The following is a 143,881-nucleotide window of genomic DNA, read 5'->3' on the forward strand; positions in this document are numbered from 1 at the left end:
CGCTGCAAGAATTCCTCAGTCGTAGGCCCACCCATTGTCAGCTGCTTCAACAACTTGCCCTGCATCATAAGGTTAGAAGTGGAGATGTTCAGTGATGATTGAATAATTTTCTGCACCATTCGTGACTCCTCAGATTCTGAAGCAGTCCCTGTTCAAAAGCAACAAGATCTGCACAATATCCAGGCTTAGGCTGACAAATGGCAGGTAACAGTCATGTCACACAAATACCAGGTAATGACCATCCGTAATAAGAAACAATCTAACCACTGTCAACCTTCCATTCAATGTTGTTACCATCACTGAAAGCCGCACTCTCAACATCCTTGAGGTTACCATTGACCAGAAATTGATTGAACCCACCATAGTGGCTACAAAAACAGGTCAGAGGCTCAGACTGCTACGTTATAAACTCACCTCCTGACTCCTCAAAGCCTGTCCATCATCTACCAGACATAGTCAGGAGTGTGATCGAATACCATCCATTTGCCTGGATGGGCTCTACTCCAATAACATCCAAGGTAAAGCAGCCCGCTTGATTGGTACCACATTCATAAACATCCACTCCCTCAGCCACTGATACTCTGGTACAGCAGTGTGTACCATCAACAAGATGCTCTGCAGAAATTCACCAAAGATCCTCAGACAACACCTTCCTAAACCACGACCATTTCCAGCCAGAATGACAAGGGCAGCATCTTCAAGCCACTCACCATCCTGACTTCATTGTCGCTGGTTCAAAATCCCTGGAATTCCCTCTCTGAGGGAGTTGTGGGTCTACCTACTGCAGGTGGACTGCAGCAATTCAAGAAGGCAGCTCACCACCACATTCTCAAGGGCAACTAGGGACGGGCAATAAATGCTGGGCCCAGCCGTCTTCATCCCACGATTAACTTTATAAAAACCTACAAACCACACCACCACTCCACATCCCTGCCCCACTATCCCACACTTACACCAACACACACACACACACACACACCCCAACACACACACACCAACATACACACACGCACACCGACACACACACACACACACCAACACACACACACGCACACACTTTGCCACAGGCTGCTCGACCTTTAGAAACTGTCCTTGAAAGTATTCGCGTGTCTATGTCACCAGTTGGGCTCTATCTGAATTGAAACTGAAAGATTAGATTTCAGGACGGCTTCAGATTGGGCAGATTACTTTACGGGCGGAGACCCCGCAGCCTGCTGCCCTCCCAACCCCGCCCCTGCCATTTGGAAGACTGTTCACACAGAAAAGCTGGTGACAGCTCGCATTTCCTGGGCAATTGGCGAACGGTGTTATGATGTATCGGTGTGTTGCAGCAGTGTGCGAGTGCAATATTACAGGAGGTGTTGTATCGGATCGTGTAGATTGTAAGTGAAAAAGGTCCGATTAGTTCAGCTATCAGCTAGTTCAAAAATCACCTGCAGCCACTTTAACCGATGTACTATAACAAAGACCGAGAGCAGTGAGGAACTGTACGCGGGTTGGCTGGCTGAGGGTTTAGGAACGCTGCCACTACGCTACAAGACAATACAAACCCGCTGGCTGCTAATATGTTACTTCTGTGCGCCGAAAGAACTGCAGAGTGCGGGTTCACTGAGAAAGGTAATGACAATTATTGCAAAACTAATGCGATGTTACTCCCGGCAAAGTGAAAAGTAGAAGATGGATTTAGATCGGGGAAAGACAGAACATGTGAGATGAATGTTTCAGTGAAGAACAATCCCAAATAAACATCGACAAACAAACGCGCCCAAGTATAAGGAATACTTTAAAGAAATCATAGTCGCAATTCAACCAAGACTTTACCACATGGGAGGCAATTACAGAGTTACAACAGCAAGAGCGCCAGGTCTTCAAATCAATTTATCAATTTTTCTGGTTGACAGTGAGCAATGGGTGAAATCGCTCCTGTGGTGAGATCACGTGATGAAAAGGTAACGAGATAATGATGACGTTATGGGTAGAATTAAGATGCAGAAAAAGATTTCAAACTGATTGGGGGCACTTCCATGTTGATTGGGATAGAGACGAGTTCAACTTGGAAAGGCAATGGGATTCTTGAATGTGTTAAGGGCCCTTTTCCGGAACCGCAAGGGGAAATGCCACCTTAGATTTGGTCCTGAATAATTAACTAAACTTACTAACAGTCTAGCAATGTGTGAACATTCATCTGATATAACAGGATCCGTTTAAATCCAATGCTTGGAGATTTAGGTAAGGAATAAAACTTTAATTGTCTGCAATGAACTTTAACTTACAACTATAAATCCAAAATACTCTGTAAATGACAGAAGATCAAGAGGACGTGTTTTTTAAAAAAATTGATGCGATAAAGAACCAAATTTTATCCCTAATTGGGCACGAAATCTGCTTGTCAAAATTAGCCCATGGCCAGACCACAGCAACACGACGGCTGGAGGAAGAGCGCCTCATCATTCCGCCTGGGAACCCTCCAACCACAAGGGATGAACTCAGATTTCTCCAGTTTCCTCATTTCCCCTCCCCCCACCTTGTCTCAGTCCCAACCCTCGAACTCAGCACCACCTTCCTAACCTGCAATCTTCTTCCTGACCTCTCCACCCCCACTCCGGCCTATCACCCTCACCTTAACCTCCTTCCACCTATCGCATTCCCAATGTCCCTCCTCCCTACCTTTTATCTTAGCCTGCTGGACACACTTTCCTCATTCCTGATGAAGAGCTCATGCCCAAGCATGTCGATTCTCCTGCTCCTTGGATGCTGCCTGACCTGCTGCGCTTTTCCAGCAACACATTTTCATGGAGGGCACTAAAGTAAAGGGCCCATAAATATGAAAAGGAAAAACACAAACTAATACAGATCTTGTCGACCGAGATTCAAAAAAAACAATAACAATTTAGTAGGCAGAAGTTCAAAGAGGCAACATGGAAGAAAACCAGCAAGGAATACTTAAATACAATGCAAATATATCCTACACTGATTGGAGAGAGTTGCGGAGTGTGCACTAGTTGAAATTAATGCTGCTATTGTTAGGAAAATGAGGAAATGGATATGTTGAAGAATTACTCTTGCCAGTGTTTACAACAGAGGAAGATGGTTGTATTGCGAACATTCGAGAAAGTAACATTAAACGCCAAAAATTATTAAAATTATAATTAATGAAGTAATTCCACACTGTAGGGATTCTATCATTCTATGAATAATCATGAAGACTATTTACCTAAGGCCAGGCCAGTGGGCAATAGTTCAAAGGAAGCAGATGTCTACTTTACAGATGCTCTGAATATACTCAGACAATCTTTCAATTCATGAAGCATCGCTTTAAAAAAATCACGTGCCATCTTGTTATATAAGACAGGAAGACCAAAGATTTACAGAGTAGGTAACGTAACATCCACGCTTGAGAATTAACACATATGTTTATTGTTGCCTATGTTTGTTCTTCCAGCGTGGGTCACCCCGTACATCTCTCCATTTAGGTGCTGCCCTAAGGTGGGTACTTGTATACCACTAGCCTCCTCTCGGTGCACAATACATTCTTTGCCGTCAGTAACTTTTGAAATTACGGCCTATCCAACCTATTCTATGCGATTAATATTTATCTAGGAAAGCAGTGATAACAAACGCTGGGAAATCTTGCTGTAGATATATCTGCAATCTGAAAAAAGACGGTTCATCAATGTCTGTGGCCAATCACTCAGGACACGAAGCAGTGTCAGTATCATTAATACCCCAGAGACGTCAGCTTTTGCTGCAAGTCTGTTCGTGTGGCACTTTGTCTTTCTGAAGTCTGTCATAATCACTTCAACCGCAGTACCCTCTCCAGTTATCTGTTACCCCATTAAAAAAAATCTCCAGCAGTTGATTTCTCTTTAGTGATTCCGTGCTGGCTTCCTTAATCCACACTTGCCCCAGTGACTGTTAATCATATCCAGTAATATTAGAGCCATAGAGATGTACAGCACGGAAACAGACCCTTCAGTCCAACCCGTCCATGCCGCCCAGATATCCCAACGCAATCTAGTCCCACCTGCCAGCACCCGGCCCATATCCCTCCAAACCCTTCCTATTCATATACCCATTTCTCAGTACTAAGGTCATTGCATTCGCTGCTTATTGACCAGTTTTGCTAGCCGTCTGAATTTAACGGGGTATGAAATATTTCTCTGTAACATGGGGGGCTTACTCAAAGAGAAAGAAAAGAAAATATATTTAGAACTCAATTGAAATCCGTGTTTTGTCCTGATAATGGCGCCCATCACCCTTCAGACAATTCTAAAACACAGTATTCCAAATTCTGTCCTTCAGTCATGTACAGATTTCCCACTCCATTCCTTCCTGACCGTCGGCCTTACCCTATCTAAAGGAAGGTTAAGCGGTTTCGTGTTTTCCAAGCAAGTGGGCTGATTGCTTTCGGGTGGTTCACTGCTTCATTACCCAGAGGAAGAAATCCGAACTCAAGGCATGGTTCAAGTGATGAATACATGTCAATTTAATGCTCAAAAGTCCCAGCCCCTGAAATGGCTGAAACAGGCCTTTCATTTCTAGGGCAATTAGGAGCGGGCTTTCTCAGTGATACACACCTTCTACAAAAAAAGCTCGAACTCCCCTGAAGCACAATGATAACTCCACTCCCTCCCGTTAAAATGGACACCCACTTCGGCTGTCTAAATTCGCTTATCTTCAGACATCATGGGATAGGAGGAGAGGCAGACCTGAATTCCTTTTTTTTTCATAACGGGTAAACGGTTTGAGTGGGATTCGATACATTTGTGGTTGTAGCTACCACCCCGAGCAATCGCATTGGGCTCCTGAGGGAAGGCGACACACTGTGTGTTTGAAGCACATAGTGTTCTGGTCTCCCAGTCATAGGAAGGATGTTATTGATTTGGAGAGGATTCAGAAAAGATTTACGGAAATGTTGCCTGGAATAGAAAGCTTGAGTTTTAAAGACTGCGACTTATTTCACTGGAGCATAGGAGGCTGAGGACTGACCTTATTGAGGTTTATAAAATCACGAGGGCCGTGGATAAGGTGAATAGTAAAGGTCTTTTCCCTAGGGTGGGGGATTTAAAACTAGCGGGGCAGATTTGTAAGGTGAGAGGAGCAAAATTTAAAAGGGACCTGAGGGGCAACTTTTTCACACAGAGGGTGGCTCCTTAAATAGAATGAACTGCCAGAAGAAGTGGTAGGTACAATTACACTTGAAAGGTATTTGGACGGGTACCTGATAGGGAAATGTTAAGGAGGGTATGGGCAAAATGGGACTAGATCGGTTTCAGGAAACCCCTGATCGGCATGGACCGCTTGGACCGAAGGGCCTGATCCACGCTTTATGACCCTTTATTCTGGAAAAGAGCTCTTCCGAGAAAGGGCTTGAACAAAAGCAATACCCTCTCAAATGCAGAGTGGATGCGCTATGTATGCCAGCCCAGGTGAAGATGGGAGATTTCCTCTCCTAAAGGGGACCAGATTTTTTTTTAGGACAATTAGTGATAGTTTCATTATTCAGTTCCAGACTCGTTAGATAAAGTTGAAGTGTTTGTTTTGTATTCCTAGTCCAGTCACATTCCCATCAGGCCATTTCCGGTTTCATTTCCGTTTTTGGCTCTTCATCGAGGGCACAGTGGGATTGGATTTTGAGCAGTGATTGTAGAAATTGGGTATGTCCTCACTAGAAAAGACAAGGTAGGCTGGTGAGTGTTTTTAGGATTCTGATAGAGTCATATTGACTCGAAAATGTAACTCTTAATTTCTCCAGCATTTTCTGTTTTTCATTTCACTTTGCGTCTCGCTTACTTTGCTTTTATTAGATAACATCAAAGCTGCTATGCGTGTTTTGCAGACAGCCGAGCGTGGGGTCCATTCCTACCATGGTAACTTTTACAGAATTTATAATGTTATATATGTCGTAGTGTTCGTCCCACCGCACCAGGAGGCCCGGAGTCATGTATCATCTACCCCGGGAGACATGTCATGGATTGATCAAAATGATTTTTAGAAATGACGAGCTGTTTCATCTTGCGCAGAGAATGAGCCCGAAGTCACGTTCTGTGCTGGAAGATTTAAATTACAGTGAATAGGATTTGAACAATGTGCTGGAAATCCGAGCTGCGAGACTGTGCTTAGAGAGAGTATGTTTAGCAGCATCTGTAGACAGAAATTGTCACTGGACGTTAACTCTGCTTTCTCTCCACAGATAGTGCTGGACCTGCTGAGTTTCATCAACAATTTCAGTTTTTATTTCAAATTCCCAGAATTTGACCTTGTTCATTTTATTGAATTAAGATGAATTCAATCATATTTGTCTGCCTCTGGATGTCTCTCTCCTGTTTTTACATGCTTTAGAGAATATACCAACTTCATTTCACTAATATCCTAAGTTTCAATGGTAGTTCCATGGTGTCTCTTTTCTTGCTATGCAAACGGTCTTTTGCCCCAAGATCCAGAGTAACAACAAGGAGATAACATGGAACTTGTACAAAGCGTTTCCAGTTATAAATATCCCACTTTTAACAATACAAATGGAATGGCAAAGTTAGGTTTTCTAATAAGCTTTAAACCTGCTTTTCTAATCAACATGTTCAGCGATGTTATTACACACTTCTGAAGCAGGTGGGAATTGAACCCAGGTCTCTCATTTCAGCGGTAAGGACACTGCCACTTCGCTACAAGAGGGTCAGAAGTCAGCCTGTTAGAAATCTTCAATATAAAGTAAAATAGCTGGTGAGGTTGGTGTCTCCATTCTAGAGCTGAGAAGATTCAGACTTGATCCATAGAATTCCGATTTCAGTCTGACGAGGATGGAGGTAGGAGGCATCATGATAGAGTCTGTACTATCCAGAGATAAGCTGAGGATCACATGAGAATGAAAGCGGCGTTTGTGTAAGAAAGTGGAATGCTGCAAATATTTGATGAGTCAATGCCACTGGAAGCAATATGGATTACAAAGGAATCTATTTAATTAAAAGTCTGAGCATTAAGACCGGACGGGGAGCGAGCGGGGGAGCAACATTACATTCGTTTCTCCAGCATTTTCTCTTTGTGGTTTGGGGATGTGTGCCAGTGAGACCTGGCGAAATACAGTTAGCCTGGTCAGATTCTATACCCCTGTTCTAACATGTTCTAAAAACAGTGGAATAAGGACATGACCAGACGTCCAGTTGCCGAAGTGTGTTAAAGATTGTGCAGCCGACTGACTGAATCCCTCAGCGATAATGTGAAGTTAAGGATTGCTTGGGTGCTCGGTTTGTAATGTATATGTTACGCTACTACTGTGGGTTCAATTCCTGCACTGGCTGAGGTGGCCATGTGGGTCCCACCTTCTCAATATCTCTACTCTCCCATAAGGTATGGTAACAGAAAGTTGATAAGTCATCAGGTCCAGATGGAATGTCTTTCAGACTGTAATAAGAATCAAAGGAAGGACCCTTTGGAAGAGGTGGAGACTTTCAGAATGTGCCTCCTTGACGGTAACATCTCAGACAGTGCGGGAATTGGATCGATGATATTAGGATCACACATGCACAGCAAATATGGACTTGATGTCTCACCTCACTTCTGGAATTCAGCTCCTTTGTCCATGTTTGCACCAAGCCTGGAATGAGGTCAGGAGCTGAGTGGTTCTGGTAGAACCCAAACTGGGCGTCACTGGTCAGGTTATTTCTGAGCAGATGCTGCTTAATAGCACTGCTGATGGCAGCTTCCATCACTGTCCCGATAATCAGGACTGATGGCAGATTCATTGGCCAGGTTGGATTTGTCTTGCTTCTCGCGTGAAAGACATACCTGGGAAATTCTCCACGTTGTTCGGTAGTTCCAATGTTGTAATTGTACTGGAACGGCTTGGCCAGGGGAGATGGAAGTTCTGGAGCAGTAGTCTTCAGTATGGTTATCACAAATTTGTCAGAGACCATAGCCTTTGCAGCATCCAGTACCTATAAGCTCTTGTTGGTGTGGTGTGCAGTGAATTAAATTGGTTGAAGATTGATATCTATGATTCTGAGGTCCACTGGAGGAACTTTTGGTTAAAAGTTGTTGTGAACGCTTCAGCCTTATCTTTTGCAATGATGTGCTCTTCCATCATTGAGGATGGTGATATCTGTGGAACTTCCTCTTCCAGCGAGTTGTTTAACTGTCCATTCACGACTGTATGTGTAAGGATTGCTGAGCTAACATCGGATCTATTGGTTATGCGATCACTCAGCTCTGTCCATCACGTGCGGCTTATATTGTTTGACATGTAGGTAATCCCGTTTGTTAGTTTTACCAGTCTGGTGCTGCTCCTGGCTCTTTATTGAAACATAGTTGATCTCCTGGGCTGGAACACTAGTCCTCCTGCAAACCCAACCCAAACTCTTCATCAGATACGTGAACAACACTTTTGAAATGATTAAGAGAACAGAAATCAAGAAAACATACCAGATTATCAACATCATGCTCAGAGCAATCAGATCTACTAGAGAGGAGGAAACCAACCCGGAAATGGATGAGGCCATAGGTGTCCCATTAGTCTGTTCGTATATAGTTGAATGTGAAATGTGTCGTCAAGCACAGGTCTAGTAGTTTGGGTATGCGGTCCTTATTGATGGTTCTAGCCAGACAGGCAACAGTCAACCTCATAGACAAACAGTAGTGTCCTCTGTTCTGTCCTCAGTTCTGCCTGTTCAGGAAGTCGGCTGTTGTCTCTCGGGCTATTTTATTAATTGAAGAGAACAGTGCTGTTAAATCACATAAGACTATTGCTTCGCCTTTGTCTGTGTTTATGCTCTTGATATTGTCTAAGGATTCCTGCGATGATTGTGTGGAGTGTCTCAGAACACCTCAGAACTGATAGCAAGACTTCTCTGACCATTCGGATTTATGATATCCCATAAACCGACAGCTTCCTCAGGCATACCGAGGAGAGCCAGAGATTTTCTTGAAACACGGTATTCATCAACAAGCACATTGACCTAGACCATCAACGAACAACTGGAACCGTCCATCGGAAGAGAACCAGATAAATTCCAGAAGATACAGTGCAGCAGCACTTCACAGGAGGCTCCAAAGCATTGAAGATGTCCCCTAGACAGGGGATGAAACGTCTGCAAATTAACTTCTCAACTCGGTGAACATACCAACAACCACCGTAGGCATATTGCTGTGGCTCTGTACAGGCCAAGTTTCCCTCCCAGAGGACGTTTGTGAGCTAAATGTGTTTTTCCAGAAACCTGCATTGGTTCCATTATCACCAGTGGATCCTTAATTCCAGATTCTTAAAACTTGTATTCAGTTTCATTTGCTATGATGGAATCCAGGTCCCCAGAATATTAGCTGGTTTCTTGAGTAATAGGTTTAGCGACAATACCACTTAAGATTTCAGATTTTAGCAACCCTTTTGACAAAGTCTCACATGGTAAACTAGGCAAAAATTGAAAGGACCAAGGGAAAGTTGTGAATTGAACGTAAAATTGGTTCAACTTCAGAAATCAAACTGTAACAGTCAAGAGGTGCTCTTGTGACTCTAAATCTGTTTCCAATGGAGTTCAACACTCTTCACTGGCTGCTTACATTTCGTGATATACATCAATGAGTGAGACTTAAATGGGTGCATATTTACAAATTTTAATTGATGCAAAAATTGACTCTGTGTTTGGTCATGAGGAAGAAAACTGTAAACGGCAGAAGGGTAACAGTGGACCGGTCAGTTAAGCAGAGCAGTGGCAAATGGAATTCAATTTGGAGAACTGGAAGCTGAACAAGCTGATGGAATACACAGTAAGTGGTAAGATACTGAGAAATATACAAGAGAAGAAGAATCTTGGAGTGTACACCCACAGATATATGACAGTAGTAAGATAAGTAGATAAGATTGTTAAAATGAGACATCTGATAATTTTCTTTACGGCCAAGATCTACAGTATGACAGCAGGGAGGTTAGACTGTGTAAGAGCTGCTTAGATCACAGGAGAATACGCCACATTACCAGGAAGGATGTGATTACACTAGAGTTGATAGAGACGAAACTTATTGGGGTATTATCAAGAATGAAAAAAAAATGTGAAGAAAGGTTGGACAGACTGGGGCTGTATTATTTGGAACAGATGAGACCGAATGAGGGCGGATGGGTTTTCATTGAGATGCAGCAAATGACATTAGGGGCTGGTGATCTGGATACAATGGAGAGGAAGCAAATGGTTCCGTTAGCAGAAAGATCAGTAGGGCACTTGGGGACGGAGACAGAGATCCGATAAATGGTAGCACGATTAGTGTGGAATTAAGGTGGGGGGTGAGGGGGGAGGGGTGAAGGTTTATGGTTCATTTATTGAAAGGAAGAAACCCTCATGTTTTTTTAAAAAAAGGATACATTAGATCATGAACTGGAAGGTGGTGTTAGTCTGGATATTTTCAGCCAGGGCAGCATAATGAATCGAGTGACCTCCTTCCGTGCCGTAAACTATAATAATCTTACAGCGATCCTACTAATACATTGTTACCTGCAACTGGACCTTCATGCTGTCTCTCAAAAAACCCTTTCCGCATTTAGAACAATCAGTGATATTTTGGAAAACGGGTCAAGAACGAATAAATAAGTAAACTGATTTCCAAAACAGATTTGTTGTGGTCACGTGAAGGACAAGTATCGACTACCCCTTTATATTGTTGCTCCATGCGGAATCGAACCCCTGTTCCCTAACAAACACAGCAATTGCCTGGAATTGGCTGAACTTGCTCTTCAGGTTTGGCAGCGTCTGTGGAGATAAATCAGAGTTAACGTTTCGGGATCACTTACAGAACTGATGTTAGCTCGGACAAAGCTTGTTTTTAATGCAGAAGGTAGGTGAGGAGTGGGGGTGTGGAGTAAGTGATAGGTGGAGACATAACCCAAAGCGAAACAAGGACGATTGGACAGACAAAGGAGGGAATAACGATCAGCCTAGGAGAATGACTAGCTACTGGTAATGACAATTAATGGCTAACAATGGGCTGTATGTAATGGCAGACCATGTGACAACAAGGCCTAATGTGTGGAGGTCGAAATAAGGATATGGGAGAAGGTGCCTCAAGCCCTCAACTTGGAGAACTTGATATTGAGTCCAGAAGGCTGTGGAGTTTCCAAGCAGAGAATGAGGTGGGCTCTTCGCGAATATTAGTTATCTCCCAAATTTCAATTGACCTAGAGTGCCTGCAAAGGATATTTCTTGGTAATTAAGCTACTTTCCTCCTCACTTGTTTTAGATTTTGAAAAAAAATTCTTTGTCTGCTTATGCCTTCCTGCCACTGATAAATTGAAGGTAAAGTTGTCATAGTCCTACCGGACCATTGGGTTGCCCTCTCATTAGAGAGAGACAGATTGATAGACGATTAGTGGTGGTTTAACCTGTCACCAGGCCTCTGGTGACGGGTGGGGGGGGGGGGGGGAGGTCGAGAAGGGGAGTCTTTCAGCGTAACCAGAGCCAGTGTGAAAATTAACCGGTGCTGTTAGCTTCGCTCGGCATTGCAAATAAGATGTCCAGCCAACTGAGCTAATCATACCTCTGCACGTGCAAAGTCCTTGCGAGTTCTTTTCGTATCCAAATCAAATCAGCATTTCTGACCGCAGCAGCATCATTGTAAGGAGTTGGAGATAACCTATTGGCTGGAGTGAAACCCCTGTAAAGGCCGGAGGAAGAGCAGACGTAACGAGTGTGTGCTCGAATTGGCTGGAGAAATGCCTGTGTTCTCCAAAGGTGTTGTAAACTTTCGTTGGATTTAAATTGACTTGAATGAAGGAATATATCATCACGTGACTAGGTTTCTTAATGACACTAGAACAGATGACGGGAAGTTGTGAATATAGGTTTGATTGCTGAGCTGGTAGTTTCGGTTTCAGACGCTTCATCGACATACCATGTAACATCATCAGTGAGCCTCTGGATGAAGCACTGATGGTATGGCACACTTTTTATTTATGCGTTAGGTTTCCTTGGGTTAGTGACGTCATTGCATGTGGTGATGTCATTTCCCGTGGCAATGACAAAAGATGAGCCACCAGGTCACATGAACATCAACTAGCTACAAAAAACATGGCTCACTCTCACTAGTAACTTTACATACAGCCAAGGAAGGACATCACTTCGACTGGCACTACACACCTATCCTAGGGCAAGCCAAACAGAGACATATTTGAGAATTCCTAGAAGCATGGCATTCCAACCAGAAGTCTATCAACAAACACATTGACTTGGATCCCATTTACCACCCCCTGAGAAAAAGAACAGGAAATGACATCACCATAGGAGATGATATCGCCAACCCAATGAAATCCATCCACATCAATACAAAGTAGGCCATGCCACCAGTGCCTCATCGGGAAGCTCACTGATGATATTACCGAGTGTGGTGATGAAACGTCTGAAAACGAACTTTGCAGCTCAGTGAGCAAACCTCCATCCAGAACTTCAACCTGAGCTACAAATGTCCTCTAAACTCACTATAAGGAAGTAGTGTATAATTTCTATATTGTAATACCTTCTAGAGTTCCCATGGTTGCAATATTAATCCACATTGGTAGAATAATTGAGTGACTAATTTGAGTGTTTGTGACTGTGAATTCCAGTGTGGTCATACGTGATTGCAAAAGTGTTAATATCCACATTGAGAGAAGCTGCTGTGGATGAGCATAGAGTTAAGCAATTACAAACTCACCATAAACCATTGGACAGGTATTAGTGCGACGATGCTGCCCCTTTGACAGATTAAATTGTCCTGTTTTTTTTAGAGGGGTCTTAAACACAGAAGTTCTGATGTGTCTGGTTTGGATAGGTTTTAGGGTCAATATGATTCTGGCTAACAGATACTGCCTCAAGAAGAGGGCTTTCAAGTTTTAAAACAGCACTTTTACAATGAAAGGGGAGTGGCCAGTTCTCCCAGCTCAGCTTTACGCTGGTTTGTTTGGTTTTTAGTAGTCTGGCCGTTCAGAGCAGCTGGTCAGTGTATTTTTTAGACTGCTGGTCTCTCTCCTACAGGAACCTGTGCCTGATTTTACCTTTTAGCCAAGTATTTGGAAAAACATCATTAGGTTGCGATAGAATTGATTGTGTTTTTAAACAGTTAAGCTATTCTATATTCTGTTCATTTTATTTGTGTTTTATTTGGTAATCTTGCACATTAATTCTGTTTTGTTTAAGACTAAGTGGTTGGGCCAGCTGCATCATTCCTGGAATGTCCACTCTGCACCTACTTCAAACAATTAGAAAGGTTAGGGTCTGGGCTACACTTTTGAAATTGTTGAGGGGCCTGGCCTGGTGCATAACATTAGACATGTTAAAAGGGTGAAGGGATGTTGGCTTTTATCTCACCTTAAAGTTTGCTCCCATGTGAATCCTACCCATAGTGCAGAGTACAACGGAACTTTGAAAACATGCATTGCAAATTCGCTGGGATAGTACGAAGGCTGGTTTTAAAGGAAAGTTTAATTAACAGCTTGTAGTGTCTGGGTTCGTGTTTCTTTGAATATAGATGTTAGATGGCGATATAAATGCAGGGTTTAATAAGAGTGGACAGATTAAATGAACAGAAGCTCTTCACTCTGGTGCCAGAGTTCAGAGCAAATGAGCAAACCTTTCTAGTTGCAGCTAGTCCGCTCAGTTTCCTTTTGTTCCTGTCTGCTCCTGAACTTTCCTCGAAGCTTCGACAACAGTCTTTGTGAAGGGAATGATGGAGTCTTTTTTGACCCAATAGAACAAATTTTACTTTGTAACAAAATCAGGCAACACCCGCATGCTATGAGGTCCCTGCCTTGGGAGTATCTCTGAATGCTTTTAGGATGAAAGTAATATTTACTGAAGAGGGGAGCATCCCTTCACCTGCGCCAACATTGTCTTCAGGTTGGCTTATCTTAGATTAAATAACATCAAAGCCCCTTCTCTGCGGTCTTGCTTTCGACCATTTACCTTAACCATAGGCGTTTACTCACACTAAACTCTTTGAGATCCACTGCCAGTATAAAGCTGTCTAATGGGACAAAGTCTGGTGTTCAGCGGTAGTCAAGTCTGAAATCATTTCAGAGTTGATCTTTTCTTGAAATCGAAAAAGAAAGCTTGATCAGGGATGTATTGATACACCTCTGGAGCAGACCGGGTTTCCACAACACAAGATCCCTCAATTAGAGCTAGCCTTCAAAGAAAATGTGTCCAATCACGAACCAAATTTCCAAAAAGGAAAGATAAATCTGCTCTCGCCGCGCACCATGTCTTTCAATCACAATCACAAAGCCGCAAATAACCGGGTTGACAATCACACAACACCAGGTTATAGTCCAACAGCTTTAATTGGAAGCATCTGTTGGACTATAACCTGGTGTTGTGTGATTTTTAACTTTGTACACCCCAGTCCAACACCGGCATCTCCAACTCATGGCAAATAACCGGCGCTTCATGAGAATGGAAACAGTGAGCTTGAAGAGAATGTCTTTGGGCTAGTTGGGTGATGTTCACGTTTACCCCGAGAGCTCCAAGAATGTGTTACCTGGCAGCAGTGGGAGTCTCCTTCGTGCGGCAGGTGCCCCGGTCCTGCCAGCGAGCTGTCTCAATATGCTGAGACCGGGATGTTGCTTTCAACTGATCACTGATGGACGCTCCTGCACATGGTGAGAGGAACATCTATCATATCAATCACAGCGCACAGTGCCGCTTTCAAAGCTTTTGATATATTGCTTCATGCTTCATCAAGTTCTCATCCGTTGTGTGTCTAACCCGTTTTACCGGTCTCTCTGTGTCCTCCTCGTTTACCAAGTCGCAGAATTTCCTGGTTAGCGTGTCACCGGCAGTGGGTTTGTTCCGCTTTACTAACTCTAACGGCAACAACCTAACATAAAACAAAGAACCGCATCTGCTACAGATATGAAGCAAACAAAAACAGAAAGTGCTGGCCGGGGTGGAGAGAGAAACAAAGAATTGACGTTTCAAATCTGGCGATGCTTCTTCACAACTGGACTCGATGCATCGACTGTTTTTCTTTGTCCACAGGAAGTGCGAGATCTGCTGAATTTCTTCAGCAATTTCTGATGTTGTTACCTTTTTTTTAACCTTTTAGAACATGGAACGTTACAGCGCAGTACAGGCCTTTCGGCCCTCGAGGTTGCGGCGACCTATGAAACCAATCTGAAGCCCATTCTAATCACACTATTCCACTTATTTAATGACCATTTAAATTCCCTTAAAGTTGGCGAGTCTACTACTGTGGCAGGCAATGCGTTCCACGCCCCTACTACTCCCTGAGTAAAGAAACTACCTCTGATATCTCTCCTAAATCTATCACTCCTTAAATTAAAGCTCTCTCTCTTCGTGCTCGCCATCACCATCTGAAGGAAAAGGCTCTCACTGCCCACCCTATCTAACTCTCTGATTATCTTATATGTCTCAATTAAGTCACCTCCCAACCTTCTTTCCTCTAACAAACACAGCCTCAAATCCCTCAGCCTTTCCTCATAAGACCTTACCTCCATACCAGGCAACATCCTGGTAAATCTCCTCTGAACCCTGTCCACATCCTTCCTATAATGCGGTGACCAGAACTGCACGCAATACTCCAAGTGCGGCCCACCAGAGTTTTGTCCAGCTGCAGCATGACCCCATGGACACCAAAATCCCTCTGCTCATCTACACTACCAAGAATCTTACCATGAGCCCAGTACTCCCCCCTCTTGTTGCTTCTTCCAACGTGAATCACCTCACACTTTTCTGCGTTTAACTCCGTTTGCCATCTCTCAGCCCAGATCTGTAGCTTATCTATGTCCCTCCGTAACCTACAACATCCTTCTGCACTATCCACAACTCCACTGACTTTAGTAACATCGCAAATTTACTAACCCATCCTTCTAAGTCCTCATCTAGGTCGTTTATAAAATTGACAAAGAGCAGTGAACCAAAAACAGATCTTTGCGGTACACCACTAGTAGCTGAACACCAGGATGAGCATTTGCCTCCAAACACCACCCTCTGTCCTCCTTCAGCGAGCCACCGAATCACCCCCAATCCAATGCCTATGCGGGGTTAGAGGGTGATTCAGCGGCCCGGACTAGAACCTGGCCAGCCGAAAGAAGACAGAGGGTAATGGTCGATGGGAAATAAGGAAAACTACAGATTTCTAGCTCACACATCCCAGCCCTAGCTTAAACCAGAAAAAAAAATACATTTGTAAGTATCTATAATGTTATTCTCTGACATAACTTCTTGATTTTTTAAAAAACGTTTCAATTCCTGTTCATTCCACTGGTCCAAGCTCAGGTCAGAGCAGCAACAAACTTTCCAAAGTAATTTACTCATGTCCGGAGATCAATGTCTGAAATAAGTACCGCACTGGTACAGTCAGCCTCCTGCAACTTACCACTGGTCATGCGGGATACCTTGGCCAGCTTCTTCATTACATTATCCAGCCGTGACTGGGTACTATCCAAGTCATAGGAGAACTCATCAAACAAAACTGCTGGCTTTCTCTAAAGTCTGAGAACAAAATCCCTCTCTATTGGCAGCAAAGTAATTCAACCAAGCAATTTTAAAGGCGATCAGCTGTAAACACTTGGTCCACGATAAGCTTTGGTTTGTTGTGGGGAGGCACACACCTGGGGACACTTCTGAGGCTTTGTACAGACACATTTAATAGTCCTACTTTGAGAAGGTATGCATGGGGCGTTCTGCTGGGGTTTCATTAGAGAGTTGATGCATAAATCGTCCTGCTATCATTTTTGAGAATGTCCGGACAGAGGGAGAAACGTGCAGGGTTTCGGGTATAGAGTAGGTGGAACTCATTGGATAGACCCCGATCCTCCACCCGCTGACTCAGCATGAGCACTCCAGGCCGAAAGCTGTCCTTTGTGTCTCTATCAGAATATCTGGCTAAAACTGACCCATCCAAAGTGAAACTGTGGGAGAGTGTTACTTTCCGCGGATCTGATTGCGTGTTCTGGTAATTATGAAGTTCTGATCTGAGGACAGCAAGGTTTTTGAACGCGTTCCGGTGTTACCTTGAGATCGGCAGGGCGGTATGAGGCAGGTGAATGAAGTCAAGTCCCCATACCTCTCTCACTGAGACAGAAAGGGATGACAAGGGGCGTCACCATCCTGAAAACGTTACGTTCCCAATTTATTGATTCATTCTACACATTGCGCTGAAGGCTTGTATGACAGAATGAAAACCAAAATTCTATTTTAAAGAGTAGCAATAATCGACCTTAATCGTTTGCCTGAGACAGTAAATTTCTCTTAAGAGATAATGAGGACTCCAGATGCTGGAGAGTCAGAGGAGATAACGTGTGGCGCTGGAAAATGTACCCGAGGAGCAGAAGAGTTTCGGGCAGGACGCCTTCATCAGGCGTGGGGAGGGGGAAGGGGGCTGCGAAGGGATGGGGTGGGATTGGGGGAAAGGTAGCTGGGATGGCGATAGGGGGATTCAGGTTGGAGGTGATTGTGATATTAAGGGTGAAACAGTTCGGTGGGAAGGAAGATGGACAACTCGGGTCAGGGCAATAGGGTGGTGCCCTGTAAGAGGATTTGATCTGGGATGGGGTGGGGGGGTTTGGGGAGATTTGGAAACTGTTGAGGTTGTGTGGTTGTGGGCTCCAGAGGCGGGAGATGAGGTGTTCCTCCCCCAGTTTGCGGGTGGCCTTGTTTAGGCGGTGGAAGAGGCCCAGAATAGGCATGTCATCGGGGGGATGGACGGGGAAGTTGAAATGGTTGACAATTGGAAGGTGGAGTTGGTTGCTGTTCCCTGAACCATTCCTATACACTGCGCTGGGTCTCTCTGATGTAGAGGAGACCACATCGAAAGCAACGGACGCAACAAGTGAGGATAGACTTTTCTTGTCAAGCTTATTCATTAGACTGGTAGAAATGCATTGATATTGTTGTCTTTGGATACAATGGTTTCGCATGAGTTGTCCGTGAAAAAGCATCGCGCAGAACGGGACAGAAGGTGAGAACTGACAAATGCGAGCTAATGTTAAAAAATATGCGATGGTTTCCATCAACACGAAACAGAAATAATAGACAGGCAGTGCAGCATATCTACGCGTTCGCTGGTAACATTCGGTTCTACCTCACCATCTCTCTCCACTGTCTGGAAATTGTCAAGTCTGTTTCAGTGTAACCCAACACTGAATGAGTGGAAATGTCCAACTCAATACTAGAAAGTCAGAACTCACTGACTCGCTTAATCTCCTAGATAATCGTCTGAGGCTCAATCACACATTTTTACAACCTTGGCTTGTAAATGAAGTCTAAGCAAATATCACTACCAAGTCACTACCAAGTCTTCCTGTTTTCGGCTAGGTAACATTGCTAACTGTACACATGCTTCAAGTCATCTGCGGCTGAAGCACTTTTACCTTACACTCAAATATTCCAACACAAACTTGCATCTTTCGCCCTCTAAATGATGGCTAGGTCCATCAAAAAGCTCTGCTCCCCATATCTTACCTGGGAAAAACTCCTGTTCGTCTAGCATACTTGTACTCATTAACGCGCATTGACTCGCCTTGGATCAACACCTTAATATTAAAAACCTCACCACGATTTTAAATCTCTACCAATCTTTTAGGCCTTGAGCCCTTCAGCTTTCTGAGATGTTTCTTAAAACCTGGCATCTGGTAAGTTCCTGAGTTTAAACACTCCGCCATTTTGGACCATCCCTTCAGGTGCTGAAGCCCTCAGCTTTGGAACGTCCTTCCTTACTCCACAGCGCCACCCTTCAGCCACCTCGTCCTTTGACGCACTCCTCAAAATCTACTTCCTTGACCGAACATTCGGTCATCTATCTGGACACCTTCGCAGATGGCTCAATGCCAACTTTTATTTGATGAAACTCCTGTGATGCTCTTTGGAACATTACATGCAAACATTCGAGTTAGGAGCCAGCCTCGGCCACTTGGCCCATCGAGCCTGTTCCACCATTCAATAAGACTATAGCTGATAATGAGCATATTATAAGGCCAGAGGAGAAAGGTTTAAAAAAAGAAACGAGGGCAACTTTTTTTTTACGCAGAGAATGGTTCATATGTGGACTGAACTTCCAGAGGAAGTGCTGGATGCAAGTACAATTACAATGTTTAAAGACATTTGGATAAGTAAGGAATGTTTGGAGGGATATGGCCCTGCGCAGGCAGGTGGGATCAGCTTGTTTGAGATTATAGTCGGCATGGACTGGTTGAATCAAAGGGTCTGTTTCCATGCAGTATGACTCTGGTTGCCATCTCAGTTCCATATTCCCGCTTACCTTTGATAACCTTTTACCCCCTTGTTTCTCTTAGCATTTATCTACCACCGTCTTAAAAATATTGAAAGGTTCTGCTTCACTTGGGAAAAAAAGTTCCAAAAACATAGACCCTATGAGTGAAAACAGATTGCCGAATCTCTGTTTGAAGTGGGTAGCCTTTTTAAAAATGATTCCTAGATTCTCCCACAGCAGCAAACAGCCTCGACAATATCAACTCTGTCAAGACCCCCAGTTGTCTCTTACCCTTCAAAAGTCAGCACATACAAGTCTAGCTTGTCAATCTTTTCTTATAAGACAACCTTCTTATGTTAGGTTTTCTCTAAATTGATTCCAATGCAAATTCATCCTTCCTTAAATAATATGACCGATTTTGTACACAGAACTTCAGGTAGGAACTCACCAGGGCCCTGTGTAACTGGATCACATCCTCTCTTATCTTGTGCTCAAATCCCTCAGAAATGAATGAATGAAGTCCAGTTCATCCCTTTTACCCACAGTATGTGTTACATCTTTGTCAGATAGAGTGCTGATTTCCCTTTCACAAAACCACGTTGACTCTGGCTGATTGCGTGAATCTTTCTAAGTACCAGCTTTACGTTTTCACATCATATGCTCGACCTCTTTCCTTTAACAGATATTGAGCCAACAGCCAAGATGAGTTCCATTTGCTATTTTATGGGAACTTTCTCCAATTTCGGAAATTTTGGAAATTGAAAATCAATGCGTCAAGTACCTCACTAGCCAATTACTTTAGGAATTTAGAGTCATTCAGAACTCTGGGACTTGTCAGTCCGAAGCTTCTAAAACACTAAAGTGGCAATATAATTGCTAGGTGTTCTGATGGAGAGTCGGTGCGATAGTTCATGTGTGGAAGAGTTTGTTTAAAGGAAATTAATTTTTAAAAACTGGAATGGATGCAACTGAATACAAAGCTGTAGGGTCACATATAGATAAATTCACATCTCTGTTGAACATTGTTCGTACAACGTTCCTAGAAAGATGACAAATGGGAACATAACACGGCCGTTCTGTTGTTAAAACCATCAATCGAAATACCTAAATCCGACCCCACACTGATTGCATTTCCGTTGTTTACAACAAAACATTCGAAAATTTTGGAACCAGGAAATTAATCGGTGTTGTATAAAACCGAAAGAAGAATCTGAGTGAAACTTATGTACTTAGTGGAGTAAATAGGGGATATTTTAATCTATTTGTTGTCCTTAATAAGGATTTAAATGGGACAATAACAGACTCCAGCTTTTGTTCAAAGAGAAGTGCTGTTATAAATCAGGGCTGAGAAAAGTGTTTGAATACATATTGGGAAAAGCAACGGCATGCTCAGTACAACCGTGCCTCCTATCCAAACTCAAAGTGCCAGAACTAAATACAATAATGATCGCCTTGTCCAGTCTGTGCTGACGGCCACCGTGGGTCAGTGCCTCTTTCACCGTGGGTCAGTGCCTCTTTCACCGTGGATCAGTGCCTCTTTCACCGTGGGTCAGTGCCTCTTTCACCGTGGATCAGTGCCTCTTTCACCGTGGATCAGTGCCTCTTTCACCGTGGATCAGTGCCTCTTTCACCGTGGGTCAGTGCCTCTTTCACCTTACGGCCAAGGCCACTAACATCCAATGCATTCCTTCGAAGAGGGAATGAGAGAGATGATCTTCTGTTTCGTTCAAAATGGACGTTTCCTTGAAATGACAAACCGAAATTAATGAATTGAGGTGCACAAACGTGGTGTTTGTCTAGACGAGAAATATCAATAGGAACAGAAAGTTAGTCAAAGGGGTTGGAGAAGGTTCAAGGAAATACAAGGACTATATCAGACCGAGAACTATTTGAAAGGATTGCACAGGCTTGGGGGTTTCCCATTTGATCTCCACTGACCAGATTAAGATTTTGTCTTTAAAACATGAAGGTTAGTTCATGCAGAGGTTTATAAAAAAAAGGTTTGCGGGCCATCTAACACCAGCAAGTGGTCATTGTTAATTTGCACGTGGAATGATGGGCTTCCGGTGGCGCAGTGACAATGTCCTTGTCTCTGGGTTGGAAGAGGAATGTGTAATGGGGAAAGGAATAGGTGAAGGAGAGTTATGGAGGGGTCTCAATGGTTCCTATACACTGCTGCGTGGTCAGTCAAATTCTGTAGCGAGACTGAAAGTGTGGTGCCGGACAAGCACAGCCGGTCAGGCAACATCCGAGGAGCAGGAGACCTTACGCTCGAAATGTCGATTTTCCTGCTCCTCGGATGCTGTGCTTTTCCAACACCACACTTTTTGATTCGGATCTTCAGCATCTGCAGTCCTCACTTTCTCTCTCTATAGCGAGACTAAACAGCCTACAGGAAGCTCGCGGAATTACAGAATGTATAAACTGAGAGCAGATATTCTCGCTCGGGGCAGGTGTGAAGGAAATGTCTAGCTGGTGCAATGAGGAACAGAGCTTCTGCAGTTGAACTAGAACTCATTGTTGCAGGGCAGGGGAGCTTCAACCATGACTAACCCCCTGGTTGTGATGTAACAAACTCGGATTATTGTCTTTGAAACAAGGTGTGTCCGAATTGGAAAGTACTCCTTTCCCCAACATCTCTTGCTCATGGTCAATACCTTCGAGTCCTGAACACCATTGATTGGATGTAGTATCTGTAGAGAGTCTGATTATACTCCCTCCGTAAAATATAGTTCAGCTCCAGTCGGGCATATCTCTTGCTGGGCGTAGAGACATCGATCCAATTGGACCTCCTGGAGCCTTTAGAAATGTATTATACAACTTGCAAGGAAATGAGCGACCCGTCACCCACCCGACCAGCCATAAAAAAAACCCTACGATTTAGAAGGTACATACCTCACACAGTGAAAGATGCTTTCATGCTCCGCTCACTCATAAAGAGAAGCGTCTTTCATTTAACCGATTCATACAATTTGTTGAGCATTCAAATCAATAAAATCTCGATTTTTTTTCAGATAAGCTCGACCTGCACTGTTTAGATTTTTCAGAAATACTATGGTTATAATCCAAATCGTCTGCCCTCTGTAGCTGGATAGTGAAAACATTTGCCAATGAAGTTTTTTGATTTTAGTTTGAGCTGATTTGATTTATTTTTGTCACATGTACCTAGGTACAGTGAAACATTTTGTTTTGTGTGTAGTACAGGTAGATTGTACCATACAAAGTGCATGAGGGTAATGGAACAGTGAAAATACAATGTTACAGCTGCAGAGGTGCACAAAGAGTGAGGTCAACATTAAATTTGAAATTTGAGAGGTCCATTCAGAAGTCTAATAATAGCGAGGAAGAAGCTGTTCTTGAATCTGTTGATACGTGTGTTTAAGCTTTTGAGTCTTCTGCCGGACTGAATAGGTTTGAAGAAAGTATGGGTGGGAGGCATTATAGAATCATAGAGACGTACAGCGGGGAAACAGACCCTTCGGTCCAACTCGTCCATGCCGACCAGCAATCCCAACCCAATCTAGTCCCACCTGCGAGTACCCGGCCCATATCCCTTTGATGATGTTGGCTGCCTTCCCCAGACAGCGAGAAGAATAGATGCAGTCAATGGATGGACGGTTGGCTAACTGTGTTCACAACTCTCTTTAGTTTCTCACGATTCTGGGCAGACCATTTGTAACGCCAAGCCTTGATGCACCCAGATAGAATGTTTTTTTGTGGTGAGTTCAAAAAATTGGTAAGATTCTTTACCGAAATGCCGAATTTTCGTGGCTTCCTGAGGAAGTAAGGATGTTGTTGTGCTGTCTTGACCTTATGCTGTCGACCATCTCCACGTCTGCACCACTGATGGAGGCAGATGGTGCCCTCTATCTTGCGTCTTGACGTAATGACGAGCTCTCACGCTTTGCTGACGTTTGGGGGAGAGATTATTGTCTTAAGCGCAAGCAGTTGCCCTAGGGAACATACTTGCAGTAAACTAAATAGGCCAAAATCAAATCAAGCGTTCGTAATGGCATTGGGACATAGCCCCATGAATTTTTAATGCAATTCAATTGGTCATGGTCTTAACTTCATTTCTGTGCCTTGGTAATTCACTTACTTGCCTGAGAGATCTTACTTTGCTGATTTGAGTACATAACAACCATTACTAAGCTCCAACACAGTTAAAGAGATAATGAAATCTTTAGGCTTGTGAATAAAGGTTTTAGGCACAAGGAAGTTACGTGAAGATTTCCTTTCACCCAGAGGGCAGTGGGAATCTGGGACTCACTACCTATGAGAGCGGTAGAGGAAGTGACCCTCAGTACAGTTGAGTAGTGTTTAGATGCACACTTAAGATGCCAAGACTTACAACGGGCCAAGTATTGGAAAACGGGGTTAGAATAATTACGTGATTATTTTTGACTCGACGGGCCAAAAGGCTGTGCTGTAGGCCTTGGTTCCTGTCTGATTTTACAATGCACTGGTGTGACCTCAGCATTGTTTCGGAAAGGATGTTAGAAGAGTGCTGAAGAGATGTGTTAGAATGATACTGGGAACGAAAACCTTCACTTTGGGTTGGAAAGACTAGAGAGTGGGCTCTTGGTCTTAGGAGTAGAGGTAGCTGGTGTTAAGAGGGCTCTGGTTTAAGGGGATTGATTGGTAAACAGGCAGAAACAACATAAAGAAACATTGTCTTTTTCCGCAGGGAGATGTGATGAGTTGAACGCACTGCTTGCGATGAAGGTGACGCGCTTTCCAACGTGAATAGCATAAATACTCAAAAGCCAATCATTCAGGCCAATAAACAGTTCCATAAAAGAACCTTTTCAGATCCCCACGATCAAACGGACTCCTTGTGGTTGGAGACTACATTGGGTTCAACACCAAGCCATGTGAATTACAGAATCACAGCATCGTCACGGTACAGGAGGAGGCTATTCGGCCCATCATGCCCCGCAGGGTCTCTGAATGAACATTTCCCTCCATGTAACCTTACGCATTTTCATTTTTTTCAAATAATCATCTAGTTCCCACTTGAATATCTCCATCGACCATATCTCCAGCAGGCTGGCAGACTATGTATTCTAGACGCTATGTAATACGTGTTTGATTTTCTCAGGTCTCGTTTGCTCATTTTGCCGATTACTTTCATTCTCTCTCCTTTCACCAATGAGCAAAAAAGAAGTTTCTTGTATAGTCTGCCTAGGCCCCTAAGCCTTCACTATTCCAGCAGAACCGTCCCAAACTTCACAAATCTAAGCTCAAACTGCACCAGGTAAAAACAATGACTGCAGATGCTGGAAACCAGATTCTGGATCAGTGGTGCTGGAAGAGCACAGCAGTTCAGGCAGCATCCGAGGAGCAGTAAAATCGACGTTTCGGGCAAAAGCCCTTCATCAGGAATATGATGGGCTTTTGCCCGGAACGTCGATTTTACTGCTCCTTGGATGCTGCCTGAACTGCTGTGCTCTTCCAGCACCACTAACCAGAATCCATCACTGCACCAATCTGGTGAATCTTATCTGCACGACACTTCATCCAGTATCTTGTAAAAAGGTTAACATGACCTCCGGGCTATGGGAGTGTATATTGAGTGCTATATTAATGCAGGTATTTGCCGAGTACTATATCAATGTGAGTCACCGATCGCCAGAGGCTCTGTCCGTGTGTGAGTCAGTGTTCACAGAGCGACGTGAAGAAAAGGCAGAGTTTATCAAGAAATGAAAGAACTAGTCCTCAGATATTTCTCAGACTCGGGTAGGTTTTCACATTAGCTCCGCCAGTATGTGTCTCTTACAGACGGCACTTCAAATGACACTATCTCTTTGTTTTCGTCAGTTTTATCGCAAAGAGAAACAGGAACAGGAGGAAATTAAAACCGAAGAACTGGGGATGCTGGAAATCCGGAATAAAAACAAAAACGCTAGAGAAACTCAGCAGATCTGACAACATAAATGAAGAGGGTTATCGTTTCCCCTTATCGATTCTCGTAATGACCCGCTGAGTTCTCATTCGGCTCACTTCTGACTCAACACCACCACTAGGCCGAAACTGCATGAAACTGAGAGGAAACGTTAGTAACGTGGGAGAGAGATTCCAGCCACGACAACAGAAAGCTGGGCGGTGGTTTCATTCTGACACAGGATTTCCTGCCGCCCACACACCGTGTTCTCGGGTGGGCTGGCGGTTGCATTACCTACAAGTCGCAACGTGTTTTGCTTGTCAAACTTAGAATTGGAATGCACCCGAATCGATCCGAGCAGAATCACTGTTTGAATTAATGTGAAACTGTACTGTGAAATTTTGAGGGTTGACACCGACATGGAGAATCTGAAAACGACCAGGAAAGCCGATTGTTTGTTTATTGGGAACACGCGCATGCAACTGTTCACAAGAAGGTTGGGGGGGGGGGGGGGGGGGAGAAAATCAGAAATAAAGGCAAAGATCGAGTTTGTTTAATAAAATTGTGTATGATCCATTTATTCTTAAAGAACTTTCCTCCCCACAACTTCTGAAAATGCCTTGAAACACAAAAAGAGCCAATTAGGCCACTCATCAAACTCTCACATAGGAAACAGCAGACCTTCATATACACAGGGGCAAATCCAGTCTACATACAGGGGCAACCACAGCTCCCCCACCCCCATATACACATGGGGAAAACCAACATTGAGCGGGTAAATAGAAATTCATACAAAAGGGTCAGCCTCACTTACACACGGGGTCAAAAGGCATATACATGAGAGAAAACATAACCTGGCCAAAATAAAAACAGCTGAAAATATGTTGCTGGCAAAGCACAGCAGGTCAGGCAGCATCCAAGGAGCAGGAAATTCGACGTTTCGGACATGAGCTCTTCTTCAGGGCCCTTGGATGCTGCCTGACCTGCTGCGCTTTTCCAGCAACATATTTTCAGCTCTGATCTCCAGCATCTGCAGTCCTCACTTTCTCCCAAAATAAAAAGACACGAGCATAGCGTTAAATAACTTAGTCGGGGGCGGGAGAGACTCCACATGCACACAGAGACAACACAGGTCCAAAATATACCCACACAGGAGTCAAACACATACATGCACATAGTGGAAATATACACACGTGTTAACATAAAGACAAAAACAAAGCGAAATGCAAATAGACAGAATAGGCAGAGACAAGGGTAAAACACTCTCTTATTGGGGCAAAGTTCAGAAATGCAGAAAGCAGGACGGGCTCATAAAAAATAGACACATCCACAAGGTATGCAGTACGCACTTTCGCCTACATACACAAGGGTAGAAGACATTGGCGGGGACTAACATACACAAATAAACACAGGGCCAAGGTAACCGAAACAATGATAAACACATCGATACGTGCGCACATACAGTTCTCCCGAGCAATTCGGGAGAAAATGCTGATGCAGGCAGCTAAGTCCGCACCCATTGAACAAATGAAAAACACACAGATGACTCAGGGGGCAACACGCTCTGACTAACAGAGATGAAAAACACTGACTTTAGTATTACGGACAAAATGAACAACCACAATGGGTCAAATTGGCCCCATACATGAACTGTACTTATAGAGGCGAAACAAAACATACATCACGTGGAATATAGTACATGGGAATGGAGGAAGCAGACGTATAGCTTCAAGTGGCGATGCCTCAAATTTAAATCACTGGCTCGATACCGAGGGGTTAAGAAAACGGTAAACTGTCATCCCAGTTGTCTGGGCCTCTCAAATGGCAGATGCTGCATAAATGGTATTTAAGCTCCCGGCCGGATCAGCCGATCAACTAGAAACCTCCGGAAATATCGACTGCGATAACTCGGCAGCTAACTTCACCGTGAGCGCCCGCTGTAGGGGACGTGAAGTTTTCAGTTCGAACCACATCTTCCAGATCATGGCGATCACGTCACTCATAGACTAGACGGGGGTGGAGGGGCGCGCTGTTTCGGTTAATTAAAATCGGCGGCTTTGAAAACACACCAGAAGATTGCGACAACCGATCCTTTTACGGAAATACTGGTGTTGTGCAACATGTGTCGGGAAGGACAAAACTAAACTTCCGGCTGCTGTTTGCGAGCAACCAGTCGGTAAATAACCCTGACGGCAGAAACGTCAGCGTGTCCCCGCCATGAGGATTCTATATTGTTGATACGTGCACTAAACATGCCACAGAGATAGCGCCGACTGAGGCCGTGTTCTATCGTCAGGAAATGCAACTCTACGCAGAAAGCTGCCTAGTGTAAAGCGGAAAGAACAAAGCAGGAATTGGAGACCCTACAGATTGCTGTTTGAGGTAACACCATTTTATCAACGGCGCTCAGGTTCCCAACAGCTCCGCCCTGTACTTCCTCGCCACCCTGCTGGCTGAGTGAAGTGTTGCGCCTGAATGTTAAAACAGGCTCAAACTGTAACAAGAATCAAGCAACAACAACAAAAGAACAGTTAATGATTCATACAATATGTGGGATAGGAAGCTGCAATAAAAATGATGCATTTATAGGTGAGCCTGTAGGGTGATGCAAATCGTTGCTTCTCGGGGGGAGGTGAAGGCGCCAGGCGGGCTCAGGTTTGATTGACAGGGGGCCATCATGTAGGCGCCAGTTCTCTCCGAGGGCGGTGGCGCGGGCCGAGGGGGAAGGGGGTGGGGCGGCCTTTGATTGGCGGGAGCCGGAGGTCAGGGTTGAGCCAGCGGCCAATAGGAACGGGCGGTGTACGCGAGCGGCGGTGCGTCGTGGCCGCGGGGCTTTTGCGTGGAGACGCCGGCCGTTGGATGGGGACAGGGGCAACCGCAGTGTTACCACAAGGCGGTGTAATTACCCCGACCCCCCCCCCCTGTCAGAGCAAAACCCGCCACTGAGTCAATCCTCATCTCTCACTGCCTTCTCAGGTTATTACCAACGACGCTTCTTGTTTTTCTTCAAGGACACAGCTATCTGACGGCTGTCAGGTGGTGCAGTCTCATGGCCGGACTCCCTGATTGACCTGCCGCGCGCTTTGTTTCTTCTCCAGGTTGAAACGCTGCATTCTGCTGGCCTCCACCTCTTGGTGTGGTTGAGGAGACGGACTGTCCACTCCGCGCCATTTCCCGCTGGCCTGAGGATTGTGGGAGTCCGCCTGCAATTGCGCCGGCGGCCGCGGAGTGGCGCTGCCGAGCGACCTGAGGGAGGCGGGGCAGGGGGAGGGGGAGGAGCAGGAGAGGGGGGGGGGAGGGCAACAACAACAACTCCTACAACAACAACCAGCACCAACAGATGAAAGGGAGGGGAAGGGTCGAGGGAAGCAGCTGCCGCCAGAGCAGGGTGACCGCGGACAGGAGCAGTTCTCTGGCCTCCGGACAATCAAAACCGCCCATGGATTTGAGCAGGGCGCCTGCCTCAGCGCTGTCCATGAGCAGCCCCCAGAGCCTGGTGGTACAGAGCCCCGACATTTCGGGCACTATTCCATGGTAAGTACTGAACCAACTCCCCCTTTTTTTCTTTGTAATTTTAGAAAAATCTTGCCTGCGTCTGCTTGGTTGTTTCGGTGATGATCCACCTCCTGGGCTGACAGACTCCAACTCCCAGAGCAGGAAGGAAGGTTCCTCCAAACCCAGAGCAGGGTGAAGGAAGACTCCTCCAACTCCCAGAGCAGGGTGAAGGAAGGTTCCTCCAAACCCAGAGCAGGGTGAAGGAAGGTTCCTCCAAACCCAGAGCAGGGTGAAGGAAGGTTCCTCCAACTCCCAGAGCAGGGTGAAGGAAGGTTCCTCCAACTCCCAGAGAAGGGTGAAGGAAGGTTCCTCCAACTCCCAGAGCAGGGTGAAGGAAGGTTCCTCCAACTCCCAGAGCAGGGTGAAGGAAGGTTCCTCCAAACCCAGAGCAGGGTGAAGGAAGGCTCCTCCAACTCCCAGAGCAGGGTGAAGGAAGGTTCCTCCAAACCCAGAGCAGGGTGAAGGAGGGTTCCTCCAAACCCAGAGCAGGGTGAAGGAAGACTCCTCCAACTCCCAGAGCAGGGTGAAGGAAGGTTCCTCCAAACCCAGAGCAGGGTGAAGGAAGGTTCCTCCAAACCCAGAGCAGGGTGAAGGAAGGTTCCTCCAACTCCCAGAGCAGGGTGAAGGAAGGTTCCTCCAACTCCCAGAGAAGGGTGAAGGAAGGTTCCTCCAACTCCCAGAGCAGGGTGAAGGAAGGTTCCTCCAACTCCCAGAGCAGGGTGAAGGAAGGTTCCTCCAAACCCAGAGCAGGGTGAAGGAAGGTTCCTCCAACTCCCAGAGCAGGGTGAAGGAAGGTTCCTCCAACTCCCAGAGCAGGGTGAAGGAAGGCTCCTCCAAACCCAGAGCAGGGTGAAGGAAGGTTCCTCCAAACCCAGAGCAGGGTGAAGGAAGGTTCCTCCAACTCCCAGAGCAGGGTGAAGGAAGGTTCCTCCAAACCCAGAGCAGGGTGAAGGAAGGTTCCTCCAACTCCCAGAGCAGGGTGAAGGAAGGTTCCTCCAACTCCCAGAGCAGGGTGAAGGAAGGTTCCTCCAACTCCCAGAGCAGGGTGAAGGAAGGTTCCTCCAAACCCAGAGCAGGGTGAAGGAAGGTTCCTCCAACTCCCAGAGCAGGGTGAAGGAAGGTTCCTCCAAACCCAGAGCAGGGTGAAGGAAGGTTCCTCCAACTCCCAGAGCAGGGTGAAGGAAGGTTCCTCCAACTCCCAGAGCAGGGTGAAGGAAGGCTCCTCCAAACCCAGAGCAGGGTGAAGGAAGGTTCCTCCAACTCCCAGAGCAGGGTGAAGGAAGGTTCCTCCAACTCCCAGAGCAGGGTGAAGGAAGGTTCCTCCAAACCCAGAGCAGGGTGAAGGAAGGTTCCTCCAACTCCCAGAGAAGTTCAGTCAGCAGCAGGCAACTGCAAACCCACCTTGAGATTCAAGGCTGACGTGAGAAGGATTTTTGTTTTTGTAAATTGTGAGAATTTCTCTGAAGGAGAGTGTCTGAGCTGCAATCTGAGCCGGTTTTGAAGGGGGACTGGGAAAAGTTGTTACTCTGAGGGATCCTGAAATACCAACAAATCACTGCGGGCGCTGGAAATCTAAAATATATATTTTTTAAAAACGTAGTTAACACCTCGCGTCCGATCCGAGCCCTCTTCGGGACTCTCTGTTTCCGAAGGGGTTTCTAAGTGGACTCTCGAGTTGACTGTTTCCCTCCGTAGACACTGAGATGCTCCAGCGCTGGGGGATATTTGAGGGTGAGAGAGCTGCTGTCAGTGAGGGGACTGAGGGCAGTGGGAGTGTGGCAGGGGGTCTCAGGGAGACCCTCTAGCACCCCTCACTCCCCGGACAAACTCCAGCGGCAGTGACTTGCAGCATCGGACCTTCAAGCCCAACACCCCCTCTCAGTGCCTGAGTCTCAGTCCCCGGAAACATCGCCTCGCCTGTCCCCCACCCCCGAGTCCCCGAAGCTCCGACCTTCCCGCTGCCCACCTCCAACCATCCCCGTCACCGAATATCCCACCCTCGGTAACCAACAGACCCCGGACTCACTCATTCCCCTTCCGCCCCCGCCACTTCTCCTTTCACCCCCAAACCAGACTCCACCTCCCTCTCTGTCCCCAAACTTCTTTCTCTTCCCCCACCTCCCCCTCTGCGCCTCCATACCCCGCCTTTCTCTTCCCCCACCTCCCCCTCTGCGCCTCCATACCCCGCCTTTCTCTTCCCCCACCTCCCCCTCTGCGCCTCCATACCCCGCCTTTCTCTCCCCCCATCCTCCTCCTCCCCTACATGCCCTGTCACCCCTGCTCTCATCTGACCCCACCACTCACCCTGCCCTCACTCTATTCTCCATCCTCCTACCCCCCCACCATCCTCCTACCCCCCTCCATCTTCCTACCCCCCCACCATCCTCCTACCCCCCATCCTTCATCTTCCTACCCCCCCACCATCCTCCTACCCCCCATCCTTCATCTTCCTACCCCCCCACCATCCTCCTACCCCCCACCATCCTCCATCTTCCTACCCCCCACCATCCTTCATCTTCCAACCCTCTACCATCCTCATCCTCCCACTTCTCTCCGCCCTCACCCCACCATTGTCCCTCTCCCTCACATGGCTCTTCCCTTTCCCTCTCCCCCTGCCATCAGTTGCTCTCCCTCCCCTGCCATCCGTCGTCCCATGTCCCACTCAGCTACCATCCGTCACCTCCTTTCCCACTCCCCCGCCATCCATCACCCCCCCCTTACCCACTCCCCCGCCATCCATCACCCCCCCTTACCCACTCCCCCGCCATCCATCACCTCCCCCTTACCCACTCCCCTGCCACCCATCACCTCCCCCTTACCCACTCCCCTGCCATCCATCGCCCCCCTTACCCATTCCCCCGCCATCCATCGCCCCTATCCCACTCCCCCACCATCCATCGCCTCCTTTCCCACTCCCCCACCATCCATCGCCTCCTTTCCCACTCCCCCACCATCCATCGCCCCCTTTCCCACTCCCCCACCATCCATCGCCCCCTATCCCACTCCCCCACCATCCATCGCCCCCTTTCCCACTCCCCCACCATCCATCGCCTCCTTTCCCACTCCCCCACCATCCATCGCCCCCTTTCCCACTCCCCCACCATCCATCGCCCCCTATCCCACTCCCCCACCATCCATCGCCCCCTATCCCACTCCCCCACCATCCATCGCCCCCTATCCCACTCCCCCACCATCCATCGCCCCCTATCCCACTCCCCCACCATCCATCGCCCCCTTTCCCACTCCACCATCCATCGCCCCCCCTTACCCACTCCCCCGCCATCCATCGCCCCCTTACCCACTCCCCCACCATCCATCGCCCCCCCTTACCCACTCCCCCGCCATCCATCGCCCCCTTACCCACTCCCCCGCCATCCATCGCCCCCTTACCCACTCCCCCGCCATCCATCGCCCCCTTACCCACTCCCCCACCATCCATCGGCCCCTTTCCCTTGACGCCGCCACCACTTCTTTCCCTCTACTCCAACATACACCCCAACCATCACCCCTTTACCTCACCATCACCCCTTTTCCCCACCATCACCCCTTTCCCCCACCATCCCCCCTTCCACATTCCGCTGCCACACCTCCATCCCCTCTCCACCAGCGCTGACCTCCCCTTTCCCTCTACCTTGCCATTACCCACTTTCCTTCACCGTTCCCCCTTCTCACTCTCCGTCCCCCATTTCCCTCTCCCTCGCCATCCCCCATTTTACCTCTTCCCCCATTCTCTCTCTTCCTTCGCCCTCGCTTACTCCCCACCACCCTCTCCCCTCCAATTCCCCTCACCTGCAACCTTCCTCCTCATTCCCTCTGCACCCTCCCTCTGCTTCCCCCACCCTCTCCCCATCTTCCCCCACCTTTCCCCCCACACTCTTCCCCCTCCCCCACACTCTTCCCCCTTCCCCCACACTCTTCCCCCCCACATTATTCACCCTCTTCCCCCACCTTCCCCCCACACTCTTCACCCTCTTCCCCTCACACTCTTCCCCCTACCCCTCCACACTCTTCCCCCATCTCCCCCCCTCCCCCCACATTTTTCTCCCCTTCCCCTGCCACCAACTCCTCCTTGGCCCCCAACCCACTCCTGTCCCTTACTCTCCTGCACCTCAGCCCCTCCTTCAACTCCCTCTTTCTCCTTCTCCGCCTTCTTTCCCCTCCCCACCCTTTCCACTTTCTTCCCCTCAAAAGCTCTGCCTCCCCCTCACCCTAACTCAACCCACATCCCCCTCCAACCCCTCACCCTGCTAACCTTCTACCCCCTCTTGCGCACCCTCCCTCTACCTCCTCTACTCCACTTTGTCTCTCCCATTCCCATCCACTCCCCTCCCCCCTTCCCCACTTCCTCTCCTCCCCACTTCCAACCTCACCACTCCCCTCCCCCATTCTTTCCTCTCCCCTTCCCCATCTTCCATCCTTCCCTTCCTCTCCCCCTTCCCATCCACCCTCCTGTCCCTTCCCCATCCCATATTCCCCCCACCCCATATTCCCCCCACCCCGTCCCCATCCCATACTCCCCCCACTCCTTCCCCATCCCATATTCCCCCACCCCTTCCCCTTCCCCATCCTCCCCCCACCCCATATTAACACCACCCCTCTCCCATTCTCCCTCTCCCCATATTAACACCACCCCTCTCCCATTCTCCCTCTCCCCATATTAACGCCACCCCTCTCCCATTCTCCCTCTCCCCATATGAACGCCACCCCTCTCCCATCCTCCCCATTCCCCCACCTGTTCCTCCCCCTCCCCATACTCCCCCCGCCCCATCACCATCCTTCCCCTTGCCACTTCCCCATTCTCCCCTTTCCAATCATATCTCCGCCCCTTCCCCATACTATCCCTCCCTCCGCTCCACATTTTCTCCCTGCCCCTTGCCCCATCCTCCCCCACTTCCTTCATCCTCTCCCGCTCCCTCCATCATTTCCCCCATCCTCTCCCGCTTTTCCCCATCCTCTCCCACATACCCCATCATTCCCCCATCCTCTTTCGCTTCACTCCATCCTCTCCCACTTCCCCACCTCCTCTCCCGCTTCCCTTCATCCTCTCCCGCTTCCCCCATCATTCCCCACCCTCTCCTGCTTCCCACCATCATTCCCCATCCTCTCCCACTTCCCCCCCATCCTCTCCTACTTCCCCCCATCCTCTCCCACTTCCCCCCATCCTCTCCCGCTTCCCCCATCCTCTCCCGCTTCCCCCATCATTCCTCCCATCATTCCCCCAAATTCTCCCGCTCCCCCATCCTCTTCCGCTTCCCCCCATCCTCTCCCACTTCCCCCCCATCATTCCCACATCCACTCCCACTTTTCCCCATCCTCCCGCTTTCTTCCCATCATTCCCCCATCCTCTCCCGCTTCCCCCATCCTCTCCCGCTTTCCCCATCCTCTCCCGCTTTCCCCCCATCCTCTCCCGCTTCCCCCCATCCTCTCCCGCTTTCCCCCATCCTCTCCCGCTTTCCCCCATCATTCCCCCACCCTCTCCCCCATCATTCCCCCACCCTCTCCCCATCATTCCCCCACCCTCTCCCCATCATTCCCCCACCCTCTCCCCATCATTCCCCCACCCTCTCCCCATCATTCCCCCACCCTCTCCCCCACCCTCTCCCCATCATTCCCCCACCCTCTCCCCCACCCTCTCCCCATCATTCCCCCACCCTCTCCCCATCATTCCCCCACCCTCTCCCCATCATTCCCCCACCCTCTCCCCATCATTCCCCCACCCTCTCCCCCTTTTCTCCCACCCTCTCCCCCTTTTCCCCTATCCTCTCCCCCTTTTCTCCCACCCTCTCCCCCTTTTCCCCCATCCTCTCCCGCTTCCCCCATCATTCCTCCCATCATTCCCCCAAATTCTCCCGCTCCCCCATCCTCTTCCGCTTCCCCCCATCCTCTCCCACTTCCCCCCCATCATTCCCACATCCACTCCCACTTTTCCCCATCCTCCCGCTTTCTTCCCATCATTCCCCCATCCTCTCCCGCTTTCCCCCCATCCTCTCCCGCTTTCCCCCCATCCTCTCCCGCTTCCCCCCATCCTCTCCCGCTTCCCCCCATCCTCTCCCGCTTCCCCCCATCCTCTCCCGCTTTCCCCCCATCCTCTCCCGCTTTCCCCCATCCTCTCCCGCTTTCCCCCATCCTCTCCCGCTTTCCCCCATCCTCTCCCGCTTTCCCCCATCATTCCCCCACCCTCTCCCCATCATTCCCCCACCCTCTCCCCCATCATTCCCCCACCCTCTTCCCATCATTCCCCCACCCTCTCCCCCATCATTCCCCCACCCTCTCCCCATCATTCCCCCACCCTCTCCCCCTTTTCTCCCACCCTCTCCCGCTTCCCCCATCATTCCCCCATCCTCTCCTGCTTCCCCCCATCATTCCCCCATCCTCTCCCGCTTCCCCCATCCTCTCCCGCTTCCCCCATCATTCCCCCATCCTCTCCTGCTTCCCCCCATCATTCCCCCATCCTCTCCCGCTTCCCCCATCATTCCCCCATCCTCTCCTGCTTCCCCCCATCATTCCCCCACCCTCTCCCCCATCATTCCCCCACCCTCTCCCCCATCATTCCCCCACCCTCTCCCCATCATTCCCCCATCCTCTCCCGCTTCCCCCCATCATTGCCCCATCCTCTCCTGCTTCCCCCCATCATTCCCCCATCCTCTCCCGCTTCCCCCATCCTCTCCCGCTTCCCCCATCATTCCCCCATCCTCTCCTGCTTCCCCCCATCATTCCCCCATCCTCTCCCGCTTCCCCCCATCATTCCCCCATCCTCTCCCGCTTCCCCCCATCATTCCCCCATCCTCTCCCGCTTCCCCCATCCTCTCCCGCTTCCCCCATCATTTCCCGCTTCCCCCATCATTCCATCCTCTCCCGCTTTCCCCCATCCTCTCCCGCTTTCCCCAATCATTCCCCCATCCTCTCCCGCTTCCCCCCATCCTTCCCCCATCCTCTCCCGCTTTCCCCATCCTCTCCCGCTTTCCCCTATCATTCCCCCATCTTCTCCCGCTTTCCCACATCATTCCTCATCCTCTCCCACTTTCCCCATCCTGTCCTGCCTTCCCCCATCCTCTCCCACTTTCCTCCCATTATTCCCCTATCCTTTCCCGCTTTTCCCATTATCCCCCGCTTCCCCTGCCCTTTACCCTCTCCCCATCCATACCCCCTCCCCTCCTTCCCCAACCATCCCTCTCTCCCCATCCCTTCTCCCCCTCTCCCATTTTACCATCCCCTGTCCCCCTTCCCCCATCCTTGTACCACCCACTCCCCATCCCCACCCAACTCTCTCCAACCCCTGATTTCCCACTCCCCTTTTCACACACACACACACTGTCTCCCCACTGATACCTCCCTTTACCCTCCTCATTCCTCTCCTCTCCCATATCCCTGCCTCCTGCCCCACAGCCTGGAGCAGGCGGGTGGAGTGTGTTTTGCTCGCTCCGCCCCAGACTGGAGGAGGATTGTATCAGCCCAGAGCCGGGGCTTCCTGCCGCCTGTGACGCTGCAGCTCGACGTCTGACGTCGCGACGTAGGTCACCGCCATTGGTCCGATGTCGGAGCGCACGCCTTCACCTCACCCGGGATGTCCCGGCTCGCGGCTGGCTCTGATTGGCGTAGCGGCCTTCCCTCTCTGGCCAATGGAGTGATACCTGGCTGCACAATCCCGGAAATGAGAGAAGCTCTGGGAGGAGGAGGGGTGGGGGTAGCAATGGGGGAGGGTCCGGGCTGGAGGGAGAGATCCAGGCGTGGGTGCTGAAGCAGGATTCCCCTGGCTTTGGTGGGCCGGGGAGAAGGACCCTTCCTGCTCTGAGGGTGGGGAGAAAGGACCCTCGGGGTGGCAGGGAGGATGGATCCCGGGTGCGGTGGGGGAAGGGAAACGTTCAGAGCGAAGATCCCGGCGGAAGCGGTAGACAGGAGGTGCCCTGGGGGTGAGAGATTTCCTGTTGCTGAGAAGCCCGGCTCTGTGGCTTCTTTACCTACAGCCTGCTGCCGCTTGATCTCGGGGCATTGCCTATAACCTGGCCACAAATTATTGCAGCATTTCGCTCCAATTGTGATCTAGTAGCAGGTCAGAAAGTAGTTACTTTCAATATAAGCCGCTACGAACAACGCATCACTAATAGTCATAAAAACGATATGAAACATGGTCGATGTTGGTGGCTTTATAAACTAGGTTTGTTGTAGACTCAAATCACGTTTCACTAAATTAAGCAGGAGTCTGTTTCATTTGTAGTTTCATATTTCGCATGGACTCCGGGATACAAGGCAATTGTAGCTCTGTGTCTTAGGGAGTGTTAATGAGGTATGATCGATCAGCTTATACCCTAAACTTAAAGAGATATACATCTTTTGTACCTTTTTTTCTGGTTTGACTGCATTAAGACATTTTCTGCAGAAGGACATATACAACAGGGGAATCTTGACTGCCTTACTGCAGGCTCCTGCTGAGAGACACATCCAAAGTACGAAATGTATTTTGACACGAGAAAAGGCGCGATTTAATCGCTTATGATAATGGTTATCATCACTGTAGTTTAGGTCAGTTAATCAGCTACAGAAATCATTTAATAGAATGTGTTGGTTTTGAGGGGAGAGGTGAGTGTAAGATTTGTGATACTCCCATCGGTTTGAAGTCAATATCAGCAGTAAGTAAGTAGGTGAAAACAATGACTGCAGATGCTGGAAACCAGATTCGGGATCAGTGGTGCTGGAAGAGCACAGCAGTTCAGGCAGCATCCAACAAGCAGCGAAATCGACGTGAAGGGCTTTTGCCCGAAGCGTCGATTTCGCTGCACTTTGAATGCTGCCTGAACTGCTGTGCTCTTCCAGCACCACTGACCCAGAATCAGCAGTAAGTGCCTTGCTCATTGAGAACAAAGGCCTTCCGTTTGGATCCATTGCTCGGCAACGGCGTTTCGGGAAAAGGTGGAAACCGAGGTTTTATAGCCAGTACTGAGCAATATTTGGATCCCTCGCCTATCGTGACTAGGGCAACGGTTACACTAAACTGCAGCTAATTATGCTAAAACAAATTCGAAATCCTACCGAAACGTCCCAATATTTCATCAGGCACGCCCCCTCTCCCGATACAACGCACACCGTAGTTAAAAAAAAAGCAACACTTATTAAAAACCGAGGCGAATTGATGAACTTTTAGAGCAGTCGATTCGTTTATCAGCTCACCGGTAAAGTGCAAATGTAACGTTAGAACGTGTGAAGGGAATGCAGCCCTCCTTGTCCAAGACTTGCCACAGATGGAGGCGGAAGTTCCGGATCCAGTGCCCTTCCTCTTCCCTCCACCGCCCCCCTTTTTTGCTCCTCAATCCCAGAGGATCAAAGGATCCATCTCGGATTTCATAGATCCAAAACGGACTTTTTTTAAAAAACATGAATGCAATGTGCTGATGGGCTCAGTTCAATTTTATTTGAGACTTTGGGGGTTGGGGGTGGTCGATGCTGCGAATTCCCAGTATCTGGATTGAGGTGTTGGGAAGAGCCATATGTTGACAGCTCCTTCAGTGCCAGCCGGACCTGCCCTAACTTCCCGTTTCACGGCGAGCTGTCTTTTTGATAACTGCAACGAGTTTTCTGGCTGAATTCCAAACCATGGGCTGAATCAGATTCGGGATTGCCAGGAGATACTGCCAAGCTGGAGGACGCAGTCGCGGTTAGTTGTTCCTTGAGTCGTGACCTAGCGGGTTTAAATAAACTCCGGCGTGAACCCAGATATTATTCAGGAGTTCTGCTGGCTCGGTTGATGTGAGCTTTACTTTCAGTTTCAGCAGCGAATATGACAGAGGAAGTGCCTGTAGCTCCCGATATGCCTCATCAAATTTGTTTGACTTTTTTTTCCCCTAGTCAACCTGTCCACAGATGTTATTACACTTGGGTAGCACAATGGCTCAGTGATTGGCACTGCTGCCTCACAGCGCTAACGACTCGGGTTCGATTCCCGCCTCGGGCGACTGTCTGCGTGGAGTTTGCAGGTTCTCGGCGTGTTTCCTCCGGGTGCTCCGGTTTCCTCCTACAGGTGATTTGGCCATGCTCACTAGTGTTAGTCACGGGTAAATATAGGGTAGGGGAATGGGTCTGGGTGGGATGCTCTTTGGAGGGTTGGTGTGGACTTGTTGGGCCGAAGGGCCTGTTTCCAAACTGTAGGGACTCTAACATAATTTAGTCTCTGGAGCAGATGGAATTTGACCCAGGTCTAGGGGTAAGGACACTACAACTGTGCCACAAGAGGGTCTTTTTGATCCTGGACCTTGTTCTGCCCTTTTCCTTTTTTCGTGCTGACATTTATTTTCCACTTTGGTAAATATTTAAGGCAGGCGCCTGTGTGGGCAGTTTCAGTTGAGTTGCTGCTGTTTCACTCATAGTTTTGCCATTCCAAGTTGAATTAATTCAGATTGGAAAAAGTTAATTGGGTCACAGCGGGTTCAGACACATGAGTTTACAAGTTGCCTTTCCCACGGCAATTGTCTAAACACTCTCTGCCAAGAGTTTGAGTAATAGGTGTAGTCCCTGCATAAAACAAAAATTGGCTCCTTTCCTATGAATGCCTGTTAAGTTTTCAAATGTGCACAGTGTGTAACACTTTAGTTGCTATCATTTAGTTTGCTGTGCACTATGTTGGAGGTGTATATGTGGGAAAAGTATTTTATAAGTCGATCATATAACAGGAAACTCTGCAGTATATATCTTTTGAAATTCATAGAGAAGACTACTTTTAGTGAGTGGGCCTGAAAGACTTGGTGTATGATGTAGCACACTCAGGCCTTGCCCCTTTGATTCCTATTTTAAAAACCCACCTTTTCCAGAAATGTAACGACACACAGCAGTGGAGGTTGGGACATTTTGGTTCATGTTGCCACTGTGCCTCATGGGTTGTTCTAATAGGTCTATCCTCTCACCCTCTCCTGCACACATTTGCTGCTTCAGTATAAATTGAGTTACCTTTGGAAAATCACCACCAACAGTGCTTTCATCAGTCTAACAGTGAAGTCTAGATCATCACATCTCTGCCTAAACCTTGGATAAAAGCAAATTACTGGAATCTGAAACCAAAAGATTTGACAAAGGGTCAGTTAGACTCGAAACGTCAGCCCTTTTCTCTCCTTACAGATGCTGCCATTTTCCAGCATTTTCTCATTTGGTTTCTGCCTAAACCTTTCTCCTTTATTCAGTCACTGTAGTTCTTGAACCCTATAGTCTCTGCTTATTGACCCTCTGCCATTGAAAACTGATTTTGATACAGCAAATCAGGAGAGACATTCATGATTTTGAACACCTCAAAAATGTCTCTGCTTTAAGGGAACAACCCCAGTACCTCCAGATAACTGGTCTCTCCTTGGACTAAATCAGTATCCCTCCTGGACCCTCTGCAAGCCTAGATGTCCTCCTAAAGACCTCCTGCTGAGGCCCAACCTGTGATTTATCAAACGTTGGTGTCAATTTCTTGCATTTACGTTTCACTTTTAAAAAACACATTACGATATAAAACAAAAACTGAAATTGCTGCAGAAGCTCAGGTCTGGCAGCACCTTTGGAGAGAAATCTGAATTAATGTTTCCAGTTGAGTGACCCTTCCTCAGAACTGATTTAATATGGTTTTACAATAGTCTTCCACCCTTCTACTTCCACCTTTTTAGTAAGTGTGTATGTGTAGCCTCTGTTCCTGCAACCCCTTTGTTTTGGTGGCATTTCATTCATAATTCCTCCCCTTCTAGCTATCATCATACGTATCTATATTAAATTTCATCTACCTCGTGTCTGCATTTTGTGCAAATGCTGAAAATAGGCCCAAGTGCTGAACATTAATTTATAAGACAAATAACGCTAATTCTCAAATTGACTCCTGCAATAGGCCATGCATTACTGCCCTGCTGTCTGAAAAACAATGGTCAATGATACTCTGTTTTCTATCTCTTGGTTAGTTTCATCGCCATATTCCTACTGTCCCTTTGGTTGACATGTTCAATTCTGTTGTGCTTTTCAGACTTGAAAGCCACTTCTCAGCATTTGGTCATCTTTTAGATGACAATAGTTGGAAAGTTTTTGAGGAACTAGCACACAGGGAAACCACTAGGGGGAGACAGTGACATTGTGCTCATGAGATTGGCAAATGATCTGGGCTCAAGATATTGGTTCAAATCCCACTTTGGATGCTGACAGATCATAAATTCATTGCAATCTGGGGTTGAAAGTTGCCCTCAGTGATGTTGCGGCAAATACCACTTTTAGCCAGGCATAATTAAAGATGAAATAAATAAAGATAATTAGTTTCTTACATTTTGGTGAAAGATTCAGACTTCTAATTTGTTTTCTGTTGTTCTCAGCCAGTAGAAAGAAAAACAGTTAACATTAAATCCAATATGACTCATCGTTTGAACTCCGACTTTATGGTTTTAAAATATTAACTCTGTTTCTCTCCCTCTCTTTCTCCCACAGATGCTGACTTTCTTCAGCACTTTCTGTTTTTACTTCAGATTTTCAGCATCTGCCTACTTTGCTCTTCATAGAATCATACATTACAGAACAGGCCTTTGGCCTATCGAGTCTGTGCTGCTGAAATGACACTAAGTCTAAACTAGCACTTGGCCCATAGCCTAAATGTTGTGATATTTCAAGTGATCATCCAAGTACTATTTAAAGGCTGAGGTAACCCGATTCCACTACCCTCCCCAAGCAGTGCAGTGCATTCTGGATCCCCACCACTCTCCGGGTGAAAACACATTTTTCTCTAGTTCCCCACTAAACCTCCTGCCTTTCACTTTAAAAGTGTACCCCCTTGTTATTGAACCTTCAACAAAGGGGAATAGCTGTTTTCTATCCACCCTGCCCATGCCCCTCATAATCTTGTACACCTCTACCAGATCCCACCTCAATCTTATGTAAACCTTATTTTCATATGATCTGATCTATTTGCTTACTTAGTGGGACTCTTTTTATATTAATAATTAGATGTGCTTTACCATGAGTCATGGTTTATTATTGTTGAAACACAAAATAGGTATATATATAATGTTACAATAATATGTAATATGTTCTTAAATGTCTATGCTCACACACTAGTTTTAAATCTGCTTTGGGAGCACAAGATGTTAGAAAGTGTATACTGACCTGATTACAGCTGGTCAACCTGGAGTTGAGGCTGTAGTTCCTGCTGTCAAAGTTCCTGCTTTTGGTTAAAGATAAAAAAGGTTGCAGATGCTGGAATCTGGCATCTTGAGTTTTAACCCTTCTAGTGGTGAAGTCATACCCAAAACCTTGACTTTTCCACCTCCTGATGCTGCCTGGCTTGTTGTGTTCTTCCAGCCTCCCATTTGTCTACTTCCTGTTTCTTGGTCTTGATGTTTTCTGGAGGTTGTATCAGACACCTCTGAGTTGGGTGACTTCTTTTAATTCATTATCTGGGTCATTTCCAAGCTTGGTGACTTAGCAGCAGTTTGATGTAACAGTGTAAGTAACATAATTTAACTGAGTTACTATCTCAGAAAGGGTGTTACAAAAGACAGTACTGGATATTATAATGTCCCCTATTGATTGAGCTGATCACAGGAGCCAAGCTGTCTCAAAAACAGTTCCCTGAAAGTCAGATGTACTGTTCCACCTGAAACCTTGTAGCAGCATCTCATCAACAATCCATCCACTAATCAAACAAGTTAAATGGCTTGCATATCTGTCTGGCTTGATTCAGTTTGATAGTGAATGTTGCAAGCTTCCTGTCTTAATATCTCATTACTTCTGTCTCATTAACAGATACGCAAGAAAGGTAACCACTGTGCATACTCGTCACTTTGGCCTGATCCCTGTTCAGTTGGCCAGTTTTCCCAGCATACACTTCAGTTGCTTCCAGTGTCTCAAAATAGCTGTTATTTTATTTAAAAGTGACATTCCACTACCTACACGTCTCTGATCCAAAAAAAACCTAAGCTCGTGTTGCCTCTCTTTATAGCTAAAGCAATCCATCCCAAGAAACATTCTGGTAATCTCTATTGCACCCCCTCCAGTGCAGCCACATCCTCACTATAGTGCAGTGACCAGAACTGCGCACAGTATTCCAGCTGTGGCTTAACCACAGTTCTCTACAGCTCCAACATAATCTCAATGCTTTTTATCATCTATGCCTTCACTGATAAAAGTAAGGGTGTTATATGCCTTCTTCACTACCCTTTTAACCTGTCTTCAGGGATCTGTGGACAAACACTCCAAGATTCCTCTTTTTTTTTATTCTTTACTGGTTGTGGGCATCACTGGCTAGGCCAGCATTCATTGCTCATCCCTAATTGACCAGAAGGCATTTGAAAGGACAACCACATTGTTTTGGGTCTGGAGTCACATGTGGTACAGTCCAGGTGCGAATGGCAGATTTCCTTCCCTGAAGGACATTAGTGAATCAGATGGGTTTTTCCAACAATCGACAATGGTTGCATGGTCATCAGTAGATTCTCCATTCCAGATGTTTTTCTAATCGAATAAAAATTCAACCACCCACTGTGGCAGGATTTGAACCAAGGTCCGCAGAACATAGAACAGCACAGGCCCTTTGGCCCATGATGTTGTGCCGAGCATTTATCTTAATCTAAGATCAACCTAACCCTCACACCCCTCAATTTACTGATGAAGGGCTCTGGCCCGAAACGTCGAATTTCCTGTTCCTTGGATGCTGCCTGACCTGCTGTGCTTTAACCAGCAACACATTTTCAGCTCTGATCTCCAGCATCTGCAGACCTCATTTTTTACCCTCAATTTACTGCCATACATGTGCTTTCTCAGCAGTAGCTTAAATATCCCTAATTCTCTGACTCTGTTACCACTGCTGGCAGTGCATTGCATGCACTCACCACTCTCTCCCCTATATGGGCAGCACGGTGGCACAGTGGTTAGCACTGCTGCCTCACAGCGCCAGGGACCTGGGTTCAATTCCCGCCTCAGGCGACTGACTGTGTGGAGTTTGCACATTCTCCCCGTGTCTGCGTGGGTTTCCTCCGGGTGCTCCGGTTTCCTCCCACAGTCCAAAGATGTGCAGGTCAGGTGAATTGGCCATGCTAAATTGCCTGTAGTGTTAGGTAAGGGGTATATGTAGGGGTATGGGTGGGTTGCGCTTCGGCGGGTCGGTGTGGACTTGTTGGGCCGAAGGGCCTGTTTCCACACTGTAAGTCTAATCTAAGTCTAATCTAAAAAAAAATCTTCCTTCAATCACCTTAAAATTATGGCCCCTTGTGACAGCCACTTGTGCCCTGGAGAAAAGTCTCTGGCCTGTCATTACCGTGTACTCTTTCCTCCTTCTCTCCAGTGTGAAAAGCCCGGGCTCACTCAACCTCTCTTCATAACACATGCTGTTCAATCCAGGCAGCATCCTGGTAAATCTCCTCTGCCCCCTCTCTAAAGCATCTACATCCTTCCTATAATGAGGCGACCAAAAACCGGACACAATATTCCAAGTGTGGTCTTACCAGGGTTTTATAGAGCTGCAGCAAAACCTTGCGGCTCTTAAATTCAATCCTCCTTTTAACGAAAGCCAAAACACCTTATGCCTTCTTAACAACCCCATCAACTTTGGCAACTTTGAAGGATCTACATACGTGGACCCCAGGATCCTGCTGTCCCTCCACACTGCCAAAAATTCTGTCTTCAACCCTGCATTCAGCATTCAAATTCGACCTTCCAAAATGAATCACTTCGCATTTATCCAGGTTGAACTCCATCTGCCATTTCTCAGCCCAGCTCTGTATCCTGTCAATGTTGTAGCCTGCAACAGCCCTCGACACTATCTACAACACCATCAACCTTTGTATCATCAGCAAACTTACCAACCCACCCTTCCTCTTCTTCATCCAAGTCATTTATAAAAACTACAAAGAGCAGAGGCCCAAGAACAGATCCCAGTGGGACACCACTGGTCACTGACCTCCAGGCGGAAAACTTTCCATCCACTACCACTCACTGTCTTCTTTCGGCCAGCCAATTCTGTATCCAGGCAGCCACATTTCCCTGTATCCCATACCTCCCAACTTTCTGAATGAGCCTACCGTGAGGAGCCTTATCAAATGCCGTACTGAAATCCACATACACCACATCCACTGCTCAGCCTTCATCAATGTGTCTCGTCACATCCTCAAAGAACTCTATAAGGATTGTCAGGCATGCCTGTCCCTCACAAAGCCATGCTGACTATCTTTAATCAAACTATGTTTTTCCAAATTGTCATTAATCCTACCTCTCAGAATCCTTTCCAGTACCTTGCTGACCACAGATGTAAGACTGACTAGTCTGTAATTCCCTATTCCCTTTCTTGAACAGTGGAAAAACATTCATCTCTCTCCAATCATCCAGTTCGACTCCTGTGGAGAGTGAGGATGAAAATATCATTCCCAGAGGCACAGCAGTCTCATTCCTCACTTCCCGTAGTAACCTTGGATATATCTGTTCTAGCCCTGGGGTCTTATCTAGCTCGATGCTTCCCAGAATTTACAGCACATCCACTTCTTTACTATCAGTCTGTTCAAGCCTATTAACCCCGTTCATAATGTTCTCACTATCCAAACGGCCCCTCTCTCTAGTGAATACTGAAGCAAAAAAAACTCATTTAGGGCCTCACCTACCCCTTTTCAGACTCCAGGCACAAGTTCCCTCCACTATCCCTGATCAGCCCTCTCCTCTCTCTGATCATTCTCTTATTCCTCACATACGTATAGAATGCCTCTGGGTTTTTCCTAATCCTTCCCACCAAGGCTTTTTCGTGTCTCCCCTCCCCACTCTCCTCAGTCTATTTTTAAGTTCTTTTCTAGATACCCTGCAGTCCTCAAGCTGTGCCAGATCCTTGCTTCCTCAACCTTAAGATGTACAGCATGGAAGTAGACCCTTTGGTCCAACTCGTTCATGCCGACCAGATATCCCAACCTCATTTGGTCCCATTTGCCTGCACTTGGCCCATATCTCTCTAAACCCTCCCTATTCATATACCCATCCAGATGCCTTTTAATGTTGCTATTTTACCAGCCTCCACCACATCCTTTGGCAGCTAATTCCATACATGCACCACCCATGTGAAAAAGTTGCCCCTTACGTCCCATTTATATCTTTCCCCTCTCATCTTAAACCTATGCCCTGTAGTTCTGGACTCTCCCATCCCAGGGAAAACACTTTGTCTAGTATGATTTTATAAACCTCTATGAAGTCAACCCCCCCCCCCCCCACCAAGCCTCCGATGCTCCTGGGAAAACATCCCTAGCCTATTCATCCTCTCCCTATCGTTCAAATCCTCCAACCCTAGCAACATCATTGTAAATCTTTTCTGAACTCTTTCAAGTTTCACAACATCTTTCCAATAAGAAGCAGACCAGAATTGCATGCCGTATTCCAATAGTGGCCTAACCAATGTCCTGTACAGCTGCAACATGATCTCCCAACTCCTGTACTCAATACTCTGACCAATAAAGGAAAGCATACCAAACGCCTTCTTCACTATCCTTTCTACCTGTGACTCCACTTTCAAGGAGCTATGAACCTGCACTCCAAGGTCTCTTCGTTCAGCAGCACTCCCTAGGACCTTACCATTAAGTGTATAAGTCCTGCTCTGATTTGCTTTTCCAAAATGCAGCACCTCACATTCATCTAAATTAAACTCCATCTGCCACTTCTCATCCCACTGGCCCATCTGATCAAGATCCTGTTGTAATCTGAGGTAACCACTACACCTCCGATTTAGGTGTCATCTGCAAACTTACTAACTATACCTCCTATGTTTACATCCAGATCATTTGAAGAAAAATAGTGGACCCAGCACTGATCCTTGTGGCATTCCTCTGGTCACAGGCCTCCAGTCTGAAAAGCAGTCCTCCACCACCGCCCTCTGTCTTCTACCTGACGAGGAGCTCCTCTTCTGTAGTCAACCAAGACTCCTTCACCTCACCTTCCTGGACAAAGATATCCAACACTTGCAACAAGTGGTTTTAAACAGCCTCCATGTTTCTGTTGTGCATTTCCTGTGGAACAATTGTTCCCAATTTATACTCCACAGAAATTATATGCTATTAGACATGAGCTATGGAATATAAATTGGGAACAATTGTTCTATGGGAAATGCACCATTTTCCCTCTCCCAATTAAATACCTTCCCGTACTGTCTGTTCTGATCCCTCTCCATGGCTATGATGAAGGTGAAGCGGTTGTAGTCACTGTCACTGAAATGCTCTCCCACAAGAGATCTAACACATGGCCTGGTTTGTTGACTAGCACCAAATTCAATATGGCCTCACCCCAGTCGGTCTTTCTACATATTAAGTCAGGAATCCTTCCTGGACACACCTGACAAAATCGGTTCCAATCAGTATTGGGGAAGTTGAAGGCACCTTTAACGACAACTCTGTTACATCTGCACCCATTCCAAGATCCACTGTCCAATCTGTCCTTCCATCTCTCTGCTGCTATTGGAGGGTCTACAGAAAACTTACTCGTATGGAGCACTATCTAATTAACAATGCTACTCCCCCTTCTCTTTTACCCCCTCCCTGTTCTTTTTAAAAGATCTAAACTCTGGAAAATCCAGCAACTATTCCTCCCCCTGTGAAAGCTATACCTCCATTATGGCCACAACATCGTAGTTCCAAGGACTGATCCATGCTGTAAGTTCATCACTCTTATTCCTGACACTCCTTGCATTGAAACAGACACACTTTAACCAATCCCTTTGCCGATCACCAGTGTATCCTTCCTGACAGACGCTCTGCATTCTATTTCTGCCCATTCACAACTCATTAGATGAGTTTCTGGATTAATAGACTAGCAATAAGGAGACCATTACCTCCTCTCAAAAGTTCCTCAGAGCTTTCTAGTGTCCTGTTGTTTATTGTGTACTCTCATGTCTTTTATTCTGGAAGAAGTAACATCACCTCACACTTAGGGTTAAATTTCATTTGGCCACCTGACCAATCGTTTGTCTCTTCTGTGAACCTAACACCTTCCTCCATCACCACCCTGCAAATCTCCCTGTTAATCTTCATGCTTTTGTGTTAGATCACCTCTGTATTTATTGCTTCTCCAATCTTGTGATAGTTGTGGCCCACTATTTCAGTTTCACTTTTGACCTCCAGCTTTGGCTTCTCCTCCTTTTCCCCTCATTGGAATAATTTACCATAAGCTCTTCAAAGGCCTCTTGTTGCTCTGCACATCTGGTTACAATTATGTCTCACCTCTTTATAGAAAGTTACAACATTTGCCTGAAAAGAAAAAAAAGACTTGCATTTCCTGACCCCAATGTCCCAAATACCTTATAGAAAAGGTATAAGGTCCATTACAGGGAACATGAAACTGATTTCCACACAGTTAACTCCCATAATATGATCATGGCTCGACAATAAAGCCCCTGCTCCTTTTCAGAATATCACCATAAGCACTTCTGTATCCACCAAGGGGGCCCTGGTTTAATATTTCATTCAAAACACATCACCTGAGACAGTGCAGCAGTCCCTTAGAACTACATTCGTGTCAACCTGGATTATTTGTTTTGTGATCAAGTCTCTATAATGATGCTACCAACTGAGCTCCGAGTGACATATCTTGTCTGTCTTGGACCATTTGCCTTAAAGCTTCAACAAGTATCCTACCACCAAGTTGATCCAATGCTTTTTGCTGAAAATCGTATGTGTGTAGTCTGGCCTCTTGTTTTTAGTTGTAATTGAAGCTGGAATAGACAGCAAAAGCTGTTTGTTTGAATGATATAAATTACATGGAAAAATCAAGGAAGGAGAATATGAGCGCTGGTTTTAAATTTGTACAGCTAACGAGCAAGCACTTTATTACAGTATAAATATGATTTCTGGTTGATGACACTGGATGGAACTAACCATTTGCTTTTTTTTAAAAGTTCATTCATGGAATATAGGTATTCTGGCTAAGCCAGTGTTTATTTCCCATCCCCACTTGTTTTTGAGGTGGTGGGGGTGAGCTGTCTTCCTGAACTGCTCAAGTCCATTTGTGCCTTCACCAATGTTGTTAGTGAAGCTGTGACAGGATTTCGACCAACACTGAATGAACAATGATACATTTGCAAGTCAGGATGGTGAGTGGCGAGTGGCTTGGAGGGGAACTTACAGGTGGTGGTGTTCCCACATATCTCTTGCCCTTGTCCTTCTAGCTGACAGTTGAGGTTGGAAGGTGCTGGCTAAGAAGCCTTGGTGAATATCTGCAGTGCATCCTGCAGGCAGTACACACTGCTGCTTCTGAGTGTCGATGTTGGAGGAACTGAATGGTACCTCATCTACCATCAAATGAGCTGCTTTGTCCTGAATGCTTTCCAGCTTCTTGAATGTTGTTGGAGCTACACTTATCCAAGCAAGTAGGAAGTATTCCATTGCGTTCTTTGGGGAGTCAGGAGGTGAGTTACACATTGCAGGATTTCTAGCCTCTCTCCTGCTCTTATAGACATGGTATTTATACGGTTTGTCCAGTTCAGTTTCTGATAATTGATAACCCCCAGGATGTTGATGGTGGGGGAATTCAGTGATGGTAACACTATTGAATGTAAAGGGGATGATGATCATTGTGTAGAGTGAATATTGCCTTTAAAAAATTACAAAAACACAGGGATGATTCTGCTGTGATATTATTACTCTCCGGGTAACACTGACCATCAGATAGAACAGAATCAATTTCATAATAGTCACAAAGCAGGCTGACTTTGAATTTAGTCTTCATTTTATTCTTCTTCACCCCTTCTGAGATTTTTCCATATAATCTGTATATTTCAATGAGAAGGTTTTTTTTGTCTGTTTTTACACCATTTAACTCACTGCATTGAGACCGGTTGCCCCCACAGCAACTTGCCAGTCTTTGTACACTTCCGTTCTGGGAGAAGCATTGGGTGCTGGATCTGCTTCAACCCTGGAACATGGCTCCACCCACTGCTCCATTCTTTTAGATTAGTACTTTTGTAGGATTTCCTTAGCATGAATTTTAAATACTTATAATTTGCATGAGCAAATTTTCGAAAAACACCATCATTCAGATGGCAGACAATTTTCATTATTCAGTGTAATTGGAACGATGTCTTCTCGTGCTACAGAACCCTAGTGATGGAATTGATCGTGTTCCCACTTCTGGATCCAGGTTCAAGTGGAAGTGTGTCATAATATGTCTGGTCAGGCTAATTAAATATATCTTTTAGCTGCAATATGTATAAAATTACAACTTAATTCAGTTCAACAACACTTGCACTGTACTTCATACAGTCTCATGCATCCCAACCTGAATCTCCTCACTCCTTCTCTAATCCTAAACTGATGCCATTCTCTGGCAACTCATAAGGCCTCATTCCTCCGAAGAGGCATCTCAACTCCTACTTTCCTTCCTAGGCTTTGCGTTCTGATCTACCTTTTCTTTTAAATTCACTCACTGGATGTCGGCATTACTGGCGCAGTCAGTCGCTTCCTAATTGCCTTTATTGTTTGTTGCAGGAACTCAGATAAGGGCAGTGCCATTCTGAATTAGGTCACCGTGGAAATATCTTCTAACCCAGGATGAAGGCAGTTTTCAGCCTACCCACTATCTGTCTCTCTTTCTCTCTCAAAGTTATGCCCATTCTTACATTTGAAAGGGCACCTTTTTTTACTGTGACACAGCCTCGGCACACGCAGTGCAGTTTTATAGAACTCCCCAGGACTAATCTTTGTAACACAGTAGAAACAACGTTCTCAGATCTGAAAACTCATGCACATTGTGATAAGACATTAATTGACATTGTTTTCAAAGAAAATCTAATCTGGGATCATCCTCGAGTTTAAACACTTTCTGTTATAATGGTATAATTTAGCTGACCCTCTGGAGTAGCACGCTGAATATGTTACATGTTTGCAGTTTCAATAAAACAAAATACCACTTGCATTTCTGATTCACAAAGTTATGGTTTCAAAGTCTAGGTTTCATTCCAGTGCAGTTCTGACAGATTGCTGTAATGTTGAAAATGCTATTTGTCCTTTCAGGTGCAGGTAGAAGATTATTTGGTACAATTTTGAGGAAACAGTGGAGCTCACCTCGAGGGCCTAGTATATATTTATCCCTTATTCTGGTAACTGCCACTTCATATGGCTTTTTGCTGTGAGAAAAAGGCTGCAATGTTTGTTGACCAACAAGTGACTACTCTTAAGAACACAGGAGCAGAAGTAGATCATTCAGTCCATCAGACCTGCTCTGCTGTTCTAGGCCATGACTAATTATCTACTTGAACACCATCTTCCTGCATTGTGCCCCATCAACATCAGTCCTATCTTGAAAACAATCTTCTCTCTCACGAATATACTGGATGGCTGAGGTTCCACTTCAAACAAATTTCTTCTTGACTGTGAAGCACATCAAGATGGCTGAAAGCTGTAAGTGGAAAATATACTATCCTAATGATAGCATCCATCCTTCTGGGGGTGGACAATGGACTGCTGCAGGGTGTATATCATTTCTGGATTGAATATTGTCTGTGCCGGATGTTCTGACCAATATGTAAGTGGCAGTTCTTCCAGCAGCATTAAGAAGCGTTGCCAAGGTTAACTGATGTTTCCTCCGTTTGGTGGGCCCTCATTTCCTCCATTTGGTCATTTCTTTTGTCTTTTGCTTCCTCCATGCTCTTCTGACTGTGCATCTCAAACACCCCAGTCAGCAGCAAGGACTTCCAACACATTTACTGGGGTCCCGGTCAACTTGAGGTCCAACTAGTAGACATCCTTACATCACAAATTGTCTTGAACTGATGGCAAGCACATCATAGAGCAGATCTTTGAAGGTATGGCCATTATCCATATGGTTACTGTGACCCAGTTAATGGAGTCCTCACTGAATCAAGAACAGATAAGGTGGGAATCCTGGCACACTTTTGTACTTTCATATTTGGCACTCTATCCTGGCAGGAGATGCACAATATTTGTCTGAAGTGAATGTTTTCAATCACTTTTTTTGGCATGGAAAAGTTGTCCATAAATCACTACTGTAGAGGAAGGTGTTGAACACACAAGCCTGCTGCACACAAACTTTGTATTTTTGGTTAGTTTGCTGTTGCTCACTGTTAGTATTTTGATTTTGTCATGACAGCTTCAGTTTTGGCAATCATTGTGCTGATTTCGGTATCAAGGAACAGATTATAGGTGCAAGAGACATGATGCTACAGTAACCTCTAGACTGAGGATGTCTGTGTTAATGGAAGATGGGGTCTCTATGTCCAGGACCATTACTTTGACCTTCCTGATAATGATTGCCAGTCTAAACACCTTACAGGTGCAGGAGAATTGTTTATGAGCTGCTGCAGGTGAACATTGGTAATGGGATCCCAATGCTCTGTCATCAACAAAAAGCAACTCAAAAGGTCATGATATAGCATACCAAGAACACAGAGTGTAGTTTTGCGAAATGAAAAGCTTGCTGTTAGTTGTGGCATGCAGGTAGATGCCGTATTTGAGTTTCCAGTAGTTTACATTACCAGCATAGAAAAACATTCCAAAGTGTGTTGGCTTTCCTCCACTGCTGACCTTGAAAATGTCTGCTGTTGCTCCACTGTAACTGCTGAAACTGAGTGTTCTCAAGGAAAGAAGAAATGATACTCAGGCGTCCCGTTTAAGATAACATGCCTTTGCTGATGAGCATAAATGCCTTAGTCAGGTCCATGAAGATAATCTAGAGCAGTATTCATAGCACTTTTCCTGTAATTGGTGAGAAAATCATGTCAGTGGTCGATGTGCCTGATCTGAAGGTGTGCTGAGACTCTGGATAGATGTAAGATGCCAGAGTGTACAGTCTGATCTGAACAATATGAGCAAAGACCTTGCCCAAAACATTGGTAAAGGAACTGAACTTGAGAGGCACCAATAGTCTTGGGTGGGAGGTTTCCTAGTGCTCTTCGGGAGGGTTTAAACTAAATTGGCAGGGGTGTGGGAACTTGAACTATGGATCAGAGGATGGAGTAGGGAGTGAACAGTCAGATACAACATGCAGAGAGTCTGTGAGAAAGGATAAGCATTTGATAGGGCAAAGGTGCAGTCAGAATGATGGGTTGAAGTGTGACTATTTTAATGCAGAGTTAGAAATCACACAACACCAGGTTATAGTCCAACAGGTTTATTTGGAAGCACTAGCTTTCAAGGCGCTGACTCTTTATCAGATGGTTGTGGAGCAGAACCACAGAATTTATAGCAAAATGATCACAGTGTCACAGAGCTGTAATGATATATTAAATACATTTAGATGAAGTTTTCTATCTTTTAAAATGGGATGTGCTAGTTTCAGTTCTTTAATATGTAAATCCCAGAACTCCTTTTACGTTACATTCTCAAGATAGCTTCAGCTTTTCTAACAATAGGTACCATCTCAGCTTAGACAATGCATTAAAGGTGGGAGGTTAAAGTCTGTCTGTGTCCCAGTGTTGAGTCAGGCTGGTTCTATTTCTAAAGCTGGTCTCACCGAATCTTACATGGATTTATGCAGTTTTTGAGTAAAATAAAATGTAATTCTGCAAATACAAATTCACCCATAGACTTATATGTGCACGCGTGCAGGAGAGACACGTATGAGTGTGAGTGCGTGTGAAAGAGTGTGTGTTAAGGTTGGTCAAGTATGTATGTGAGCGTGATGGGGTATAAGCCTGTGAGAGGATGTGTGCATGGATGTGAGTGAGGGGGTTACATGTGTGTTTGTATGAGAGAGGGTCTTGGCGTGAGTATGTAGGAGTATGTGTGTGTATGAGAGTGTATGGTACAGTGGGGTCACCTGTAGTGTGATATGAACCCAAGGTCCCAGTTGAGGTCATCCCCATAGGTTCCAAACTTAGCTATCAGCCTCTCCTTGGCTATTTTGTATTGAAGTTCACCTTAGAGGATGGTCACCTGAATGTCCCGGACTGCTGAAGTGTTTCCCGATTGGGAGGGAACACTCCTGCCTCGTGATTGTTGTGCAGTGTCCATTCATCTGTTGTCATGGCATCTGCTCTGTCTCACCAATGTACCATGCCTCAGGGCATCCTTGCCTGCAGCGTATGTGATAGGCAACGTTGGCCAAGTCGCATGAGTACCTGCTATGTACATGGTGGGAGGTGTCCCCATGTGTAATGGTGTAATGGTCTTGCAGCAGCTGCTGTGACGGTGTTGTATGGTGTCGTGGTCAAGGTTGTCCTGAAGGCTGTGCAGTTTGCTGCGACCAATGATCTGTTTGCAGTTTGGTGGTTGTTTAAAGGTGAGAAGTGAAGGTGTGAGGAAGGTCTTGGCAAGGTGTGCATCCTCATTGATAATGTGTTGCAGGCCGTGAAGAACATGACGTAGTTTTTCAGCTTCTGGGAAGTACTGGATAACAAAGGTTACCCTATTGGTTGCAGCCCATGTCTGTCTCCTGAGGAGGTCATTACAGTTTCTTGCTGTGGCACATTGGAACTGGCAGGCAATGAGTTGAGCTTTGTACCCTGTTCTTATGAGGGTATCCTTGAGCACTTTCAGGTGTCTGTGATGTTCCCCCTCATCTGAACAGATTCTGTGTATGCGTAGGGCTTGTCCGTTAGGGATGGCTGTTTTAATATGGTTTGGGTAGAAGCTAGAGAAGTGTAGCATTATGAGGTTATCCAAGGGTTTACGGTAGGTGAGGTGCTGAGGTGTTTATCCTTGATGGATATGCATGTATCCAAGAATGAAACAGAAACTAAAATGTAGTCCATGGTAAGTTTGATGGTGGGATGAAAATTGTAGTTGTTTCAGTGAGTCCTCGCTATGGGTCCAGAGAAAGAAAATATCATCAGTATATCTGATATATCGTGTCTGTTAGAGGACCTGTGTGGAAAAGAAGTCTCGTTCGAACCTGTGCCTGAAATGTTGGCATATTGGGGTGCAAATTGGTCCCCGTGGCTTTCCATGTGTCTGGATAAAGAACTGGTTGTCAAAGGTAAAAATGTTGTGGTCAAGGATGATGCAGATGAGTTGTAGGACGGTGCTCGGAGATTGGCAGTTGTTGGTATTAAGTGCTGAGGATGTTGCCCCCATGCTGTCATCATGGGGGATGCTAGTGTAGAGTGCTGACACATCCATTGGGACGAGGAATGTTCCCGGTTTGACTGGTCTGTGGGTACTGAGTTTCTGTAAGAAATCTTCAGTTTTGTGACAGAAGGTGACGTATAAGGAATAATGCAAGAAGTATCAGGAATGAAAGTGACAAATGCAGAGCATGGAATAAGTACTTGGAACTATGATGTTGTGGCCATTAGAGAGACCTGGATGTCACAAGGGCAGGAATGGTTCTTGGATGTTCAAAAGGAATGGGTGGGGGGTGGGGGGGAGGGGGAAGGTGAAAGAGGTGGGGGAGTGGCATTGCTAATCAGGGATAGTATCATAGCTGTAGAAAGGGAACTCATCGAGGAGGGTTTGTCTACAGAGTCAGTATGGGTGGAAGTCAGAAACAAGAAAGGAGCAGTCACTTTATTGGGAGTTTTCTACGGGCCTCCCTAGTAGCAACAGAGGAGCAGATTGGGAAGCACATTTTGGAAATGTGCAGAAATAATAGGGTTATCATGAGTGACCTTAATAACTTTCCTCATTTTGATTCAAATAGTTTGGATGAAGCAGTTTTTGTCAGATGTGTCCAGGAAGGGTTCCTGATGCAATATGTAGATAGGCCAACTAGAGGGGAGGCCATATTGGATTTGGTGCTTGGTAATGCGCCATGCTAGATGTCAGATCTCTCAGGAACGTATTTCAGTGATAGTGATCCCAACTTCCTGACCTTTACTATATTCATGGAGAGGGTTAGAAGCAGATAGTGTGGGAAAGTATTTAATTGGGGACAGGAGATTTACAACATTTTTAGGCAGGAACTGGGGTGCCTAAATTGGGAACAGATGTCCTCAGGGAAATGCACAACAGAAATGTGGAGGTTGTTCCAGAAGCACCTGCTGCAAGTGCTGGACAGGTTTGTCCCACTGAGGCAAGGAAGGGAGGCAGATTGAAAGAACCTTGGGTGACAAGGGATGTGGAACACCTAGTCAAGAGAATGAAGGAAGCCTCCTTAAGGTTGAGGAGGCAAGGATCAGACATGGCTTTACAGAATTACAAGATAGCCAGGAAAGAACTGAAGAATGGACTTAGGAGAGTTAAAAGTGGGTATGAGAAAGCTTTAGCCGATAGGATTAAGGAAAACCCTGAAGATACCTACACTTACATGAGGAACAAGATGATGGCCAGAGTGAGGGTAGGGCCAATCAGGGATAGTGGAGGGAATTTATGCCTGGAGTTGGAGGATGTAGGGGAGGTCCTTAATTAATATTTTGCTTCAGTATTCACTGCTGCGAGAGACCTGGACGTTTCTGTGGACAGCTACGCTAGAACATATTGATGTTAGAAAAGAGGATGTGCTGAAAATTTTGAAAAATGTAAGGTAAGATAAATCGCTTGGCCAGACAAGATATATCCTAGGTTACTACAGGAAGTGAGGGAAGAGATTGCTGCACCTTTAGCAATGACCTTTGCATCCTCATGTCCACTGGATTAGTATCAGATGATTGGAGGGTGGCAAATGTTATTCTGTTGTACAAGACAGGGAATAGGGATTAGCCTGGAAATTACTGACCAGTCAGTCTTATGTCAGTGAAGGGCAAAGTATTGGAGAGGATTCAGAGACAGGATTTATGATTACTTGGAAAACCATAGTTTGATTAGAGATAATCAGCATGGCTTTGTGAGGGGCAGGTCATGCCTCACAATCCTTTTTAAATTCTTTGAGTATGTGACAAAACACATTGACGAAGAGAGAGCAGTGGATGTGGTGTACATGGATTTTAGCAAGGCATTTGATGAGGTTCGCTATGGTAGGTTAATTCAGAAAGTAAGGAGGTATGGTAGACAGGGAAATCTGGCTGTCTGGATACAGAATTGGCTGGCTCATAGAAGACAGAGGGTGGTGGTAAATGGATAGTATTCAGCCTGGAGCTCAGTGACCATTGGTGTTCCACAAGAATCGGTTCTGGAACCTCTGCTCTTTGACTTTTATAAATGATTTGGATGAGGAAGCTGAAGGGAGGGTTAGTAACTTTGCAGGTGACATGAAGGTTGGGGGAGTTGTGGAGGGCTGCTTGAGGTTGCACTAAGACAGGATGCAAAACTGAGCTGATAAGTGGCAGATGGAGTTCAATCTGGAAAAGTGTGAAATGATTCATTTTAGAAGGTCAAGTTAAATTGTCAAACGGAAGAACACAGCAAGCCAGGTTGCATCAGGAGGTGGAGAAGTCAACATTTCGGGTGTAAACCTTCATCAGGACTGAAACATTGACTTATCCACCTCCTGATGCTGCCTGGCTTGCTGTGTTCTTCCAGCCTCCTGCTGGTCTACCTTGGATTCCAGCATCTGCAGACTTTTTGTTTCCACTATATTCCAAAGTAGTTCATTCTAGACTGTAACTACTGGCTACATGGTATTGATTTGGGTGGCCAACAATGGGCCATTGCGTTACTTGAATTCAGCATTATCACCTCTCATTCACCATCCTCCTTATGGCCCATGATAGTCTAGACTGCTGATGCATATCATGTATCAGCTGTAGCTCATTTGATAGCACCTTCAACTCTAAAATGGGTGCATTCCATGGATTGGATCTACAAATGTATACTAATACTCCTTTGCACTACTGCAGCATTGGAGATGCAGTCTTTTCAAATGGGATATTCTGATGGATATAAAATATCCTCTGGTACCATTTAGAAGAAAGGCAAGGGAGTAATTTCTAGTGTGCTGACCAATATTTATCTCAACACCACAAAAATAGATTATCTAATAATTGTCACATTGTTTATGGCAGTTTACTGAGTGCAATGTAGTTGACGCTTTTCCTACATGACAGTAAAGGTGATATATGATTGTCCGTAAAACACGTTGAGACATGCAGTGATTGGTTGAAGTGCAAATAATGTAAGTCTTTTTTTAATATAAATATTCTCATGGCATAAGAAGACTGTGGCATTGTCCAAGTGACACTCACTTACTTTGTTATTTGAGAGATATTTTCCCTTTGTCTAACTTCACTAGCATCTTCTTGTAGTAAAGCCTGAGACCTGTTCTTACTGCAACAATTTGCAAATCAGTTATTCGTATTGATATTTTGCTGGACGTGATGCACCCTTTTTCTGGATTGGTGGTGCTGGAAAAGCACAGCAGTTCAGTCAGCATCCGAGGAACAGTAAAATCGACGTTTCGGGCAAAAGCCCTTCGACAGGAATACAGCTGTATTCCTGATGAGGGACCTTTGCCCGAAACGTCGATTTTCCTGCTCCTCGGATGCTGCCTGAACTGCTGTGCTTTTCCAGCACCACCAATCCAGAATCTGGTTTCCAGCATCTGCAGTCATTGTTTTTACCACCATGATGCACCCCTTGTATCAATAATGTGTGCCTTCGACTGGTGCTTGAAGTGCCCCTGTAGCTTTGCGATGACTGGATCTCAGGTTGCTGAAATTAAGGACAACATCTTAGTTTTCTTCTTCTGTTGGTTCTGATGGGATTGAGTGTTGTGTTAGGAGGCCATTGGTCAACAAATGTGCCAGATTAAATTCCAGTAAATTAGGTGGATTGTAGTCTCCCCCACATCTGAAAAGCTGGGATCGGTGATGACCAAAGAAAATTGAAATCTGTGTATGCATCACGAAAATATAACTATCAGATTAAAAAATCCAAAAAGGCCAATAGAATTTTTTTTATATACTGGAAGATTAGAATTTAGTGAGGAGGAGGAAGTTGTGCTGCACTGATACGAAGCCCAGGTTAGACTCATTCCCACCTTAGCAAGCATATTATTGCCTTGGAAGGAGGTGCAGGTTCACCAGAATACAATAGACAATAGGTGCAGGAGTAGGCCATTCTGTCCTTCGAGCCAGCACCACCATTCATCATGCTCATGGCTGATTATCCTCAATCAGCCTTATCCCCATAACCCTTGAGTCCACTATCCTGAAGAGCTCTATCCAATTCTTTCTTGAAAGTATCCAGAGACTTGGCCTCCCCAGCCTTCTGGGCAGAACATTCCATACACCCACCACTCTCTGGGTGAAGAAGTTTCTCCTCAACTCTCTTCTAAGTGGCCTATCTCTTATTTTTAAACTGGTTTGGGACTTACCCATCAGCGGAAACATGCTTCCTGCCTCCAAAGTGTCCAATCCTTTAATAATCCTAATAATCTTATATGTCTCAATCAGATCCCCTCTCAGCCTTCTAAACTCTAAAATATTATCTGAGCTTCAAGGTTTGGATTGATGAGAATATTACAATTATAAAAGGTTGAAGTTATTTTATTGGATGTTTTAGTATTTTGGAAGTAATTAACAAAGTAGATCAGAAGAAGGTTTTTTTTCTGCTAGCTGCAAGATCAAGGTGAAGTGAGTTAAGACATGGCCCAATTGTTGAATGGCAGAACAGGCCCGAGGATCTGAATGGCTTACTCTTGTTCATATGTAACTCTCAAGCTTGCTTTGTTAGCATCTAAAAATTTTGGAAGCTGGTGTGATAATTGTCAGTTTAGATCAATAATACTCCTGCCAGAGTGCGAGACCCATACAACTGTAGATAGCAATGTGCATGTTTAAATTCATGAATTTGAGATGGGTTTGACTTGATTAGTAAAGAGGGAAGGACTATTATTATTTTCGAGGAGAAAATAATAACTTTCCTCATTCCTGAAGAAGGGCTCATGCCTGAAACGTCGATTCTCCTGCTCTTTGGATGCTGCCTGACTTGCTGCACTTTTCCAGCAACACATTTTCAGGACTATTATAATTGTCAATTAGCACTGATTGTGATTGTCTAGTATGAATTTATTATTTAAATTTGTTGGCTTCTGTGGAACACCTTTGGATCCTTGTTTTGTAATCTTAATTAGTTTGGGAGATAAAATTATTCATGAATGTTGCAAGAACATAACTAAACCATTCAATATCCTTAACCACATATTCTTGTACTGTCCCCATTTCTCCAGAGTATCCAAAAATCTATTGATCTCTACCTTCAATGGAATGGAACGTAGGGACAAGAGTAGGCCATTCAGCACATTGAGCCTGCCTTTCCATTCCATACATAGTTGATCACTGACTCTAGGACCACTTTCCCACACTATCTCTATAGCCCTCGATGTCATTAATTTCCAGGAATGTATTAGTTTCTGTCTTGAACCTGGTCAATGATGGGTCTTTGGGATAGAGAAGCTTAACCATTCACCACCTTCAGAATGAAGAGATTCCTCCAAATCTCAGCTTTAAATGGCCCATTCCTTAATGTGAGACTATCTCCCCTGTTCTAGAGTCTTCTGCCAGGGAAACATCCTACCTGTTGATTCTGGAAAAGAGAATCCCAAAGATTCCTGAAACTGGCCTCTGGTTCTGGGCCCCCATCTACCTTGTCAATGTCTTTAAGGCAGTATGTATGAAAGAGATCGCCTCTTTTAAAGTCTGCAAAATGTAAGCAATCTAGTCTGCTTTTCCTTTAACACAATTCCTCCACCCTCATCAATCCCAATCCAGGAACCCCTCAGTATAATTTTCCTTGGGTAAACAGGCCAACCAAATTAGTTGCAATACTCTTGGTGGTCTCACCAAGATTGTGGAAAGACTACTTTATTCTTATACACCTATCTATTCAGGCATAATATATTATTACATTCACTCGAATCTAAATCCTTTTGTAGTTTCTTTGCATCAACTTAGTTTTGTACATAGAGTCATGGAGATGTAAAGTATGGAAACTGACCCTTCGGTCCAACCCGTCCATGCCGACCAGATATCCCAACCCACTCTAGTCCCACCTGCCAGCTCCCGGCCCATATCCCTCCAAACCCTTCCTATTCATATACCCATCCAAATGCCTCTTAAATGTTGCAATTGTACCAGCCTCCACCACATCCTCTGGCAGCTCATTCCATACATGTACCACCCTCTGCATGAAAAAGTTGCCCCTTAGGTCTCTTTTATATCTTTCCCTCTCACCCTAAACCTATGCCCTCTAGTTTTGGACTCCCCGACCCCAGGAAAAAGACTTTGTCTATTTATCCTATCCATGCCCCTCATGATTTTGTAAACCTCCAAAAGGTCACCCCTCAGCCTCCGACGCTTCAGGGAAAACAGCTCCAGCCTGTTCAGCCTCTCCCTGTATCTCAGATCCTCCAACCCTGGCAACATCCTTGTAAATCTTTTCTGAACCCTTTCAAGTTTCACAACATCTTTCCGATAGGAAGGAGACCAGAACTGCACTCAATATTCCTAAAGTGGCCTAACCAATGTCCTGTACAGCCGCAACATGACCTCCCAACTCCTGTACTGAATACTCTGGCCAATAAAGGAAAGCATACCAAACGCCTTCTTCACTATCCTATCTACCTATGACTCCACTTTCAAGGAGCTATGAACCTGCAGTCCTTTGTATCATCAGCAAACTGGAGGGCAGATGCTTGATCCCACTGTCTAGGTTATTTAATATTGATTGTAACTTGAGGTTCAATCACTGATCCTTGCAGTACCCCACCAATTCAATCTCAAAAGCCAAAAATGACCCTTTTAGGTATTCCGATGTTAATACACACCTCCGGAATAAGTGGGATTTGACGTCAGTCCTCCGGGTTCAGTGGAAAGGACAGTACCATTATGCAACAAGAATTCCTAAAAATACCTTTTATTCTTAAATAATGCGATGAGATAGAGTTGGACAGCCAAACCAAATCAGACTCTCTCCCTCTTTATTTGCAAACAAAAACCTTCACAGACTCTCAAAATTGACCCAAATTGTTCTTAACCACAAATTTGAATAACCAATCCCAGCGTCGGTGAGTAATCAGTTCCAGACACTGGATTGTATCTTAAACAAAAGACTCAGCCTTTATTAACAATACAGTAACTTCACCAAGTAAAAGTAAACAACTAACTGGCTAGATTACTGAAGTGGTTGTCAGAATGCACTGTTCCATAGGCTTGGATGATGGTTTCTTGGTTGATTTTTTTTTGAAGATGTCAGTGAGGTCACCTTTTCAATTCACTCAGATGGAGGCAGCAATACTTACTATTTAGGTTCCCATTCTTATTGGATAGTAATTTATTGTTACATGTATTTATGAAAATACAGTAAAATGTATAGAAGTCATCATAATCTTGTGCCATTTTAAATACATAAATTATAAAAAGATATAAATCCACTACTTTTTGTCATTTAAATAAATGAGCTGGATGTGAACGTAGGAGGTACAGTTAGTAAGTTTGCAGATGGCACCAAAATTGGAGGTGTAGTGGACAGCGAAGAAGGTTACCTCAGAGTACAATGGGATCTTATCAGATCGGCCATTGTGTTGAGGAGTGGCAGATGGAGTTTAATTTAGATAAATGTGAGGTGCTGCATTTTGGAAAGGCAAATCAGGGCAGGACTAATTCAGTTAATGGGAAGGTCCTGGGGAGTGTTGCTGACCAAAGAGAGCTTGGAGTGCAGGATCATAGTGGAACCTGAAAGTGGAGTGGCAGGATTGTGAAGAAGGAGCTTTCCTTTATTGGTTAGAGCATCGAGTATAGGCACTGGGAGGTCATGGTGTGGCTGTATAGGACATTGATTAAGGCACTTTTGGAATAATGTGTTGCTGGAAAAGCGGAGCAGATCAGGCAGCATCCAAGGAGCAGGAGAATCGATGTTTCGGGCTTATGTCCGAAACGTCGATTCTCCTGCTCCTTGGATGCTGCCTGACCTGCTGCGCTTTTCCAGCAACACATTTTTCAGCTCTGATTTCCAGCATCTGCAGTCCTCACTTTCTCCCACTTTTGGAATATTGTGTTCAATTCTGGTCTCCCTTCTATCGTAACGATGTTGTGAAACTTGAAAGGGTTCAGAAAAACTAACAAGTATTTTGCCAGGGTTGGAGGGTTTGAGCTATAGGGAGAGGCTGAATTGGTTGGGACAATTGTCCCTAGAGTGTAGAGGCTGAGCGGTGACCTTGTCGAGATTTTAAAAATTATGATAGCATGAATGGGATAAATAGACAAAGTCTATTCCCTGGGGTGGGGGAGTCCAGAACTAGAGGGCATAGGTTTAGGGTGAATGAGGAAAATATTAAAAGGAACCTAAAGGGAAAACCTCTTCACACAGAGGATAGTACGTGTATGGAATGAGCTGCCAGAGGAAGTGGTGGAGGCTGATACAATTACAACATTTAAAAGGCATCTGGATGGGTTTATGAATAGAAATGATTGAGAGGGATATGGGCCAAGTGCTGATAAATGGGACTAGATTAGTTTAAGACATCCGGTCGGCATGGATGAGTTGGACTGAAGGGTCTGTGTCTGTGTATGACTCTAAGTTGTGGAATTTCAAAGTTGACCACTGATTGATTCCTTTCTCATATAACTTGTTTTGACTTTCACTAATTTCATCTTTATGTGCACAGTAGCCTTTTCCATAACTGAGGGAGAGGAGAAGGAAAGAACACACAGTGTGCACTAACCTATATATGTGATTTATAACGGTTACTTTTTCAAAAAAAACACTTTGGGAGGGTATGGGGGTGAGGGATATGATTGCCATGTGATATTATTGTTACAGTATTAATCCAGAGACCCAGGAGATGTTCTGGGGGTCTGGGTTCAAATCCTGCCATGGCAGGTGATGGAGTTTGAATTCAATAAAAATCTGGAATTAAGAGTCTAATAATGACCTTGTCGATTGTTGGAAAAACCCATCTGGTTCACTGATGCCTTTAATGGGAAGAAACTGCAATCTTTACCTGGGCAAATTAAATGCCCATCCCCGCCCCCCCATCCCTAGCCAGTGATGGCCTGATCATGAGTGAATTTTAAAAAAGTTCAAAGCCACATATGGGAAATGATTGCAATGGTTTTTTTTTTGTTGCATATGAGTTATGTTCAGTTAAGATCAAATTATCTACTTGTATAAACAGAATCACCTCAATTGATGCAATAAATGGGCAAAATATGTTTAACTTGGTCAAACTTGGTAACTACTGTATGTCATCCTTTATATTTAAATATCATTTGTAACTTTTTAATGTCTCTCCTAGCAATTCAGGATGCATGTATCGGATTGTGCAAACTACTGGTCTGGATGGGAAGAACCTCCTTAAATTAATACCACTTTCCAACATGCCTGGACACTACATCCCAGCCATTCCTCTTCCCATTTCGGTGTCTACCACTGCTACCTCTTCCAAAGTAAATGTGTCAACCGTGTTTCACATGACAGCATCGCCTAAAACAACAACTTGTAATGCGCCAACGTGTTTTCCTGTGTTACAGCATGCCAACACAGGAAAGATTCTAATAACATCACTGGAAGGATCAACCACCCAAACTGCAACATCTCCCATCAATCCCTCACAGAACAATACATTTCCAGCATCAGCAGTTCCATCTTTGCAATGTCCTAACCTAACAGCAGTTACTTTGCCTAGTCTACCTGTGCAGAAGGTACAAGCTACTCCGAGTTTAACTACAAGTCAAAAGTCTTCTGATCTGAGAACAGTTAGTTTGCCTGCTTTACCAGTGCAGGGGACCCAAGCATGTTCTACTTTGGCTCCTGATCAAATGGTTTATAATCTATCAACAGCCACCTTCCCTGGTCCATCTGTACAGACCAACCAAGCATCGTCCACATTGGCAATTGACCAGAACACTTACATGCTTTTAAAATCTCCAGTGTTGCCCGCTGGCCATCATCTTCAGATTCCTGCAAATGCAGAAGTCAAATCTGTTCCAGCATCTTCTCTGCCCATTGCTATCCGGCAGAAGATCTTGTCTACCACAGCAACCAATTTCGTTAACACAACTGCGTCAGCAATGACATCTCCAACTGTCATCTACGTTTGCCCAGTGAACACAGTGAAGACGGTGCAAAAGCGTCTCCAAAATATTCGTCCCAAAAATATTTTGAATGTGCCCACAACTTCCACCACTGGTTTTAGCCCTGCTCTAAGTACAAATATCCCTCCTGTTGTTGCCTGTGGTGAAGTTGTTTCTAATGCTGAGCAAAACTTGCCTAAGGATAGTCCAATGAAATGGGTTGTGCAAGCAAATCCACAGTCTTTAGCACACTGCCTTATTCCAGTTAAATCTTCCAACAATCTGGCCTCAGAGATCTTAAAGAGCTTGGCTGATCAGCAGAACATGGAGAGCGCCACTAACCTGATACCGTTACCGGCTACTGCATCTACACAAATGGACTCTGACTTATTTTCTCTATTCAAGGAAAATGCCCTAGTTATGTACAATGGTAAAGTCTACCTAGTTGTGCAGAAGAATGGTGGATTGCCCAGCTCGCACCCAGAAAGTGCTCCAGCTTCCACAAACCATGCAGAAACGGACACTACATTGCCTGCTGTTGTATCACCTATTGATTTACTGACAAAAATCAAAGAAGAACCAGAGGATCCTGATCCTAAAACTGCCACACAGGAGAACAAATTTATAAATCAACCAATAGATTCATGTACTACAACAGTCAGTCACCAGGACAGGAGTCAGGATTTACCGGGCTCTCTGCATGAGGTAAGCTTTCTCATGGTATTAAGTTCTTTGTTAGTGAGAAGAAACATTGACACGCTCTGTCCTGTTCTTAATAGAACTGGAAAAGAGGGTTACAGTACACAATGAGGCCATTCACTCCTGTGTGTCTGTTGCTAATTTTATCCTGCTTTGAATGTTAAAGTAATTGAATGTTACAATGTTCAACTGCATTTTACTTAGAGGTCTAATGAGACAGTCCCAGTATTCTGTGGAACAGAAGTTTTTTTTAACTTGTTAGGTTTACATATTCCAGATGTTTTTCACAATTTTAATATTATGCAGGAAGTGTGGGTCTCTTGTTTACTTGCTCAGTCAAAATCTTGGAAGTCCCTTCTTGACAATTTTGCAGGTCTATCTACAGCACACGGACTGCAGTAATTTAAGAAGGTAGCTCATCACCACCTTCTCAAGGGCAACTAAGGATGGACAATACACAGTGGCCCAGCCAGTGACACCTATGTTCCATGAATGAAAAACAAATGCAAATATCTGATCTGATATTGCAATAGCCTTTATAATGGAACTTCCCAATCAAGCCAGAGTGAAATCTCAACGTCCACAAAACAATAAACTTGCAATTCCATGTACTATATCTATTTGATGATTAATTGAAGTACAAAGTGAGTTCTGCTCAAATGGAATAGCAGCCTGGTTTTGAGAAATAATTACTTGTGTAGCTGGGACTTTACTTTTGGACTGACTCAGGCTTTAGAGACATAAGGTGTGTGGATGTGTGACTATTATATTCTTTACATTAAATTAGATTAGATTCCCGATAGTATGGAAACATTCCTGTTTACACTTCTGTGTTGGATATCAAGATCCAAATGAACTAGATGGTTAATTAACAGTTCTTTTCATGCTGATTCTTGGTGATCCATAATTGCAACAGGTCCCTTGTTGCCTTCTGCTGTTTTGCTTAGAGATATGCACAGAGTGTGGAACAGCTATTTGAATGTCGGGGATCTGAGCTTGCTACTTTATTGCTCAAGCCAGATAGAGATGAGGTGGGGATTACTGTTGATTTCTCATTTTACTTCAGGCTGCTGAAGCAAGACAAACTGTACTGCCATCTTCACCTCAATGCCCTGACTTTGGGGCCTTGCATTCTGTTGATGCTCTATGATTCAGTCAACTTGAAACTATTAAATATATTGTGACTCAAGCAATTCAGATAATGCTAAATTTGTTGTATACAATGAGTATATAATGTTTCAAAAAAAGCCTTTGCACCAAGGTATGCTTTCCTTTACTGGTCAGAGCGTTGAGTATAGGAGTTGGGAGGTCATGTTGCAGCTGTACAGGATGTTGATTAGGCCACTTTTGGAATATTGTGTGCAATTCTGGTCTCACTCCTAAAGGAAGGATGCTGTGAAATTTGAAAGGGTGCATGTTTGGAATAAGCTGCCAGACGAAGTGGTGACGCCAGTACAATTACAATATTTAAAGGGCATCTGGATGGATAAATGAAGAGGAAGGATTTAGAGGGATTTGGCCAAGGGTTCGCAAATGGGACTAACTTAATTTAGGATATCTGGTCGGCATGGATGAGTTGGACTGAAGGGTCTCTTTCTGTACTGTACATCTCTATGACTCCGACTCTATTCATTACTGGTTAATCTTCATTTAGTAACCCACAATCCATTCCATGCATAGAGCAATATATTTTTCTAGTGAATGGTTAGAAGATGTATGTTGAGTATTATATCAAACGTTATGATTAAGCTTAACCTACCTCACTTAAACCTGATGCTTCCTTGTAAGGTACTTGCAGTTATTTTTTCTCTTGTTTTAATCACATACACTCCATGTGACCAATGATTGAAATCACACTTGAGTTATTAGAGTGTGATGTTATTTGAATTTCACTATGCTACAATCTCATTGCTTCAGAAAAAAATAAGTAAAGACCAAAGAAAGTTTACAACCCAGGAACAGGCCCTTTGGCCCTCCAAGCCTGAGCCGATCTAAATCCACTGTCTAAACCTATTGCCTAATTCCTAAGCATCTGTATCCCTCTGCTCCCCACCTACTCATGCATCTGTCCAAACACATCTTAAATGAATCTACCGTGTCTGCCTCTACCACCTCTGCTGGCAACGCATTCCAGGCATCTAACACCCTCTGTGTAAAGTATTTGCCGCGTATATTTTCACCTTTAAAATTTTCACCTCTCACCTTGAACGTGTGACCTCTCGTGATTGAATCCCACAACCTGGGAAAAAGCTTATCTCTATCCATCCTGTCCACACCCTTCATGATTTTGTAGACCTCAATCAGGTGTCCCCTCAATTTCCTTTCTTCTAATGAAAACAATCCTAACCTACTCAACCTCTCTTCATAGCTAGCACTTTCCATACCAGGCAACATCCTCATAAACATTCTCTGCACCCTCTCCAAAACGTCCACATCCTTTTGGTAATGTGGTGACCAGAACTGTACACAGTATTCTAAATGTGGCCAAACCAAAGTCTTGTACAATTTTAACATGATCTGCCAGCTCTTCTACTCAATACCCCGTCCAATGAGGGCAAGCATACCATATGCCGCCTTGACCACTCTATCCACCGGTGCAGCAACCTTCAGGGTACAATGGACCTGCACTCACAGATCTCTCTACTCATCAACTTTTCCCAAGGCTCTTCCGTTTACAGTATAGTTCGCTCTAGAATTAGACTTCCCAAAATGCATCACCTCACATTTGCCCAGATTGAACTCCATCTGCCATTTCTCCACCCACTCTCCAGTCTATCTATATTCTCCTGTATTCTTTGACAGTCCCCTATGCTTTCTGCAACTCCACCAATCTTTGTGTCATCTGCAAACTTACTGATCAGAACAACAATACCTTCTTCCAGATCATTTATGTACAATACAAACAGTGGCCCCAGCACTGACCCCTGTGGAACACCACTGGTCACCTTTCTCCATTTTGAGAAACTCCCTTCAACTACTACTCTCTGTCTCCTGTTGCTCAATCAGTTCTTTACCCACCTCGCTAGAACACCCTACAAACTATGTGACTTCACTTTCTCCATTAGTTTACCATGGGGGGAACCTTATCAAACACCTTACTAAAGTCCATGTATATGAAATCTACAGCCTTTCCTTCAGCTATCAACTTGGTCACTTCCTCAAAAAACTCTATTAAGCTGGTAAGGCACAATCTACCCCGCACAAAACCATGTTGCCTATCACTGATAAGCCCATTCTTTTCCAAATATAAATAGGTTTCATCCCTCAGTACCTTCTCCAGTAGCTTTCCCACCACTAACATCAGGCTTACCAGTCTGTAATTACCTGGAATATCCCTACTACCCTTCTTGTGCAGGGGGACAACATGAGCAATGCTCCACTCCTCCAGCACCTCACCTGTGTTTAAGGATGCTACAAAGATATCTGTCAGAGCCCCAGCTATTTCCCCTCTCACCTCTCTCAGCAACCTGGGATAGATCCCATCTGATCCTGGGGATTTGTCTACCTTAATATCCTTTAACCTACCCAACATGTCTTCCCTACTTATGTCAACGTGGTCCAGACTAATCAAACTTCTAACTCTAATCTCAACAGTCATCATATCCATCTCCTCAGTGAGCACTGATGCAAAGTAATCATTCAGAAGCTCACTCATTTTCTCAGGTTCGATACACAGCCTTCCTTCCTTATCCTTTAGTGGACCAATCCTTTCTCGAGTTACCTGCTTGCTTCTTATATAAGAATAAAAAGACTTTGGGATTCTCCTTAATTCTGCTCCCTAAAGCTGTTTCATGACCCCTTTTAGCCCACTTGATTCCTCATTTAAGACTGGTCCTACTCTCCCAATATGACCCATGACCTGTTCTGTTCTTAGCTGCCTGAACCTTATATGCGTTTCCCTTTTCCTCTTGGCTAGTCGCACAATTTCACTTGTAATAGTAGTCGTAATAGTAAGTAATGTCAAGCAATAAAGTCAAGCAATGAAAACAGAAACTGCTGGAAAAGTTCAGCAGGTTTGGCAGCATCTGCGACGAGAAAGCAGAGTTAACATTTTGGTCCAGTGACCCTTCCTCAGAACTGATGGCAGCTATGAAAGAAATGGTTTTCTGTGGAAGATAGGGTGGATGCAGGGGTAAAGAGTCAATGGTAGGTGGAGATAGAGCCCCAGGAGAGAGGAGAACAGTTGGACAGGCAAAGGAATGGATAATGATCAGTTTAGGAGAATGAATAGCTACTAGTGGAGACAATTAGTGGCTAACGATGGGTTGTGTGTCACAGCAGGCCACATGATAACAAAGCCTGGTGTTTGGGGGTTTGGGTCAAGGACATGGGTGAAGGTGCCTCAAACCAGAAAACTTGTTGAACTCGATATTGAGTCCAGGAGGTTGTAGAGTTTCCAAGCAGAAAATGTAAAGTCAAGCGCTTGTTTCAAGTACTATGAACTGTGCATCTGTAGCTTGAACATGGTCTTGTCATACCTGGGCCACAACACAGCATGATGAACTTGGCATTGGTAAAGAGATTTACTGGCTGGAATGGAAAAGGGAGGGATATCTCACTGATGCAGCTCTCCTATCATGAAAGCTGGAATGTGTTAAAGGAGCTTGACTCTCTCTATAGCGATGCTGTATCCAATTTGAAAGTGCTTTACTTTGCCATAAGTCCCTGGAATGAAAAGTGATCCATTATCTAGGACTAACACTCTGTAGCCTGAAGTGCTTAAAGTTAATTTATGTTCTCTTAGTTTTCCCTGGTGATATCAGTCAGGATTCTGCTTCACAAAAATCTGCCATCAAATAGCAGCCCCTTTTATCCTGGAGGGGTTCCATCAATTGCAATAGGGTCACAACAGTAGGTCAATCAGTGCAATCAGTCTGATCTGATGAAGTCATCCTTTGAGCTTCCAGTTATAGCATAGTGCCAGGGACTATAGCCCAACAGAAAGCTTCCCATTTATATTAGACGTTGACTCTTCTTAAAATTTGTTTTAAAGACGTTGCTTTTATCAGAAACATTTGAGCAAAAAAGACCCTCTTGACTTAAATCTTCCCTTTTCAGTTTACAGATAATATTATGATAGCTTATTATATTATGGTTTAATAAGATGTTGAGTTAAAATTGTTTTAAATTTCACTCTGCAGGATTGGATTGTTTTCTTCTTGAAAACTAGCTGTCTGATTTGTCATTAGTTTTCATGTAGGGTATCTCATTCACAGAGTGATTAGTAAATTGTAGACTGTTTAATCATGTTATTGTGACCACAGACACTTGGCTGAAGGAAGAGCATGATTGGCAACTAAATGGATTTTGATGCTTCAGACAGGACAGGGAGGGAAGTAAAAGGGGGGAAGGAGTTGCATTGCTGGTCAGGGATGATATCATGGCTCTGCTAAAGGAGGACACTGTGGAGGGCTTGAACAGTGGGGCATTATGGATGGAGCTGAGAAATAAGAATGGTGCAGTTACATTGCTGGGGCTGGATTACAGGCCTCCCAACAGTGAGCATGAGGTAGAAGAACAAATAGGTAAACAGATTATGAAAGAATGTAGAGGCAACAGGGTAGTGGTGATGAGAGATTATAATTTTTCCAACATTGACTGTAATACACTTAGTGTCAGAGGTCTGGCTGGGGCATAATTTGTAAGGAGCATCCAGGAAAGTTTTCTAGAGCAGTATGTCAATAGTCCGACGAGGGAAGGGGCCATATTGGGCCTGGTACTGGGGAACGAGCCAGGACAGGTGGTAGAAGTTGCACTGGGGGATTTCTTTGGGAACAGTGACCACAATTCTGTAAGTCTTCCACACTGTACAGTTTCCACACTGTAAGTAATCTAATCTAATCTTAGAATACTCATAGACCAAGTTGAGAGTGGTTCTAAGGGATGAGTACAAAACTGGGCCAAGGCAGGAGCTGGGAAATGTGGTTTGGACACAGCTATTTGAAAGAAAGTCCACATTTGTTATATGGGAGGTTTTCAAAGATAGGTTGAAGATAGTGCAGGATAGGTATGTCCCTTTGAAAACAAGGGATAGGGAAGGCAAGATTTGTGAACCCTGGATGACAGGAGAAATTGTGCGACTAGCCAAGAGGAAAAGGGAAGCGTACATAAGGTTCAGGCAGCTAAGAACAGAATAGACCCTAGAGGAATATTGGGAGAATAGGACCAGTCTTAAACGAGGAATCAAGCGGGCAAAAAGGACTCATGAAATAACTTTAGTGAGCAGAATTAAGAAGAATATCTAGGCCTTTTATTCTTATATAAGAAGCAAGAAGGTAACCAGAGAAAGGGTTGGTCCACTAAAGGGTAAAGAAGGAAGGTTGTGTGTTAAACCTGAGAAAATGGGTGAGGTTCTCAATGATTACTTTGCTTCATTGTTCACTGAGGTGAGCGAGGTGATGAATGCTGAGATTAGAGATAGAAGGTTGTTTACTCTGGATCATGTTGACAGTAAGGAGGGAAGATGTGTTGGGTAGGCCAAAGGATATTAAGGTTCAAAGTTTGTGAGAAGATTTGTAGCTCGGGGGCTCGTTGTTGTGGTTCTGTTTGCCGAACTGGGCATTTGTTTTGCAGACGTTTCATCCCCTGTCTAGGTGACATCCTCAGTGCTTGGGAGCCTCCTGTGAAGCACTTCTGTGATGTTTCCTCCGGCATTTGTAGTGGTTTGAATCTGCCGCTTCCAGCTGTCAGTTCCAGCCGTCCGCTGCAGTGGTCGGTATATTGGGTCCAGGTCGATGTGTTTATTGATTGAATCTGTGGATGAACGCCATGCCTCTAGGAATTCCCTGGCTGTTCTCTGTTTGGCTTGTCCTATAATAGTAGTGTTGTCCCAGTCGAATTCATGTTGCTTGTCATCTGCGTGTGTGGCTACTAAGGATTGCTGATCGTGTCATTTCGTGGCTAGTTGGTGTTCATGGATGCGGATCGTTAGTTGTCTTCCTGTTTGTCCTATGTAGTGTTTTGTGCAGTCCTTGCATGGGATTTTGTACACTACATTGGTTTTGCTCATGCTGGGTATTGAGTCCTTCGTTCTGGTGAGTTGTTGTCTGAGAGTGGCTGTTGGTTTGTGTGCTGTTATGAGTCCTAGTGGTCGCAGTAGTCTGGCTGTCAGTTCGGAAATGCTCTTGATGTATGGTAGTGTGGCTAGTCCTTTGAGTTGCGGCATGTCCTCGTTCCGTTGTTGAAGGACCCGATACCCAGCATGAGCAAAACCAATGTAGTGTACAAAATCCCATGCAAGGACTGCACAAAACACTACATAGGACAAACAGGAAGACAGCTAACGATCCGCATCCATGAACACCAACTAGCCACGAAATGACACGATCAGCAATCCTTAGTAGCCACACACGCAGATGACGAGCAACATGAATTCGACTGGGATAACACTACTATTATAGGACAAGCCAAACAGAGAACAGCCAGGGAATTCCTAGAGGCATGGCACTCATCCACTGATTCAATCAATAAACACATCGACCTGGACCCCATATACCGGCCACTGTAGCGGACAGCTGGAACTGACAACTGGAAGCGGCAGATTCAAACCACTACAAATGCCGGAGGAAAGATCACAGAAGTGCTTCACAGGAGGCTCCCAAGCACTAGACAGGGGACGAAACATCTGCAACACAAGTTTCCAGCTTGGCGAACAGGATATTAAGGTGGACAAATCCCCGGGACTGGATGCGATGTATCCCAGGCTGCTGAGAGAGCGAGAGAGGAAACAGCTGGGGCCCTGATAGATATCTTTGTAGTATCCTTAAATACAGGTGAGGTGCCGGAGGACTGGAGGGTTGCTCACGTTGTCCCCCTGTACAAGAAGGTAGTAGGGATATTCCGGGTAACTACAGACCAGTGAGCCTGATGTAAGTGGTGGGAAAGTTGCTGGAAAAGGTACTGAGGGATAAAATCTGTTTATATTTGGAAAAGAATGGACTTATCAGTTTTGTGCGGGGTAGATTGTGCCTCACCAACTTAATAGAGCTCTTTGAGGAAGTGACCAAGTTGATAGCTGAAGGAAAGGCTGTAGATGTCATATACATGGACTTTAGTAAGGCGTTTGATAAGGTTCCCCCCATGGTAAACTAATGGAGAAGGTGAAGTCATATGGTGTGAAGGGTGTTCTAGTGAGGTGGGTAAAGAACTGGTTGAGCAACAGGAGACAGAGAGTAGTAGTTGAAGGGAGTTTCTCAAAATGGAGAAAGGTGACCAGTGGTGTTCCACAGGGGTCAGTGCTGGGGCCACTGTTTGTATTGTACATAAATGATCTGGAAGAGGGTATTGTTGTTCTGATCAGTAAGTTTGCAGATGACACAAAGATTTGTGGAGTTGCAGAAAGCATAGAGGACTGTCAAAGAATACAGGAGAATATAGATAGACTGGAGAGTGGGTGGAGAAGTGGCAGATGGAGTTCAATCTGGGCAAATGTGAGGTAATGCATTTTGGGAAGTCTAATTCTAGAGCGAACTATACTGTAAACGGAAGAGCCTTGGGAAAAGTCAATTATCAGGGAGATCTGGGAGTTCAGGTCCATTTTACTCTGAAGGTTGCTGCACACATGGATAGAGTGATCAAGAAGGCATATGGTATGTTTGCATATAGTCGGATGGGGTATTGAGATAAAGAGCTGACAGGTCATGTTAAAATTATATAAGACTTTGGTTTGGCCACATTTAGAATACTGTGTACAGTTCTGGTCACCACATTACCAAAAGGATGTGGAGGCTTTGGAGATGGTGCAGAGAATGTTTATGAGGATGTTGCCTGGTATGGAAAGTGCTAGCTATGAAGAGAGGTTGAGTAGGTTAGGATTGTTTTCATTAGAAGAAAGGAAATTGAGGGGACACCTGATTGAGGTCTACAAAATCATGAAGGGTGTATAGAGACAAGCTTTTTCCTCAGCGTGAGGGATTCAATCATGAGAGGTCACACGTTCAAGGTGAGAGGTGAAAATTTTAAGGGGGATATACGCGGCAAATACTTTACACAGAGGGTGGTAGGTGCCTGGAACACATTGCCAGCGGAGGTAGTAGAGGCAGGCATGGTAGATTCATTTAAGATGCGTCTGGATAGATGCATGAGTAGTGGGGAGCAGAGGGATACCGATGCTTAGAAATTGGGTGATATGTTTAGAGAGTGGATTTGGATCAGTTCAGGCTTAGGGGGCCAAAGGGCCTGTTCTTAGGCTGCAAATTTTCTTTGTTCTTTGTTGCAAATCAGTAGCATCAATATCATCATTGGCATGATTTTAACAGTAAAGTGTGCCTTACTTGAAAGTGACTGTAAATTAGCAGCATATAGTTCTGCTTGAGAGCACTGCAATTCAGGGTTCTCTTGTTAATTTGTCAAGAAATATTTGTGTCATAATTAAAAATGTTATTCCTCTTGTTTCCCAACCTTCTGTCAGCATTCTAATTCGACTTGTGGGACTACACAAGGGGAAACCGATGAACAGTTGTTGAAGAAAGCAGGAATTTACACATCTGTGCGAATCTGCCTCACCAGAATATCCCAAAAGCAGCTGGACCAATGGGAAAAGGGCACTTACACTGCAAACTCTAAGCCACCGGAGTTATACTCTCAATTACCCAAGAAAATAGATAACATAAAGACTGAAGCGGTTTGTAAACAGACACAAGTGATTTTGACGCCTCCAGCCATTAAAACAGAGCCACCTATAGAGACAGAATATTATGCAACCCATACAAAGGAGATTGAGGTATATCTTCATTTCAGTAGTATTAATTATTTTTAGAAAACAGCTCAAAGTTGTTCTGTGTGAGATTTTAAATGGACTATTTTGAATAGAGTCTACAGCAAATGTTTGTAAATTAGTTCTGTGACTGTTGAGTACAGTCTTTAATTTCAAATACATCAGTTTATAAACTGAGTTCTACATTTTTAATATAATTCAGTGCATTTCCCCTTCACTTTCTTTATTCTTCTTAAAATATGCTATTTTTTGGGACTGACAGACCTTCAATCCTCTTGTCAGTTGACCCTGCTTCCCTCAAACTGGGTATTTAATTATCTTTTTAACTATAGATGCAACAGTGCAGGAGGTAATCATGTTCTTGCTGGATGGCCAAACTTGGCTCAATATTAGCATTGCTCCCTCATGATGCCAGGGACCCGGGTTCACTTCCAACCTTGAGTGATTGTCTGTGTGGAGTTTGCATGTTCTCCCAGTGTCTGTTTCCTCTGGGTGCTCCAGTTTCCTCCAACAGTCTAAGTATGTGTAGGTTAAGTGGATTGGCCATGCTGAATTGTCTGTAGTGCCCGAGGATGTGCAGGTGGGATAACAGGGAGAGTGTAAGGGGCTGGGATGGGATGCTTTCTGCAGGGTAGATGCAGGTTCAGTCAGCTGAACGGCCTCTTTCTGCAGTGTCGGGATTCTGTGATTGCTATAAGGAACAAAGATCCTGGTATCTCCCCATCTTAGTTCCGGAAACACTGAAGCCAGTTATACCACCCATGCTGATGCCCAGGCTAGTCTCAATCCAAAGTCTTAATGGTCATTTTTTTTAACTGGTCGTTTTTCTAAGTATTAAGCTAACCAGTACTCTTAGCCAACTGGAGAACTCTAAAGTCCCTTTAATGTGTATTTTTAAAATGTCTGAAAATGCCTGAGATTTTACAGTGGAATCATTAGAAAAAAATCATTTGCCTTTATATAGAGCCTTTCACAATACCAGGCTGTCCCAAGCTACTTTGTATTTAATGGAGTCAATCTGAAATGTAGCCATGATTGTAATGTAGAAATATATGACAGACCATACACGACTAGCAAAGTTTCAAAACCAGATGCCCATCCATTGAGAGATTACTACTGGATGGGAGATGGGAGCTCTCCTTTACTTCCCATAGTGCCACAGTGTCAAATACATCAACTTGTGAAGGAAAGGCAGCAAATTCACTAATGTAGCACTGACTCTACCATACTAAAGTGTTAGCCTAGAATGTGTGTTCAGGTCACTGGACTGCCACTTGAGCTGTCAACCTTCTGACTGGTTAAGTATACTAGCAACTGAAGCAACGCTGACACCGGAGGAATAAGGATGTATTTTTTCACAGGCTAAAAATAAATTTGGTTGTGTCTGCATGTAAAATTTAAAGCATTTCACTAAAGATGTAAATACATGCTATGAAGAAAATTCTGTGATTTTTATATGAAAGTTATAAAATCATTGTGAAATTGAGTGAGCAGGATCTTTTATATGCAAAACAATCTTTCATATGTGTATGGTAATTTTCAGTGTTTTTAAAATTGCTTCCCATTTTAGGTGAAACTTGAGCCTGAATCTCCAGTGAAAAGAAAAGCAGAAAGCATCCAGTCTTCACCTGCAGTTAAGAAGCAATGCCTAAAACGATTCATTCCAAACTGGGAATCTGAGCATGCCTACAGCTGCCTTCCTGTATACAATACAGAAGCAGCCTCTCACAATACAGAAGCAGCCTCTCACAATACAGAAGCAGTCTCCCAAGTTGCCTCTCACTGTGAACAGGAGACAACCACCAGCTTTCTTGAGCCTAGCTCAGTGCTAAATGAGAGCACTGGAATGGTATCCCCATCTGGGATGACTTTGGGAACTGGGACAGAAAGTGTATCCAACTGCTTAGATGTCTCCACAATCCCTGTTCCTATGGCCAGCACTTCATCTCCCCCAATGGAATACACCGCTCCAACTGAGATCAGTGCAGCATGCAGTTACACTCCTCTCCCATCCTCAAGTATAGATGAAATTACACGCGATGAGAAGATCAAGCGGCTGAAGGCGATTCTGAAGGAGAAAGAGGCTGCGCTGGAGGCAATACGGAAGAAAATGGTTTTGACACCTTTGTAAAATTCTTGATCTAAATTAAGATTTTGTGTCCATGCTATGCTATTTATTTGAAAATCTGGATGATCACCATTCTCTGTGATCTTGGCCTCCCCTGATCAGTTTAAGATGAGGAATGTTTAAAATATTTGTCTTTGAAATATTTATTTTGCTGCATAGTTGAGTGGCCACTTTTGAATTTTAAAATTTGTCATTTTAAATTGTAGCAGTTTGATTTATAACCAGGAAAGCTAATGTAGAGTAATTCTCCTATTGTGCGTTCCTTCGACATATAACTGCATTTTATGGTTGTGTGTATTGTTCATTCAGAGAGATGGTGCAGGCAGAACTGGCTGAAGGGCCACTGTGTTGTGATCCATAATTGCAGAGCTGAAAAACATGTTGCTGGAAAAGCGCAGCAGGTTGGGCAGCATCCAAGGAGCAGGAAAATCGATGTTTCGGGCATAAGCTCTTCTTCAGGAATCTGAAGAAGGGCTTATGCCCGAAACATCAATTCTCCTGCTCCTTGGATGCTACCTGACCTGCTGTGCTTTTCCAGCAACACATTTTTTAGCTCTGATCTCCAGCATCTGCAGTCCTCACTTTCTCCTCCATAACTGTAGACCAACAAACTGCGTTCAAAGGGAATCAGTTCCAGGATTTTAGTAGTTTGGAGGGGAATTTGAAGACTCTAGTATGCCAGTGTATCTACTTTTGTCTTTCGTTCGACAGTGTGTTTTGCGAGTCCGAGAGATGTCCTTTAAGTTGTGGCAGGTTGCTGCAGTATATCTCTTATCTAGATCACATAGCCATGGTGAGCCAATGGTAGAGGATTTGAATATGTTAAGGTGGTAGATGGAGTGCAAATCAAACAGGCAGTTTTGTTTTATTTGGTATCAATCTTCTTGAATGTTATGTTGTGGAGGAGCCGATATTGGACTGGGGTGGACAAAGTTAAAAATCTCACAACACCAGGCTATGGTCCAACAGGTTTATTTGGAATCACTAGCTTTCGGAGCGCTGCTCCTTTATCAGGTAGCTCATGAAGGAGCAGTGCTTCAAAAGCTAGTGATTCCAAATAAACCTGTTGGACCATAACCTGTTATTGTGTGATTTTTAACTTCTTGAATGTTGTTCTAGCTCTGCTTATCTTAGATATTAGAAGATATTTCATCCCTTCTGTATTATACTTTGTAAATAGTGGAAAGGCTTTGTGGGGTCTGTACCCAGCTTCTGATATGCTGCCATTAAATGTGTTATTGTGCAACCAGTTAGCTACTAGTCAGTGGTGAACCAACGATGTTTAAGATTGGAGATCTATGATGGTATAGCACTGAATGTTGTGAAGAGTTGCTTAGTCATTCACCTGTTGGAGATCAGTCATTGCCTGACACTTGCAAGGTGTGAATGATTGTCTGTTGTCATGCCAAGGCTGAATGTTATTTGACTCATGATGCATATGAACATTGCTCCATTATCTGAAGAATTGCAAGTGGAACTGAATGCTCTTGATCTTGCACTTCTGATCTTGTTGATGAAGCAGCTGAAATGCAGGGCACTGCCCTGAAGAATGCCAGCAGCAATGTAAGGGAGCTGATATGGTTGGTCTCCTGCAAACATTTCATTTCATGCTGCACATCACTCCAGCCAGTGAAGAGATTTCACTGGATTCGCTTTGACTTCAATTTGCTGGGGCTCCTTGTTATTCCACTGAGGTGTCAATTAGTATTCTTTCTCTTTGTCATTTTAATGTGTTCTATTAATATTTATTCCCCAGTAAATAGAATTTTAATTTAGAATTTCTGGAACTCAAGACTGAGTGTTGTCCCGTCCCTGTTTATGAAGCTTCCCTTTTTGTGCGATTAATAGATTTTATTAGAAGCTCAGTTATTTATTTCTTTTGTTCACTTACACGTGATTAACTTTTAGAAAGCTCCAAGATGGAGTTTAACAACTAGGTAAAGTGCTCCTCTGTTTTAGTATGGCAATTCAAGATTGGTGCTCCGAACAGCTGCATTCTAAATGTGTGATCTTCATTTCTTTGGTTATCTGAAGTTGTCTGATCATCTTGGTGAACCTTTAAACACGGTGAATGTTGGAATGTCATCCTTCAAGAGAAAGTAGACTAACAGTCAACAAGATAGTGGGGACTTCTTCACATTACTGTCAAGGGTGTGAGATCTAGAAGTATGGATTGATAGCATATGTGCACTGTGGCACCAGCTAATGTCTGATCTTAGGCTTTACACTGACTAAGCAAAAGGGCACTGTACAAGTTTGGATAGGCCACTGGTGTTCATGGCTACTGATTCATTGCTTATTTATTTGAGCCTGACCATTAGATATGTCAAAGCCCCAATTAAACATTTCACAAACTTTGCAGTTGGCCCTGTGATTTTAAAATAGTTATAATACTGTTATATTGCTGATTGCATTCAGACAGACTTAACAATTACTCTCCCTTTTAACCCATTTACAGAGGTACTTCAGATTCTCATTAAGATTTAAACCCTGGGACTTTAGAAGGAAATGTACGTGGCAAATTTGGATACTTTATCTTTCAAATATTGCATACTCTTGAGCAGTGCTGACCTTTGTTTCATCTAGGTCAGTTAGTGATTTCTAGGAGAGCTGTTCAGTCATAAAAGTTCAAGAATTTTAAACTTGGGTGGAGAATACAATTTTACTTTGGTCTCTTGCATAAGACTTGAACATATATTTACTTAATTGATGTTAGAGCACTGCTAATTATTAAATAAAGTATATGAAAATCCATAACTACATATTGCAAGTGCCCATTTTAATAAGGTCTATTAGCTTGTAAGTACGAAACCTTGTAGAAATGTCAATTTTACAAAAAGGAAGGGTCTTTGCATATAAAGTATAAAGTTGCTATTTGGAAAATTCTTTATACTTAAGCAGATAAAAACTAAAAACTATCAGAAATAGTGAAACAACTTAAAGAAATGTCTTCCTGATTATTAATCCTTTATGTGGATAGCCAGAAGTAAATGCCTGCTGAATGCCTGCCTCCAAAAAAACTAAAAGATTCAGCAGACTATGGCAAAAGGCTAACCAGGAATTAAATAATATGTAAAGTTGATGAAATGTACGAATGACTCTGCTGTCCATGTCCTCACCTACCTCCTTTTCACTAGGCTCAAATGATAACTTATTACTGAGGAAATACTTCACTAGTGGAATAGATAGTATTCTGAGGTCTTGCAGATTGGGCTGGCATTAAACAAACTGATTGGCAGAGCTTGTGTTTGTACACTAACAACTGGAGAACTAATAAGCTGCTGAAAATGTGTTGCTGGAAAAGCGCAGCAGGTCAGACAGCATCTAAGGAACAGGAGATTCGACGTTTCAGGCATAAGCCCTTCTTCAGGAGCTTCCTGAAGAAGGGCTTATGCCCGAAACGTCGAATCTCCTGTTCCTTGGATGCTGCCTGACCTGCTGCGCTTTTCCAGCAACACATTTTCAGCTCTGATCTCCAGCATCTGCAGACCTCACTTTCTCCTCAACTAATAAGCTGCCACTGGCATGGTGACTCAATGGTTAGCACTGCTGCCTCACAGCACCAGGATCCCAGGTGACTGTCTGTGTGGAGTTTGCACATTCTCCCCGTGCTCCGGGTGCTCTGGTTTCCTCCCACAATCCAAAGATGTGCAGGTCAGGTGATTTGGCCATGCTAAATTGCCCATAGTGATAGGCGCATTAGTCAGAGGGAAATGGGTTTATGTGGGTTACTCTTCGGAGGGTCGGTGTGGACTTGTTGGGCCAAAGGGCCTGTTTCCAGACTGTAGGGAATCTAATCTAAATAATCATATGTAAAGCTATCTCTGCATCAAGTATTGAGAAGAGTAAGACCACCTTTCATAAAACCTGTGGTGAATATGGACAGGAAACTAGAGCTTAAAAAAACTGAAGATGCTCATGAGCCACACTCTAGATTTAGATCTGATGTAATACCTATGAAATAGTTCATTGACCAGGATAGGATTTTGGCAATTATTTGTCTTAATACTTTCGGAGCCTTTATTTGAATCTTTAAGTGCAATTCTAAGATCTAAGAAAGATCAACTGTAAGAGATTGTCATTCTACAACAGATATTAACCCATTATTGGTTCAAGTACTTTCCCTTAAAAGGTGAATAATTTTGATATCTTTGTCATCAGCTTTTTCAGATCTAAAGGCCTCTAATGTAACATCAATGAAATGACTTGCAGCTGGTTAGAATAATTTCAAGTGCCTTCTGAATGTCCCACTTTACCTGACCTAGAGGTATAACAGCAAAATGTATCTGCCTTATATTGAAGACTGCTCTGATGATTTATAGTCTGGATCAAAAGAAGGCTAGGCTGTGAAAGATGACATTGGAGAAAGCCTTGGTAGCAATTTCATTAAATGCTGTGAAGGCAAATTATTCCCAATGCAAAAAAATAAGTACAGGAACATTCGCATTAGAGCCCTAGTACCAAGGAGATCAGTCATTATTAGTAAGTCATTCACATTACAGGTGACCAAAACCCAACTAGCTAATCTTCCAATTAGGTGGCATGAAATTGACGCTGAATATATTCAGATGAAGCCTTGATTTTCTGGCCAGGGATATGTTAGTAATTATCTGGATTTTTGAGTCATTTCTATTCTTTTTCAGGCAAACATTGATTAGAAATACCTTGTAATAACCTCTTGTCAATCTTCCACATAAGAAGTAATTGTAACAATTGATTGGAACCAAGCACGTGCTTTAAATAGAGCTATAAAATCATTATCCAAAACAAATAGTTTTGACCAACTACTGTGTTTCTGTAGAGTATCAGCTTGGTTCATGAAGGAGGGGGTAGGCCCTTTTGGGACTTGAGGATCAACTTTGTAAATTGGCAGCATATAGAACTGTGATGCTTTGGACAATGGATGGAGGGAGCTGGAACCATATTTAATGGCCATGTCTGAATTATGTTGGTTCAGAACTTAAGATTCATACTTCAGGCCAAATTCTTTAGATATCTACATTATTTATTCTTGAATTTTAATGAATTAACACAGTGTAAAGGGCATTTACTAAACCCAAACATTCAGTCTCATTGTGGATAGGGTGTGTTTAAACGTCTGCTAGAAAGGAATATATGTTTCTGTGTTTCAAATCTAGTCCAATACAAGATACAAAATCTAGATTTTGTCGAGCATTAGAGCAAATGGCAGATATTTGATAATTATCAAATGTAGTTCTCAAACATTCCATTGTAGTCTTAATGCTGATTAGTAGTATATAGGTTTTCTATATACTGTGAAGTGCTTTTCTAGTATAACTCAGTAAAGAAGACACAAATGCGAGTGAGAGAAGATTAGAGTGCATGTAATTGCAACCATTAAACATTCATGTCAGCACAAGGTTACTTAAGAGTTATAGAGATGTGCAGCACGGAAACAGACTCTTCTGTCCAACTCATCCATGCTAACCAGATATCCTAAATTAATCTAGTCCCATTTGTCAACATTTGGCCCATATTCCTCTAAACCCTTCCTATTTATATACCTATCCAGGTGCCTTTTAAATGCTGTAATTGTACCAGATTCTACCACTTCATCTGGCAGTTCATTCCATACACACACTACCCTCTGTGTGAAACAGTTGCCCCTTAGGTCCCTTTTAAATCTTTGTCCTCTCACTTTAAACCTACGCCCTGTAGCTTTGGATTCCCCCAACCTGGGGAAAGGGCCTTGAATATGTACCCTATCCATGCCCCACATTATTTTATAAGGCTCCAGAGAAAATATCTATCCTTCATGGCCTAAAAGGAGATGATGCATTGTTAATCTTTGTGACAAAATATTATTGACAAAGGGTGACACGGTGGCTCAGTGATTAGCACTGAAAACTCACAGCGTAAGGGTCTAAGGTTCAATTCCAGCCTCGAGCGACTGTGTGTCTGGAGATTGAACGTTTTCCCTGTGTCTGTGTGAGTTTCCTCTAGGTACTGCAGTTTCCTCCTACAGTCCAAAGATGTGCAGATTAGGTGAATTGACCATGTTAAATTGTCCATAATATGTATATATACAGCATATTATTCAGGGCTGTGTAGGTTAAGTGCATTAGCCATGGAAATGTAGGGTTACAGGTTAAGGGCATGAGTCCAGGAGGGATAATCTTCAAAGGGTTGGTGTGGGCCAAATGGCCTGTTTCCACACTGTCTAATAGACAGTGGGAATTTCCCATTGGGAAATTGTTCTCTGTTTAACCTTTGACATTTGATATAGTCAATTGTAAACTGGAGCAGTGGAAAGTTTTTGCCCAATTTAGTCAAATCCATGTTTCGTGACCCGGTCAGGCCAGTTTTGAAACTGGAGTAGTATTGGATTTGTAGCTGACTAAATAATTTCACAATACTGCCTATGATAGAAGGAATTTAGTCCCACATGCTTTAACTTTGTGTACATGTTATTTTATTAGGTGATAACTATAGGTCAATTGGGACCATTCTCACAAGGCCCCACTTGCAATCTAGGATGCGTGGAAAAAGATTCAGTTGATACTGTATTGAAGGCAAATAGGGAAGCTAGCTATTCCTGTTATTTTGGCCAATCTTTAATCAGTTGATAAAAATCTTAAAACAAATTAGAGACAAAAAAATGCAGATGCTGGAATCCAAAGTAGACAGACAGGAAGCTGGAATAACACAGCAAGCCAAGCAGCATCAGGAGGTGGAAAAGTCAATGTTTTGGGTATTAACCCTTCTTCAGGACTATATGTGGGGGTACATCTTCCCCTCCCTGCCTTCCGCAAGAACGATTCCCTTTGCCACTCCTTGGTTCACCGCACACTCCCCACCAACCCCTCCAACCCTCCCTGGTAACGTCCCCGTCACTGAAAAACATGCAATACCTGCCTGTACACCACCTCCCCTCACCTCCATCCAGGGCCTCAAACATTCTTTCCAGGTGAGACAGAGATTCACCTACATCTCTTCCAGCCTAGTCTACTGAATCCAGCTCCTGATGTGGTCTTCTCTACATTTGGTGAGACCAAACATAGACTAGGTGACTGCTTCACCAACATCTTTGCCTCACCCAAAATGCCCAACCTGGCCTTCTGGTCACTGTCCATTTCAATTCCCCCTCCCGCTCCCTCTCTGATATGTCCAAATTCAGGCTCTCCATTGCTGCAGTGAATCAGACCACAACAACACCTTATCTTCCACCTGGGCAGCCGAAAGCCCAGAGGACTTAACATTGAATTGTTGAATTTCAAATAATCTTCCCACCCAACCTCCCTTTCCAGGCCCACCACCTCCCTTCCCAGCCCCACCCAACCTCCCTTTCCAGCCCCACCACCTCCCTTCTTCATGCTGACCCTTCCTTCCCAACTTGATTCATCCCTCCCATTGACCAGCTAGGTCGTACCCACGACCTGTGTCCCCCTATCACTACCTCACCATTCTGCTACTCTCCCCACCCCATCCCACCTCACTCCCTCTTTATCTGTAGCTCCCCCTACCCCTATATTCAGCCCTGAAGAAGGGTTAATCCCTGAAACATTGAGTCAGAGAGGGTTGTAGAAGACTGGAAAATGGCTAATGTTTAAGAAGGGAGTAAGAAAAAAAAACACGAGAAATGATAGGCCAATTAGCCTGACCTCAGTCATTGGTTTGATTTTGGAGTGTGCTGGGAAGGCTGAGATCTCTGAATACTTGGAAATGAATGGTAAAATAGGGCAAAGTCAGCATGGTTTTATCAACGGGAGGTCATGCCTGACCTGACAAATCTGTTAGAATTCTTAGAAGTATTGAGCATGTTAGACCATGGAGAGCAGATAGATGTTATCTATTTGGTTTTGCAGAAGGGGGTTTGATAGGGTGCCGCACAGGAGGCTACTAAGTAAAATAAGGGCCCATGGTATTCGAGGCAAGGTATTAGCATGGATAGAAGATTAGCTGTCTGGCAGAAGGCAGAGAGTGGGGATAATATGGTCCTTCTCCAGATGGAAGTCGATGTGAAGGGGTTAGTGTTGGCACCACAACTTTTCACTTGATGTATTAGTGATCTGGATGAAGGAACTGAGGGCATTCCAGCTAAGTTTACAGATGATATAAAGATAGATGGAGGGTATTTTTGTGGAGGTAGGGAGGCTGCAGAAAGACTTAGACAGGCTAGGAGAATGGGCAAAGAAGTGGCAGATGAAATACAGCATGGGAAAGTGTGAGTTCATGCACTTTGGTAGGAAGAATAGAGGCATGGACTATTTTCTAAATGGGGAGGAAAATTCAGAAGTCTGAAGTGCACAGGGAGTTGGGAGTCCTCGTCCAGGTTTCTCTTCAGGTAAACTTGCAGGTTGAGTCGGTAGTTAGGAAAGCAAATACAATGTTGTCATTCATCTGAAGAGGACTGGAACATAAAAGCAGGGATGTACTTCTGAGGCTTTATAATGTTCTGGTCAGACCACATTTAGGGTATTGTGAGCAATTTCGGACCCCTAACCTCAGGAAAGATATATTGGTCCTGGAGCAGGTCCAAAGGAGGCATGAGAATGATCCCAGGAATAAAAGGCTTAACATATGAGGAACATTTGAGGCTTCTGGGACTATATTCAATGGATAGGGGGATCTGATTGAAGTTTACAGAATACTGAACAGCGTGGACAGAATGGACATTGGGAAGATATTTTCATTGGCAGGAGAGACGAAGACCTGAGGGCACAGCCTTAGAATAAAAGGAAGACCCTTTAAAATGGAGATGAGGAGAGAGTGCTTTAGCCAGAGAGTGGTGAATCTGTGGAATTCATTGCCACAGAAGGCTGTGGAGGTTAGTCATCGAGTATATTTAAAACAGAGATAGATAGGTTCTTAGTTGTGAAGGACATCAAAGTTTATGCAGAGAAAGCAGGAAAGTGGAATTGAAAAACCTATCAGCCATGATTGAATGGTGGAGCAAACTCAATGAACCAAATGACGTAATTTCTGCTTCAGTGTCTTTATGGTTTGCCCCCACTTCCTGGTGCTGCCTGGCTTGCTGTGTTATTCCAGCCTCCTGTTTATCACAAATGATTTGGTCACTATCATATCAGTGTTCGTGGGAGCTTGTTTGCAAGTTAGCTGCCCTGTTTCCAACATTACTACAATGACTGGACTTCAAATTTTCTAAACTAGCTACAAGTGCTTTGGGATCTCCTGAAGTATAATAAGATAATGAGATGTATAATAAGATAATGAGATGTATAATAAGCATTTAAGAATGTCTTCTTTCTGGATCATCAGTGTGATCCCTCATTTGAATTTATCAACTTCAATGTAATTTGAGTCCATCCACCAAAAAGTAGTCAAATAGCCTATGCCAAAGATGTATTTCTGCTCGTTGTTATATGCTTTGATTTATAATTATCTGGTCCATGCGCACAAACACTCTGAGAAATGCTAAAACTTGCCACAAAGCCTCCATGTTGCTGAAATTACAGGGTTTACACATTTACAAGTTCCAAGTATCATACAATCTCTGTATTGGATAATAAAAGAAAGCAATTATTTGCCAGGGGAAATTGAAACCATCTAATTGCAATTCGTCTCAGTTTGTTAAAACTACTCAACCCACGTCAAGTGTGACTTTCTTCCATCAGAGCTGAAAATGTGTTGCTGGAAAAGCGCAGCAGGTCAGGCAGCATCCAAGGAGCAGGAGATTCGACGTTTCGGGCATAAGCCCTTCTTCAGGAATTCCTGAAGAAGGCCTTATGCCCAAAACGTCAAATCTCCTGTTCCTTGGATGCTGCCTGACCTGCTGCACTTTTCCAGCAACACATTTTCAGCTCTGATCTCCAGCATCTGCAGACCTCACTTTCTCCTCCTTTCTTCCATCACTACCTTGCTCAAGTTAAAGCATGGTAACAGCGAGGGAAGGTCACATTGGGCAATGCTTTTTCACTCCTATTTTGGCCACAAATTGATTTTCTGGCCTCACTGTTTACAAGATCGCCTTGATAAAGGTGGAAGTTTCATTTAGCCTGTCTTAACTCATGCAGTCAGAGAAACCTAACATTATCCTTTTTTTCTCTCTAAAGTAATTCCATGTTAGGCTAACTACCTAAAATTCAGGAGCCTCCTCCTGAGGGAGTGTAGGCCTGAATTAAGGTTTCCCTACTGCTTGGAGCCCACTCCAGCTCTTGTGAGATCAGTTGAGACAATATTATTTGGTTGAGTTACTGTCTGACAATTTTAGCTTTGTTGTATCCCTCTATATGGTTTCCTTTATGTAAGCTAACTTATGAAGAGTCTTTTAGGTTGAACCCCATCAATTGCCTTCAGGGTTTGAAGCGCTCAGAAATTGTAAATTCACCACTTGCCATCTGCGTTGCATTTCAAATGTTTGGCTGTGATGTTGCCTTATTGATTTCAACTCTGGTGCACTTGGTATTTGGACCCTTTGGTTTCGCGTTCATCTATCCTTAGCTATTCCTTTTAAAGTCAGTGTTGTGACTAACACATCCTGCTAAATTTCATCTGTAATAATCTAGCAAGTTTTGAGAAGATTTGCAGCTCAGGTTGGGGTTCTGGATGTAGGTTTGTTCACTGAGCTTGAAGGTTTGTTTTCAGAAGTCCTGTCACCATATTGGGTAACATCATCAGTGAGTCTCCGGATGAAGCACAGGTGGCAAGGCCCGCTTTCTATTTATGTGTTTAGGTTTCCTTGGGTCGGTGATGTCATTTCCTATGGTGATGTCATTTCCTGTTCTTTTTCTCAGAGAGTGGTAAATGGGATCTAAGTCAATGTGTTCGTTGATGGAATTCCAGTTGGAATGCCGTGCTTCTAGGAATTCTCGTGCATGTCTCTGTTTGGCTTGTCCTAGAATGGAGTGTTGTCCCAGTCGAAGTGGTGTCCTTCCTTATCTGTATGTAAGGATACTAGTGAGAGTGGGTCATGTCTTTTTGTGGCTAGCTCATGTTAGATTAGATTCCCGACAGCGTGGAAACAGCCCTTTGGCCCAACAAGTCCACACTGACCCTCCGAAGAGTAACCCATCCAGACCCATTTCCCTCTGATTAATGCACCTAACACTACGGGCAATTTAGAATGACCAATTCACCTGACCTGCACATCTTTAGACTGTGGGAGGAAACTGTTCATGTATCCTGGTGGCTAGCTTTCTGCCTGTTTGTCCAATGTAGTGTTTGTTACCATTAGAAGATAGAACAGTACAGCACCGTACAGGCCCTTTGGCCCTCGATGTTGCATCAGCCTTTTATTCTACTCTAAGATCAGACTAACCTACGTAACCTTCATTGTACTATCATCCATGCGCCTATCCAAGAATCACTTAAATGTCCATAATGTATCTGACTGTACTACCTAGCAGTGCATTCTACGCAACCACCACACTGAGTAAAGAACCTACCTCTGACATCTTCCCTAAATTTTCCTTCAATTACTCTAAAATTATGGTCTGTCATGATAGACTTCTTGCAAGTTTTTTTTATATTTACAAGGTATATTTATGAAATACCTCGCAAGAACGGTAACAAACACTACGTTGGACAAACAGGCAGAAAACTAGCCATCAGGATACATGAACATCAACTAGCCACGAAATGACATGACCCACTCTCACTAAGTATCCTTACATACAGATAAGGAAGGACACCATTTCAGTTGGGACAACACATCTATCTTAGGACAAGCCAAACAGAGACACTCACGAGAATTCCTAGAAGCATGGCATTTCCAACCAGAACTCTACCAACAGACACATTGACTTGGACCCCATTTACCACCCCCTGAGAAAAAGAATGGGAAATGACATCACCAACCCAAGGAAACCTAAACACATAAATAGAAAGCAGGCCATGCCACCATTGCTTCACCCGGAGGCTCACTGATAATGTTACATTGTATGGCGACAAAACGTCTGCAAACGAACCTTCCAGCTCAGTAATAATCTAGTTTCTATTATTTTGCCTGCCTTGTCTCTTGGTTCCAAAGTTGCTTCACGGTGGGATTCCTGAGCATGACATCTGAGGTTTGCCACCCACGTTGATAATCTGAATTGTTCCAAAGCTGACCTGGGGCTCCCAGGCACTTTGATGTAGTTGCTGTGTCTAGTCCTTCCAGACATTGTTTTAGCATTCCCCCAGTCAGGTCTTGGATTCCAGCCTCTTGTTGTGTCTTATGAAGAGTTGAATCATTTGGGAGTTGGACATGTTTGTTGCTGTTGGCTTGATTATTTGGTGGGTGTTCCTTACGTTCATGCGTGCTAATAAAATGCAAAAAGTCACCTGCACTTCTTATCCATAAACCTGTAACTGATGTGGTTATCAGTTTGCTGCCTGTTCTCCATACTCTCGCCTCCCTGTTGTACAAGTGTGTACCAGTCTTAGTCCTGAAGATGCTAGCAGTTCCCTGGAGGCTTACATCCTTCCAACGGGCATCAGTAATACTTGGATTTGATTTATTGTAGTGAAATGTACCTAAGTACAGTGAAAGGTTTAATTTTGCAAGCAGTACAGGCAAATCATAGGGAGCTTAGACAGAGTGAGGCACACAGGGTTACAGCTGAACTGGAGGTGCACTAAGCAAGATCAACATTACTTGAAGTTAGATAGGTCTATTCATCAGTCTAATAACAGCAGGGAAGAAGCTCTTCTTGAAGCTGTTGGGGTGTGTGTTTAAGCTTCTGCTGCCTGATGGAAGAGATTGGAAGCAAGTATTGTGGGGGGTGGGAGGGGCTTTTGATGTTGGCACCTTTCCCTGCAACTGGAAGTGTAGATGGACTGCATGGATGGAAGGTTGGCTTCCATGATGGTATGGGTTGTGTACACAATTCTTCTATAAGGTTACACACTCCAAATTATTTCTGAGGGGGTAGCATTTGTTGACGCCAAGAGGTCATGCAAGGAGCTGCTCCCTGTGCCAGGCCCTGCCACAATAAAGCTGTTGCTGTTTGTGGGACCTCTCCCAGCCAAGCAGTGCTGTTTTCAGGGCCTCCGAGGCAGTGCCTCTTTAGGGAGAGAAAGGGAGATCATTGGAGTCGCCAAAACAAGGAATATTGCCCGCATTTCTGGTCTCCTTCCTATTGGAAGGATGTTATGAAACTTGGAAGGATGTTGTGAAACTTGAAAGGGTTCAGAAAAGATTTACAAGGATGTTGCTAGGGTTGGAGGATTCGAGCTATAGGGAGAGGTTGAATAGGCTAGGGCTGTTTTCCCTGGAGCATCGGAGGCTGAGGGGTATGGATAGAATAAATTGACAAGGTCTATTCCCTGGGGTGGGGGAATCCAGAACTGGAGCGCATGGGTTTAGGGTGAGAGGGGAAAGATATACAAGGGACCGAAGGGGCAACTTTATCACATAGAATGTGGTGTGTGTCTGGAATGTGCTGCCAGAGGATGTGGTGGAGGCTGGTACAATTGCAACATTTAAGAGGCATTTGGATGGGTATATAAATAGGAAGGGTTGGAGGGATATGGGCCGGGTGCTGGCAGATGGGACTAGATTAGGTTGGGATATCTGGTCGGCATGGACAGGTTGGACCCAAGGGTCTGTTTCTGTGCTGTACATCTCTGACTCAAGTGACTTCTCCCATTAAGGCACATACCTTTTGGCTATCCGCGGTTTCCCAGAAAGTACTTTGATTGTACATATCACAAATGTTGAAACGTGTGATCCTTTGCGTGACAATATTATTGCTGACATTGATTGCTAACTCTATGACTCTGTTCGTTTTAGATGAGGCCCAAATCGCCAGAGAAGAGCAAAGGCAGACACCGCCAGCGCACCTCGAGCGCTAAGAAGTCACGGTGTAAGAAGTGGCTGTTGAACCGGGAGTCGGAGCACGCCTACAGCTGCCTCTCGGGCGGCGGTCATAGCAAACCACCGGGGCAGCGTGCCAGCTCAACCCCGGCGGCGGAACACACCTCACCGGCCGTCGGCTCAGCTCCCAGCCAGAAATCCCTCTCTCCACATGAGGGGCTGCCTCCTCCCAGCACTGAGAAGAGCACCCGGGACGAGAAAATCAAACGGCTGAAGGAGATTCTGAAGGAAAAGGAAGCGGCGCTGGAGACAATAAGGAGGAAGAGAGTTTCCATGCCCTCCACCTAGACCTCCGAGGACATACAGTCCTGATCCTTCCAAGAACTGGTGTGCACCTTTCTGTATGATTCGCGTCTCGCCTTCGAGGTTACGATAATACATATGGGAAGTGTTTTATCTTTTTAAATGTTGTTTTCACTGTGACATTGAATAGAATCCTTGCTATCTCACATTGCTGTGAAGTTAGCTGTTTATAATAAGGCTGACAATTCTAAAATATTGTACAATGTAAAGGAGGTTTTAGCCCATTATTGGTTTGTTGAGTATATTGTAACGTTTCTGTACAATTGTTTTAATATACATTAAATCAGAATGTGCATTTCATTTCTCTCAGTATTATTGCAGCAGTCCCTGGGTAACGTTTAGATGCACATTTTTCTGAACATTGCGAGGGATTGTACACAAAACTAAGGATGCATGCTCCTGGTGGTGGTGGTTCAGAGGAAGTTTACCAGATTGGAATGAGCAAGTTGTTTTACCGGGAAAAGTTGGACAGATTGAGTTTGTTTCCACTGGAAAGGTGGGGGAGCTGACTTGGTTGAAGTGGATGAGATCCTGAATAGTCTTGACAAAGCGGAAGTGGTGAAGGACATTTCCTCTTCTGGGTCGGTCCAGAACTAGGAGACATTGTTTCAAAATTTGAGGTCACCCTTTCAGGACAGAGATGAGGGGATATCATTTTCTATCAGAAGGCTTTGTGACTGGAACTCTCAGCCTCAGAAAGTAAAGATTTTTAATGAGGAGATAGATTCTCACTGGGCAGATGAATCAGAGACTATCCGGGATAGATGAGAATATTCAGTACACAGACCATTAGGTTGGGGTAGGTTTAAAGGACCGAATAGCCTACCTTATTGTACAGCACAGAAACAGGCCCAACTCAGGCGACTGTGTGAAGTTTGCACGTTCTCCCTGTGTCTGCGTGGGTTTCCTCCGGGTGCAATCCAAAGATGTGCGGGTCAGGTGAATTGGCCATGCTAAATTGTCCGTAGTGTTAGGTAAAAGGGTAAATGTAGGGGAATGGGTGGGTTGCGCTTCGGCAGGTCGGTGTGGACTTGTTGGGCCAAAGGCCCTGTTTCCACACTGTAAGTAATCTAATCTAATCGTCCATGCCGACCTGGTTCCCTAGACTGAGCTGTCCCATTTGTCTTAATTTGGTCCATATCACTCTAACCTTAATTTGGTCCATATCACTCTAACCTTAATTTGGTCCATATCACTCTAACCTTTTGCTACCTTTGTACCTGTCCAAATGTCTTTTCAATGTGATTGTACCCGCCTCTACCCTTCACCTGGTGTACCACCCTCTCTTGTGAGAAAGTTGCCTCTCGCGATCCTTTTAAATCTTTCCCTTCTCATCTTAAACCTTATGCCCTTTAGTTTTTGGACTCCACTACATATGGAAAAGACCTTGGCTGTTCACCTTTCTATTCCTCAGTTCACCTTATCTCTGGCCCCATGAGAATCTTGTGGGTTTTTTCGTGAACAAAACCATAGTAACGTAGATAAGTACTGATTTACTTCATGTTCCTTTCTTGTCAGCAACTGCATTGTCTAGCCCTGGGAGAACATTGTACTAGCGTACCCCTGACCTTGTCTGGGATGAGACCTTCAACCTGCTGCCTGCTGTGGTGTACATAAAATATCCCATGGCCTCTGTTCCAAAGAACAGCAGGGTGTTTTCTTGTGGGTCCAAGTCCGCAGCAGTGGAAGGAGGCCTGGGTGTGCAAAGCAGGTTGTTCTCCTGACCAATAGTTATCAGTCAAGTCATCTTCTCAAAGACATTTCCTGTTCTTAGCCGTGTGCTCATTGGCTGGCCTGTTTCCTATATTGACAGCAATGCTTCAGTAAGAGGTCCACTAAAAATAAAATTCACTGCTTGCGTTTAATTGGCAATTAACTGAGTCATGGATGTTATTTTCACTCCCCATCACCACATAAGGGTGTCCAGAAATGATATTTTTTCACTTATCCTTACTTAACTATTCATTGTTGAGGATGACTTCGTTTACAAGATTTCCAGTCATGACTATTCACATTAAAATCTGTTGTTTGGAGGATGTAAGGAAACAAAGAGCCTTTTTGGCTCGGAATATGTGTAGTTCCTGAGGACCAGAGGAAGAGATTCTGCTTGAGAGCTGCAGGTTCGACGCTGCGGACGTGCGCTGGCGGGGGAGAACCACGGGGATCGTGTTGCGAGTCGTCAGAGCTGCTGGAGACCATCGCTGGATCGTGATTGGACGTTGGAGGATCGTTTGGTTGTGCTGACCTGCTCTTGGTGGATCTTTATGCTGGCTTTGGCCTAACGCCAATTCAGGTACCAGCCAATCTCAGAGCTATGGCCACTGCAGCCGCTCGCAGGTCTGGCCAGGGCATTTGCAACATAGTCAGGGTGACCGTGAAGAAGGTGGAGGAGCACACACCGGTCGATCGGACAGTGTTTGTGAAGAAAGTTTTGCTGGAGTTCTGTGGATTTGCGGCAGCGGACGTGTACTGCCTGCACTGTTGAATGTGGATTACAAAATCCTGCCAAAGGTAATCGCCAACCGGGTCAGGTCTGCTCTGGAGTCGGTGATTCACCCTGACCAAACCTGTGCTGTGCCGGGCAGGAAGATCGCTGAGAATCTCACTCCTCAGGGATATGATTGCCTACGTGCAGGACAGAGGGTTGGACGTTTGCCTGATCAGCCTGGACCAGGAGAAAGCTTTTGACAGGATATCACACAGGTATATGAGAGATGTTCTCTCCAAAATGGGCTTTGGGGAGGAAATCTGCAATTGGATCAGACTGCTCTACACCAACATTGTCAGTGCAGTCTCAATCAATGGATGGGAATCAGATAGCTTCCCATTCAGATCTGGAGTCAGGCACGGCTGCCCTCTCTCTCCTGCCTTGTTTGTGTGCTGCATAGAGCCATTTGCCGAGTCCATCAGGAAGGATGTGAGCCTGAGAGGGGTGACTATTCCTGGCAGTGGGGGCCTGCAGGTTAAGACCTCCCTGTATATGGATGACGTCGCCGTTTTCTGCTCGGATCTGCTGTCCGTGCGCAGGCTCATGTGCATTTGTGACCAGTTCCAACGGGCCTCGGGGGCCAAGGTAAACCAAGGCAAGAGCGAGGCCATGCTCTTCGGGAACTGGGCTGACCAATCCTCGATCCCCTTCACCGTCAGGACCGACCACCTGAAGGTGCTGGGTATTTGGTTCGGGGGGGCTGGGGCGTGCGTCAAGTCTTGGGAGTAGTGTATCAGCAAAGTGAGGCAGAAACTGGGCAGATGGAAGCTACGGTCACTCTCCATCGCGGGAAAAAACCTGGTCATCAGGTGTGAGGCACTGTCATTGCTGTCGTACGTGGCACAGGTCTGGCGTATTCCCAGAACCTGCGCTGCTGCAGTCACCCGGGCCATCTTCCAGTTTACATGGAGTTCAAAGATGGACCGGGTCCGAAGGGACTCGCTGTACAAAATCTGGACAATGGGAAAAAAATACACCCAATGCCACCCTCACCCTGATGGCCACCTTTGAGTGCGGCTGCATCAAGCTGTGCGTGGATCCCCGGTACGCAAACACCAAGTGTCACTACGTACTGAGGTTCTACCTGTACCCAGTGTTGCGAAGGATGGGGCTGGCCTCGCTGCTGCGGAAAGCTCCGAGTAGTTGGACTGTTCCATACCACCTGTCCTTCGTGGAGAAGTTTATGAAGAAAAACACCTTTGACCACAAGTCCATCAGGAAGTGGTCAGCACGTAGTGTCCTCGAGACCCTTCGGGAAAAGGAGAGGGCGGATCCTATCGAGCAGTTCCCTGAGCAGACTGTCAAAGCCATTTAGCAGAATGCCTCATCGCCAGAACTTTCCAACAAGCTCCAAGACATGGCTTGGCTGGTGGTGAGAAGGGCTCTGCCTGTGAGATCCTTTATGCACACCCGGACTCTCAGCCGCACTGCACGCTGCCCTCGAAGCGGCTGCTGGGGGGGATGAGACTGTCACACACCTCCTTCTGGAATGTGCCTATGCAGAGGAAGTCTGGAGAAGAATGCAGTCGTGTTTATCGAGGTTCATCCCGAGCAGCGCCATGACACGGGACTCCGTGCTCAACGGCCTGTTCCCCGGGACGCTCACCGAGATGAACATCAACTGTGCCTGGAGGATCATCAACTCGATGAAGGACGCTCTCTGGGTGGTCCGAAACCTGTTGATCTTCCAGCTGAAGGAGTTGACCCCGACTGAGCGTTGCAGAGTGGCACATTCCAAGGTCCAGGACTACGTGTTGAGGGACGCGCTGAAGCCTGGGGCAGCTGCCAAGGCGCGGTGGGGAAAGACCACCGTGTAACATCTGCCTGCCAAAGAAGAACAGGGGGCCCACATAGTCATTTGGGCTCCGCTGACGCCTCAGCTACATATATGGGCGTATGATTGAAAAATGTACAGACCTGTATATAACAATGATAAATTCCGATCTCTGTATGTAAATGTTTACGTATGTATGGCATGACCAACTGTACAGACCATCAAATTATTTTATGAATAAAGTATATTTTTGAAATTAAAAAAAACAAAGAGCAGAAGCAGAAAAGGAAACGCTCAGCATCTGTAGAGAGAAATCAGAGTTAGAGTATTCTCTCCACAGGTGCTGCCAGACACACTGAGCTTTTACAGCAATTTCTGTTCTTATTTCTGATTTACGGCATCCAGCTCTTTTCTTTCGGTTACTCTGTTCAATACTCGAGGTATGAATCTGTGAACTGGGGCTGGAAAACCTCACCAAACGTCCACCGCGGATCCACCCCAGCGGTTTCTCCTCTGGAGCTAACAACCATATTGTCTTTTCCGACATGATTAGGACAGAAATACCTCTGACTTCTAACCTCCAAGGTCAGTACGCATGGCTCAAGCGGACCGAGAGTGGCCTGCCTCCACACACAACCGGAAACCCAAAAACTGAATTCCTACAATGTCTGAATGGGTAACGAATGGTAAGGAGTGCCCGGACGAAAGGCGATCAATGTAAGACTCTCAGGGAGTCCCCCTCCCACTGCAAACTCGATTCTACTTTCTTCCCACCCTCCTCTAGCTTATCTCTCCACCCTTCAGGCTCACTGCCTTTATTCCTGATGAAGGGCTTTTGCCCGAAACATCGATTTCGCTGTTCCTTGGATGCTGCCTGAACTGCTGTGCTCTTCCAGCACCACTGATCCAGAATCTGGTTTCCAGCATCTGCAGTCATTGTTTTTACCTCTTCTGTGTATTTCAGGCGAGGGAGCCGTTGCACCGAGACAGTGCACACAGACCTCACTCAGTCCAGCTGCCAGCTCAATTGATTGAACTCGTCACCCAACAGCTCAGCTCACACCATTGGAAATCATAAAGCTGCCACGGAAGAGTTAAAGACTAGACTGGAGGATGTATGTACTGTGTGCGTTATATATAATGTGCAATTAAGAACGTGGTTAGAGTAATCACTTTGAAAAATCACAACGGAACATCTGAAATTATGTGAACGATTTGACGGCCACATTCCAATAAAGACCAAAACACTCAAAGGTAGCACTTTACTGGAAGTTGATAGAAGATTTTTTTTTAACCCTTCGTGAGAAGCTGCTTTCTTCACGGGGAGACATTCCGTGTGGGCGCTGTTATAAATCCGTCCACTGTTCTTCCCCTTTGGGATATCTCCCCAAAGAGCTTATGCCTGAAACGCTGACCCTCCTGCCTCTCGGATGCTGCCTGATCTGCTTTGCTTTTCCCGCACCACATTTTTCGACTTCGATCTGAGGAAGGGCCGAATCGTCAACTCTGCTTCCCTCTCCGCAGATGCTGCCAATCTGCTGAGTTCCTCCAGTTACTTGTGTGTGTTTTAAGCCAGGATGCTCCCCGGGAACATGGCCAAATAACATTTGACACTAAGCACTTGAGGCTGGTGACGAGAAACACGCTTTTCGAAATGTGTTTTGAACGAGGGGAGATGTGTGGAGGGAATTCCAAAGACATGAATGGAGAATGCTCAGGATAACGGGAATGGTTTGGGAACAGAAGTGGGGAATCCCACTGAACATCTCGCTCTATCGCTCCCATGTTATAGAGAGCTAATTGGTGAAGTCAGAGCTCGATGCTAAATCTCGTTCACCCCATTGTGCCATTTCATTGGAAAGGGTAGGTTTTGTCTTGTTTTGAAGATACTTAGGCCACTTTAAGACTCAAAGACATGACAAGTTCTGCAATGGTACCCTGCGTGTAACAATATGGCTGGTTATTACGTACTATAAATCCTTCAACACTGTTGGATAACAAAGTTTGAAGTTAATGTGATAACAGAGTGTTCTGCCAAGGGCTACCTACTATAAGTATAATTATAATACACCTCCAGAAAGTGGAAGTTCATCTTCATGGCGGGAAATCTATCCAAACCCTTGCAATAATTCGGAGTCTTTGTTTCAATTCTCATCTATCAAATGACCTTTGCTCTGACTATTTGATGTTTGGACTGGGATGAACAAAGTTACAAACAAGAGTCCAGACTGTGGTGCTGGAAAAGCACTGTCGGTCAAGCAACATGGAGGAGCAGGAGAATTGACGGTTCAGGCATTAGCCCTAACCACATGGATCAATGTGGATTTCACCAGTTTCCTCGTTTTCTCTCCCCACCCCCTCCACCTTAGCCCAGATCCAACCTCCAGCTAGCCCTCTTGAATGGTCTACCTGTCCATCTTCCTTCCCACCTATCCGCTCCACCCTCTCTCCAACCTACCACCTTCACCCTCATCTTCATCTACGTATCACATTCCCAGCTTCCTTTCCCCCCAGCACCCCCCCCCCTTCCCATTTATCTCTCAGCCCCCTTGGCCCATAAGCCTCATTCCTGATGAAGGGCTTATGCCTGAAACGTCGATTCTCCTGCTCCCCGGATGCTGCCTGACCCACTGTGCTTTTCCAACATCAACTACAGTCTGGACTCTGATTTCCCGCATCTGCAGTCCTCACTTTCTCAAAGTTAAAAACCACACAACACCAGGTTATAGTCCAGAGTGTGGTGCTGGAAAAGGCAGTCAGGCAGCATCCGAGGAGCAGGAGAATCGACGTTTTGGGCATACCTGATGTAGGAGCAGCGCTCCAAACGCTTGCGCTTCCCAATAAGCCTGTTGGACCATAACCTAGTGTTGTGTGATTTTTAATTTTGTCCGACTATGTGGTAATTTACCCCGAGGCGCTCATGGCGCTAAACCACCTCAGCCAATGTGTTTCCACACAGAACCCTTCTTATTGGGTTGCCACCCTGGCCTCTGGCGATGAGCTGTCAAATAGCAGCCGATTGGCCAGTTTTCAAGCACATTGTACTCTGTGTCAGAATCTACCTTAGACATGTTGTAAATGAAAGTTAGGAAGAGAAGGCTTTGATGTAAAGTAATCCGAAATTAGTATCGATGAACTAAATACATTGCTGCATCAAACATGACAAAACAGTGTTCAGTTGTGGTCGCTTCATTATAGGAAGGATATAGAAGCATTAGAGAGGGCGCAGGAGATTTACCAGGATGGAGGGCTGGTTATGAAGAGAGGTTGAGGGAGCTAGGGCTTTTCTCATTGGAGTGAAGAAGGGTGAGAGGTGACTTGATAGAAGTGTACAAGAGGATGAGAGTGGATAGTCAGAGACTTTTTCCCAGGGCAGAAATAGCTATTATGAGGGGGCATAATTTTAAGGTGATTGGATGAATGTTTAGGGGAGATGTCAGAGGTAGGTTCTTTACACAGAGAGTGGCGGGTGCGTGGAATGCACTGCCAGTAGTGGTAGTAGACTCAGATACATTAGGCAATCCTCATTCTTGATGAAGGATTCCTGCCCGAAACATTGATTTTCCTGCTCCTTGGATGCTGCCTGACCTGCTGTGCTTTTCCAGCACCACTCTAATTTGACTCAGATACATTAGGGACATTTAAGCGACTCTTGGATAGGCACATGGATGAGAGTACAATGAAGGGTACGTTGATTATTTTGATCTTAGAGTAGGATAAAAGGTCGCCACAACATCAAGGGCCAAAGGGCATGTACTGTGTTGTACTATGTTATCTGAATCTCAATGCCTGTCATTAGGATCCAAGTGACATGAATTGTCCTGAATTGGCAATGTCCAGTTAGATGTGCTAACGGAGCTTCATCAATACAGCCAAACAAATAACAACAAATCCAGAACAAACCATCACAAAGGTAAAAATCACACAATACCAGGTTACAGTCCAACAGGTTTATTTGGAAGCACTAGCTTTCAGAGCGCTGTTCCTTCATCAGGTGGTTGTGGAGCAGAATCATAAGACACTGACTTTATTGCAACAGGATTTCAGTGTCATGGAACGTAATCTTAAACATTTAGCACAGTCTTTACCTTTTAGAATGATCAAGTTAGTTTCAGTTCATCTAATACCTACACTATTTCGTTCTCATCCATATGCCTATACAATGACCACTTAAATGCCCTTAAAGTTGTCTACTACTGTTGCAGGCAATGCATTTCACATCTCACTACTCTCTAAGTAAAGAACCTACCTCTGACATCTGTCCTATATCCATCACCCCTCAATTTAAAGCTATGTTCCCACTGAGGGAAAAGGCTCTCACTATCCACCCTATCTAGCCCTCTGATTATCTTATATGTCTGAATTAACTCACTTCTCAAGCTTCTTCTCTCCAACAAAAACAGCCTCAAGTCTCTCAGCCTTTCCTTATAAGACCTTCCCTCCATACCAGGCAACATTCTAGTAAATCTCCTCTGCACTCTTTTCAAAGCTTCCACAAACTTCCTATAATGTGGTGACAGAACTGTACACAATACTCCAAGTGCAGCCCTACCAGAGTTTTGTACAGCTGCAGCATGGTCTTGTGGTTCCAAAACTCAATCCCTCTACTAATAAAAGCTAATGCATCATTTGCTTTCTTAACAACCCTATCATCCTGGGTGGTTTCAAGGATCAATGTACCTGGACACCGAGATCTCTCTGCTCATCTGTACAACCAAGAATCTTACTGTTAGCCCAGTACTCTGCATTCCTGTTATTCCTTCCAAAGTGAATTACCTCACACTTTTCCACACTAAACTCCATTTGCCACCTCTCAGCTTATGTATGTCCCTCTCTAACCTACAACATTCTGCGTCACCACCAGGATGAAGAATATTGGGAATGTAGGACCAAACTGAAATGAGGAATTAGGAGGGCTAAAAGGGGTCATGAGATATCCTTAGCAAGCAGGGTTAAGGAAAACCCAAAAACCTTTTATTCATATACAAGGAGTAAAAGGGTAACTAGAGAAAGGTTTGGCCCGCTCAAGGACAAAAGAGAAAATATACGCGTGGAGTCAGTGAAAATGAGTGAAGTTCTTAATAAGTACCTTGCATCGGTATCCACTGAGAACAATAGACAATAGGTGCAGGAGTAGGCCATTCGACCCTTAGAGCCAGCACCACCATTCATTATGATCATGGCTGATCATCCACAATCAGTATTCCTGCCTTATCCCCATAACCCTGGATTCCACTATCTTTAAGAGCTCTATTTGCAGCAGAGAGCAGTGGGAGCTGGGCGGAAGTTCAGGCAGAGCACAAAGCCGGTCGGGAAGGTAAGTGATTGCTATTAGAGTGGGTGTGCTCTAAACCCCAGGTCCTACAAAGTAGGGTCTCCCTCCCTCCCTCCTCCTCTAACCTAAATTAAGAGTCCACAGACTTGCTACAAAATGAGGGTCTAAGGAAGTTTTTAATCGAAGAGTGAGGCTTCAGCTCAGGAGTCTTTGACAAGGAGGTTGAGTGAAGTGATTACGCCACAGTTGAAGAGGGTGAAGACATGACTGCCAAGCTGGTTCAGTGTGCTACATGCTTGATGTGGGAGGTCAACGACTCTGGTGTGTCTGGCTCGTATAAGTGTGGAAAGTGTGTGCACATTCAGCTATTGACCGAGCATATTGCAGCGCTGATGAAAGAACTCGAGGACCTTAGGCTCATCCGAGAGAACGAGATCTTTCTGGACAAGACCTTCAGCGAGGTTATTACACCAATCGTACTAGAAGAGAGCAGACGATGAGGAAGGCAGAGAGGAGACAGGTGCAAGAGACCCCAGGAGAAGTACCTGTCAAGTTGAAGCGTTTGGAAACAGGAGAGACAGATGACACTGCCAGTCCGCGAGGCGGCCAGGTCTGTCAATCAAACGTTGGCGTGGAGACAGAGCGGAAGAGTTGGACATCGCACAGTCCGTGGTAATAGGGGACTCCATAGCGAGAGGAACTGACCGGGGTTTTTGTGGCAGCAGACGGGATGTAAGGATGGGGTGTTGCCTTCCTGGTGCCAGGGTTGAAGACATCGCAGACAGAGGGCAGGAAATCCTCAAGGACGAAGGTGAAGAGCCAGAGGTGGTGGTACATGTCGGCACAAATGATGTCAGGAAGAAGAGGAGGAACATACTACAGCGGGACTTCGGAGAACTAGGAAGAAGACGGAAAAGCAGGGTGGTTATCTCTGGTTTGTTTCCAGTTCCTCGGGCTGGTGAGGCCAGAAACAGGGAGATAATGGACTTGAACTGGTGCAGGAAGCAAGGATTTAAGTCCTTGAATCACTGGGGTACATTTTGTGGTAAACATAAATTCTGCAAGAGAGACGGTTTGCACCTTAATAGGTTAGGGACCAGCATTCTGGCAGGCAGGTTTTCTACTGCAACACAGCTACGTTTAAACTAAGTAGTGGGGGGGGGGGGGGGGGACAAACTGGATGTATAAAAAGGAAATTGAAGGGAAAGTTAGAACAAGAGAAGTCAAGAAAGACAACTGTATCAATGAGGCAGAAAATTCGGAAAGGGATCATGCTGTAAGGTTGAGTGGAATAGGGGTTGATGGGAAGGGTGAGAGCAGTAACAAATTAAAAATACTATATATGAACACACGAAGCATTAGAAATAAGACGGATGAGCTTGAGGCTCTTTTGGAAATTGGCAGATATGATATTGTGGGGATAACTGAGACTTGGCTTCAAGTGGACAGGGCCTGGGAAATGAATATTCAAGGCTACACGTGCTATCGTAAGGACAGACTGACGGGCAGAGGGGGTGGAGTGGCTTTGTTGGTAAGGGATGATATTCAGTCCCTTGCGCGGGGGGACCTAGTGTCAGGGGATGTAGAGTCAGTGTGGACAGAACTGCGAAATACTATGGGTAAAAAGACCCTCTTGGGAGTCATCTACAGGCCCCCAAACAGTAGTCTGGATGTCGGATGTAAGTTAAATCAGGAGCTGAAATTGGCCTGTGGTAAAGATGTTACTACAGTTGTGGGGGATTTCAACATGCAGGTAGACTGGGAGAATCAGGATGGTATTGGACCTCAAGAAAGAGACTTTGTGGAGTGCGTCAGAGATGGATTCTAAGAGCAGCTGGTGCTGGAGCCGACCAGGGAGAAGGCAATTCTGGATCTGGTATTGTGTAATGAACCAGAATTGGTCAGAGACCTTGAAGTGAAGAAGCCATTGGGAAGTAGTGACCATAATACATTAAGTTTCAATCTGCAATTTGAGAGGGAGAGGGTACAGTCGGAAGTGACAGTACTTCTATTGAATAAAGGGAACTATGGCGCTATGAGGGAGGAGCTGGCCAAAGTTCAATGGTGCAATACCTTAGCAGGGATGACAGTGGAGGAACAATGGTGGATATTTCTGTGTATAATGCAGAAGTTGCAGGATCAGTTCATTCCTAAAAGGAAGAAAGATCCCAGGAGGAGGCATGGGCGGCCGTGGCTGATGAGGGAAGTTAAGAAACATATAAAGTTAAAAGAGAAAAAGTATAACATAGCAAAGATAAGTGGGAAAACAGAGGACTGGGAAGCTTTTAAAGAACAACAGAGGAAATACGCAGAGGAAAAATGAGGTACGAAGGTAAACTGGTCAATAATATAAAGGAGGATAGTAAAAGCTTTTTCAAGTATGTGCAAGACAAAAAAATGGTTAGGACTAAAATTAGGCCCTTGAAGACAGAAACAGGGGAATATATTAAGGGGAAAAAAGAAATGGAAGAAGAATTAAATGGGTACTTCAGATCTGTGTTCACTGGGGAAGACACAAGCAATCTCCCTGAGGTAACAGTGGCTGAAGGACCTGAACTTAAGGGTATCTATATTTGCCAGGATTTGGTGTTGGAGAGACTGTTAGGTCTGAAGGTTGATAAGTCTCCGGGGCCTGATGGTCTACATCCCAGGGTACTGAAGGAGGTGGCTCGGGAAATTGTGGATGCGTTGGTGATTATTTTCCAGAATTCGATTGATTCGGGATCGGTACCTGAGGATTGGAGGGTGGCTAATGTTATACCACTTTTTAAGAAAGGTGGGAGAGAGAAAGCACGAAATTATAGACCAGCTAGTCTGACCTCAGTGGTGGGAAAGATGCTGAAGTCTATTATAAAGGATGAGATTACGGCACATCTGGATAGTAGTAACAGGATAGGTCAGAGTCAGCATGGATTCATGAAGGGGAAATCATGCTTGACTAATCTTCTTGATTTTTTTGAGGATGTAACCCTGAAGATGGATGAGGGAGATCCAGTAGATGTAGTGTACCTGGACTTGCAGAAAGCTTTTGACAAAGTTCCACATAGGAGGTTAGTGAGTAAACTTAGGGCGCATGGTATTGGGGGCAAAGTACTAGATTGGATTGAAAATTGGTTGGCTGATAGGAAACAAAGAGTAGTGATAAAGGGCTCCATTTCGGAATGGCAGGCAGTGACCAGTGGGGTACCTCAGGGATCAGTGGTGGGACTGCAGCTTTTTACAATATATGTTAATGATATAGAAGATGGTATCAGCAATAACATTAGCAAATTTGCTGATGATACAAAGCTGGGTGGCAGGGTGAAATGTGATGAGGATGTTAGGAGATTACAGGGTGACCTGGACAAGTTAGGTGAGTGGGCAGATGCAGTTTAATGTGGATAAATGTATGGTTATCCACTTTGGTGGCAAGAACAGGAAGGCAGATTACTACCTCAATGGAATTAATTTAGGTAAAGGGGCAGTACAAAGAGATCTGGGTGTTCTTGTACACCAGTCAATGAAGGTAAGCATGCAGGTACAGCAGGTAGTGAAGAAGGCTCATAGCATGCTGGCCTTCATAACAAGAGGGATTGAGTATAGAAGCAAAGAGGTTCTTCTGCAGCTGTACAGGTCCCTGGTGAGACCACACCTGGAGTACTGTATGCAGTTCTGGTCTCCAAATTTGAGGAAAGACATTCTGGCTATTGAGGGAGTGCAGTGTAGGTTCACGAGGTCAATTCCTGGAATGGCGGGATTACCTTACACTGAAAGACTGAAGCGACTGGGCTTGTATACCCTTGAGTTTAGAAGACTGAGATGGGATCTGATTGAGACATATAAGATTATGAAAGGATTGAACACTGTGGCAGTAGGAAACATGTTTCCGCTGATGGGTGAGTGCCGAACCAGAGGACACAGCTTAAAAATACGGGGTAGACCATTTAGGACAGAGATGAGGAGAAACTTCTTCACCCAGAGAGTGGTGGCTGTGTGGAATGCTCTGCCCCAGAGGGCAGTGGAGGCCCAGTCTCTGGATTCATTTAAGAAAGAGTTGGATAGAACTCTCTAGGATAGTGGAATCAAGGGTTATGGAGATAAGGCAGGAACAGGATACTGATTAAGGATGATCAGCCATGATCATATTGAATGGCGGTGCAGGCTCAAAGGGCTGAATGGCCTACTCCTGCACCTATTGTCTATTGTCTATTCATCTCTTTCTTGAAAGTATCCAGAGACTTGGCCTCCACTGCCTTCTGAGTCAGAATATTCCATATAACTACCCTCTCTGGGTGAAGATGTTTCTCCTCAACTCTGTTCTAAATGGCCTACCCTTTATTTTTAAATTGTGTCCTCTGGTTCTGGACTCACCCATCAGCGGAAACATGCTTCCTGCCTCTAGATCCCCTCTCATCCTTCTGAACTCAAGTGTACACAAGCCCAGTCGCTCCAACCTTTCAACCTTTCTGCCTTTAGGGTGGCACGGTGGCACAGTGGTTAGCACTGCTGCCTCACAGCGCCAGGGACCTGGGTTCAATTCCCGACTCAGGTGACTGACTGTGTGGAGTTTGCATGTTCTCCCTGTGTCTGCGTGGGTTTCCTCCGGGTGCTCCGGTTTCCTCCCACAGTCCAAAGATGTGCGGGCCAGGTGAATTGGCCATGGTAAATTGTCCGTAGTGTTAGTTAAGGGGTAAATGTAGGGGTATGGGTGGGTTGCACTTCAGCGGGTCGGTGTGGACTTGTTGGGCCGAAGGGCCTGTTTCCACACTGTAAGTAATCTAATCTAATCTAATGGGGCAATGGTCACCAGGAGAGAAGTGTAAACAGTGTTCAGCCTACCAAGGGTACAATGGACCATCTCTGTTTTGAATTGAATTGAATTATCTTTACTGCCATATATATAGTACTCAAATGAACGCAGTGAAAAGCTTGCAAGTCGCCACTTATGGCATCATCTTAGGAACAAGGTACCTAGCTTCAGAGTCTTCAGTACAAATTCTATGGGAAAATATTAGAAAGGTAAAGAGTCAAGGTTAGAGTGGTGCTGGAAAAGCACAGCAGATCAGGCAGCATCTGAGGAGCAGGAAAATCGACATTTCGGGCAAAAGCCCTTCCTCAGGAATGAGGCTGGAAGCCTCTGGGGTGGAAAGATAAATGGGAGGGTGGTGGGTCTGGGGAGAGGACAGCTAATAGTACAATGGGTGGATGGAGGTGGGGATGGAGGTGAGAGGTCAGAGAGGAGGGTGGAGCAGATAGGTGGAATGGAAGATTGGCAGGTAGGACAGGTCATGAGGATGGTGCTGAGCTGGCAGGTTGGAACTAGGGTAAGGTGGGGGAGGGGAAATGAGGAAACTGGTGAAGTCCACATTGATGCCCTAGGGTTGAAGTGTTCCGAGGAGGAAGATGAGGCATTCTTCCCAATTCCTCCGTCTCCACCGCATCTGCTCCCAGGAGGACCAGTTCCACCACAGAACACACCAGATGGCCTCCTTCTTTAAAGACTGTAATTTCCCTCCCCACGTGGTTGAAGATGCCCTCCAATGCATCTCATCCACGTCCCACACCTCCGTCCTCAAACTCGCCACTTCAACCATAATAAGGACAGAACCCCCGGACCTCACCTTCCTCACTACCAACCTCTGCATAAACTGCATCATCTGCTGACATTTCCGCCATGTATAAACGGGCCCCACCACCAGGGATATATTTCCCTGCCTATCCCTAGCAGCTTTCTGCAAAGACCGTTCCCTCTGTGACTACCTGGTCAGGTCCACGCTCCCCCCCCCCCACCCCATAACCCACCCTCCCATCCTGGCACCTTCCCCTGCCACCGCAGGAACTGCAAAACTTATGCTCACACCTCCTCCCTCACCTCCATCCAAGACTCCAAAGGTGCCTTCTATATCCATCAAAGTTTTACCTGCACATCCACCAATGTCATTTATTGAATCCATTGCTCCTGATGCGGTCTCCTTGACGTTAGGGAGACTGGACGCCTCCTCACAGAGTGCTTTAGGGAACATCTCTGGGATACACGCATCAATCAAATCCACTGCCCCGTGGCCCAACATTTCAACTCCCCCTCCCACTCTGCCGAGGACATGCAGGTTCTGGGCTTCCTCCACCACCGCTCCCTCACCACCAGATGCCTGGAGGAAGAACGCCTCATCTTCCGCCTCGGAACATTTCAACCCCAGGGCATCAATGTGGATTTCACCAGTTTCCTCATTTGCCCTCCCCCCACCTCACCCCAGTTCCAACCTTCCAGCTCAGCACTGTGCCCATGTCTTGTCCTACCTGCCAATCTCCCTTCCCACCTAACCGCTCCACCCTCCTCTCTGATCTATCACCTCCATCCCCACCCCTATCAACCTATTGTACACTTGGCTACCTCCTCCCCAGCCCCACCCCCCTCCCATTTAACTCTCCACCCTGGAGGGTCCCTGCCTCTATTCCTAATGAAGGGCTCCTGCCCAAAAGGTCGATTTTCCTGCTCTTGGATGCTGCCTGACCTGCTGTGCTTTTCCAACACCACTCTAATCTTGACTGAAGAAATAAAAAGTCTGGCTTTGAAATCATTGGAATAAATTAGAAAATAGAGATACAAAAAGATCAGGACAACAGGGACCGAGAAGCAGGAGCCTTACTGAGAGCAGGTCCTAGTGTGGTCCGATTTGAGATATTACCCTATTAGTCAAGAGCCTGGGTCAAGGAAGTGGCGAACCAGACAGCCACAGGACATGTTGGCGGAGAGAACATCCAGTAACGGGCTCTTGAACGCAAGAATCCACCGAGCAACTGCTGTCCTGAAAGCAAGAAATGCTGGAGATCACAGCGGGTCAGGCAGCATCCATGGGGAGGGAGCAAGCTGATGTTTGGAGTCTGGACTCTTTAGTGGGAGCTGATGTGAAGTCTGGAGGGCTGGAGAAGCTGCCCATAGCTGCAGATTATGTGAGAACGGCAGAACAAAGATGTGACCAACTGCCTAACTAGAAAGAACAGAGGGTCCCACTGGAATGGGCGGACGGGAGAGAAGATATGGTGGACAGAGAATACAAGTCAACCTAAAAGGAAGGGAAAGCAACTGCTGCCGTTTGGTGAGTTCACAGAGGGCAGCTACACCAAGTGGGATTCACATTCAAATTCGCGCTGTGTGTCAGTGGTACTCCAGTCCCTGGTAAAATAAAATGGTAAGATCCCCTCAGCATCACAGGGAGGAAATCTACAAAAGCCAACAAGGTATCACTGGAGCCAAAGTGATTTCTCTTCACTAAGCTTTTCCAAGGATTTCTGTTTTTGTTTCTGTTTTACCGCATCCGCAGTTTTTTTTCTGTAGACGTTGGGAATCTGAAATGTAAGAAAATAAAAATTGCTGGGAAACGCTTTGCAGATCCTGTGGCATCTATCGATAGACCAACGTGGTTAATGTTCCTGGTGGCCTCCCCCCCTTTCAGCTAAACACAAAGAGGTTCAGAAATGTTTCAGTCAATCCAGAGAGTTGGGGATGGGCGGGAAAGAAACGTTCTGACAGGGGGCAGGATGGATTCTCTGACACCAGGCACTTTGGCGCAAGTTAACTTTGCGAGGTTCCAAGGGCTGGGAACTTAGTCCCTGCGCACAATCAGCTTTCAATGAGTTGAATCATTGAGTTTTGCCAAATCAACGTTGCCCTATTGAACAGGATGGAGTTAGGAGTGGCTTACCCACAGAACCCATGAAGAGTGACACGCAATTTCCGAGGGGGACAAGGGGACCCGTTAGGGAATGACGGTCAACGAGGTCAAAACAATGACTGCAGATGCTGGAAATCAGATTCTGGATCAGTGGTGCTGGAAGAGCACAGCAGTTCAGGCAGCATCCAAAGAGGATGTGCTGTGCTCTTCCAGCACCACTGAACCAGAATCCAATGACTGTCAACGCCAACCATTGGTCAGAAAAGGAATGGGAGGAGCTTGTAGGAACAAGTAAAGAAACCGGCCGAATGAGCGGAGGTGTGAAGCTATCAGTTTAACAGCGGAGAGGGATGTTTTGAATGTCTGGCAATGATAGGGAAGATACGCTGGAGCTCGGAGCAACGGAACTGAGAGCCCATCGATCTCAATGCCCAGCGGCCTCCCCCTGCGGAAATGATGTCTCTGTTGCATTTTGTAAATAATACAAGAAACTATTTTCTGATCAGAGATGGGATTTCACACCCCTGGGACAGGATTTAAAAGCTGTGCCAGAGGAAACAGTTGCAGTCAGGTAGAAAGTACAATGTGCCACCTGCCTCATGGTAAAACATGTTGAAATATTCAAAATAAAATCACTTTACTGAAAGTGAGAGCCCGCAGAGAGAGTGTGATCTGATCATTGGTTATGATGGGAACTGTTGAATACGATTCTGAGCAGAATTACTACGTTCCTTGACTGTCGCTCTGTTGTTTGTGTTATGTGTGTTGTGTTGTGTGTGTTGTGTGTTGTGTGTGTATTGTGTGTTGTGTGTGTGTTGTGTGTGATGTGTGTGTGTTGCGTGTGTTGTGTGAAATGTGTTGTGTGTGTTGTGTATGTGTTGTGTGGGTGTGTTGTGTGTGTGTTGTGTGTGATTTGTGTATGTAGTGTGTGTTGTGTGTGTGTTGTGTATGTTGTGAGTGTTGTGTGTGTGTTGTGTGTTGTGCATGTGTTCTGTATGTTGTGTGTGTGTTGTGTGTGCTGTGTGTGTGTTGAGTGTGTGGTGTGCGTTGTGTGTGATGTGTGTGTTGTGTGTGTATTTGTGTGTGCTGTGTGTCTGTGTGTTGTGTATGCTGTGTGTGTGTGTGCTGTGTGTTGTGAGTGCTGTGTGTGTTGTGTGGGTTGTGCATGGGTGTGTTGTGTGTGCTGCGTGTGTGTTGTGTATGTTGTATATCTGTTGTGTGTGTTGTGTGTGCTGCGTGTGTGTGTTGTGTATATTGTGTGTGCTGTGTGTCTGTGTGTTGTGTATGCTGCATGTGTGTGTGTGCTGTGTGTGTTGTGCGTGCTGTGTGTGTGTTGTGTGCGTTGTGCATGTGTGTGTGTTGTGTGTGCTGCGTGTGTGTTATGTATGTTGTATATGTATTGTGTGTGTTGTGTGTGCTGCGTGTGTTGTGTGTGTTGTGTGCATTGCGTATGTGTTGCGTGTGTTGTGTGGGTTGTGTGTGTTGTGTGTGTATTTGTGTGTTTGTGTTATGTGTGATTTGTCTATGTTGTGTGTGTTGTGTGTATTGTTTTGCTGTGTGTGTTGTGTGTATGTTGTGTGTGTTGTGTGTGTTGTGTGAGTGTGTCATGTGTGTGTTGGGTGTGTTGCGTGTTTGTTGTGTGTGTTGCATGTGTGGTGTGTGATGTGTGTTGTGTGTGTGTTGTGCATTCTGTGTGTGTTTGTGTTGTGTGAGTGTTGTGTGTGTTGAGTGTGTGTTGTGTGTGATGTGTGTGTTGTGTGTCGGTTGTGTGTATGTTGTGTGTGTTGTGAATGTTGTGTATGTTGTGTGTGTTGTATGTGTGAGGTTTGTGTGTTGAGTGTGTGTTGTGTGTGTATGTTCTGTGTGTTGTGTGTGTTATGTGTGTGTTGTGTGTGTGTGTTGTGTGTGTGGTGTGTTTATTGTGTGCGTAGTGTGAATGTTGTGTGTGTTGTGTGTTGTGTGTAATGTGTTGTGTGTGTTCTGTGTGTATGTTGCATGTGTTATGTGTGTGTTGTGTGCGTTGTGTGTGTGTTGTTGTGTGTGTTGTGTGTATTGTTGTGCTGTGTGTGTTGTGTGTGTTGTGTGTGATATGTTGTGTGTGTGATATGTTGTATGTATGTTGTGTGTATGTTGTGTGTGTTGTGTGTGTTGCGTGTATTGCGTGTTTGTTGTGTGTGTGTTGCATGCGTTGTGTGTGTTGTGTGTCTTGTGTGTGATGTGTGTTGTGTGCGTTGTGCACGCTGTGTGTGCTGTTTGTGTTGTGTGTGTGTTGTGTGTGTTATGTGTGTTATGTGTGTTGTGTGCTGTGTGTGTATTGTGTGTGTGTTGTGTGTGTGTTGTGTGTGTTTTGTGTGTTGTGTGCATTGTGTGTGTATTGTGTGTGTTGTGTGCGTTGTGTGTGTTGTGTGTATTGTGTATGTTGTGTGTTTTATGTGTTATGTGTGTGTGGTGTGTATGTTGATTGTGTATGTTGTGTGTGTTGTGTGTGTGTTATGTGTGTGATGTGTGTTGTGTGTGTGCTTTGTGCGGTGTGTGTGTTGTGTGTGTTGTGTGTGTGTTGTGTGTATTGTGTGTGTTGTGTGTTTTGTGTGTTATGTGTGTGTGGTGTGTGCATGTTGTGTGTGTGGTGTGTGTTGTATGTAAAGTGTTGTGTGTTGTATGTACATTCTGTGTGTATGTTGTGTGTGTTATGTGTGTTTTGTGTGCGTTGTGTGTGTTGCATGTGTTGTGTGTGTATTTGTGTGTGTTGTGTGTTGTGTTGTGTGTGTTGTGTGTATTGTTGTGCTGTGTGTGTTGTGTGTGATGTGTTGTGTGTATGTTGTGTGTATGTTGTGTGTGTTGTGTGAGTGTGTCATATTTGTGTGTTGTGTGTTGCGTGTTTGTTGTGTGTGTCTGTTGTGTGTGTTGTGTGTTGTGTGTAATGTGTTGTGTGTGTTCTGTGTGTATGTTGCATGTGTTATGTGTGTGTTGTGTGCGTTGTGTGTGTTGTGTGTGTTTTGTGTGTGTTGTGTTGTGTGTGTTGTGTGTATTGTTGTGCTGTGTGTGTTGTGTGTGTTGTGTGTGATATGTTGTGTGTATGTTGTGTGTTTGTTGTGTGTGTTGTGTGTGTTGCGTGTATTGCGCGTTTGTTGTGTGTGTCTGTTGTGTGTGTGTTGCATGCGTTGTGTGTGTTGTGTGTCTTGTGTGTGATGTGTGTTGTGAGCGTTGTGCATGCTGTGTGTGCTGTTTGTGTTGTGTGTGTGTTGTGTGTGTGTTGTGTGTGTGTTGTGTGTGTGTTGTGTGTTGTGTGCATTGTGTGTGTATTGTGTGTGTTGTGTGCGTTGTGTGTGTTGTGTGTATTGTGTATGTTGTGTGTTTTATGTGTTATGTGTGTGTGGTGTGTATGTTGATTGTGTATGTTGTGTGTGTTGTGTGTGTGTTATGTGTGTGATGTGTGTTGTGTGTGTGCTTTGTGCGGTGTGTGTGTGTTGTGTGTGTTGTGTGTGTTGTGTGTATTGTGTGTGTTGTGTGTTTTGTGTGTTATGTGTGTGTGGTGTGTGCATGTTGTGTGTGTGGTGTGTGTTGTATGTAAAGTGTTGTGTGTTGTATGTACATTCTGTGTGTATGTTGTGTGTGTTATGTGTGTGTTGTGTGCGTTGTGTGTGTTGCATATGTTGTGTGTGTATTTGTGTGTGTTGTGTGTTGTGTTGTGTGTGTTGTGTGTATTGTTGTGCTGTGTGTGTTGTGTGTGATGTGTTGTGTGTATGTTGTGTGTATGTTGTGTGTGTTGTGTGAGTGTGTCATATTTGTGTGTTGTGTGTGTTGCGTGTTTGTTGTGTGTGTCTGTTGTGTGTGTTGTGTGTTGTGTGTAATGTGTTGTGTGTGTTCTGTGTGTATGTTGCATGTGTTATGTGTGTGTTGTGTGCGTTGTGTGTGTTGTGTGTGTTTTGTGTGTGTTGTGTTGTGTGTGTTGTGTGTATTGTTGTGCTGTGTGTGTTGTGTGTATGTTGTGTGTGTGTTGTGTGTGTTGCGTGTATTGCGCGTTTGTTGTGTGTGTCTGTTGTGTGTGTGTTGCATGCGTTGTGTGTGTTGTGTGTCTTGTGTGTGATGTGTGTTGTGAGCGTTGTGCATGCTGTGTGTGCTGTTTGTGTTGTGTGTGTGTTGTGTGTGTTATGTGTGTTATGTGTGTTGTGTGCTGTGTGTGTATTGTGTGTGTGTTGTGTGTGTTTTGTGTGTTGTGTGTATTGTGTATGTTGTGTGTTATGTGTGTGTGGTGTGTATGTTGATTGTGTATGTTGTGTGTGTTGTGTGTGTGTTATGTGTGTGATGTGTGTCGTGTGTGTGCTTTGTGCGGTGTGTGTGTTGTGTGTATTGTGTGTTGTGTGTGTGGTGCGTGTGTGTTGTGTGTTGCGTGTTTGTTGTGTGTGTCTGTTGTGTGTGTTGTGTGTTGTGTGTAATGCGTTGTGTGTGTTCTGTGTGTATGTTGCATGTGTTATGTGTGTGTTGTGTGCGTTGTGTGTGTTGTGTGTTTTGTGTGTATTGTTGTGCTGTGTGTGTTGTGTGTGTTGTGTGTGATATGTTGTGTGTATGATGTGTGTTTGTTGTGTGTGTTGTGTGTGTTGCGTGTATTGCGCGTTTGTTGTGTGTGTCTGTTGTGTGTGTTGCATGCGTTGTGTGTGTTGTGTGTCTTGTGTGTGATGTGTGTTGTGAGCGTTGTGCATGCTGTGTGTGCTGTTTGTGTTGTGTGTGTGTTGTGTGTGTTATGTGTGTTATGTGTGTTGTGTGCTGTGTGTGTATTGTGTGTGTGTTGTGTGTGTGTTGTGTGTGTTTTGTGTGTTGTGTGTATTGTGTATGTTGTGTGTTTTGTGTGTTATGTGTGTGTGGTGTGTATGTTGATTGTGTATGTTGTGTGTGTTGTGTGTGTGTTATGTGTGTGATGTGTGTCGTGTGTGTGCTTTGTGCGGTGTGTGTGTTGTGTGTGTTGTGCGTATTGTGTATTGTGTGTGTGGTGCGTGTGTGTTGTGTGTGTTGTGTGAGTGTGTCATATTTGTGTGTTGTGTGTTGCGTGTTTGTTGTGTGTGTCTGTTGTGTGTGTTGTGTGTTGTGTGTAATGCGTTGTGTGTGTTCTGTGTGTATGTTGCATGTGTTATGTGTGTGTTGTGTGCGTTGTGTGTGTTGTGTGTGTTGTGTGTATTGTTGTGCTGTGTGTGTTGTGTGTGTTGTGTGTGATATGTTGTGTGTATGTTGTGTGTTTGTTGTGTGTGTTGTGTGTGTTGCGTGTATTGCGCGTTTGTTGTGTGTGTCTGTTGTGTGTGTGTTGCATGCGTTGTGTGTGTTGTGTGTCTAGTGTGTGATGTGTGTTGTGAGCGTTGTGCATGCTGTGTGTGCTGTTTATGTTGTGTGTGTGTTGTGTGTGTGTTGTGTGTGTTTTGTGTGTTGTGTGCGTTGTGTGTGTATTGTGTGTGTTGTGTGCGTTGTGTGTGTTGTGTGTATTGTGTATGTTGTGTGCTTTATGTGTTATGTGTGTGTGGTGTGTATGTTGATTGTGTATGTTGTGTGTGTTGTGTGTGTGTTATGTGTGTGCTTTGTGCGGTGTGTGTGTGTTGTGTGTGTTGTGTGTGTGTTGTGTGTATTGTGTGTGTTGTGTGTTTTGTGTGTTATGTGTGTGTGGTGTGTGCATGTTGTGTGTGTGGTGTGTGTTGTATGTAAAGTGTTGTGTGTTGTATGTACATTCTGTGTGTATGTTGTGTGTGCTATGTGTGTGTTGTGTGCGTTGTGTGTGTTGCATGTGTTGTGTGTGTATTTGTGTGTGTTGTGTGTAGTGTTGTGTGTGTTGTGTGTATTGTTGTGCTGTGTGTGTTGTGTGTGATGTGTTGTGTGTATGTTGTGTATGTTGTGTGAGTGTGTCATATTTGTGTGTTGTGTGTGTTGCGTGTTTGTTGTGTGTGTCTGTTGTGTGTGTTGTGTGTTGTGTGTAATGTGTTGTGTGTGTTCTGTGTGTATGTTGCATGTGTTATGTGTGTGTTGTGTGCGTTGTGTGTGTTGTGTGTGTTTTGTGTGTGTTGTGTTGTGTGTGTTGTGTGTATTGTTGTGCTGTGTGTGTTGTGTGTGTTGTGTGTGATATGTTGTGTGTATGTTGTGTGTTTGTTGTGTGTGTTGTGTGTGTTGCGTGTATTGCACGTTTGTTGTGTGTGTCTGTTGTGTGTGTGTTGCATGCGTTGTGTGTCTTGTGTGTCTTGTGTGTGATGTGTGTTGTGAGCGTTGTGCATGCTGTGTGTGCTGTTTGTGTTGTGTGTGTTGTGTGTGTTATGTGTGTTATGTGTGTTGTGTGCTGTGTGTGTATTGTGTGTGTGTTGTGTGTGTGTTGTGTGTGTTTTGTGTGTTGTGTGTATTGTGTATGTTGTGTGTTTTGTGTGTTATGTGTGTGTGGTGTGTATGTTGATTGTGTATGTTGTGTGTGTTGTGTGTGTGTTATGTGTGTGATGTGTGTCGTGTGTGTGCTTTGTGCGGTGTGTGTGTTGTGTGTATTGTGTGTTGTGTGTGTGGTGCGTGTGTGTTGTGTGTTGCGTGTTTGTTGTGTGTGTCTGTTGTGTGTGTTGTGTGTTGTGTGTAATGCGTTGTGTGTGTTCTGTGTGTATGTTGCATGTGTTATGTGTGTGTTGTGTGCATTGTGTGTGTTGCATGTGTTGTGTGTATTGTTGTGCTGTGTGTGTTGTGTGTGTTGTGTGTGATATGTTGTGTGTATGATGTGTGTTTGTTGTGTGTGTTGTGTGTGTTGCGTGTATTGCGCGTTTGTTGTGTGTGTCTGTTGTGTGTGTGTTGCATGCGTTGTGTGTGTTGTGTGTCTTGTGTGTGATGTGTGTTGTGAGCGTTGTGCATGCTGTGTGTGCTGTTTGTGTTGTGTGTGTGTTGTGTGTGTTATGTGTGTTATGTGTGTTGTGTGCTGTGTGTGTATTGTGTGTGTATTGTGTGTGTGTTGTGTGTGTTTTGTGTGTTGTGTGTATTGTGTGTGTTGTGTGTTTTGTGTGTTATGTGTGTGTGGTGTGTATGTTGATTGTGTATGTTGTGTGTGTTGTGTGTGTGTTATGTGTGTGATGTGTGTCGTGTGTGTGCTTTGTGCGGTGTGTGTGTTGTGTGTGTTGTGTGTATTGTGTGTTGTGTGTGTGGTGCGTGTGTGTTGTGTGTGTTGTGTGTGTTGTGTGTATTGTGTGTGTTGTGTGTTCTGTGTGTTATGTGTGTGTGGTGTGTGCATGTTGTGTGTGTTGTGTGTGTGGTGTGTGTGTTGTGTGTTGTATGTAAAGTGTGTGTTGTATGTACATTCTGTGTGTATGTTGTGTGTGTTATGTGTGTGTTGTGTGCGTTGTGTGTGTTGCATGTGTTGTGTGTGTATTTGTGTGTGTTGTGTATTGTGTGTGTTGTGTGTATTGTTTTGCTGTGTGTGTTGTGTATGATGTGTTGTGTGTGTATTTGTGTGTGTTGTGTGTTGTGTTGTGTGTGTTGTGTGTATTGTTGTGTTGTGTGTGTTGTGTGTGATGTGTTGTGTGTATGTTGTGTGTATGTTGTGTGTGTTGTGTGAGTGTGTCATGTTTGTGTGTTGTGTGTTGCGTGTTTGTTGTGTGTGTCTGTTGTGTGTGTTGCATGTGTTGTGTGTGTTGTGTGTGATGTGCGTTGTGTGTGTTGTGCGTGCTGTGTGTGTTGTTTGTGTTGTGTGAGTGTTGTGTGTGATGTGTGTTGTGTGTGTTGTGCGTACTGTGTGTGTTGTTTGTGTTGTGTGTGTTGTGTGTTGTATGTAATGTGTTGTGTGTGTTGTGTGTTGGTATGTACGTTCTGTGTGTATGTTGTGTGTGTTATGTGTGTGTTGTGTGCATTGCGTATGTGTTGTGTGGGTTGTGTGTGTTGTGTATATTTGTGTGTGTTGTGTGTTGTGTGTGTTTTGTGTGTGTTGTGTTGTGTGTGTTGTGTGTATTGTTTTGCTGTGTGTGTTGTGTGTATGTTGTGTGTATTGTGTGTGTTGTGTGAGTGTGTCATATGTGTGTGTTGGGTGTGTTGCGTGTTTGTTGTGTGTGTTGCATGTGTGGTGTGTGTTGTGTGTGATGTGTGTTGTGTGTGTTGTGCATTCTGTGTGTGTTGTTTGTGTTGTGTGAGTGTTGTGTGTGTTGAGTGTGTGTTGTGTGTGATGTGTGTGTTGTGTGTCGGTTGTGTGTATGTTGTGTGTGTTGTGAATGTTGTGTGTGTTGTATGTGTGAGGTTTGTGTGTTGAGTGTGTGTTGTGTGTGTATGTTCTGTGTGTTGTGTGTGTTATGTGTGTGTTGTGTGTGTGTGTTTTGTGTGTTGTGTGTTGTGTGTGTTTATTGTGTGTGTAGTGTGAATGTTGTGTGTGTTGTGTGTAATGTGTTGTGTGTGTTGTGTGTTGTATGTACGTTCTGTGTGTATGTTGCGTGTGTTATGTGTTGTGTGTGTTTTGTGTGTGTAGTGTTGTGTGTGTTGTGTGTATTGTTGTGCTGTGTGTGTTGTGTGTGATATGTTGTGTGTATGTTGTGTGTATGTTGTTTGTGTTGTGTGTTGCGTGTATTGCACGTTTGTTGTGTGTGTCTGTTGTGTGTGTGTTGCATGCGTTGTGTGTCTTGTGTGTGATGTGTGTTGTGTGCGTTGTGCGTGCTGTGTGTGTTGTTTGTGTTGTGTGTGTGTTGTGTGTGTTATGTGTGTTGTGTGCTGTGTGTGTATCGTGTGTATTGTGTGTGTGTTGTGTGTGTTTTGTGTGTTGTGTGCATTGTGTGTGTATTGTGTGTGTTGTGTGCGTTGTGTGTGTTGTGTGTATTGTGTGTGTTGTGTGTTTTGTGTGTTATGTGTGTGTGGTGTGTATGTTGATTGTGTATGTTGTGTGTGTTGTGTGTGTGTTATGTGTGTGATGTGTGTCGTGTGTGTGCTTTGTGCGTTGTGTGTGTGTGTTGTGTGTGTTGTGTGTATTGTGTGTTGTGTGTGTGGTGTGTGTGTTGTGTGTGTTGTGTGTGTGTTGTGTATTGTGTGTGTTGTGTGTTTTGTGTGTTATGTGTGTGTGGTGTGTGCATGTTGTGTGTGTTGTGTGTGTGGTGTGTGTGTTGTGTGTTGTATGTAATGTGTTGTGTGTGTGTTGTGTGTTGTATGTACATTCTGTGTGTATGTTGTGTGTGTTATGTGTGTGTTGTGTGCGTTGTGTGTGTTGCATGTGTTGTGTGTGTATTTGTGTGTGTTGTGTGTGTTGTGTGTTTTGTGTGTGTGTTGTGTTGTGTGTGTTGTGTGTATTGTTGTGCTGTGTGTGTTGTGTGTATGTTGTGTGTATGTTGTGTGTGTTGTGTGTGTTGTGTGAGTGTGTCATGTTTGTGTGTTGTGTGTTGCGTGTTTGTTGTGTGTGTCTGTTGTGTGTGTCTGTTGTGTGTGTTGCATGTGTTGTGTGTGTTGTGTGTGATGTGCGTTGTGTGTGTTGTGCGTGCTGTGTGTGTTGTTTGTGTTGTGTGAGTGTTGTGTGTGTTGAGGGTGTGTTGTGTGTGTTGTGTGTGCTGTGTGTGATGTGTGTGTTGTGTGTCAGTTGTGTGTATGTTGTGTGTGTTGTGAATGTTGTGTATGTTGTGTGTGTTGTATGTGTGAGGTGTGTGTTGAGTGTGTGTTGTCTGTGTATATTCTATGTGTTGTGTGTGTTATGTGTGTGTTGTGTGGATATGTTGTGTGTTGTGTGTGTGTGTTGTGTGTGTGGTGTGGTTATTGTGTGTGTTGTGTGTTGTGTGTGTTTTGTGTGTGTTGTGTTGTGTGTGTTGTGTGTGTTGTTGTGCTGTGTGTGTTGTGTGTGATGTGTTGTGTGTATGTTGTGTGTGTTGTGTGTGTTGTTTGAGTGTGTCGTGTTTGTGTGTTGTGTGTTGCGTGTTTGTTGTGTGTGTCTGTTGTGTTTGTTGCATGTGTTGTGTGTGATGTGCGTTGTGTGTGTTGTGCGTGCTGTGTGTGTTGTTTGTGTTGTGTGAGTGTTGTGTGTGTTGAGGGTGTGTTGTGTGTGCTGTGTGTGATGTGTATGTTGTGTGTCAGTTGTGTGTATGTTGTGTGTGTTGTGAATGTTGTGTATGTTGTGTGTGTTGTATGTGTGAGGTGTGTGTGTTGAGTGTGTGTTGTCTGTGTATATTCTATGTGTTGTGTGTGTTATGTGTGTGTTGTGTGGATATGTTGTGTGTTGTGTGTGTGTGTTGTGTGTGTGGTGTGGATATTGTGTGTGTTGTGTGTTGTGTGTGTTTTGTGTGTGTTGTGTTGTTGTGTTGTGTGTATTGTTGTGCTGTGTGTGTTGTGTGTGATGTGTTGTGTGTATGTTGTGTGTATGTTGTGTGCGTTGTGTGTGATGTGTGAGTGTGTCGTGTGTGTGTTGTGTGTGTTGCGTGTTTGTTGTGTGTGTCTGTTGTGTGTGTTGCATGTGTTGTGTGTGTTGTGTGTGATGTGTGTTGTGTGTGTTGTGCATGCTGTGTGTGTTGTTTGTGTTGTGTGAGTGTTGTGTGTGTTGAGTGTGTGTTATGTGTGTTGTGTGTGTTGTGTGTGTGTTGTGTGTTGTATGTACGTTCTGTGTGTATGTTGTGTGTGTGTGTGTTGTGTGTGTGTTGTGTGTTGTGTGTGTTTTGTGTGTGTTGAGTTGTGTGTGTTGTGTGTATTGTTGTGCTGTGTATGTTGTGTGTGTTGTGTGTGATGTGTTGTATGTATGTTGTTTGTGTTGTGTGTGTTGTGTGAGTGTGTCGTGTGTGTTGTGTGTGTTGCGTGTATTGCGTGTTTGTTGGGTGTGTCTGTTGTGTGTGTTGCCTGTGTTGTGTGTGTTGTGTGTGTTGTGTGTGATGTGTGTTGTGTGTGTTGTGCGTGCTGTGTGTGTGTTGTTTGTGTTGTGTGAGTGTTGTGTGTGTTGTGTGTTGTATGTAATGTGTTGTGTGTGTTGTATGTTGGTATGTACGTTCTGTGTGTATGTTGTGTGTGTTATGTGTGTGTTGTGTGCATTGCGTATGTGTTGCGTGTGTTGTGTGGGTTGTGTGTGTTGTGTGTGTATTTGTGTGTGTTGTGTGTGTTTTGTGTGTGTTGTGTTGTGTGTGTTGTGTGTATTGTTTTGCTGTGTGTGTTGTGTGTATGTTGTGTGTGTTGTGTGGATATGTTGTGTGTTGTGTGTGTGTGTTGTGTGTGTGGTGTGGTTATTGTGTGTGTTGTGTGTTGTGTGTGTTTTGTGTGTGTTGTGTTGTGTGTGTTGTGTGTATTGTTGTGCTGTGTGTGTTGTGTGTGATGTGTTGTGTGTATGTTGTGTGTATGTTGTGTGCATTGTGTGTGATGTGTGAGTGTGTCGTGTGTGTGTTGTGTGTGTTGCGTGTTTGTTGTGTGTGTCTGTTGTGTGTGTTGCATGTGTTGTGTGTGTTGTGTGTGATGTGTGTTGTGTGTGTTGTGCATGCTGTGTGTGTTGTTTGTGTTGTGTGAGTGTTGTGTGTGTTGAGTGTGTGTTGTGTGTGTTGTGTGTTGTGTGTGTTGTGTGTTGTGTGTGTGTTGTGTGTTGTATGTACGTTCTGTTTGTATGTTGTGTGTGTGTGTGCGTTGTGTGTGTGTTGTGTGTTGTGTGTGTTTTGTGTGTGTTGAGTTGTGTGTGTTGTGTGTATTGTTGTGCTGTGTGTGTTGTGTGTGTTGTGTGTTGTGTGTGTGGTGCGTGTGTGTTGTGTGTTGCGTGTTTGTTGTGTGTGTCTGTTGTGTGTGTTGTGTGTTGTGTGTAATGCGTTGTGTGTGTTCTGTGTGTGTGTTGCATGTGTTATGTGTATGTTGTGTGCGTTGTGTGTGTTGTGTGTGTTGTGTGTATTGTTGTGCTGTGTGTGTTGTGTGTGTTGTGTGTGATATGTTGTGTGTATGATGTGTGTTTGTTGTGTGTGTTGTGTGTGTTGCGTGTATTGCGCGTTTGTTGTGTGTGTCTGTTGTGTGTGTGTTGCATGCGTTGTGTGTGTTGTGTGTCTTGTGTGTGATGTGTGTTGTGAGCGTTGTGCATGCTGTGTGTGCTGTTTGTGTTGTGTGTGTGTTGTGTGTGTTATGTGTGTTATGTGTGTTGTGTGCTGTGTGTGTATTGTGTGTGTATTGTGTGTGTGTTGTGTGTGTTTTGTGTGTTGTGTGTATTGTGTGTGTTGTGTGTTTTGTGTGTTATGTGTGTGTGGTGTGTATGTTGATTGTGTATGTTGTGTGTGTTGTGTGTGTGTTATGTGTGTGATGTGTGTCGTGTGTGTGCTTTGTGCGGTGTGTGTGTTGTGTGTGTTGTGTGTATTGTGTGTTGTGTGTGTGGTGCGTGTGTGTTGTGTGTGTTGTGTGTGTGTTGTGTGTATTGTGTGTGTTGTGTGTTCTGTGTGTTATGTGTGTGTGGTGTGTGCATGTTGTGTGTGTTGTGTGTGTGGTATGTGTGCTGTGTGTTGTATGTAAAGTGTGTGTTGTATGTACATTCTGTGTGTATGTTGTGTGTGTTATGTGTGTGTTGTGTGCGTTGTGTGTGTTGCATGTGTTGTGTGTGTATTTGTGTGTGTTGTGTATTGTGTGTGTTGTGTGTATTGTTTTGCTGTGTGTGTTGTGTATGATGTGTTGTGTGTGTATTTGTGTGTGTTGTGTGTTGTGTTGTGTGTGTTGTGTGTATTGTTGTGTTGTGTGTGTTGTGTGTGATGTGTTGTGTGTATGTTGTGTGTATGTTGTGTGTGTTGTGTGAGTGTGTCATGTTTGTGTGTTGTGTGTTGCGTGTTTGTTGTGTGTGTCTGTTGTGTGTGTTGCATGTGTTGTGTGTGATGTGCGTTGTGTGTGTTGTGCGTGCTGTGTGTGTTGTTTGTGTTGTGTGAGTGTTGTGTGTGATGTGTGTTGTGTGTGTTGTGCGTACTGTGTGTGTTGTTTGTGTTGTGTGTGTTGTGTGTTGTATGTAATGTGTTGTGTGTTGGTATGTACGTTCTGTGTGTATGTTGTGTGTGTTATGTGTGTGTTGTGTGCATTGCGTATGTGTTGCGTGTGTTGTGTGGGTTGTGTGTGTTGTGTGTGTGTTGTGTGTTGTGTTGTGTGTGTTGTGTGTATTGTTTTGCTGTGCGTGTTCTGTGTGTATGTTGTGTGTGTTGTGTGTGTTGTGTGAGTGTGTCGTGTGTGTGTGTGTTGGGTGTGTTGCGTGTTTGTTGTGTGTGTTGCATGTGTGGTGTGTGTTGTGTGTGTTGTGCATTCTGTGTGTGTTGTTTGTGTTGTGTGAGTGTTGTGTGTGTTGAGTGTGTGTTGTGTGTGATGTGTGTGTTGTGTGTCGGTTGTGTGTATGTTGTGTGTGTTGTGAATGTTGTGTATGTTGTGTGTGTTGTATGTGTGAGGTTTGTGTGTTGAGTGTGTGTTGTGTGTGTATGTTCTGTGTGTTGTGTGTGTTATGTGTGTGTTGTGTGTGTGTGTTGTGTGTGTGGTGTGTTTATTGTGTGTGTAGTGTGAATGTTGTGTGTGTTGTGTGTAATGTGTTGTGTGTGTTGTGTGTTGTATGTACGTTCTGTGTGTATGTTGCGTGAGTTATGTGTGTGTTGTGTGCGTTGTGTGTGTTGTGTGTTGTGTGTGTTTTGTGTGTGTAGTGTTGTGTGTGTTGTGTGTAATGTTGTGCTGTGTGTGTTGTGTGTGATATGTTGTGTGTATGTTGTGTGTATGTTGTTTGTGTTGTGTGTTGCGTGTATTGCGCGTTTGTTGTGTGTGTCTGTTGTGTGTGTGTTGCATGCGTTGTGTGTGTTGTGTGTTTTGTGTGTTATGTGTGTGTGGTGTGTATGTTGATTGTGTATGTTGTGTGTGTTGTGTGTGTGTTATGTGTGTGATGTGTGTCGTGTGTGTGCTTTGTGCGTTGTGTGTGTGTTGTGTGTATTGTGTGTTGTGTGTGTGTTGTGTGTGTGTTGTGTGTGTTGTGTGTGTGTTGTGTGTATTGTGTGTGTTGTGTGTTTTGTGTGTTATGTGTGTGTGTTGTATGTCAGTTGTGTGTATGTTGTGTGTGTTGTGAATGTTGTGTATGTTGTGTGTGTTGTATGTGTGAGGTGTGTGTGTTGAGTGTGTGTTGTCTGTGTATATTCTATGTGTTGTGTGTGTTATGTGTGTGTTGTGTGGATATGTTGTGTGTTGTGTGTGTGGTGTGGTTATTGTGTGTGTTGTGTGTTGTGTGTGTTTTGTGTGTGTTGTGTGTATTGTTGTGCTGTGTGTGTGTGTGATGTGTTGTGTGTATGTTGTGTGTATGTTGTGTGCGTTGTGTGTGATGTGTGAGTGTGTCGTGTGTGTGTTGTGTGTGTTGCGTGTTTGTTGTGTGTGTCTGTTGTGTGTGTTGCATGTGTTGTGTGTGTTGTGTGTGATGTGTGTTGTGTGTGTTGTGCATGCTGTGTGTGTTGTTTGTGTTGTGTGAGTGTTGTGTGTGTTGAGTGTGTGTTGTGTGGGTTGTGTGTTGTGTGGGTTGTGTGTTGTGTGTGTGTTGTGTGTTGTATGTACGTTCTGTGTGTATGTTGTGTGTGTGGTTGTGCGTTGTGTGTGTGTTGTGTGTTGTGTGTGTTGAGTTGTGTGTGTTGTGTGTATTGTTGTGCTGTGTGTGTTGTGTGTGATGTGTTGTATGTATGTTGTGTGTGTTGTGTGTGTTGTGTGAGTGTGTCGTGTGTGTTGTGTGTGTTGCGTGTATTGCGTGTTTGTTGGGTGTGTCTGTTGTGTGTGTGTTGCCTGTGTTGTGTGTGTTGTGTGTGATGTGTGTTGTTTGTGTTGTTGCGTGCTGTGTGTGTTGTTTGTGTTGTGTGAGTGTTGTGTGTGTTGTGTGTTGTATGTAATGTGTTGTGTGTGTTGTGTGTTGGTATGTACGTTCTGTGTGTATGTTGTGTGTGTTATGTGTGTGTTGTGTGCATTGCGTATGTGTTGCGTGTGTTGTGTGGGTTGTGTGTGTTGTGTGTGTATTTGTGTGTGTTGTGTGTTGTGTGTGTTTTGTGTGTGTTGTGTTGTGTGTGTTGTGTGTATTGTTTTGCTGTGTGTGTTGTGTGTATGTTGTGTGTGTTGTGTGTGTTGTGTGAGTGTGTCATGTGTGTGTGTTGGGTGTGTTGCGTGTTTGTTGTGTGTGTGGCATGTGTGGTGTGTGTTGTGTGTGATGTGTGTTGTGTGTGTTGTGCATTCTGTGTGTGTTGTTTGTGTTGTGTGAGTGTTGTGTGTGTTGAGTGTGTGTTGTGTGTGATGTGTGTGTTGTGTGTCGGTTGTGTGTATGTTGTGTGTGTTGTGAATGTTGTGTATGTTGTGTGTGTTGTATGTGTGAGGTTTGTGTGTTGAGTGTGTGTTGTGTGTGTATGTTCTGTGTGTTGTGTGTGTTATGTGTGTTGTGTGTGTGTGTTGTGTGTGTTGTGTGTGTGGTGTGTTTATTGTGTGTGTAGTGTGAATGTTGTGTGTGTTGTGTGTTGTGTGTAATGTGTTGTGTGTGTTGTGTGTTGTATGTACGTTCTGTGTGTATGTTGCGTGTGTTATGTGTGTGTTGTGTGTTGTGTGTGTTTTGTGTGTGTAGTGTTGTGTGTGTTGTCTGTATTGTTGTGCTGTGTGTGTTGTGTGTGATATGTTGTGTGTATGTTGTGTGTATGTTGTTTGTGTTGTGTGTTGCGTGTATTGCACGTTTGTTGTGTGTGTCTGTTGTGTGTGTGTTGCATGCGTTGTGTGTCTTGTGTGTGATGTGTGTTGTGTGCGTTGTGCGTGCTGTGTGTGTTGTTTGTGTTGTGTGTGTGTTGTGTGTGTTATGTGTGTTGTGTGCTGTGTGTGTATCGTGTGTATTGTGTGTGTGTTGTGTGTGTTTTGTGTGTTGTGTGCGTTGTGTGTGTTGTGTGTATTGTGTGTGTTGTGTGTTTTGTGTGTTATGTGTGTGTGGTGTGTATGTTGATTGTGTATGTTGTGTGTGTTGTGTGTGTGTTATGTGTGTGATGTGTGTCGTGTGTGTGCTTTGTGCGTTGTGTGTGTGTTGTGTGTGTTGTGTGTATTGTGTGTTGTGTGTGTGTTGTGTGTGTTGTGTGTGTGTTATGTGTATTGTGTGTGTTGTGTGTTTTGTGTGTTATGTGTGTGTGGTGTGTGCATGTTGTGTGTGTTGTGTGTGTGGTGTGTGTGTTGTGTGTTGTATGTAATGTGTTGTGTGTGTGTTGTATGTTGTATGTACATTCTGTGTGTATGTTGTGTGTGTTATGTGTGTGTTGTGTGCGTTGTGTGTGTTGCATGTGTTGTGTGTGTTGTGTGTGTATTTGTGTGTGTTGTGTGTGTTGTGTGTTTTGTGTGTGTGTTGTGTTGTGTGTGTTGTGTGTATGTTGTGTGTATGTTGTGTGTGTTGTGTGTGTTATGTGAGTGTGTCATGTTTGTGTGTTGTGTGTTGCATGTTTGTTGTGTGTCTCTGTTGTGTGTGTTGTGTGTATTGTGTGTGTTGTGTGTTTTGTGTGTTATGTGTGTGTGGTGTGTATGTTGATTGTGTATGTTGTGTGTGTTGTGTGTGTGTTATGTGTGTGATGTGTGTCGTGTGTGTGCTTTGTGCGTTGTGTGTGTGTTGTGTGTGTTGTGTGTATTGTGTGTTGTGTGTGTGTTGTGTGTGTTGTGTGTGTGTTATGTGTATTGTGTGTGTTGTGTGTTTTGTGTGTTATGTGTGTGTGGTGTGTGCATGTTGTGTGTGTTGTGTGTGTGGTGTGTGTGTTGTGTGTTGTATGTAATGTGTTGTGTGTGTGTGTTGTATGTTGTATGTACATTCTGTGTGTATGTTGTGTGTGTTATGTGTGTGTTGTGTGCGTTGTGTGTGTTGCATGTGTTGTGTGTGTTGTGTGTGTATTTGTGTGTGTTGTGTGTGTTGTGTGTTTTGTGTGTGTGTTGTGTTGTGTGTGTTGTGTGTATGTTGTGTGTATGTTGTGTGTGTTGTGTGTGTTGTGTGAGTGTGTCATGTTTGTGTGTTGTGTGTTGCATGTTTGTTGTGTGTCTCTGTTGTGTGTGTTGCATGTGTTGTGTGTGTTGTGTGTGATGTGCGTTGTGTGTGTTGTGCGTGCTGTGTGTGTTGTTTGTGTTGTGTGAGTGTTGTGTGTGTTGAGGGTGTGTTGTGTGTGTTGTGTGTGTTGTGTGTGATGTGTGTGTTGTGTGTCAGTTGTGTGTATGTTGTGTGTGTTGTGAATGTTGTGTATGTTGTGTGTGTTGTATGTGTGAGGTGTGTGTTGAGTGTGTGTTGTGTGGATATGTTGTGTGTTGTGTGTGTGTGTTGTGTGTGTGGTGTGGTTATTGTGTGTGTTGTGTGTTGTGTGTGTTTTGTGTGTGTTGTGTTGTGTGTGTTGTGTGTATTGTTGTGCTGTGTGTGTTGTGTGTGATGTGTTGTGTGTATGTTGTGTGTACGTTGTGTGTGTTGTTTGAGTGTGTTGTGTTTGTGTGTTGTGTGTTGCGTGTTTGTTGTGTGTGTCTGTTGTGTGTGTTGCATGTGTTGTGTGTGATGTGCGTTGTGTGTGTTGTGCGTGCTGTGTGTGTTGTGTGTCAGTTGTGGGTATGTTGTGTGTGTTGTGAATGTTGTGTGTGTTGTGAATGTTGTGTATGTTGTGTGTGTTGTATGTGTGAGGTGTGTGTTGAGTGTGTGTTGTCTGTGTATATTCTATGTGTTGTGTGTGTTATGTGTGTGTTGTGTGGATATGTTGTGTGTTGTGTGTGTGTGTTGTGTGTGTGGTGTGGTTATTGTGTGTGTTGTGTGTTGTGTGTGTTTTGTGTGTGTTGTGTTGTGTGTGTTGTGTGTATTGTTGTGCTGTGTGTGTTGTGTGTGATGTGTTGTGTGTATGTTGTGTGTATGTTGTGTGCGTTGTGTGTGATGTGTGAGTGTGTCGTGCGTGTGTTGTGTGTGTTGCGTGTTTGTTGTGTGTGTCTGTTGTGTGTGTTGCATGTGTTGTGTGTGTTGTGTGTGATGTGTGTTGTGTGTGTTGTGCATGCTGTGTGTGTTGTTTGTGTTGTGTGAGTGTTGTGTGTGTTGAGTGTGTGTTGTGTGTGTTGTGTGTGTTGTGTGGGTTGTGTGTTGTATGTAATGTGTTGTGTGTGTGTTGTGTGTTGTATGTATGTTCTGTGTGTATGTTGTGTGTGTGTGTTATGTGTGTTGTGTGTGTGTGTTGTGTGTTGTGTGTGTTTTGTGTGTGTTGTGTTGTGTGTGTTGTGTGTATTGTTGTGCTGTGTGTGTTGTGTGTGTTGTGTGTGTTGTGTGAGTGTGTCGTTTGTGTTGTGTGTGTTGTGTGTATTGCGTGTTTGTTGGGTGTGTCTGTTGTATGTGTGTTGCCTGTGTTGTGTGTGTTGTGTGTGTTGTGTGTGATGTGTGTTGTGTGTGTTGTGCGTGCTGTGTGTGTTGTTTGTGTTGTGTGAGTGTTGTGTGTGTTATGTGTGTTATGTGTGTTGTGTGCTGTGTGTGTATCGTGTGTATTGTGTGTGTGTTATGTGTGTGTTGTGTGCGTTGTGTGTGTTGTGTGTATTGTGTATGTTGTGTGTTTTGTGTGTTATGTGTGTGTGGTGTGTATGTTGATTGTGTATGTTGTGTGTGTTGTGTGTGTGTTATGTGTGTGATGTGTGTCGTGTGTGTGTTTTGTGCGTTGTGTGTGTTGTGTGTGTTGTGTGGTATTGTGTGTGTTGTGTGTGGTGTGTGTGTGTTGTGTGTGTGTTGTGTGTATGTTGTGTGTGTTGTGTGGGGGGGGTGTGTGTTGTGTGCGTTGTGTGTGTTGTGTGTGTTGTGTGTATTGTGTGTGTTGTGTGTTTTGTGTGTTATGCGTGTGTGGTGTGTATGTTGATTGTGTATGTTGTGTGGGTTGTGTGTGTGTTATGCATGTGATGTGTGTCGTGTGTGTGTTTTGTGTGTTGTGTGTGTTGTGTGTGTAGTGTGTGTAGTGTGTGTGTGTTGTGTGTATTGCGTGTTTGTTGTGTCTGTCTGTTGTGTGTGTGTTACATGTGTTGTGAGTGTTGTGTGTGATGCGTGTTGTGTGTGTTGTGCGTGCTGTGTGTGTTGTTTGTGTTGTGTGAGTGTTGTGTGTGTTATGGATGTTATGCATGTTGTGTGTGTTGTGTGTGTGTTGTGTGGGATGTGTGTGTGTATGTTGTGTGTGATGTGTGTGTTGTGTGTATGTGGTGTGTGTATGTTATGTGCGTGATTTGTCTGCGTTATGTGTGTGTTGTGTATGATGTGTGTGTTTCGTGTATGTTGTGTGTGTGTCGTGTGTATTGGGTGTGTTGTGGGTGTGTTGTTTGTGATGTGTTGTGTGTGTGTTGTGTGTGTTGTGTGCGGGGTGTGTGTGTTGTGTGCGTTGTGTGTGTTGTGTGTGTTGTGTGTATTGTGTGTGTTGTGTGTTTTGTGTGTTATGCGTGTGTGGTGTGTATGTTGATTGTGTATGTTGTGTGTGTTGTGTGTGTGTTTTGTGTGTGATGTGTGTCGTGTGTGTGCTTTGTGCGTTGTGTGTGTGTTGTGTGTGTTGTGTGTATTGTGTGTTGTGTGTGTGTTGTGTGTGTTGTGTGTGTGTTATGTGTATTGTGTGTGTTGTGTGTTTTGTGTGTTATGTGTGTGTGGTGTGTGCATGTTGTGTGTGTTGTGTGTGTGGTGTGTGTGTTGTGTGTTGTATGTAATGTGTTGTGTGTGTGTTGTATGTTGTATGTACATTCTGTGTGTATGTTGTGTGTGTTATGTGTGTGTTGTGTGCGTTGTGTGTGTTGCATGTGTTGTGTGTGTTGTGTGTGTATTTGTGTGTGTTGTGTGTGTTGTGTGTTTTGTGTGTGTGTTGTGTTGTGTGTGTTGTGTGTATGTTGTGTGTATGTTGTGTGTGTTGTGTGTGTTATGTGAGTGTGTCATGTTTGTGTGTTGTGTGTTGCATGTTTGTTGTGTGTCTCTGTTGTGTGTGTTGTGTGTATTGTGTGTGTTGTGTGTTTTGTGTGTTATGTGTGTGTGGTGTGTATGTTGATTGTGTATGTTGTGTGTGTTGTGTGTGTGTTATGTGTGTGATGTGTGTCGTGTGTGTGCTTTGTGCGTTGTGTGTGTGTTGTGTGTGTTGTGTGTATTGTGTGTTGTGTGTGTGTTGTGTGTGTTGTGTGTGTGTTGTGTGTATTGTGTGTGTTGTGTGTTTTGTGTGTTATGTGTGTGTGGTGTGTGCATGTTGTGTGTGTTGTGTGTGTGGTGTGTGTGTTGTGTGTTGTATGTAATGTGTTGTGTGTGTGTGTTGTATGTTGTATGTACATTCTGTGTGTATGTTGTGTGTGTTATGTGTGTGTTGTGTGCGTTGTGTGTGTTGCATGTGTTGTGTGTGTTGTGTGTGTATTTGTGTGTGTTGTGTGTGTTGTGTGTTTTGTGTGTGTGTTGTGTTGTGTGTGTTGTGTGTATGTTGTGTGTATGTTGTGTGTGTTGTGTGTGTTATGTGAGTGTGTCATGTTTGTGTGTTGTGTGTTGCATGTTTGTTGTGTGTCTCTGTTGTGTGTGTTGCATGTGTTGTGTGTGTTGTGTGTGATGTGCGTTGTGTGTGTTGTGCGTGCTGTGTGTGTTGTTTGTGTTGTGTGAGTGTTGTGTGTGTTGAGGGTGTGTTGTGTGTGTTGTGTGTGTTGTGTGTGATGTGTGTGTTGTGTGTCAGTTGTGTGTATGTTGTGTGTGTTGTGAATGTTGTGTATGTTGTGTGTGTTGTATGTGTGAGGTGTGTGTTGAGTGTGTGTTGTGTGGATATGTTGTGTGTTGTGTGTGTGTGTTGTGTGTGTGGTGTGGTTATTGTGTGTGTTGTGTGTTGTGTGTGTTTTGTGTGTGTTGTGTTGTGTGTGTTGTGTGTATTGTTGTGCTGTGTGTGTTGTGTGTGATGTGTTGTGTGTATGTTGTGTGTACGTTGTGTGTGTTGTTTGAGTGTGTTGTGTTTGTGTGTTGTGTGTTGCGTGTTTGTTGTGTGTGTCTGTTGTGTGTGTTGCATGTGTTGTGTGTGATGTGCGTTGTGTGTGTTGTGCGTGCTGTGTGTGTTGTGTGTCAGTTGTGGGTATGTTGTGTGTGTTGTGAATGTTGTGTGTGTTGTGAATGTTGTGTATGTTGTGTGTGTTGTATGTGTGAGGTGTGTGTTGAGTGTGTGTTGTCTGTGTATATTCTATGTGTTGTGTGTGTTATGTGTGTGTTGTGTGGATATGTTGTGTGTTGTATGTGTGTGTTGTGTGTGTGGTGTGGTTATTGTGTGTGTTGTGTGTTGTGTGTGTTTTGTGTGTGTTGTGTTGTGTGTGTTGTGTGTATTGTTGTGCTGTGTGTGTTGTGTGTGATGTGTTGTGTGTATGTTGTGTGTATGTTGTGTGCGTTGTGTGTGATGTGTGAGTGTGTCGTGCGTGTGTTGTGTGTGTTGCGTGTTTGTTGTGTGTGTCTGTTGTGTGTGTTGCATGTGTTGTGTGTGTTGTGTGTGATGTGTGTTGTGTGTGTTGTGCATGCTGTGTGTGTTGTTTGTGTTGTGTGAGTGTTGTGTGTGTTGAGTGTGTGTTGTGTGTGTTGTGTGTGTTGTGTGGGTTGTGTGTTGTATGTAATGTGTTGTGTGTGTGTTGTGTGTTGTATGTATGTTCTGTGTGTATGTTGTGTGTGTGTGTTATGTGTGTTGTGTGTGTGTGTTGTGTGTTGTGTGTGTTCTGTGTGTGTTGTGTTGTGTGTGTTGTGTGTATTGTTGTGTTGTGTGTGTTGTGTGTGTTGTGTGTGTTGTGTGAGTGTGTCGTTTGTGTTGTGTGTGTTGTGTGTATTGCGTGTTTGTTGGGTGTGTCTGTTGTATGTGTGTTGCCTGTGTTGTGTGTGTTGTGTGTGTTGTGTGTGATGTGTGTTGTGTGTGTTGTGCGTGCTGTGTGTGTTGTTTGTGTTGTGTGAGTGTTGTGTGTGTTATGTGTGTTATGTGTGTTGTGTGCTGTGTGTGTATCGTGTGTATTGTGTGTGTGTTATGTGTGTGTTGTGTGCGTTGTGTGTGTTGTGTGTATTGTGTATGTTGTGTGTTTTGTGTGTTATGTGTGTGTGGTGTGTATGTTGATTGTGTATGTTGTGTGTGTTGTGTGTGTGTTATGTGTGTGATGTGTGTCGTGTGTGTGTTTTGTGCGTTGTGTGTGTTGTGTGTGTTGTGTGGTATTGTGTGTGTTGTGTGTGGTGTGTGTGTGTTGTGTGTATGTTGTGTGTGTTGTGTGGGGGGTGTGTGTGTTGTGTGCGTTGTGTGTGTTGTGTGTGTTGTGTGTATTGTGTGTGTTGTGTGTTTTGTGTGTTATGCGTGTGTGGTGTGTATGTTGATTGTGTATGTTGTGTGGGTTGTGTGTGTGTTATGCATGTGATGTGTGTCGTGTGTGTGTTTTGTGTGTTGTGTGTGTTGTGTGTGTAGTGTGTGTAGTGTGTGTGTGTTGTGTGTATTGCGTGTTTGTTGTGTCTGTCTGTTGTGTGTGTGTTACATGTGTTGTGAGTGTTGTGTGTGATGCGTGTTGTGTGTGTTGTGCGTGCTGTGTGTGTTGTTTGTGTTGTGTGAGTGTTGTGTGTGTTATGGATGTTATGCATGTTGTGTGTGTTGTGTGTGTGTTGTGTGGGATGTGTATGTGTATGTTGTGTGTGATGTGTGTGTTGTGTGTATGTGGTGTGTGTATGTTATGTGCGTGATTTGTCTGCGTTATGTGTGTGTTGTGTATGATGTGTGTGTTTCGTGTATGTTGTGTGTGTGTCGTGTGTATTGGGTGTGTTGTGGGTGTGTTGTTTGTGATGTGTTGTGTGTGTGTTGTGTGTGTTGTGTGCGGGGTGTGTGTGTTGTGTGCGTTGTGTGTGTTGTGTGTGTTGTGTGTATTGTGTGTGTTGTGTGTTTTGTGTGTTATGCGTGTGTGGTGTGTATGTTGATTGTGTATGTTGTGTGGGTTGTGTGTGTGTTATGCATGTGATGTGTGTCGTGTGTGTGTTTTGTGTGTTGTGTGTGTAGTGTGTGTAGTGTGTGTGTGTTGTGTGTATTGCGTGTTTGTTGTGTCTGTCTGTTGTGTGTGTGTGTTACATGTGTTGTGAGTGTTGTGTGTGATGCGTGTTGTGTGTGTTGTGCGTGCTGTGTGTGTTGTTTGTGTTGTGTGAGTGTTGTGTGTGTTATGGATGTTATGCATGTTGTGTGTGTTGTGTGTGTGTTGTGTGGGATGTGTGTGTGTGTATGTTGTGTGTGATGTGTGTGTTGTGTGTATGTGGTGTGTGTATGTTATGTGTGTGATTTGTCTGTGCTGTGTGTGTGTTGTGTGTGTATTCTGGGTGTGATTTGTCTGCGTTATGTGTGTGTTGTGTATGTTGTGGGTGTGCTGTGTTTGTGTATGTTGTTGTGTGCGATGTGTGTGTTTCATGTGTTGTGAGTGTATTGTGTGTGTGTCCTGTGTGTTGTGTTTGTGTTGTGTGTGTTGTGTGTGTCGTGCATGTGTTGTGTGTGATGTGTTGTGTGTGTTGTGTGTGATGTGTTGTGTGTGTTGTGTGTGTGTATTGTGTGTGATGTGTGTGTTGTGTGTTATGTGTGTATGTGTGTTGTGTGTGTTGTGTCTGTGTTGTGTGTTGCGTGTGATGTGTGTGTGCTGTGTGTGTTGTGTGTGTGTTATGTGTGTGTGATGTGTGTGTATTGTGTGTGATGTGTGGGATGTGTGTGTATGTTGAGTGCGTTGTGTGTGTTGTGTGTGATGTGTGTGTGTTGTCTGTGTTGTGTCTGTGTTGTGTGTTGCGTGTGATGTGTGTGTGCTGTGTGTGTGTTGTGTGTGTTGTGTGTGTGTTATGTGTGTGCTGTGTGTATTGTGTGTGTTGTGTGGGATGTGTGTGTGTTGTGTGTATGTTGCGTGTGTGTGTTATGTGTGTGATTTGACTGTGCTGTGTGTGTGTTGTGTGTGTGGTGTTTGTGTATTGTATGTGTGTTGTGTCTGATGTGATGTGTATTCTGTGTGTGTGTTGTGTGATGTGTGTGCTATGTGTGAACTGCATGTGTTGTGTATGTGTTGTGTGTGTAGTGTGTGATGTGTTGTGTGTGTGTTGTGTGTGATGTGTTGTGTGTGTTGTGTGAGATATGTGTGTTGTGTGTTGAGTGTGTTATGTGTGTGTTGTGTATGTTGTGTGTGATTGTGTTGTGTGTAGTATGTGTGTGTGTGTTGTGTGTGTGTTGTGGGTGCTGTGTGTTTGTTGTGCACGTGTTGTGTATGTTGCATGTGTGTTGTGTGTGTTGTGTGTTGCGTGTAATGTGTGTGTGTTGTGCGTGTGTTGAGAATGATGATAATGCTGTGTGTGCTGTGTGTTGTATAAGTGTTCTTTGTGCTGTGTGCATTATGTGTGTTGTGTGTGTTGTGTTTGTGTGCTGTGTGTGTTGTGTGTGTGATGTGTGTGACGTGTGTGTTGTGCGTCTGTTGTGTGTATGTTATGTGTCTGATTTGTGTGTGTTGTGTGTGTTGTGTGTGATGTGTGTGTTTTGTATGTGTTTGTGTGTTATGTGTGTAGTGTGTGAAGTGTGAGTGTGTTGTGTGTGTTGTGTGTGTATGTTGTGTGTGTTGTGAGTGTGTTGTGTGTGTTGTGTGTATGTTGCGTGTATGTTGTGTGTGGTGTGTGTGTGTTGTGCGTGTGTGTTGTGTGTGATGTGTGTGTTGTGTGTTGAGTGTGTTATGTGTGTGTTGTGTATGTTGTGTGTGATTGTGTTGTGTGTAGTATGTGTGTGTTGTGTGTGTTGTGTGCTGTGTGTGTGTTGTGTGTGTGTAGTGTGTGGTGTATGTGTTGTGTGTCTGTTGTGTGTATGTTATGTGTCTGATTTGTGTGTGTTGTGTGTGTGTTGTGTGTGATATGTGTGTGCGTTCTGTGTGTTTGTGTGTGTTGTGTGTGAAGTGTGAGTGTGTTGTGTGTGTATGTTGTGTGTGTTGTGCGTTATGTGTGTGTGTTGTGTGTATGTTGTGTGTGGTGTATGTGTGTTGTGTGTGTGTTGTGTGTGGTGTGTGTGTTGTGTGTGTGTTCTGTGTGTTTGTGTGTGTTGTGTGTGTGTGATGTGTGTGTTGTGTGTGTTGTGTGTGGTGTGTGTGTTGTGTGCTGTGTGTTGAGTGTGTGTTGTGCATTGTGTGTGTTGAGTGTGTGTGTTGTGTGTGATGAGTGTGTGTATGTGTTGTGTGCATGTTGTGTGTGTTGAGTGTGTGTGTTGTGTGTGTGTTGCGTGTGTTGTGTGTGGTGCGTGTTGTATGTGTATTTGAGTATGTTGTGTGTTGTGTGTGTTATGTTGTGTGTGTTGTATGTATTGTGTGTGCTGTGTGTGTTGTGTGTGTGTTGTGTGTGATGTGTTGTGTGCCTGTGTTGTGTGTTGTGTATTCTGCGTGTGTGTGTTGCGTATGTTGTGTGTGCTGTGTGTGTGTTATGTGTGTGTTCTGTGTGTGTTTGTCTGTGTTGTGTGTGTTGTGTGTGATGTGTTGTGTGTGATGTGTTGTGTGTGTGTGTTGTGTGTTGTGTGTGTTGAGTGTGTGTGTTGTGCGTGATGTGTGATTTGTCTGTGTTGTGTGTGTGTTGCGTGTGTTGTGTGTGGTGCGTGTTGTCCACACCAGGTCCTAGCTCCCAGCCTTGCTGGATCTTCACCATCCCTCCAGACCTCCCCCTCTCTGAGGATGAAAGATCAGTCCTCAGCAGAGGCCTCACCTTCATTCCCCTACGCCCTCGAATCAATGAGTTCAACACGTGGCGAGATATTGAACAATTCTTCCGCCGCCTTCGCCTCCGTGCCTACTTTCACAACCAAGACTCCCGCCCACCCTCTGACGACCCCTTCTCCCACCTCCAACACACCCCATCCACCTGGACACCCCGTGCTGGCCTCTTACCTGCCCTCGATCTATTTATAGCCAACTGCCGCCGCGACATTAACTGACTCAACCTGTCCACCCCTCTCACCCACTCCAACTTCTCACCCTCAGAACGTGCAGCCCTCCACTCCCTCCGCTCCAACCCCAACCTCACCATCAAACCGGCAGACAAGGGAGGCGCGGTGGTAGTTTGGCGCACTGACCTGTACACCGCTGATGCCAAACGCCAGCTCGCGGACGCCTCCTCTTATCGCCCCCTCGACCACGCCCCCACCTCCCACCACCAAACCATCATCTCCCAGACCATCCATAACCTCATCACCTCAGGGGATCTCCCATCCACCGCCTCCAACCTCATAGTCCCACAACCCCGCACCGCCCGTTTCTACCTCCTGCCCAAAATCCACAAACCTGCCTGCCCCGGCCGACCCATTGTCTCAGCCTGCTCCTGCCCCACCGAACTCATCTCCGCGTACCTTGACATGGTTCTGTCCCCTTTAGTCCAAGAACTCCCCACCTACATTCGGACACCACCCACGCCCTCCACCTCCTCCAGGAGTTTCGCTTCCCCGGTCCCCAACGCCTTATTTTCACGATGGACATCCAGTCCCTGTACACCTCCATCCCCCATCACGAAGGACTCAAAGCCCTCCGCTTCTTCCTTTCCCGCCGCACCAACCAGTACCCTTCCACTGACACCCTCCTTCGACTGACTGAACTGGTCCTCACCCTGAATAACTTCTCTTTTCAATCATCCCACTTCCTCCAAACTAAAGGAGTTGCCATGGGCACCCGCATGGGCCCCAGCTATATCTGCCTCTTCGTAGGATATGTGGAACAGTCCATCTTCCGCAACTACACTGGCACCACCCCCCACCTTTTCCTCCGCTACATCGATGACTGTATCGGCGCTGCCTCGTGCTCCCACGAGGAGGTCGAACAGTTCATCAACTTTACTAACACCTTCCATCCCGACCTCAAATTCACCTGGACTGTCTCAGACTCCTCCCTCCCCTTCCTAGACCTTTCCATTTCTATCTCGAGCGACCGACTCAACACAGACATCTACTATAAACCGACTGACTCCCACAGCTACCTGGACTACACCTCCTCCCACCCTGCCCCCTGTAAAAACTCCATCCCATATTCCCAATTCCTTCGTCTCTGCTGCATCTGCTCCCAGGAGGACCAGTTCCAATACCGAACAGCCCAGATGGCCTCCTTCTTCAAGGACCGCAGATTCCCCCCAGACGTGATCGACGATGCCCTCCACCGCATCTCCTCCACTTCCTGCTCCTCCACCCTTGAGCCCCGCTCCTCCAACCGCCACCAAGACAGAACCCCACTGGTTCTCACCTACCACCCCACCGCATACAACGTATCATCCGCCGTTATTTCCGCCACCTCCAAACGGACCCCACCACCAGGGATATATTTCCCTCCCCTCCCCTATCAGCGTTCCACAAAGACCACTCCCTTCGTGACTCCCTCGTCAGGTCAACACCCCCCACCAACCCAACCTCCACTCCCAGCACCTTCCCCTGCAACCGCAGGAAATGTAAAACTTGCGCCCACACCTCCTCCCTCACTTCCCTCCAAGGCCCCAAGGGATCCTTCCATATCCGCCACAAATTCACCTGTACCTCCACACACATCATCTATTGCATCCGCTGCACCCGATGTGGCCTCCTCTACATTGGGGAGACGGGCCGCTTACTTGCGGAACGCTTCAGGGAACACCTCTGGGACGCCCGGACCAACCAACCCAACCACCCCGTGGCTCAACACTAACTCTCCCTCCCACTCCACCGAGGACATGCAGGTCCTTGGACTCCTCCATCAGCAGAACATAACAACACGACGGCTGGAGGAGGAGCGCCTCATCTTCCACCTGGGAACCCTCCAACCACAAGTGATGAACTCAGATTTCTCCAGTTTCCTCATTTCCCCTCCCCCCACCTTGTCTCGGTCGGTTCCCTCAACTCAGCACCGCCCTCCTAACCTGCAATCCTCTTCCTGACCTCTCCGCCCCCACCCCACTCCGGCCTATCACCCTCACCTTGACCTCCTTCCACCTATCACATCTCCATCGCCCCTCCCCCAAGTCCCTCCTCTCTACCTTTTATCTTAGCCTGGCTGGCACACCTTCCTCATTCCTGATGAAGGGCTTATGCCCGAAACGTCGAATTTCCTGTTCCTTGGATGCTGCCTAACCTGCTGTGCTTTAACCAGCAACACATTTTCAACTGTAATGTGTGTGTGTTGTGTGTGTTGTGTTTGTTGTGTTGTGTGTACGTTGTGTGTGATGTGTGTATGTTGTGTGTGATGTGTGTGTTGTGTGTGTGCTGGGTGCGTTGTGTGTGTGTTGTGTGTGTGTTATGTGTGTGATTTGTCTGTGCTGTGTGTGTGTTGTGTGTGTCTGTGCATATTTGTGTGTGTTGCGTGTGTTGTGTGTGTTGTGTGTATTGTGTGTGAAGTGTGTTGTGCATGTGTTGTGTGCATTGTGTGTGTTGAGTGTGTTGTGTGTATTGTGTGTTGTGTGACTGTTGTGTGTGAGTTGTGTGTGTTGTGTGTGTGTTGTGAGTGTTGTGTGTGTTGTGTGTGTTGAATGTGTGTTGTGTGTGTATGTTGTGTGTGCGTTGTGTGTGTTATGTGTGTGTTGTGTGTGTATGTTGTATGTGTTGTGTGTGTATTGTGTGCATTGTGTGTGGTGTGAGTGTGTTGCGCGTGTTGCGTGTGTTGTATGTGTTCTGTGTGTTGTGTGTGTATTTGTGCGTGTTGTGTGTTGTGCGTGTTTTGTGTGCGTTATGTTGTGTGTGCTGTGTGTATTGTTTGTGCTGTGTGTGTTGTGTGTAATGTGTTAAGTGTGTGTGTTGTGTGATGTGTGTGTTGTGTGTCTGTTGTGTGTATGTTATGTGTGTGATTTGTGTGTGCTCTGTGTGTTGCATGTGATGTGTGTGTTGTGTGTGTATGTTGTGTGTGGGTTGTGTGTGTGTTGTGTGTGTTTGTTGTGTGTGAAGTGTGAGTGTGTTGTGTGTGTATGCTGTGAGTGTTGTATGTTGTGTGTGATGTGTGTGTTGTGTGTTTTATGTGTGTGTTGTGTATGTTGTGTGCGATTGTGTTGTGTGTAGTATGTGTGTGTTGTGTGTTGTGCGTGCTGTATGTGTTGTGCGTGTGTTGTGCATGTTGCATGTGTCTTGTGTGTGCTGTGTGTGTGTTGTGTGTGTTGTGGGTGTGCTGTGTGTGTATGTTGTGTGTGTTGTGTTGGATGTGTGTGTATGTTGTGTGTGTTGTGTGGGTTGTGTGCGTTGTGTGCGTGTTGTGTGTGTTGTGTGTGATGTGTGTGTTGTGTGTATGTTGCATGTGTGTGTTATGTGTGTGATTTGTCTGAGCTGTGTGTGTGATGTGTGTGTTGTGTGTGTTGTTTTTGTGTTGTGTGTGTTGTGTGTGATGTGCATTGTGTTTTGTGTGTGTGTTGTGATGTGTGTTATGTGTGTGTTGCGTGTGTTGTGAGTGTGTCGTGTGTGTTGTGTGTGTGTTGTGTGTAGTATGTGTGTATGTGTGTGTTGTGTGTGCTGGGTGTGTTGTGTATGTGTTGTGTATGTTGCATGTGTGTTGTGTGTGTTGTGTCTGCGTTGTGTCTGTGTTGTGAGTTGCGTGTGATGTGTGTGTGTTGTGTATGTTGGGTGTGCTGTGTGTGTTGTATATGTGTTGTTTGTGCTGTGTGTATTGTGTGTGATGTGTGATGGGTGTGTTGTGTGTCTGTTATGTGTATGTTATGAGTGTGATTTGTGTGTGTTATGTGTGTGTTGCGTGTGTTGTGAGTGTGTTGTGTGTGTGTTGTTTTGTGTATTGTGTGTGATGTGTTGTGTGTGTTATGTGTGTTGTGTGTGTGTGTTGTGTGTTGAGTATGTTATGTGTGTGTTGTGTATATTTTGTGTGATTGTGTTGTGTGTAGTATGTGTGTGTTGAGTGTGCTGCGTGTGTGTTGTGCATGTGTTGTGTATGATGCATGGGCGTTGTGTGTGTGTTGTGTGTGATGTGTATGTTGTGTGTGCTGTGTGTGTTGTATATGTGTTTGTGCTGTGTGAATTGTGTGTGTTGTGTGTGTATTGTGTGTGTTGTGTGTATGTTGTGTGTGATGTTTGTGTTGTGTGTCTGTTGTGTGTATGGTATGTGTGTGATTTGTGTGCTGTATGTGTGTTGTGTGTGATGTGTGTGTTGTGTGTGTTGTGTATATATTCTGTGTGTTTGTGTGTTGTGTGTGTTGTGTGTGAAGTGGGTGTGTGTTGTGTGTGTTTTGTGTGTGTTATGTTGTGTGTGTTGTGTGTATTGTTTGTGCTGTATTTGTGTTGTGTTGTTGTTTGTGTGTGTTGTGTTGTGTGTGTTGTGTGTGTGTTGTGTGTGTGTGTTGTGTGTGTGTGTTGTGTGTGTGTATGTTGTGTGTGTGTTGTGTGTGTTGTGTTGTGTGTGTTGTGTGCGTGTTGTGTGTGTTGTGTTGTGTGTGTGTTGTGTGCGTGTTGTGTGTGTTGTGTTGTGTGTGTTGTGTGCGTGTTGTGTGTGTGTGTTGTGTGTGTTGCCACCATGTTCACCCTATTATTGAGTTGAGTGTAAGTTATTACTGAATGGGAGATGCGAACCAGAAAGTTAACAGGGCTATTAGGTAGTCACGACTAGAATGTGTTCATGGGGACAGACCAACAGAGCTGTTTGAATTTGAATAATTCAGAGAGAGCAGACATTGATTTTCAAATTGTAAATCATCTTTATTGCTTTAGGAGGTTACTGACCTGGTGAAGAAAGGTTACTCACATTGGCTCTCCCAAAGACATTTGAGAGAGGGGTCAGAGCTGGGGATGGACTGGAATGAATGGGTTATAACCACTGGCCTCCCCTGAGCTCAATGTTTCTGTGCATTTCGGTAAGATGTTGGTGAGGTTTACCCCTCACAATGAATAGCAGAGACAGACAGTGTCAGAAGCACGTATCCATGGCCCAGTGAAATACAGCCAGGACATCACAAAGAAGTTTATTGAATGACCCCGTCATTTGGTTGATTAGATTAGATTACTTACAGTGTAGAAACAGGCCCTTCGGCCCAACAAGTCCACACTGACCCTCCAAAGAGTAACCCACCCAGACCCATTTCCCTAACACTACGGGCAATTTATCATCGCCAATTCACCTAACCTGCACATTTTTGGACTGTGGGAGGAAACCCATGCAGACACGGGGAGAATGTGCAAACTCCACACAGTCACCTGAGACGGGAAATGAACCCGGTTCTCTGGCGCTGTGAGGCAGCAATGCTAACCACGTGCCACCCACCATGTCTCAAAATACTGTACAACCAAACACAGCTTTTATTTTATGAGCAATCATTGCTGGGACGGAGGACACACCGAGGGGAACGAGAGTGATGTTCTAGCTGTACAATGCCCTGAAAAGTCCCAGACTGGGGGAGATTGCATTCAATCCTGGGTGCTGCAGTACAGGAAAGGTAGATCCGTCTTAACATGAAAAGGATTGGAACACAGACTCAACTGAATGATGCCAGAGCTAAAGCAAAACCAAAAACAGAAACTCGGCAGGTCTAGGGAGAAAAAGTAGAGTTAATGTTTCGAGTCCAGTAACCCTTCTTCAGAACATAACAGACTTGCTAATTTTCTCCAGCACTTTATTGTTTCTGTTTGAAATTGCCACCATCCCAAGATCTTTGTTTGTTTTTGGTAACAGAGTTTAAAATCTGAGGATAGCTAGGAAATTATGGTTTATACGCAGAAGGTTGTGCGGTGGGGAGGGAAGGATAGAGCCAAAGAGAGAGGAGGAGAAGGTGGGGACTGCAGATGTTGGGGGTGCTGAAAAGTGTCGTGCTGGAAAAGCACAGCAGGTCAGGCAGCATCCGAGGAGCAGGACAGTCCACATTTCGGCCATAAGCCCTTCATCAGGACTGGGGGGAGGGGGGGGAGGGGCATGAGAGGTAAATAGGAGGGTGGGGGTAGGGGGTGGAGCTGGGAGGAAAGTAGGTGATAGTTAGATGCAGGTGGGGAGTGATTGTGCTAGGTCCTAGGAAAGAATAGAGCAGGTAGATGGGAAGGAAGATGGACAGGTAGGACAGTTCAAAAGGGTGTTGCTGAGCCGGAGGGTTGGATCTGGGATGAGGTGGGGGGAGGGGAGATTTGGAAACTAGTGAGGTTGATGTTGATGCTCTGTGGTTGAAGGGTCCGGAGGCAGAAGATGAGGTGTTCTTCCTCCAGTGGTCTGGTGGCTTGTACTTGGCAGCAGAGGAAGTCCAGGACTTGAATGTGGGAGTGGGAGGGAGAGTTGTAGTGGTCAGCGACAGGGCAGTGGGGTCCCAGAGAGTTGCCTGAAATGCTCAGCAAGTTGGCACCATGTCTCTCTGGTGTAAATGAGACCACTTCGAGAACAATGGACAGAGTAGATGAGGTGTGTGGATGTCCAGGAAAATCTCTGCCAGATGTGACAAGATCCTTTGGGCCTTGGATGGAGGTGAAAGGGGAGGTGTGGGTGCAGGTTTTATGCCTCTCGTGATGGCAAGGGAAAGTGACAGATATGGAGGGTGGGTTGGTGAGACGCATGGACCTAATGAGGGAGTCACAGAGACAATGGTCTCTGTAGAAAGCAGATAGGGGTAGGGAGGGAAATCTATCTCTGGTGGTGGGGTCTGATTGTGGGTGGTGGAAATGACAGAGGACAATGCACTGTACCTGGGGATTAATGCGGTGGAAGGTGAGGAATGGGAGGGTCTATCCTTGTTGCAGTTGGAGGGGTGAGGTTCAAGGGTGGAGTGCGAGAAGTAGAGGAGATGCGATGGACGGCATTGTTAATCATGTGGGAGGGGAAATTGCAGTCCTTGAAAAAGAAGGCCTTCTGGGATCCCCTGGAGTGAAATTGCTCCTCCTGGGAGCAGATACAGCAGAAACAGAGGAATTGGGAGTAAGGAATCGTGTTTTTGCAGGAGGAGGGGATGGGAGGAGGTGTCGTTCAGGATGCAGTGGGAATTGGTGGGTTTGAAATAGATGTTGAGTTGGTCACTGGAGATGGAGACTTCCAGGAAGGGGAGGGAGGTGTCTGAGATAGTCCCGGTGAACATAATGTCAGGGTGGAAGATGTTTGTGCAGTTGATGAACTGTTCAACCTCCACGTGAGAGCTTAAGGTGCAGCCATCACTGTAGAGGAGGATGAGGTAGGGAATGGTGCCGGTGTAACTGTGGAAGATGGACTGGTCCATGTATCCATGAAAACAGCAGGCCCATGCAGGTCTGCATGGCTATCTCTTTGATCTGAAGGAAGTGGGAGGATTCAAGGAGAAGTTCTGCCAATTAAATGAGTGTGTTGGGGGAGGGATACTGATTGGGTTGACAGGAGAGGAAGAAACAAATGGCTTGGAGGCCTTCACCATGGTAATGGATGTGTACAGGGACTGGATGTCCACGATGCAGATGAGGCATTGGGGGTCAGGGAACCAAAAGTCATGGAGGAGGTGGAGAGCGTGCGTGGTGACACAAATGTATGTGGGAGGTTTCTGGACCAAGGGGAAAGGATGGTGTTCAGTCATCTGACAATAAGGTCAGTGGGGCAGAAGCAGGTGGAGATGATGGGTCAACCAGGGAAGTCAGATTTGTGAATTTTGGGTAAGAGGTGGAACCAGGCGGTGCAGGGTTGTGGAACTGTGAGGTTCAAGGCTGTGAATGGGAGATCCTCTGAGGTGATGAGGTTGTGGATGGTCTGGGAAATGATGATTTGGTGGTGGGAGGTGAGGTTGCGGTCAAGAGGGCTGTAGGAGGAGAAATCCATGAGTTGGCACCTGGCTTCAGCAAGGTGGAGGTTGGTGCGCCAAACTACCAATGTGCCCGCCTTCTCAGTTAGTTTAATGGTGAGGTTGAGTCATCAGTAAAGGTCTCACCTTCACCCTACCACACTCCCAGGTCGAAGAATTCCATACACATTGCGACATTGAACCTCCACCTCCATGCTACTTTTACAGTAATGACTCTCACCCTCCGAGGACTCCTTCTCCCACCTCCAACACACTCCATCTTTTTGATTAGATTAGATTTGATTCCCTACAGTGTGGAAACAGGCCCTTCAGCCCAACAAGTCCATACCAACCCTCCAAAGAGCAACCCACCCCTCTCTGACTAATGCACCTAACACAATGGGCAATTTAGCATGGCCAATTCACCTGACCTGCACATCTTTGGACTGTGGGAGGAAACCGGAGCACCCGGAGGAAACCCACGCAGACACGGGGAGAACGTGCAAACTCCACACAAACAGTTGTCCCAAGGCTGGAATTGAACCTGTGACCCTGGTGCTCTGAGGCAGCAGTGCTAACCACTGAGCCACCATGCCGCCCAGGACACCCCGTCCTGGTCTCTTATTCACCCCGACCTCTTCATCTCCAACTGCCACTGTGACATTGACTGCCTCAACTTGCCCACCCATCTCACTCACTCCACCCTCTTACCCTCACAATGCACAGCCCTCCACCCGCTCTGCATCAATCCCAACCTCACCACCAAACCAGCAGTTACACTGGCACCATTCCCCACCTCTTCCTCCTCTACATTAATGACTGTACTGGCACTACCTCATGCTCCCATGAGGACGTTGAACTTCATCAATTTCATCAACAACTTCCACCCTGATCTGAAGTTCACATGTACCATATCAGACACTTCCCTCCCCTTCCAAAGACCTCTCCATCTCAATCTCTGGCAACTGACTCAACACGGGCATCTATTTCAAACACACTGACTCCCACAGCTACCTGGACTACATCCCCTCTCACCCTCCCTCCTGTAAAAACCTTGTTCCTTACTCGCAATTCCTCTGCTTCTTCTGTATCTGCTCCCAAGAGGAGCAATTCCACTTCAGGACATCCCAGATGGCCTCCAATTTCAAGCTCTATAAATCGCCCCTCCAGCGCATCTCCTCCACTTCCCGCACTCTGCCCTTGAACCCCAGCTGGCCTTGAACCCCACCCCTCCAACCACAATAAGGATAGAATCTCTTTGGTCCTCACCTTCCACCCCACTAATATCCAGATACAGCTCACCATCCTCCACCAGTTCTGTCACCTAAAATCAGACCCCACCACCTGAGGCACATTTCCCTCCCTACCCATATCGGCATTCCACAGAGATCATTTCCTCCATGATTCCCTTGTTAGGTCCATGCCTCCTACTAACCCAGTCTTCACATCTGGTAACTTCCCTTACAGCCCCAAGAGGTGTAAAACTTCCACCCAAGGCCACAAATTATCTTTTCACATCCAGCAGAGATTTTCCTGCACATCCACACACCTCATCTATTGTGTCCATTGTCTCCATGTGGTCTCCTCTACTTCAGGGAGACAGAATGCCAATTCACAGAGCATTTCAGGGAACATCTCTGGGACATACATACCAAACACTTTTACTGCCCTGTGGCTGACCACTGCAACTCCCCCTCCCACTCCACCAAGGACCTGCAAGTCCTGGGCTTCCTCCACCACCAAATCCAAGCTACCAGGTGACTGGAGGAAGAATGCCTCATCTTCTTCCTCGGGACCCTTCAACCACACAGCATCAACATCAACTAGTTTCCTTATCTACCCTCCCCCCATCTCATCCCAGATTCAACCCTCCAACTCAGCACTGCCCTCTTGACCTGTCCTACCAGTCCATTTTCCTTCCCATCTATCCACTCCACCCTCCCACCAACTGTCACAATCACCCCCACCTTCATCTACCTATCACCTCCCTAGCTATCTTCACCCCAGCCCCACCCCCACCCTCCTATTTACCTCTCAGCCCCCTTGCTCCCACAACATTCCTGAAGAAGGGTTACGCCCAAGACGTTGATTTCTCCACTTCCTGATGTTGCCTGACTGGCTGCGTTCTT

General features: G+C 45.1%; 1 protein-coding gene across 2 annotated transcripts; it reads left to right on the forward strand.

Annotated features, from left to right (window-relative positions):
• Positions 1–28,389: 28,389 nt before the first annotated feature.
• LOC132828472 (ligand-dependent nuclear receptor-interacting factor 1-like) lies at positions 28,390–91,253 on the forward strand. Of its 2 annotated transcripts, none has more exons than XM_060845632.1 (5): positions 28,390–28,597; positions 63,635–65,117; positions 74,521–74,832; positions 76,397–76,939; positions 90,648–91,253. In XM_060845632.1, the coding sequence occupies exons 1-5, from the start codon at positions 28,404–28,406 to the stop codon at positions 91,017–91,019; spliced, it is 2,904 nt and encodes a 967-aa protein (XP_060701615.1). In that variant the 5' UTR covers positions 28,390–28,403; the 3' UTR covers positions 91,020–91,253. The 2 variants fall into 2 exon arrangements, with proteins under 2 accessions (XP_060701615.1, XP_060701616.1); XM_060845633.1 differs by lacking the exon at positions 28,390–28,597 and adding an exon at positions 37,933–38,267.
• The last annotated feature ends 52,628 nt before the right edge of the window (positions 91,254–143,881 follow it).

Source organism: Hemiscyllium ocellatum, chromosome 26 (assembly GCF_020745735.1).
Source record: "Hemiscyllium ocellatum isolate sHemOce1 chromosome 26, sHemOce1.pat.X.cur, whole genome shotgun sequence".
Taxonomy (NCBI): Eukaryota; Metazoa; Chordata; class Chondrichthyes; order Orectolobiformes; family Hemiscylliidae; genus Hemiscyllium; species Hemiscyllium ocellatum.

Excerpts from the sequence above, each read along its gene's own strand:
- LOC132828472 (XM_060845632.1), top strand. The coding sequence starts at position 28,404 with ATGAAAGGGAGGGGAAGGGTCGAGGGAAGCAGCTGCCGCCAGAGCAGG. Across the intron at positions 74,833-76,396 it reads CCCATACAAAGGAGATTGAG|GTGAAACTTGAGCCTGAATC; the intron begins GTATATCTTCAT and ends TTCCCATTTTAG. Across the intron at positions 76,940-90,647 it reads AGGCAATACGGAAGAAAATG|ATGAGGCCCAAATCGCCAGA; the intron begins GTTTTGACACCT and ends TGTTCGTTTTAG.